Source organism: Carica papaya, chromosome 4 (assembly GCF_054855325.1).
Source record: "Carica papaya isolate Zhongbai chromosome 4, ASM5485532v1, whole genome shotgun sequence".
In the NCBI taxonomy this organism is placed as follows: Eukaryota; Viridiplantae; Streptophyta; class Magnoliopsida; order Brassicales; family Caricaceae; genus Carica; species Carica papaya.
Genome location: NC_142312.1, coordinates 25,647,748 through 25,790,477, shown reverse-complemented (window position 1 = coordinate 25,790,477; position 142,730 = coordinate 25,647,748). Strand labels below are relative to the sequence as shown.

At 35.5% G+C, this 142,730-nt stretch overlaps 12 protein-coding genes, 1 long non-coding RNA gene and 2 pseudogenes across 24 annotated transcripts; 11 read left to right on the top strand and 4 right to left on the bottom strand.

Annotated features, from left to right (window-relative positions):
* The first annotated feature begins 10,894 nt into the window (after positions 1-10,894).
* LOC110825371 (protein SRG1-like) lies at positions 10,895-13,259 on the top strand. Its single transcript, XM_022055818.2, has 4 exons — positions 10,895-11,181; positions 11,999-12,246; positions 12,516-12,840; positions 12,924-13,259. Exons 1-4 carry the CDS (start codon positions 10,933-10,935, stop codon positions 13,164-13,166), a joined length of 1,065 nt encoding a protein of 354 aa, XP_021911510.1. The 5' UTR covers positions 10,895-10,932; the 3' UTR covers positions 13,167-13,259.
* Positions 13,260-33,581: 20,322 nt separating this feature from the next.
* LOC148266489 (protein SRG1-like) lies at positions 33,582-40,469 on the top strand. The gene is made up of 2 exons (XM_088219138.1): positions 33,582-33,866; positions 40,288-40,469. Exons 1-2 carry the CDS (start codon positions 33,616-33,618, stop codon positions 40,307-40,309), a joined length of 273 nt encoding a protein of 90 aa, XP_088075264.1. The 5' UTR covers positions 33,582-33,615; the 3' UTR covers positions 40,310-40,469.
* Positions 40,470-51,362: 10,893 nt separating this feature from the next.
* On the bottom strand, positions 51,363-58,024 carry LOC110825614 (mitogen-activated protein kinase 19-like). The gene is made up of 10 exons (XM_022056082.2): positions 57,488-58,024; positions 55,928-56,336; positions 55,667-55,794; positions 55,473-55,532; positions 54,146-54,295; positions 53,883-54,038; positions 53,074-53,285; positions 52,831-52,932; positions 52,468-52,637; positions 51,363-52,266 (listed from the first exon to the last, which is right to left on the bottom strand). The coding sequence occupies exons 1-10, from the start codon at positions 57,509-57,511 to the stop codon at positions 51,848-51,850; spliced, it is 1,830 nt and encodes a 609-aa protein (XP_021911774.1). The 5' UTR covers positions 57,512-58,024; the 3' UTR covers positions 51,363-51,847.
* Positions 58,025-74,613: 16,589 nt separating this feature from the next.
* Positions 74,614-75,571, bottom strand: LOC110812579 (uncharacterized). Its single transcript, XR_002539314.2, has 3 exons — positions 75,323-75,571; positions 75,096-75,148; positions 74,614-74,959 (listed from the first exon to the last, which is right to left on the bottom strand). It is a non-coding gene; the product is annotated as an uncharacterized LOC110812579 (long non-coding RNA).
* A 1,004-nt stretch (positions 75,572-76,575) lies between these two features.
* On the top strand, positions 76,576-86,931 carry LOC110812561 (SH2 domain-containing protein B). 3 transcript variants are annotated; one of them, XM_022039369.2, is made up of 12 exons: positions 76,576-76,903; positions 78,563-78,754; positions 79,746-79,955; positions 80,049-80,138; positions 81,215-81,292; positions 82,703-82,867; positions 83,355-83,702; positions 84,793-85,076; positions 85,475-85,637; positions 85,810-86,159; positions 86,474-86,548; positions 86,660-86,931. In XM_022039369.2, exons 1-12 carry the CDS (start codon positions 76,757-76,759, stop codon positions 86,676-86,678), a joined length of 2,121 nt encoding a protein of 706 aa, XP_021895061.1. In that variant the 5' UTR covers positions 76,576-76,756; the 3' UTR covers positions 86,679-86,931. The 3 variants fall into 3 exon arrangements, with proteins under 3 accessions (XP_021895061.1, XP_021895063.1, XP_021895062.1); XM_022039371.2 differs by lacking the exon at positions 76,576-76,903 and having other exon boundaries at positions 78,593-78,754; positions 79,735-79,955; XM_022039370.2 differs by lacking the exon at positions 76,576-76,903 and having other exon boundaries at positions 78,613-78,754; positions 79,649-79,955.
* Positions 86,932-87,080: 149 nt separating this feature from the next.
* Positions 87,081-88,796, top strand: LOC110812564 (putative purine permease 11 pseudogene; annotated as a pseudogene). Its single transcript, XR_015818590.1, has 2 exons — positions 87,081-88,372; positions 88,656-88,796. The product of XR_015818590.1 is annotated as a putative purine permease 11 pseudogene (transcript).
* Positions 88,708-90,182, top strand: LOC110812563 (putative purine permease 11). Of its 2 annotated transcripts, none has more exons than XM_022039372.2 (2): positions 88,708-88,848; positions 88,950-90,182. In XM_022039372.2, the coding sequence occupies exons 1-2, from the start codon at positions 88,812-88,814 to the stop codon at positions 90,047-90,049; spliced, it is 1,137 nt and encodes a 378-aa protein (XP_021895064.1). In that variant the 5' UTR covers positions 88,708-88,811; the 3' UTR covers positions 90,050-90,182. The 2 variants fall into 2 exon arrangements, with proteins under 2 accessions (XP_021895064.1, XP_021895065.1); XM_022039373.2 differs by having other exon boundaries at positions 88,709-88,848; positions 88,953-90,182.
* A 1,360-nt stretch (positions 90,183-91,542) lies between these two features.
* On the top strand, positions 91,543-93,161 carry LOC110812504 (putative purine permease 11; annotated as a pseudogene). Its single transcript, XR_015818754.1, has 3 exons — positions 91,543-91,735; positions 91,833-92,082; positions 92,116-93,161. The product of XR_015818754.1 is annotated as a putative purine permease 11 (transcript).
* An 11,463-nt stretch (positions 93,162-104,624) lies between these two features.
* On the top strand, positions 104,625-106,256 carry LOC110812528 (putative purine permease 11). Its single transcript, XM_022039321.2, has 2 exons — positions 104,625-104,784; positions 104,899-106,256. Exons 1-2 carry the CDS (start codon positions 104,748-104,750, stop codon positions 106,020-106,022), a joined length of 1,161 nt encoding a protein of 386 aa, XP_021895013.1. The 5' UTR covers positions 104,625-104,747; the 3' UTR covers positions 106,023-106,256.
* A 1,455-nt stretch (positions 106,257-107,711) lies between these two features.
* Positions 107,712-113,571, top strand: LOC110812532 (Protein kinase superfamily protein). 6 transcript variants are annotated; one of them, XM_022039328.2, is made up of 6 exons: positions 107,712-107,814; positions 108,257-108,398; positions 108,475-108,816; positions 108,939-109,193; positions 109,284-109,417; positions 109,587-109,978. In XM_022039328.2, the coding sequence occupies exons 2-6, from the start codon at positions 108,263-108,265 to the stop codon at positions 109,788-109,790; spliced, it is 1,071 nt and encodes a 356-aa protein (XP_021895020.1). In that variant the 5' UTR covers positions 107,712-107,814; positions 108,257-108,262; the 3' UTR covers positions 109,791-109,978. The 6 variants fall into 6 exon arrangements, 5 of the variants coding, with proteins under 5 accessions (XP_021895020.1, XP_088074560.1, XP_021895021.1 ...); XR_015818589.1 differs by lacking the exon at positions 107,712-107,814 and adding an exon at positions 107,833-107,984 and having other exon boundaries at positions 109,284-109,496; positions 109,587-109,721; XM_088218434.1 differs by lacking the exons at positions 107,712-107,814; positions 109,587-109,978 and adding exons at positions 107,833-107,984; positions 113,019-113,571.
* FAP3 (Chalcone-flavanone isomerase family protein) lies at positions 109,903-115,568 on the bottom strand. 2 transcript variants are annotated; one of them, XM_088218435.1, is made up of 5 exons: positions 115,106-115,563; positions 113,735-113,836; positions 110,707-110,862; positions 110,373-110,587; positions 109,903-110,233 (listed from the first exon to the last, which is right to left on the bottom strand). In XM_088218435.1, the coding sequence occupies exons 1-5, from the start codon at positions 115,338-115,340 to the stop codon at positions 110,075-110,077; spliced, it is 867 nt and encodes a 288-aa protein (XP_088074561.1). In that variant the 5' UTR covers positions 115,341-115,563; the 3' UTR covers positions 109,903-110,074. The 2 variants fall into 2 exon arrangements, with proteins under 2 accessions (XP_088074561.1, XP_088074562.1); XM_088218436.1 differs by lacking the exon at positions 113,735-113,836 and having other exon boundaries at positions 115,106-115,568.
* Positions 115,569-116,698: 1,130 nt separating this feature from the next.
* On the top strand, positions 116,699-117,961 carry LOC110811659 (Carbohydrate-binding X8 domain superfamily protein). The gene is made up of 4 exons (XM_022038213.2): positions 116,699-116,858; positions 117,235-117,260; positions 117,376-117,610; positions 117,778-117,961. The coding sequence occupies exons 1-4, from the start codon at positions 116,786-116,788 to the stop codon at positions 117,801-117,803; spliced, it is 360 nt and encodes a 119-aa protein (XP_021893905.1). The 5' UTR covers positions 116,699-116,785; the 3' UTR covers positions 117,804-117,961.
* A 466-nt stretch (positions 117,962-118,427) lies between these two features.
* Positions 118,428-123,022, top strand: LOC110811666 (solanesyl diphosphate synthase 2, chloroplastic-like). The gene is made up of 6 exons (XM_022038226.2): positions 118,428-119,270; positions 119,386-119,510; positions 120,585-120,712; positions 120,789-120,892; positions 121,902-122,029; positions 122,193-123,022. The coding sequence occupies exons 1-6, from the start codon at positions 119,039-119,041 to the stop codon at positions 122,739-122,741; spliced, it is 1,266 nt and encodes a 421-aa protein (XP_021893918.1). The 5' UTR covers positions 118,428-119,038; the 3' UTR covers positions 122,742-123,022.
* Positions 123,023-123,715: 693 nt separating this feature from the next.
* Positions 123,716-127,329, top strand: LOC110811674 (Peptidase S24/S26A/S26B/S26C family protein). The gene is made up of 4 exons (XM_088218432.1): positions 123,716-123,902; positions 123,987-124,211; positions 126,191-126,301; positions 127,100-127,329. Exons 1-4 carry the CDS (start codon positions 123,792-123,794, stop codon positions 127,142-127,144), a joined length of 492 nt encoding a protein of 163 aa, XP_088074558.1. The 5' UTR covers positions 123,716-123,791; the 3' UTR covers positions 127,145-127,329.
* Positions 127,330-128,433: 1,104 nt separating this feature from the next.
* Positions 128,434-130,945, bottom strand: LOC110811648 (cytochrome P450 72C1-like). The gene is made up of 5 exons (XM_088218431.1): positions 130,556-130,945; positions 130,131-130,348; positions 129,782-130,026; positions 129,233-129,614; positions 128,434-129,050 (listed from the first exon to the last, which is right to left on the bottom strand). The coding sequence occupies exons 1-5, from the start codon at positions 130,842-130,844 to the stop codon at positions 128,622-128,624; spliced, it is 1,563 nt and encodes a 520-aa protein (XP_088074557.1). The 5' UTR covers positions 130,845-130,945; the 3' UTR covers positions 128,434-128,621.
* Positions 130,946-142,730: the final 11,785 nt, after the last annotated feature.

The following is a 142,730-nucleotide window of genomic DNA, read 5'->3' as shown; positions in this document are numbered from 1 at the left end:
ACCAAATTTAGCCAAATTTGTATCGGTTCCTGCGATAAACACACTTAGGGCCCTCGGTGGGCCAAAAAACGTAGAAAACCAAAACTCACCAGTGGTGGGGCTCTCTAGTGTTGCGGCTCCTTTGGCTCATGTTTCGGTTGTGTGTTTTACTTCGGTCAACCTGTAGAGAAGGAAATGGTGATCACAATGAGAGAAAAATCACATCGAACGGGAATCGGGAAGGGCCTTATCGAAGGCATTTGTTGAAATACCCCACAGCGGCGCCGCCGAGTTCGGTGGCAATTTTCAGCTAATTGGCTAGTTCTTTCACTCTGATTTGGCCATGAGAGGGTTTAAAATTGAATTTTGTGCAAGAGGAGAAATTTTTACCTCGTTTGGCAGTCGAAAATTGTTCCGGTGCGGCGACGGTTGGCTCCCCGGTGGCTGGGCTCTCTTCACCGGCGAGGGGCTTTGGCGGCTAAGGTTAGGGTTTGGGTGTGGATGGGGTTATTTATACTCATCCACTTTTGATTTGGGCGGTCAATCGCTTTTGATCTGGACCATCCGATCGCGATTAAAAAGGGAGTGAATCTGAACCGTTCAGTGTGATTCAATTTGGGTTGTTCGTGCATGCGGGAACGGATCTCATGTAATTCCCAACCTTTCCTTTTTTTTATTAATTATTATTGTTTGAATATAATTATTATTTATGTAATTTTAATTTGATTTATTTAATTTTAATTTAATTTAATGAAAATAATAATAATAAAAAGGGGTAAAAAATTTGATTAGGGATTTAATTGAAAACAATTTTGGGAAAAAAAAGTGAAAATTTAGGTTCTGGGGGTATTTTTGAAAGAAAAATTAGAAACCGAGCGTCAAAACGTAATTTAAAAAAGTTAAGCTGCGTTAGCTGCCCTAACCAACCAGGACGCGTCAGGTGGCATAGACGCTGATGCGGAAGGCCATGCGGGGGGAGCCACGTGAACGATCTGCGTGCGCGCGCGATCGAATGGCTGAGATCAGTTCCCGTGAGCACGGACGACCTAGATCAACACGCGCACGGACATCCCAGATTACATCGCGCACGGATAGCTTAGATTGAATTGCGCACGGACAGTCTAAATTGAATTGCGCACGGACGGTCCAGATTGAATCGTGATGAACAACCCAGATTCACTCCCTATTTAATCGCGATCGGACAGTCCAGATTAAAAGCGATGGACGGCCCAAATCAAAAGTGGTTTGGTATAAATAACCCCATCCGCACCCAAACCCTAACCTTAGCCGCAAGAGCCCCTCACCGGATAAGACAGCCCAGTCACCGGAGAGCCGACTGCCGCCACTCGCCGCTGCACCAGAGCAATTTTCAGTTGCCAAACGAGGTAAAAAATCTAACATTTGCTCATAATTTAATTTCAAACCCATCTATGGCCAAATCGGAGTGAAAGAGCCGACCAATTGGCTGAAAAACACCGCCGAAGGTCACCAGCCCATTTATTTTATTTTAAATAAATGCATTGCTTTAAAATTCGTACTCCATTAGTTGTTTTTGGTTTTCTACCAACCTTTACTTCTATGACGGTGATATAGTGTGATGTTCTTACTGGGTTGGTGTAGCTCATTCTTTATTTAACCATTTCAGATCAGGAGGACCTGGTTCCCGAGCCCGATCTACAAAAAGACGGCGAGTAGATACTAGATACTTTATAGTTTCATTTATTTTTCTCATTTCTCGTATTTCTATTAGAGAACTTATTCCGTGATATTGTTTAGTACTTTTAAGTTATTGTGTAAGGGATGTTAACCTTAATCTTTTATTTCGCTTCCGCGCTCAAATTATTATATGTATTTTTTTTTGAATTTCTAAGGCCGTTACAGTTGGTATCAGAGCCGTATTTCTCAGACCCGTCCCTTACACAATAATACTTAGAAAAACACCAAACAATGAATTATCACTCAACTCTTTCTTGTGAAATGCAGGTATAGAGAGATGAGAAGAGGAAGACCCCCACTAAACCGGGCAGCTTGGGAGGGTTCGCTCAGGGAGGACGTGGACAGGATATTTTAGATGTTAGAGAGACTCATTGCGGCCCAGCAGGGCCGAGAGGAGAGAAGGGAGCTACCTGACCCTCGCCTGCTACCACAGGTTGAGCCACCACTGCAGTGAGAGGATCCTGAGCCACCTCGGTACGACCCTGTTCATCCACAGTACCACCCGGTGCCACCGCCGCAGTATAATCCGGTGCCCCAGCCACAGCACTGTCCGATACCGCCACAGTATCATCCAGTGCTCCCACAGTATCAACAAGTACCACCACAAGGCCCCCCAGTCTATCCTCAGCCTGGCTCAGTCCCTCTTCCACGGGACCCAGTTCCTCCCACGATTGACACAGGCTACATAGAGGTACAGGAGGCTATACCCATATACTTTTGCAGGGCAATTATCTTTTGAAGATGCCCACTACTAGTTGGCAGAGACGGAGAAGGCTTTTAAGATCCTAGGGGTGACTCCCGAGCAGAGGGTAACCCTCGCTACCTACATGCTGGTGGGAGAAGCAGACCGCTGGTGGGAACTTAAGCAGACCACCCTACCTGTTCCAATTACTTGGGAACAGTTCCTAGGAGCCTTTCATGCAGAGTATCTCCTAGAGCATCTCCGACTTTTGAAGGAGATGGAGTTTGTCCATATGATCCAGGGGAACATGACTGTGTCAGAATATGCTCGTAAGTTCCTAGATTTGGGCCGATACTCCCCTGAGACGCTGTTGGATGAGGGCAGGAAGGCTAGGAGGTTCCAGTGGGGCCTTCGCCCAGAGATCAAGTAGCATTTGTTTGTACTAGAGCTCAGAACTTATTTGGCCGTTCTGGCCAATGCACATTTAGTGGAGAGGAGCCTCCACACCCTCCCTCACTCAGTAGGGAACCACAGACCCTCAGCTCCGCCCCGTAGGCCAATACCTACTGCACCTGTCCAACAGAACAAGAGGCCTAGACCGGTGATCCAGGCTCCAGTGGCAGGACGTGGTAAGATTTTTCAGCATTGCGACAAGGATCACGGGGACCGACCATGCTACCGCCTCAACAACACCTCTCGCATATGTGGGAGTGCCCAGCACTATGCGAGAGAGTGCCCAAGGAACCAGAATCATGGCAAACCTCCTATCCAGGGCAGGGCTTAAAACCTCACCCAGCAGGATGCTGAAGCCGACCCGAACGTAGTACATGGTATGTATACTATCTGTAACCATCTTGCTCATGTTTTGATTGACACTGTTGCATCGCATTCATTTGTTTCACTTATTTTTGCATCCAAATTTAGTGTATTACCTGATAAACTTGATTCAATGTTATTTGTGTCTACTGTTGGGAGTGTAATACTATTGGGAGAAGTTATCTACAGGGCTTGTGCCATGGAGATAGCAAATAAGAAACTGAGTGTAGACCTAATAGAATTAGACACGAGAGATTTTGATGTAATTTTAGGGATGAATTGGCTAGCGGCGTATTATGCCACCATAGATTGTTTTTGCAAGAAAGTTGTATTCAATCCTCATAATGAGGAGCCATTTACAAATTAATAAAATTATTTAGTACTTATTCCTTGATGGAACGTTTTCTTATTTGTCGAGTACCTTAACCTTGCTATTTTCTTTAACTAGGCAAACCCAAGAAATAGAATTGTATTCAAGAGATTCCGGTAGTTCGAGACTTTTCAGATGTATTTTCGGATGAACTATCCGGACTGCCAGTGGACAAGGAAGTTTAGTGCACTATAGATCTACAGCTAGGCACTCAGCCTATTTCGGTTGCTTCTTACCGCATGAGCCGCGTTGAGATAGAGGAGCTGAGGAAACAGATCACTGAATTCCAAGACAGTAGTTTTATCAGACATAGTGTGTCCCTTTGGGGTGCCAGAGTCATTTTTACCAGAATGCAAGATGAAACGTTGAGACTATGTATTGATTACAGAGGACTGAATAGGGTCACAATAAAAAACAAGTATCCCCTTCCCAGGATTAATGACCTATTCGATCAGTTGCAAGGTGCGCAGATCTTCTCCAAAATAGACCTGTGATTAGGTTTACCATCAGGTGAAAATAAGGACAGAAGACATCCCCAAGACGGCTTTTTGAACCAAGTACAGACACTATGAGTTCCTGGTCATGCCATTTGGGTTAAGCAACGCCCCAGCCATCTTCATGGATATGATGAACAGGGTCTTCAGACAATTCTTAGATCAATTTGTTATCGTGTTCATCGATGACATCTTGATCTACTCAAAAAGCAGAGAGGAACATGCTCACCATCTAACTCAGGTTTTGTAGGTTCTTAGAAGAAAGAAGCTGTATGCAAAGTTGAGTAAGTGTGGATTCTGACTTGAGCAGGACACCTTCCTAGGACACATCATATGAAAGAATGGAGTATCAGTGAATCCTGAAAAGGTTGAAGCGGTGCTCGGCTAGGAGAAATTGACATCAGTTAAAGAAAATCGTAACTTTCTAGGAATGACAGGCTATTACTGTAGGTTCGTTAAAGGATTTTCTAGTCTAGCTGCTCCCCTAATCCGACTCACAAAGAAAAATGCCAAGTTTGAGTGGAATGAGAACTGTGAAAGAAGTTTTTATGAACTAAAAAAGCGGCTGACTACTGCACCTGTGCTGGCCTTAGCGAGTGGATTAAGTGGATATATAGTTTACAGTGATGCTTCCTATCTAGGCTTGAGTTGTGTTCTAATGCAGCATGGGAAGGTCATAGCCTATGGATACAGACAGTTAAAGAGTCATGAGAAAAATTATCCTACCCATGACTTAAAGCTTGCCGCAATCATACACACCTTAAAGGCTTGATGGCATTATTTATATGGAGAGAACTTTCAGATCTATACTGATCACAAGAGTTTGAAACACATATTAACTCAAAAGGATATCAACATGCGTAAGAGAAGGTGGATATAACTTCTTAAGGACTATGATTGTGACATCTTGTACCATCTGGGTAAGGGCAATGTGGTAGGTGATGCACTCAGCAAAAAAAGTGCAGGTATCTTAGCCCATTTGATGGTTTCAGAATACAGAAAAATTGGGGCCACACAACAGGTTTGACTTTAGGACTTGAGGAGAGTCACATGTTTAGGCAATCTGACCATCCAGCCTGAGTTAATCCAGAGAAAAAGGGAAACTCAGTCAGCTAATCCCGCCTAGTAGCCCTCAAGAACGATGCAGAACAGGGAGTTAGCTCAGAATTCCGAATCTCCGCCGATGGTTACTCCGATTCCATGACAGGGTGTGTGTTCCAGGTGATAATGAGTTAAAGAGAGACATCATGACAGAGGCCCATAGCTCAAAGTTTGCCATGCATTCCGAAAGCACTAAAATGTACCGAAACATGCGACCCCGATTTTGGTGGAATGGGATGAAAAGAGACATAGCTGACTTTGTGTCTAAATGCTTGGTATGTTAGCAGGTCAAGGCAGAGCATCAGCGCCCAGGCGGGTTACTTCAGCCTTTACCAATCCTAGAGTGGAAGTGGGAACATATTACCATAGACTTCGTGACAGGGTTACCTAAGGCACGCTCAGGACATAATACCATCTGGGTAGTTATCGACCGGCTTACCAAATCTTCCCACTTCTTAGCCATCAGGACGACTGATCTCTTAAACAAATTGACAAGAATGTATATATGGGAAATAGTCAGATTGCATGGAGTCTCAGTGACAATGGTGTACGACAGGGACCCCAGATTTACTTCTCGGTTTTGGCGTAGCTTTCAGAAAGTCAGGGGAACGAAGCTGTCCCTCAGTACTGTCTTCCACTCTCAGACTGATGGACAGTCAAAAAGGACAATCCGTACACTTGAGGATATGCTCCGAGCTTATGTCCTTGACTCTGGTGGCCATTGGGATGACCATCTACCCCTGATAGAGTTCGCCTACAACAATAGCTACTAAGCAAGTATTGGCATAGCTCCGTATGAGGCGTCATATGGGTGCCCATGTAGATCGCCGATTTGTTGGGAAGAAGTGGGTGATAAAAAATTATTCGGCCCGGAGCTGGTAGAGAAAACTACATCTAAAATAGTTAAGATCAGGAAGAATATTCAGACGGCTCAGAGCAGGTAGAAGAGTTATGCGGACACCCGGAGGAGAGATTTAGCGTTTGAGAAAGGCGACCGGGTGCTCCTTAAGGTCACTCATTTCAAGAGAATTAGTAGATTCGGCAGGAGGAAAAAACTGAACCCTCGATTTATTGGACCATTCGAAGTATTAGACAGGATTGGTACCGCTACCTACAGACTAGCACTGCCTCCAGAACTTTCCAAAGTCCACAATGTGTTTCATATGTCCATGCTACGCAAGTACAACCCGGACCCCTCTCATGTCTTGGCCTATGAACCTCTCCCACTCCATGAGCACTTATCCTACGAGGAAGTACCAGTTGGTATTACGGATTGAAAGAGCATATTACTCCACAACCAGAAAATATCCTTTATAAAGGTCGTATGATAGAACCACACACCAAGGGAGGCCATATGGGAGCTAGAATCAGACTTTAGAGCCCAGTTTCCCCAGCTGTTCGATCAAGCGTAAGAGACAAATTTGAGGGATCAAATTTTTTTTAAGGGGGGGAGAGTTGTAACACCCAACCTTTCTCTTTTTCTTTTTTATTAATTATTATTGTATGAATATAATTATTATTTACGTAATTTTAATTTGATTTATTTAATATTAATTTAATTTAGTAAAAATAAAAAAAAATAATAATAATAAAGGGTAAAAAATTTGGTTAGGGATTTAATTGAAAATAATTTTGAGAAAAAGGGGTGAAAATTTGGGTTATGGGGGTATTTTTAAAAGAAAAGTCAGAAACCGTGCGTCAAAATGCAATTTTAAAAAGTTAAGCCGTGTCAGCTGCCCGGTCAGCAGTCCCAACCAACCTGGATGCGCCAGGTGGCACAGACCCTGACGCGGGAGGCCACGCGGGGGGAGCCACGTGAGCGATCTGCGTGCGCGGGATCGAACGGCTGAGATCCATTTTTGCACGCATGGACGGCCCAGATTGCATCACGCACGGACGACCCAGATTGAATTGCGCATGGACGGTCCAGATTGAATCACGCATGGACGGTCCAGATTGAATCGCGATGAACGGCCCAGATTTACTTCCTATTTAATCGCGATCAGACGGTCCAGATTAAAAGCGATTGACGGTCCAGATCAAAAGCAGATGGGTATAAATAACCCTATTCGCACCCAAACCCTAACCCTAGCCACCAGAGCCCATCGCCGGAGAAGACAGCCCAGCCGCCGAGGAGCCAACCACCACCACCCGCCGTCGCACTGGAGCAATTTTCGGCCACCAAACGAGGTAATAATTCTACCCTTTGCTAAGAATTTGATTCCAAACCTACCCATGGCCAAATTGGAGTGAAAGAGCTGGCCAATTGGCCGAAAAACGCCGCTGATGCGAGGTGTTTCGATTTTTACCTCCAATGAGGCCCTTCCCGATTCCCGTTCGATGTGATTTTTCTACCGTTGTGATCATCGTTTCCTACTCTACAGGTTGAGGAGAGCAAAACACCCAACTGCAACGTGAGCCGGAGAGCCCCACCGCCGGTGAGTTTTAGTTTTTTACGTTTTTTCGGTCCACCGAGGGCCCTAAGTGTGTTTTTCATAGGAATCGATGCAAGTTTGACTAAATTCGGCTGAAAACAGCCGAAAATAGCCAACCCGAGGCAGATCGCCACCGCAGGTAGCAGCGCCGTTGCCGGAGCACGGCGGAGCCACCGTGCTGGAATTCCAAAATTGGCCTAATAGGCTATGGGTTTGATTTTTGGGTTATTTGGGACATATGTAGGTACTGTAAACGCGTTTCAGTTCCCGAAGAAAAATTTAGGGAACCTAGGGACCGCCCGTAGGCGCAGTAACAATCTAGTTTTCGGTGTCGAATCAAGTAAGGACCCCTCACTCTATTTTCTATCATGAAATTGAAATTCAAATAAATGGTAATATTGTATTTTGTGCAAATTAATAGATATTCATAATTAATTAAGATTGTTAATGGAGCCAAAACCGGAAATTATTCTTTGTCGATTCCTGCTTGATTTATTTTACAGTTTAAATGCATTATGATATCTAGTCTATATATTCTATAGTTTTAAATGCATGTGTTACTATCTTACTTGACCATTGTGTGATTTTAGAATTTAAGATATGATTGTATTATCGGGTGTATGTTTATTGTTTATGTGATTATGTTCAACTTGTTAATGGAGACTAAGGGAAAACGGATAAGGTGACAGCCTCACTAGATATCCTGGGAGATAGTAGACGGACCAGTTTCATAGGGAACCCTACCATGAACGTCGTCTCATACTGGACAGGGTATGGAGACTTGGTCATTTGGCACTCATACCGGACGAGGTATGGAGACGACCCACTTCACCATCATACCGGACAAGGTATTGAGGTTTAATATCTTGGCACTCATACCGGACGGGGTATGGGGACGGTCTTGGAATTAAGACTGTTAAGATGAATTATTCACGTGTAGCGGGGACACCCCTATGGATCCCAATGGATATTAGTAGGCTGGTGAAAATGAGAAACGGTGATAATCAGTTATTGTTAATGAATACAGAATTATGATATGTTTTATGTTACTAATTATACATGAAATTGTGATCTGTATGATGTTATTGTCTTTATAAATTGTTTTCACAGGTTCTCCAAGGGTAAGAAAAAGGGTAAATGGTTTTATTTTAAATAAATGCATTGCTTTAAAATTCGTACTCCGTTGGTTATTTTTGGTTTTCTACCAACATTTACTTCTATGACAGTGATATAGTGTGATGTCCTTACTGGGCTGGTGTATCTCATTCCTTATTTAACCATTTCAGATTAGGAGAACCTGGTCCCCGAGCTCGATCCACAAGAAGACGGCGAGTAGATACTAGATACTTTATAGTTTCATTTATTTTTTTCATTTCTCGTATTTCTATTAGAGAACTTATTCCGTGATATTGTTTAGTACTTTTAAGTTATTGTGTAAGAGATATTAACCTTAATTTTTTATTCGTTTCCGCACTCAGATTATTATATGTATTTTTTTTGAATTTCTGGAACTATTACATCTCAGCCGTTCAATCGTGCGCACGCAGATCGCCCACATGGCTTCCCCTTGCGTGGCCTCCCACATTAGCGGCCCTGCCACCTGGCGTGTCCTGGTTGGTCGGGGCTACTGACCGGGCATCTGACGTGACGTAATTTTTTTAAATTGCATTTTGACCATCGATTTCTGATTTTTCTTTTAAAAATACATCCAGAACCCAAAATTTCATCCATTTTTTCTAAAATTATTTTCAATTAAATTCTCAACTAATTTTTACTCTTTATTATTATTATTATTTTTATTAAAATAAAATAAAATAAACCAAATTAAATTCAATTAACGAATAATTATATATATATAAATAAAAATAAATAAATGTTGGGTGTTTCATAGATACTTTTATAATCTTTTCAAATAGAGATTTTATGATTTTTTTTATAGATAAATTATAATATTAATATATTATTGGTAAGTAATAAACTTTTATATACCAAATGATTAAAATTTAGAAATTGATTAATTAGTAAAAAAACCTTAAAAAAGGACATGCAATCATAGCTCTCAATTGAGATTATTGATACTATATAATTTTGTCATCTTATCAATTGAAAAGGCGCTCATCATATTGTTAGTAAATAAATGTAAGCTTTTTTTTTATTTTATTTTTTAAAAGTAAGAAAAAGTTAAATTAAACTCGCTAAGAGAGTTTGATTATTATATAACGAGGATTTAATTGTTGTAAAATATTTTTTTTATTTAGAGTTTTTATTTTTTATTTTTACAAAAAGATATTAACTTAAATTTTTAATCAGTAATATCTATTTTAATTAAAAAAAATTAGTTATTATATAATATATTTCTTTTAGGGATTTACAATTTTATTAACATATTAATGAGTTAAAATTTTGATCTTATTAAATTAAATATTAAATTTATCACACAATCTATAATATATTAAAAAATTAACGAGTATTATGTTTTTACTATAATTTAAATTTATAATATTTAAATAAAATATAAAAATTTAACTATTAGACTACTGGGTATTAATAATATATAATTTTATTTTTTTGTCTATGTATAATACCTCTAACTTAACCCATTAAAAGTATTATAAGTAATAATTAATCTTTTGAATAATAAATTAGTATTTTTACTATTTAGATGCGATAATATAATTCATTATCTAGATATTGTTTACTATTTAATTCATACAATTTTATTTTGTATCACGTCTCCTTCAATTATTGCAATTTCCCCCCTTACAATTCTTTCCAAAAAAAGGGTAGGTAAACTTTATATTATTTAGACATTGAGGGGACTAAAAGAAAAAAAAAAGGGTAGGTATTGACAATACATACAAATTGCGTATAAATATTAATTTTAGTTTAAAGCGAACTATCATAGCAAGAGACGCGTGCATTAATTAAGTTGGCCCTAGCAATAACAATTATTTCGTGGGTGATTGATATTTTTTTTTTTTACTTTTTATAAAACCCAACTATAATTTTATATATTTTTTAATTATAAAACTTTATTATAATAAATGTATATATTTTATTTAATTAATAAAATATAATAATTTAAAAATTTAAAATAATAAAATAAAAAATTAAAAAATGGATTAGAGTTGTTTATCATTATTGTGGGTCTGTGAATTTATGCAGAAGATGTAATTGAACTAATTAGAATTAATTAACAGTTAATAATAATTAATTACACTAATGACTGCTGACTGGTACCCTCATTGGACTTTTCTGTTGAATCTGTTGAGTTTGTTTCTCCAATTATAAGTAGCGGCATAATGTTGGAGAGCTGCCAAAGAACGAAAAAGAACAGAAATGGAGAAGAAACAAGTGAGTTACAAGTCCATTCTGGTGCCGAGTGTTCAACAGCTGGCCTCCAGTGACTCCGTAACCACCGTCCCAACCAGATACCTACGCCCTGATCAACAAGCAGCCGCCGTCGCTGACGATCTCTCCGGTCTTCAGATCCCGGTCATCGATTTCCGCAGCTTGCTTTCTGCAGATTCCATGGAATTTGAGTCGTCAAAACTTCATCATGCTTGCAGAGACTGGGGTTTCTTCCAGGTACCTATCTACACTCACTCACACTACATACATGTATGTAGATTAACAGAATCATCATCGTCGATCAAATTGTTCTACAGTTCTCTGTAATTTCTTATATTGCCGTCAGAATTATACACAAAACTTGTTTGTATATCTTTTGGTGTTTCATCAATTCGTTATGTAGGTTTGTTTCAGAAATTTTTGAATGCCTTATAATTTTCCTTTTCCTTACTTTTATACTTTGGAAAACTATATATATGAAGTTAGTAGAATTAAGAATTTTAAGCTGAAAAATTGTCAAGATTTTTTTTTTTTTTAAAAAAGATAGTTAATAATATTTTAACGAGAATCCTAATTTTAATATTTAAGATATTTTATGCTTTATGAGCCTAAGTTTGTAAACATACTGTTTGATTTTTTGGTATGAACCAAAGTTTGTACACCTTTATAAGTATAGAATAAACCATTTAAATCTCTAGCTAGATAATTTGTAAAGATGCATACGTTTTAAAAATTATAATTTATTCAATCAGAAACAATTTAAATTTAAATTAAGAATGTATATTTTACCAAAAACCTTATTTCTAGTAGGATTAAAGTTAGAAATACTATCAAAATTACCAAACCTTCGACTTCTTATACATATTTTTATTAGTAAAACGTATTAATTTATATATATTTTTTAATAGAAATAATATAACGTGTATAATTCAATTTAAATCTATAATTTTTTATAAATATAGACGTAGCAACCATTCAACTAGAAATTTATTAATATTGTGTATATACGATACATAACTAATTCTTTTTTCTTAATTAAAAATTTGAAATGCAGTTAGTAAACCATGGAGTAAGCTCATCTTTTGTGGAAAAGGTAAAGAAAGAGATAAAAGAGTTTTTCAACATGCCAATGGATGAAAAGAAAAAGCTATGGCAAACTCCCAAAGAAATCGAAGGATTTGGACAAGCCTTTGTTGTCTCCGAAGAACAAAAACTTGATTGGGCTGACATGTTCTTCATCACTGTACGACCAATTGCTTCTCGAAAACCTTACTTGTTCCAAAATCTCCCACTCTTTTTTAGGTATTATGTTTAATTAACTTTTATATTTTTTAAAATAAAAATATATTTATTTTATTAATTAGATTATAGATATGTATATCTATTATTAATACAACTTCAACATTCTAATAAGAACATACAAAAAAACATGATTTAAATTCATAATTTTTTATAAAAAAAGGAAAATACTAAGTACTACTAGCTAATTACAAATTTCTTAATATTAACATTTGCACTTTAACTTTTGGTACATTATTACAAATCATATTTTTATCTTCTTATATATGCAGAGATACAATGGAGGAGTACTCATTACAACTACAAAATTTAGCTATGGTAATGTTAGAAAAGATAGGAAAAACACTTAATATAAAAAAAGAGGAAATAAAAGACATGTTTGAAGATGGAATTCAATCCTTCAGGATGAATTATTATCCTCCTTGTCCTCAACCAGAGAAAGTTATAGGCCTCTCTCCTCATTCTGATTCTGTAGCTCTTACCATCCTCCTCCAACTTAATGAAGTTGAAGGTTTGCAAATAAGGAAAGATGGTAAATGGATTCTTGTCGAGCCTCTCCCAGAAGCATTCATTGTCAACATTGGAGACATTTTAGAGGTAATCACGTGTGAGAATAAAGTATATTAGTTGATCTTTTTGTTGATGATATTTTTGACCTTGATAACATATTCACATGACAGATTGTGAGTAATGGTGTTTATCGTAGCATCGAGCATCGAGTAATAGTGAATGTAACGAAAGAGAGGTTGTCAATGGCCACATTTTATAGCACTAGACCTGGCGGAGCAATCGGGCCAGCACCTAGCTTGATCAATGAACAGAAACGAGCATTATTTAAGACAGTGACCCTTGAAGAATACTTTAAAAGATTATTTTCTCATGAGCTTAATGGAAAATATTTCCTTGATGAGATGAGAATTTGAAATAGTACTTGATCATAATAAAGGCTACAACAATTATACATGTTGTAGTTTCAATAGGCAATATATAATAATAATAGTTAATTCCAAGGACTATACTCATCGGCAATCACTATTCTTCTAATCAAGCGTTAAAAGGACACTTGATAAAATAAATCTAATTAGGAGTAAGTCCCGAAATTAATCAACTTTACCAAATTAGAGCTATCAAAGCACAATAGTCGGAGCTTAAAACTGAGTTCAACTGAAAAAAAGATTATTCTCCAAAAAATCCCAAAACTCGATATTTAAATTTTCATGGCTTCTTCTTTCACCCACACTTCCCCAGAAATTAATGGACAACAACTCGATACCAGATCGAACTCTCCCATATGCTTTCTTGGATCATTAAAAGAATGCCAGAATTTACCATCCCTTTCTTTCCAAAAACTTACTGAACAGCCACCAAGAAAATTCTTACGTGGTCCATCCAGAAAAGAACTCGTACCAGGAAAACTAAAGATTACCAAGAAAATCCTTATGTGATCCATCCAAAAAAGAACTCGTATTAGGAAAACTAAAGATTAAGGAGCAGCCACCAAGAAAATCCTTACATGATCCATCCAGAAAAGAACTCGTATCAGAAAAACTAAAGATTAAGGAGCAGCTACCAAGAAAATCCTTAAGTGATCCATCCAGAAAAGAACTCGTATCCGGAAAACTAAGGATTAAGGGACTCACTTTCCTGGTTTGATCTTGCTGCATCTTCCTCGCAAATTCCCATAAATCCTGCACCAAAGAAATCAGTTTATCTTATTTACCTCCCTCTCAAACAAAACGGAGTAAAAGAAAAGAAAATTCTAACGGAAGAATTTTGAATTTTCTCAGCAACCATGTAGTGAGAGAAAATCATCTGCATTTCCCCCACCTACTCACTACTTCTAATCATTAGACCACAGTGTCTCCTTATTATAAATAAGCATAGAGCTATCAAATCCAAAACCCCGTCATAAAAATTCTCTCCCCAAGAAGAAAGAGGTATATATAAGCATATACGAAAACAAATTTTTACGATTTTTTTGAAGTAGATAGTTTTGTGGTTTTTTCTTAGACAAATTATAATATGAATATATTATTGTGAAAATATGTAAGTAATAAACTTTTATATGCCAAATGATTAAAATTTAGAAATTGATTAGTTAGTAAGAGAAACGTAAAGGATATGCAATCATAGCACTTACTTTAGATTATCGATACTGTATAATTTTGTCATACTACCAATGGAAAAGCCACGAGTCACAATGTTAATAAATCAATAATAACATATATTTTTTCTTTTAAATGAAAAAAGTTATATTAAAATTTTAATTAGTTGTGCAATGAAAACTTAATCATTACGTAATATTTTTTTACTTAAAAATTGTTGTCTTCTTAACAAATTAGTGAATTTAAATTTTAAAATTTTATGAATTAAGTATTATAAATTGATTACTGTCAATTTATATTACATGTAAAAAAATTAGAATTCTATTATTTTTTTTTATGAAAAAAATGTTAGAATTAAATTTTTAACTAGTCATGACTATTTCAATTAAAAGAATTAACTATTACATATTTTTTTCGTCCAAAAATTACAGTTTCATCAATACATTAATTAGTTAAGTTTTCAATCTTATTGAATCAATAATTAGACTAACTGTAACGACCCCGAAAATTCAAAAGAAAATATATAATAATTTAAGTGCGGAAGCGAAATAAAAAGTTAAGTTTTACATCCCTTACACAATAATTTAAAAATACTAAACAAACATCACGAAATGAATTCTCTGAAAGAAACACGAGAAACGAGAAAAGTAAAAGAAAATATAAAGTTTCTAACATCTACTCGCAGTATTCTTGCGGATTGGGCTTAGGAACCAGGTTCTCTTGATATGAAATAGTTAAATAAGGGGTGATGTACACTAGTTCAGTAAGTACATCACATTATATCATCGACACAGAAACAAAGGTTGGTAGAAAATCAAAACAACCAATGGAGCATTAGATTTAAACCAATACATTTATTTAAAATAAAAGCATTTACTCTTTTACTTACAATTGAAAAATTTATGAAAATAAATTATATAAATAATAATATCATATAGATCATAACTTCATGCACGACCAACAACATAGAACATATCATAAATTCACATTTATTAACAATAAACGAAATCGTAACCGTTTTTCGTTTCACCAGTCTACTAGTATCCATGGTGATCCATAGAGGTGTCCCCGCTACACGTGAACTATTTTCCTTAACAGTCTTAATTACATAGCCGACCCCATACCCCATCCGGTATGAGCGCCAAGACATTAAACCCCAGTAGCTCGTCTGGTATGACGGTGAAGTGGGCCGTCCCTATACCCCGTCCGGTATGAGCGCTAAATTACCAAGTCTCTATACCCCGTCCGGTATGAGCGCTAAATTACCAAGTCTCTATACCCCGTCCGGTATGAGACAGCGTTCATGGTAGGGTTCTCTATGAACCCGGTCCATTCACCATATCCCAAGATATCTAGTGAGACTATCATCTTATCTGTTTATTAGATCACACTCATTTTGTAATGGCCCCGAAAATTTAGAATGAAAAATGTGTATTAAGAATGTCAAATACGGAAGCGTAATAAAAATTTTGATTAACATCCCTTACACAAAAACCAAAAACGTGCTCAAAATATAAAAGAACAAACTAATTAAAAGAGATATGCTCGAAAATAAGAACTATAAATATAACCACGGAATCTTCAGGCATCTCCTTCGCCGTCTTCCTGCGGAACGGGCTCGGGAACAATGTCTTCCTGATCTGAAATGGTTAAATAAAGAATGAGCTACACCAGCCCAGTAAAGACATCGCACTATCTCACCGCCACGGAGGTAAAGGTGGGTAGAAAACACAAAAAAGACCAATGAAGCATAATTTATAATAAACTCGTTTATTAACATAAAAACTTTTACTGTCCACTTATCTCGGTGAGATCCATAAAACAACATATGAAAGCAATAACATTATCATCATAATGAAATCATATGAACTGTATAACATAATATTTACCACGCCTTTGCGTTTCAATCATTAAACGACACATTTTTCTCATTTACCAGCCTATTAGTATCCATGGGGATCCATAGGGGTCCCGTTACCCGTGAACCCTTAACATTTATAACCTGATTCCAGAGCCATCCCCATACCCCGTCCGGTATGGGCGCCAAAACACATAAGGCCTCCATACCCCATCCGATATGAGAGGCCACGTTCCTGGTAGGGTTCCCTACGGACCCGGTCCATCCACCATCTCCCAAGATATCTAGTCAGGCTGTCCACATTATCCACTTATCAATTCACATAATCTTTTTGCCCTTTTTCTTAGTTTCAATCAACCAAACACACACAACATGTAAACCAGTAATGGACACCAAACAAAACAACACAGTATCGGATTCATCATAATACAAACCATAATAAAAGAAACTATGATTCATGCATACGAGACCATAATATAATTATATCAAACGTCATGCTGCATTTAATACTGAAAATTAAATCAAACGATAACCGACCCATATTGTATCAGACTCGGGCTCCATTGGCAACCTTAATCAATTATACATTTATAAAGTCACACAGTACAGTTTAATTATTTATTTAGCTTTAATACCGTGATAGGAAATAGGGTGAGGGGTCCTTACTTGTTTCGGGGTCTGAATACTGCTCTACAGTCGCCTACAGGCTGTCCCTAATTTTCCTTGAATTTTTCCCGGGGAACTGAAACGCACTACTGGTACTTGCACGTGTCCCAAAAAATCCCAAATTAGACCTAGGGCCCCCTTTCGGCCAATATCGCAATTCCAACACGGCGGCTCTGCCGTGCTCCGGCGACGGCGCCGCCGCTTACGGCGGCGATTCACCTCGGGTTGGCCATTTTCGGCCGAATTCAGCCACGCTTGCATCGGTCCCCGCGATAGAACAACCCTAGGGCCCTCGGTGGGCCGAAAAATCACGAAAAACTGAAACTTACCGGCGGCGGTGCTCTCGGGTGCAGCGGCTCCTCCGGCATGAGTCGCGTTTTGATGTTTAGCTCCGATCAACCTGTAGAGAAAAGAACGGTGATCACAGTGGTATAAAATTTGCATCAAACGGAGGCCGGGAAGGGCCTCATCGGAGACAAAAACTGAGAAGGGGCGCGGCGGCGCCGCTGGGTTTCAGCTGGATTTTCCGACTGTTTGGCCATAGGCGGACTCAGCGTCGAAAAACGAGCAAGGGGGAGAAAAATTACCTCGATCGGCGGTCGGAAACTTCCCCGGTGCGGCGGCGAGTGGCAGCGGCCGACTCCTCCGGCGTCTGGTTCTTCTTCTCCGGCGAGCACTGGCGGCTAGGGTTTCTTTGGTCAGGTGTGGGTGGGGGTATTTATACCCTTTGCCTTTTAATCTTGACCGTCCATCAAGATTGAATCTAGGTCGTCCGATCGCAATTTAATTGGGATTAAATCTGGGCCGTTCATCGCGATGCAATCTGAGCCGTCCGTGCCTGATTGAATCTAGGCCGTCCTTGCGCGTGGATCTGGGCTGTCCGTGAGCACATTCGATCTGGGCCGTCCGATCGCGCGCACGCGGATCGCCCACGTGGCCCGTTCCCTGGTCAGCGTTGCCTTGCCACGCGGCGCGTTTTGGTTGGCCGGGGCTGCTGATCGGGCCGCTAACGTGGCTGTTGACGTGGTGCTGACGTGGCACAACTTTTCTAAATTGCGTTTTGACATCCGGTTTCTGATTTTCTTTTCAAAAACACCTCCAGAATCCAAATTTTCACTCATTTTTTCCAAAATCATTTCAATTAAGTCCAAATAATATTTTTACCCAATTTTATCATTTTTATTATTTATATTTTCATTGAATTAAATTAAACTAAGTTAAATAAAAAAAATCAAAAAAATAAAAAAGAATAAAAATAAATAAATAAATTATTTATTTATTTATTTGGGTGTTACACCTTTCATGTTTTCCGTTAGTCTCCGTTACCAAATCAAATATTATCACATAAATAAATAAACATGTATCTGGCAACGCAATCATATCTTAGATCCCGAAATCAAACAGTGGTCAAGTAAGACAATAATACATGCATTTAAACCATAAAATAGATAAATCAGAAACCATTATGCTTTTAAAGTGCAAGATCAATCAACAAAAATCAATAGAGAATAATGTCTGGTTTGAACTCCATTAGCAATGCACAATTAATTATGCACATCTATTTAATTTGTACAAAATATAGGTATTATCATTTATTAAAACTTCAATTATTGCAAAATTTCACCTTCAATCATTGCCAAAAAGTAACGTGATAATTGCGAGAAAATCTTAAGTATATATGAACTTTATGTTATTTAGACATTGATGGCATTAAAAGGAAAAATGGTAGATATTAACAATACATACATATTATATCTATGTATTTATATTATATCAAATTTAGTTTATATCATAGAAAGAAACGTGCATCTTTAGTTAACCCTAGAAGTAACAATCATTTCCTGACATTTTTATTTTTAGACAAAAAATTAAAAATTTTAATTGAATGATATATTTTTATATATCTTTATTATAAAATTATATTATAATTAACGTATATATATTATTTAATTAATCAAATATATTGATTAAAAAAATTAAAGATAAAATTTGGCTATAAATAGCCGCATAATGTTGGAGAGCTGCCAAAGAACGAAAAAGAACAGAAATGGAGAAGAAACAAGTGAGTTACAAGTCCATTCTGGTGCCGAGTGTTCAACAGCTGGCCTCCAGTGACTCCGTAACCACCGTCCCAACCAGATACCTATGCCCTGATCAACAAGCAGCCGCTGTGATACTTAACCCTAATAGTACAAGTGACAAAATAAAAAATAGTACACTACTCTGTCACTGGTAGTACATTGTTAGAATTAATTCCTATTACATGAACATATTAACATGACTAAATATTTAACCTTGATTAGAAGATCACATTAGTCAACGTTTAACCCTTATTAGTGGATCACTAATTACCAATTAATGTTTAACTCCTATTAACAGGATCACGAATTTTGTATAGTAATATCGAGAGATTCAGCTTATAGGACATTTGATTTGCTCACCAGAGATTCTACTTCTTGAAATTTGGCTTTTTTATGTTGGAGGTAATGATTCCTGTCATTTCTTATTTGAGTACAAGAATATAAATCAATAAAATGTAGTTAGATAATTTTATGACATTTTTAAATAGATGTTTTTATGATTTTTTTCTTAGTAAATTATAATATTAATATATTATTACAGAAATAGGCAAGTAATGAACTATTATATTCCAAATTATTAAAATTTAAAAATTGATTAGTTAGTAAAATAAACCAAAAGGATATGCAATCATAGCTCTTAATTGAAATTATTGATACTACACAATTTGTCATGCAATACTTTTACTAACATAAAATTCACATATCATTGTTAGAAAATCAACGTAAGCATTTCTCTGAAGAAAGAAATGTGAGATCGAATTTTTTAATCCATTATGGCCGCTTAACAAAGAAAATTTAGTTACTATATAATGTTCATTATGCTTATAGATCATAGTTTTACTAATATTAGTGAGTTAAGTTTTCGGTTTCACTAAATTAAGTATTATCAATTGGCTATCTCTACTTTATAATATACTCAGAAAGTCATGATCTTTTTCTTTTTTTTAAAGAAAAATATTAGATCAAATTTTAACCTGTTATGATTTTATTCAAATTAAGAGAACCTAACTACTATATAATGTTCCTTTTGTCCATATATCACAATCGTAATACACTAGTGATATCTACTAGTGAATAAGACATTATAAACTAGTTAATTGTCAGTTTATAATACATCAAGAAAGTGATGAATTCTATATATTTAGTGAAATTCGAATTCGTGATTTTCAAGTAAAACACAACAATTTTAACTATTAAACCACCATGTTTTTTATATGTACGCATTTTTTTATGGATAAATAACATATCGCTTATCTTACTGAAGTGTTATGAGTAATAGTTAATACTTTGAACAATAAGTTAGTATTTTACAAATACTATCAAAATTATAATAGATTAATAGTGTAATGTCTTGGTCCTAAGAATTGTTAGTCCAACAATTTTAAAATCTAAATAAATTTTTATAAACTCAACTTATTAATAATGTATGGCTTTAATACTTATATGAAGATCAACAATTAGATATATTTTAACTGAGATATTGAGATTGCAGTACCACAAATAATACTATATTAGAAAGTGTAATTATATATTTGTGATATAAAAACCTTAACTAATACTTTTGAATGACGGAGCAAGAATGTAAAAGTAATACAAAGTATAGGAAAAGAATTTCAAATTCAATTCTTTTCATTTTGTTAAGATAAAATATACACAATAATTAATTGAGCACTATACAACTAGCTTAATTAATTTTTTTTCAAAAAACTATAAATTATTATTATTTTTGAGTAAATTAATACATTTATTAATTAAGTGATAAATATATATTAATAGTCATAATCGAATAGACATAACCTCCGAACCAAAATTGTAACACCTAACATTTATTTTTTTATTTTATTTTTTATAAATATAATTATTTATTAATTGAATTTAATTTAATTTATTTTATTTTAATTTGATTTAATGAAAATAATACTAATAATAATAATAATAAGGGTGAAAAATTAGTTAAGGATTTAATTGAAAATATTTTTGGGAAAAAGGGGTGAAAATTTGGGTTCTGAGGGTATTTTTGAAAGAAAAATCGAAAACTGGAGGTCAAAACGCAATTTAGAAAAATTGCACCACGTCAGATGCCCGGTCAACAGCTCCGACCAACCAGGATGTGCCAGGTTGCAGAGGCGCTGACGCAGGGGCAACTATGTGGGCGATCTGCGTGCGCGCAATTGAACGGCTGAGATCCATTCCTGCGCGCACGGACGGTCCAGATTGAATCGCGATGAACGACCTAGATTCACTCCCTATTTAATCGCGATCGGACGGTCCAGATTAAAAATAATAGACAACCCAGATTAAAAGCATATGGGTATAAATAACCCCATCTGCACCCAAACCCTAACCCTAGCCACCAGAGACCCTCGCCGGAGAAGACAACCCAGCCGCCACCACCCACCGCCGATCCGGAGTAATTTTCGATCGCCAAATGAGGTAAAAATTTCTCCTCTTGCACGAAATTCAATTTCAAACCCACCCATGACCAAATTGGAGTGAAAGAACCAGCCAATTGGTCAAAAAATACCGCCGAAGTTCAGCAATGTCGCCGCGGGGTGTTTTAGAAAATGCCTCCGACGAGGCCCTTTTCGATTTTCGTTCGATGTAATTTTTCCACCGTTGTGATCACCGTTTCCTTCTCTACAGGTTGACCGAAGCAAAACACCCAACTGCAACGTAAGCCGAAGGAGTCGCCGCACTGGAGATCCCTACCGCCAGTGAGTTTCGATTTTCTACGTTTTTTTGGCCCACCGAAGGCCCTAAGTGTGTTTTCTCAATGGAACCGATGCAAGTTTGGCTGAATTCAGCCGAAAATAGCCAACCCAAGGCACGGCGGAGCTGCCGTGTTGGATTTCTAAAATTGGCCGAATGGGCCATGGGACTGATTTTTAAGTTTATTTGGGATATTTGTAGGTACCATAAGCGTGTTCCAATTCCCAAAAAAAAATTCAAGAAATCCAGGGACCACCTGTAGGCGCAGTAACCATTTAGTTTTCGGCGTCAAATCAGGTAAGGACCCCTCACCCTATTTCCTATCATAGATGTGAAGTCTGAATCAATAATACTACGGTCTTTTGTACAAGTTAGATAAATATGTATAATTAATTACGGATTACTAATGAAGCCCGAAATTGGACACTGTTCTCTGTTGATTCCTGTTGACGTATTTTACAGTTTAAAGGCATGATGGTATCTGGTTTTAGAGTTTTAAATGCATGTATTACTGTATTACTTGACCATTGTGTGATTTTGAGATTTAAGATATGATTGTATTACTGGGTGCATGTTCATTGTTTATGTGATTGTGTTTTATTTGGTAACGGTGATTAATGATAAACAGGAAAGGGATGTGATCTAATAAACAGATAAGGTGACAGCCTCATTAGATATCTTGGAAGATGGTGGACAGACCAGATTCATAGGGAATCCTACCGTGAACGTTGTCTCATATCGGACGGGGTATGGAGACTTGGTCATTTGGCACTCATACCGTACGGGGTATGGGGACGACCCGCTTCACCTTCATACCAGACGGGGTATTGAGGTTTAATGTATTGGGGCTCATACCGGACGGGGTATAGGGACGGCCCTGGAATTAAGATTGTTAAGGGAAAGGGTTCACATGTAGCGGGGACACCCCTATAGATCTCCAAAGATACTAGTAGGCTGGTGAAACGAAAAATGGTGATGATTAGTTATTATCAATGAATATGAATTTATGATATGTTTTATGTTACTGATTGTGAATAAAGTTATGATCTGTATGGTGTTATTATCTTTATAGGTTGTTTTCACAGATTCCCCAATGGTAAAAAAAGGGTAAATGGTTTTACTTTCAATGAATGTATTGGTTTAAATTTAATACTCCATTGGTTGTTTTTGGTTTTCTATCAACCTTTACTTTTGTGCCGGCGATAATGTGATGTCCTTACTGGGCTAGTGTAGCTCACCCCTTATTTAACCATTTCAGATCAGGAGGACCTGGTTCTCGAGTCCGATTCACAAGAAGGCTGCGAGTAGAAGCTAGATATTTTATAGTTTCCTTTATCTTTTCCATTTCTCATATTTCTTTCAGAGAATTTATTCTGTGATGTTTGTTTAGTACTTTTAAGTTATCGTGTAAGGGATGTTAATCTTAACTTTTATTTCACTTCCGCACTCAAATTATTATATACATTTCTTTTTAAATTTTTGGAGCCGTTACAATTGATATCAGAGCCGTGTTCCCCGGACCCGTCCCTTACACAATAATACTTAGAGAAACACCAAACAATGAATTATCACTCAACTATTTCTTGTGAAATGCAGGTACAGAGAGATGAGAAGAGGAAGACCTCCACTAAACTGAGCAGCCCGGGATGGTTTGCTTAAGGAAGATGTGGACAGGATATTTGAGATGTTAGAAAGACTCATTGCTGCCTAACAGGGCCGAGAGGAGATAAGGGAGCTACCTGACCCTCCCTTGCTGCCACAAGTTGAGCCACCACTATAGCGAGATCCCGAGCCACCCCGGTACGACCCTGCTCCTCCACAATACCACCCGGCACCACTGTAGTATGATCCAGTGCCCCAGCCACAGTATTGCCCAGCATCGCCACAATACAATCCGGTGCCCCCACCGTATCAGTAAGTACTACCACAGGGCTCCCCAGTCTACCATCAGCCTGACCCAGTTCCTTCTCCACGGGACCCAGTTCTTTCCACGATTGACCTGGGCTACATAAAGAGGTACAAGAGACTAAACTCATCCATTTTATTAGGGAGATACTCTTTTAAAGATGCTGAGTACTGGTTGGCAGAGACAGAGAAGACCTTCAAGACCTTAGGGGTGACTTCTGAGCAGAAGGTCACCCTTGCTACCTACATGCTAGTGGGAGAAACAGATCGTTGGTGGGAGCTCAAACAGATCACCCTGATTGTTCCAGTTATCTAGGAATAGTTCCTAGTAGCCTTTCATGCAGAGTACCTCCCAGAGCATCTCCGACATCTAAAGGAGATGGAGTTCGTCCATCTGGTTCAGGGGAATATGACTGTGTCAGAATATGCTCGTAAATTCCTAGAGTTGGGCCGATACTCCCCTAAGACGCTGTTGGATGAGGGCAGGAAGGCTAGGAGATTCTAGTGGGGCCTCCGCCTAGAGATCAGGCAGCATTTGTTCGTGCTGGAGCTCAAGACCTATTCGGTCGTTCTGGCTAAGGCACAACTGGTGGAGAGGAGCTTCCACACCCTCCCTCAAGCAGCAGGGAACCTCATATCCTCAGCTCTATCCCGCAGACCAGCACCTACTGTGTTTGTCCAACAGAACAAGAGGCCTAGGCTGGTGATCCAGGCTCCCCCTCAGGCTATAGTGGTAGGACGTGGTAAGATCTGTCAGCATTACGGCAGGGATCACGGGGACCGACCCTACTACCGCCTTAACAACACCTGTCGCATATGTGGTAGTGTCCAACATTATGCGAGAGAGTGCCCAAGGAACCAGAATCAGGGCAGACCTCCTATCCAGGGTAGGGCTTACAACCTCACCCAGCAGGATATCGAAGCCGACCCGGACGTGGTCTAGGGTATGTACACTATCTGTAACTATTTTGCTCATGTTTTGATTGACACTAGTGCATTGCATTCATTTATTTCACCTGTTTTTGCATCAAAATTTAATGTATTTACCTGATAAACTTGATTATATGTTGTTTGTGTCTATTGCTGAGAGTATAACACTATTGGGAGAAGTTGTCTACAGGGCTTGTGTCGTAGAGATAAAAGATAGAAAATTGAGTGTAGACTTAAAAGAATTAGACACGAGGAATTTTGATGTAATTTTAGGGATGAATTGGCTAGCGGCGTATCACGCCACCGTAAATTATTTTAGTAAGAAGGTTGTATTCAATCATCCTAATGAGGAGTCATTTATAAATTAATAAAATCATTTAGTACTTATTCCTTGATGACAAGTTTTCTTATTCATCGAGTACCTTAACCTTGTTGTTTTCTCTAACTAGGCAAATCCAAGAAAGAGGGGTCCAGATAGTTAAAGAGTCATGAGAAAAATTATCTCACTCATGACTTAGAGCATGGCGCAATCATACATGCGTTGAAGACTTGGCGCCATTATTTATATGGAGAGACCTTTCAGATCTATACTGATCACAAGAGTTTGAAACACATATTCACTCAAAAGGATCTCAACATGCGTTAGAAAAGGTAGATAAAACTTCTTAAGGACTATGATTATGACATCTTGTACCATTCGGGTAATTGCAACGTGGTAACCGATGCACTCACCAGAAAAAGTGCAGGTATATTAGCCCATTTGATTGTTTCAGAATGCAGGCAAATGGGTGCAACACAACAGATTCGACTTCAGGACTTGAAGAGAGTCACATGTTTGGGTCATATGACCGTCCAGCCTGAGTTAATCAAGAGAATAAGGGAAACTTAGTCAGCTGATCCCGCCCTAGTAGCCCTCAAGAATGATGTAGAACAGGGAGTTAGCTCAAAATTCCGAGTCTCTGCCAATGGGTTACTCCGATTCCAGGACAGGGTGTATGTTTCAGGTGACAGTGAGTTAAAGAGAGATATCATGACAGAGGCCCATAGCTCAAAGTTTGTCATGCATCCCGAAAGCACTAAAATGTACCAAAGTATGCGACCCTGGTTTTGGTGGAACAGGATGAAAAGAGACATAGCTGACTTTGTGTCTAAGTGCTTGGTATGTCAGCAGGTCAAGGCAGAGCATCAGTGCCCAGGCGAGTTACTTCAGCCATTACCGATCCCAGAATGGAAGTGGGAACATATCACTATGGACTTCGTTACAGGGTTACCTAAGGCACGCTCAGGACATCATGCCATCTGGGTAATTGTTGACCGACTTACCAAGTCTTTCCACTTCTTGGCCATCATGATGACCGATCCCTTGGACAAGTTAGCAAAAATGTATATATGAAAAATAATCAGATTGCATGGAGTCCCAGTGACAGTAGTGTCCGACAGGGAACCCATGTTCACTTCTCAATTTTGGAGTAGCTTTCAGCAAGCCATGCGAATGAAGCTGTCCTTCAGTACTGCCTTTCACCCTCAGACTGATGGACAGTCAGAAAGGACAATTTGTACACTTGAGGACATGCTTTGAGCTTGTATCCTTGACTCCGGAGGCCATTGGGACGACCATCTACCCCTGATAGAGTTCGCTTACAACAACAGCTACCAAGCAAGTATTGGCATGGCTCCATATGAGACATTATATAGGCGCCCATGCAGATCGCCGATTTGTTGGGAAGAAGATGGCTGAAGAGTTGGTTAATCCAAATAGCATGACCAAGAACTTATAGTATCCATACCTTATTCGAAAGGTTGTTTTGTGAATGTCTTCTGCCCTGATTTTTACTTGATGGTAACCTGAATGCAGGTCTATATTGGAGAAGATCTGGGCACCCTGCAACTGATCAACGAGATCATCGATCCTGGGGAGGGGATATTTGTTCTTGATCGTGACCCTATTTAGACCTCTGTAATCAATACATAACCTCAATGTCCTATCTTCCTTTCTTATAAATGTGACTCCGTCATCCCAAGGGAACACACTATGTCGGATGAATCCACTATCCTGCAATTTCGTGATCTGTTTCTTCAGTTCCTCCATCTCAACGCGGCTCATGCGGTAAGGAGCAACCGAAATAGGCTGGGTGCTTAGTTGAAGGTCTATGGTGAAATCGACTTCTCTATCCATTGACAGTCCAGGTAGTTCATCCAGAAACACATATGAAAAGTCTCAGACTACTGGAATATCTTGAATACAAATTTCTTTCTTAGGTTTGCTTAATTGGAGAAAACAGCTGGGTTAAAGTACTTGATAATAAGAAAATTTTTCATGAGGGAACAAATGTTAAACGATTTTATTAATTTATGAATGACTCCTCATTAGGAGGGTTGAATACAACCTTCTTGCTAAAACAATCTACAATGGCATGATACGCTGCTAGCCAGTTCATTCCTAAAATTACATCAAAGTCTCCCGTGTCAATTTCTATTAGGTCCATACTCAATTTTTTATCTGCTATATCTATGATTCAAACCCTGTATACAACCTCCCTCAGTAGTTTCATACTCCCAAAAGTAGACACAAACAACACAAAATCAAGTTTTTCAGGTAATACATCTAATTTTGATGTAAAAATATGGGAAACAAATGAATGCGATGCACCAGTATCAATCAAGACATGAGAAAAATGGTTACATATACTGTATATACCCTGTACCACGTCAGAGTTGGCTTTTGTATCCTGTTGAGTGAAATTGTAAGCTCTGCCCTGGATAAGAGGTCTGACCTGGTTCTGGTTCCTCGGGCACTCCTTTGCATAATGTTGAGCACTACCATATATGCAACATATGTTGTTGAGACGATAGCAAGTTCGGTCCTCATGATCCTTACTATAATGCTGATAGATCTTGCCACGTCCTGCCGCTGGAACCTGAGGGGGAGCCTGAGTCATCAGTCTGAGTCTCATGTTTTATTGAACAGGTGCAGTAGGTACTGGTCTGCAGTGTGGGGCTGAGGACCTGAGATTCTCTGCTGCTTGAGGGAATGTGCAAAGGTTCCTCTCCACTAACTGTGCCTTGGCCAGAAAAGCCGAATAAGTACTGAACTCGAGCACAAACAGCTGTTGTCTGATCTCACAAGAGAGACCCCACTCAAACCTTATAGCCTTTCTGCCTTCGTCCATCATGCTATCAGGAGAATATCGACCCAACTCTAGGAACTTGCGAGCATATTCTAATACAGTCATATCCCCCTGGACCAAAAGTGCAAACTCCATCTTCTTAAGATGTCGGAGATGTTTTAGGAGGTACTCTGCATGAAAGGCCGTTAGGAACTATTCCAAAATGACTGAAAAAGACAAGGTGGTCTGCTTGAGTCGTCACTAGCGGTCTGCTTCTCCCACTAGCATGTAGGTAGTAAGGACGATCTTTTATTCGGGGATTACCCCAAAGGTCTTGAAGGCTTTCTCTATCTCAGATAACTAGAACTCGGTCTCTTCAAATGAGGATCCCCCTGCAAAAATAGAATGATTTAGTCTTTTATGCCTTTTAATGTAGCATGGGTCCACCATAAGAGGAGCTGGGTCTCGTGGATGAGGGACTGGGCTGGGCTGAGGATGGACTGGATGTCCTTACAGTGGTACTTGATGATACGGTGGAGGCATTGGATTGTACTGTGGTGGTGTCGGGTGATGCAGTGGCTGGGGATCATCCCGCTGCAGGGGTGGCTCAACCTGTGGCAGCAGGGAAGGGTCAGGTAGCTCCCTCATTTCCCCCCGGGCCTGTTGGATAACAATGAGTCTCTCCACCATCTCAAATAACTGGTCAACATCCTCTCTAAGCGAACCCTCCCAGGCTGCTCTATTTAGTGGGGGTCTTCCTCTCCTCATCTATCTATACCTGCATTTCGTAAGGAATAGTTGAGTGATAATTCATTGTTTTTAGTGTTTCTTAAGGATTTTGTGTAAGGAATTGGTCCGAGAAATGCGGCTCTTATACCAATTGTAACGATCCCGGAATGTCCAAAGAAATAAATAATAACTTAAGTGCGGAAGCGAAATAAATAGTTAAAATTTACATTCCTCACACATAAACTTAAAGTCCCAAATAGAGTTACGAAAATTAACATTTTGAAGGAAATACGAAAAAAATAAGAAAATAAACAGAAAATAAATAAAACTGGTATCCTATAACGGCCCCGGAAATTAAAAGGAAATGTATAAATTTATTCTAAGTACGGAAGCGAAATAAAATAAATTATGATTAACATCCCTTACACAATAACCAAAACGAATTAAACGTATGAAAGAATAAACTAACTAAAGGAAATACTATGAATGAATACTATAAGGGAAACTAATAAATTATTATGCTTCTACTCGCCGTCTTCCTGCAGAACGGGCTCGGGAACCAAGTCCTCCTGATCTGAAATGGTTAAGTAAGGAATGAGCTACACTAGCCCAGTAAAGACATCACACTATCTCACTATCACAGAAGTAAAGGTTGGTAGAAAACAAAAACGACCAATGGAGCATAATTTATAACAAACTCATTTATCAATAATAAAAGCTTTTACTGTCCACTTACCTCAGTGAGATTCATGAAAACGACCAATGGAAACAATAACATCATAAATATTATGAGATCATGCACACTCTGTAACATAACACATATCATACTTTCGTATTTGAATCATCAAGCAACAAATTTTCCTCTTTTATCAGCCTACTAGTATCCATGGGGATCCATAGGGGGTCCCCACTACACGTAAACCATTCACATTAATAACTTAATTCCAGGGCCGTCCCCATACCCCATCCGGTATGGGCGCCAAAACCATAAACCTAAATACCCCGTCCGGTATGAGGGCGAAATGGGCCGTCCTCATACCCCGTCCGGTATGGGCGTCAAAACACATTAAGTCTCCATACCCCGTTCGATATGAGAGACCACGTTCCCGGTAGGGTTCCCTACGGACCCGGTCCGTCCACCATCTCCCTCGATATCTAGTTAGGCTGTCGACATTATCCATTTATCAATTCACATACCTTTTTCTATTTTTCTTAATTTCAATTATCCAATCAAACACAAACACGTAAACCAGTAATAGACACCAAGTAAGACAACACAACATCAGGTTCATAATAATTCAAACCATAATAAATGAAATCGTTATTCATACATACGAAACCATAGAATAAACACATCAGGCACCATACTGCATTTAAAACTGTAAAATAAATAAAACAACACATGACTGAAAAATACATCAGATTCGGGCTCCATTAGCAACCTTAATTAATTATACATATCTATTAATTCATAAATATCGTTTTATCATTTATTAAGTTTTAATGCCGTAATAGGAAATAGGATGAGAGATCCTTACTTGTTTCGGAATCTGAAATCGGGCTCTCACTGCGTCTACGGGCAGTCCCTAGATTCCCTGAATTTTTTTTCTGGAAACTAAAACACACTTCCGGTACATGCACATGTCCCCAAAAAAATTCCAAATCAGACCCAATGCCTTTTCGGCCAATTTCAAAATTTCGACACGATGGCTCTGCCGTGCTCCGGTGACTGCGCCACCGCGGGCGACGGCGATCCACCTCAGGTTGGCCGTTTCCGGCTGAATTTGGCCAAACTTGCATTGGTTCCTGTGATAAAACACCCCTATGGCCCTCGGTGGACCAAAAAAGTACAGAAAACTGAGGCTTACCAGCGGCAGGGTTCTCGGGTGCCGCGGCTCCTCCGGTGCGAGTTGCGGTTTGGTGTTTTACTCTATATAACATGTAGAGAAAAGGATGGTGGTCACGGTGGTATAAAAATTACATCGAACGAGAACCGGAAAGGGCCTCATCGGAGGCAAAAACTGAGAAAACCCGCGGCGGCGCTGCTGGACTTCGGCGGTGTTTTTCGGCCAATTGGCTGGTGGTTTGGCTTCGATTTGGCCACAAGGAGGTTCAGCATCAAAAAACGAGCCAATGGGAGAAATTTTACCTCCTTTGGCGGCCGAAAAATCCTCCGGTGCGGCGGTGGGTGGCGGCAGCGGGTTCCTCCGGTGGCTGGGTCGTCTTCTCCGGCGAGGGTTCTGGCGGCTAGGGTTTGGGGTTGGGTGTGGATGCGATTATTTATAACCCTCCCCTTTTAATCTGAGCCGTCCATCATGATTTAATATGGGACGTCCGATCGTGATTAAATTAGAAATAAATCTGAGTCGTCCATGCACACGAGAATGGATCTGGGCCGTTCGATCATGCGCACGCGGATCGCCCACGTGTCTTCATCCCGTGTGACTTCCCACTTCAGCATCCCTGCCACGTGGCGTGTTTTGGTTGGCCAGGGCTGCTGACCGGGCTGTTGATGTGGTGCTATTTTTTTAAATTGTATTTTAACCCCCGATTTTCGATTTTCTTTTCAAAAACACCCTCAGAATCTAAATTTTCACCCATTTTTTCCAAATTCAATTTCAATTAAATCCCAAAAATAATTTTACCCCATTTATTATTATTATTATTATTATTTCTATTAAATTAAATTAAATTAAAACCTTATAAATTAATTATTAAAATAAAATAAAATTAACAAAATTCCAAATTAAATTAAAATAAAATAAAATAAAAATAAAAATAAAAGAAAAATCTTTTGGTGTTACATATCCTACTCGCAACTCTCTTATTGATCAGACTCTAGATCCTGATCTTCTTGATATCTATGGGGGTTCATAGGGATGTTCTCGCTACGCGTGAACTATTTCCTTCAACATTCTCAATTAAAGGGTTGTCCCCATACCCTGTCCGGTATGAGCGCTAAACCACTAAACCTCAATACTTCGTCTGGTATGAGGATGAAACAGGTCATCCCCATACCCTGTCTGGTATGAGCGCCAAATTACTAAGTCTCAATACCCCGTCCAGTATGAGACAACGCTCACGGTAGGGTTCCCTATTATACCCGGTCCGTCCACTATCTCCTAAGATATCTAGTAAGGCTACTGTTTCATCCATTCATTTAATCACACAATTTTTCTGTTTTCTTTTAGTCTCCATTTTCCAAATCAACTGTAATCACATAAATAAACAAACATTCATTAGGGAATGCAATCATTTCTTTGTTTTCCAATTTAACAGTAGTCACATAAGGCAGCAATACATGCATTCAAACCATAAAATCGATAAATCAGATATTATCATGCATTTAAACTGTAAAATAAATTAACAGAGAACAATTTCCTGTTCTGACTCCATTAGTAACTCGTAATTAATTAAAGATATTTTTTAAGTTTCACGAAATACCATATTATTTAAAATTAAACTTTAATTCCATAACAGATGATAGGGTGAGGGATTCTTACTCAATTTGATGTCCGAAAGACTAAACAATTGACTGCACCTACTGGCGGTCCCCGAGTTCCCTCAATTTTTCTTTGGAAATTAAAACACGTTATAAGTACCTACAAATGTCCCAAAAAATCCAAAATTAGCCTCAGGGTCCAATTTTGGCCAATTCTGAAATTCTGGCATGGCGGCTCCGCCATGCTCCAACGACAGTGCCGCCGTCCGCAACGGCAATTCGCCTCGGGTCAGCTAGTTTTGATTGATTTTGAATCGATCCCTACGAGAAAACACATTAAAGGGTCTTGATTGGCCAAAAAAACACAACAAATCGGAACTCATCAGCGGCGGGGCTCTCTGATGCAGCGGCTCCTCCGGCTCACGGTGCAGTTGGGTGTTTTGCTCCGGTCAACTTGTAAAGAAAGAAATGGTGATCACAATGGTGAAAAAATTATGCCGAACGGGAATCGGGAAGGGCCTCATCAGAGACGTTCAATCGCGAGCATGTGGATCGTCCGCGTGGCCTCCCGCGTGGCACCGTGTCAGCATCCGTTGCCACACGGCCCGTTCTGGTTTGTCGGGGCTGCTGACCCGGCATCCTACGAAACAAAATTTTTTTAAATTATATTTTGACTCCTGATTTCTGATTTTTTTTTCAAAAATATTCTCATAACCCAAATTTTCACCTAATTTTCTCAAAGTTATTTTTAATTTAATCCTTCATCACATTTTCTTCATTTTTACACTAAATTAAATTTAAAATATTAAAAAATTATATTTACAATTAAATTAATTTGGACATTACAAAATAAATTTTTATAAACTCAACTTTTGATAATTTATGACTTAATTATTTATATGAAAATTATTAATTAGATATATCTCAATTAGAATATTGAAATTGCAATACCATAAATAATACTGCATTAAAAAATGTAATTATATACTTGTGATGTAAAAACATTAAAAACATCAATAACTAGAACTTTTGAACAATGGAGCAAGAATGTAAAAGTTTAATACAAAACATATGAAAAGAACTTCAAATTTAATTCTTTTTAATTTTTTAAGATACAATATACATAATAGAGCACTTTGCAACTTGCTTAATTAATTTTTTTGGAAAAAATAGACTATAAATTATTATTTTGACTTTTGAAGTAAATTTGTTTATTTGTTAATTAGATAATATATATCTTTATATATAAAATCATCTTAACGTAATAGAAATAATTTTTAAAAAATACATACGATATTATAATCTGATAATCTACCATCTATTTAAAAAAAAAAAAAAATGTATCAACTATTCAACTAAGTTCCTATAATTTATTATTTAAATACTATTTACTTTATTTTTAATTAACTTATCTTTTTTTATTAAATCTGTCTAATTTTATTTCGGCAATTTAATTCCTATAATTTTATTTTGTATTCCCTCTCCTTCAATTAGAGCAATTCTTCTCCTACAATCTTTACAAAGAAGCAAGACGATAATTGTTAGAAAACCTTAAATTAAACTTTATATTATTTAGACATTGATGGGATTGAAAAATGAAATGATAGGTATTGACTATACGTACATATTATATATATATATATATCAAAAAAATGTTAATATAAAAAATTTTAAATTTAAATGAGATGATATTTTTTTTATATTTTCATTATAAAAATATATTGTAATTAATATGTATATTTTAATTAATAAAATATATTAATTAAAACATTAAAGATAAAAATCTGGCTATAGATAGCGGCATAATTTGGTGAGTTGCACAAGAAGAAAAAGAAAAGAAATGGAAAGAAAACAAGCGAGTTACAAGTCCGTTTTGGTGCCGAGTGTTCAACAGCTGGCTGCCAATGGCTCCATAACCGCCGTCCCAACCAGATATCTCCGCCATGATCAACAAGCAGCCGTCGTCTCTGACGATGTCTCCGATCTTCAGATCCTAGTCATCGATGTCCACAGCTTGCTTTCTGCAGATTCCATGGAATCCGAGTTGTCGAAACTTCATCATGCTTGCAGATATTTTGGGGTTTCTTTCAGGTACCTATTTACACTCACTCACACTACAGACGCACATACATATATACATGTATTACATAATCATCATCTTCCATCAAAGTGTTCTTCAGTTCTCCATAATCTTTTTGCTATTGGTCTAGTCAAGGACCGAAATGTTGGAAATGGGAGCAAAAGGCTAGAGAGACTAATATAGTTGTTGTAAAAAAGATTTTAATTACATGACTATTTATAAATATTATTATAACTATTAAATTTAATTCTAACAACTAATAAATATAATAAATCTAATTTATGACTCACAACTACTAATAAATCAAGGGATACATAGAAATTTTAATTTATAAAGTATAATTATTATCAAACTAATTAATTATATTCTTAATTTATAAATTAATTCTTAATGCTCTCCTTTAATTTGCAAATCTCATTTTGAATCCAAGATTAGCACATAACTTTTGAAAGACTTCAAACTTGAGCAGTTTGGTAAAAATATTCACCACTTGATCTTCAATCTTTACGTACTTGAGCTCTACTTCCTTTTTATGAATGCGATCTCAAATAAAATTATATTTTGTATTTATGTGTTTGCTTCGTTCATAAAATACTGGGTTCTTGACTAATGTTTGTGCGAACTTATTGTCAATAAAAGTTTCAGTAGCTTTGTCTTTTGTCAAATGAAATTCCTTCAACAATCATCTAAGTTATACGACATGACAAGCACAAGAGATTGTTATCATATATTCAGACATACAAGTTGATGGTGTAACAATAACTTACTTCTTAGGACTCCATGTAATTATACAATCACTCATAAAGAATACAAAATCAGTTGTACTTTTTCTATCATCAATATCTCCAACAACATCACTATCACAAAATTCCACAATCTTGAAATCATTGAAAAATGAATAAAATAACTCAAAATCAATAGTACCTTTAAGATAATGTAGAACTCTTTTAACAACATTCATGTGGGAGGTGGTAGGAGTTTTCATAAAATAACTTACTAGTCCAACTGCAAAAAAAAAAAATCGGGTCTTTTAAATGTCAAGTATCTCAAACTTCCTACAAGACTTTTAAAGAAAGTGGAATCGACTTTTTCTCCATTATCAAACTTTGATAACTTGACTCCACATTCCATAGGCATGTCATAGGATTGTAAATTAAGCATTTTGAATTTCTTTAAGACTTTTCTTGCATAACCTTCTTAAGGAATAAAAATACCATGTTCCTTTGCTTCATCTCAAGACCCAAATAGTAAGACATGAGTTTAGTATCAGTCATTTCAAATTTAAGTAACATACTTTTCTTGAATTTTTCAAAAAAATTTGGATTATTGCTCATAAAGATGAGATCTTCCACATATATACACACAAGTAGAATATCACCATTGGAATGATACTTCACATAAAAAGCATATTCATGAAGACAACAAACAAATCCGTTATCTTTAAAATACTTATTTATACGACTATTCCATGCTCTTTGCACTTGTTTTAGCCCATTCAAATCTTTTTTCAATTTCAACATTTTATCTTCATGCTCTTCAACCATGAAACTCAATTATTGTTCTACATAAACCTCTTAATTAAAATAATCATTGAGAAATGCCAATTTCACATAAGTTAAAAAATTTCTACTTCATTTGAGCTGAAATAGCTAAAAGCAAATGAATAGTCTCCATGCGAGGAACTAGTGGAAAAACCTCATCATAATCAACTTCATGCTTCTGCTTGTATCTTTAACGACAAGTCTTGCTTTGTACCTTTTCACATTTTCTTGAGAATCTTTTTTTACTTTATAGACCCATTTGACACCAATAACTTTATGTCATTTAGGTAGAGTGGATAGCTCTTATGTGTTGCTATTTTTTATATATTTAATCTATTCCTCCATGGCTTATCTCCATCTTGTATCTTCGACGGCTTCATAAAAATTCGTTGGTTTACAATAAAGAAAAAAGACAAAATAAATCATTCATATCAAAGTTAGTGATCTCCTCAGTTTCATCATAGAGATCTTGAATGCTCTTCATCTTTCGTGACCTTTCACTTGAACTTCCTTGAGAAGTGGGTGAGGCAACATGAGTTGGAGAATGAGGTGGAGTTGCATGTTGCAAAGTTACCATGGTCTCTTGGCATTCATCTTCAAAGTATGAAAAGAAATCATAAGCATTTTCTTCTTTTTTTCTCTCAATTCCAAGTTGTTTTTTTCATCAAATTCAACATCTCTATTTACCACGATCTTACCATTGCTTGGATTATACAATTTATAGTCTTTTGAGTTTACATCATACCCAATGAAAATATGTTTGATACTTCGATCATCAAGCTTGGATCTCTCTTGTTGTGGAACATGAGCATATGCAATACTTCCAAAAACTCGTAAATGGTTGACATTCGGTTCATTCCACTCCATGCTTCTTGGGGAGTCATGTCTTTCAAACTTGATGTTGGAGACCTATAAGATAAATATACTGCACAAGAAATTACTTTACCCCAAAATTCCTTGGGCATGTTTTTTGCTTTCAACATGCTTCTAGTCATATTAAGAATAGTTTTATTCTTTTTCCCGTAATTCCATTTTGTTGTTGTGATCTTGGAACCATTAAAGGGTGACAAATTCTATTAGATTCACAGAAATCATAGAATTATTTGGAAGTAAATTCACTTCCTCTATCTGTTCTCAAAGACTTTATTTCACAATTATTTTCTACAAGAGCTTTAAAATTTTTAAAAGTAGCAAAAACATACAATTTTTGCTTTGAAAAATATGTCCAAGTCTTCCGACTAAAATCATCAATAAATAGTAGAAAGTATTTTTTTTTACCAAATAAAAGTAGATTTATTGGTCCACTCACATCGGCATGTATAAGTTGAAGTAGCTTGGTTGCTCTTATAGTGGTTTTTTTTGGAAAACTCCTTTTTGAATGCTTTCCAAATAGACATGTTTCACATAATTGGTTAGAATGGTTGATCAATGGCATCCCTTTCACCAATTTTTCTTCTCCCATCGCCTTGAGTCCACTAAATTTCAAATGCCAGATCTCATATTTCAACACCATGCTTCATCTTCCATACTAGCCTTCAAGCATCATGTTTTAATAGTTTTGAGATTCAAGATAAATATCTTATTCTTTGACATATGCACCTTAGCAATTAAATTAACACTTGATATCCAAACCAAAGACAATAATATTTCATGTGAATTTCATAATTATTTTCAAAAAATTGAACCAAACTCAAAATATTACTTCTCAACTTTGGTACATAGTAAACATTAGTAATAAGTACATACCCACCATTTTTTGAAGAGATTAGAATTGTGCATTTTCCTTGAATTTAAATTTTTGAAGAGCCTCCAAAAGAAACATTGTTACTAATCTTCTCATGAAGCTCCACAAATATTTCTTTATTACAGCACATGTGATTGCTTGCTTCACTATCCAAGTATGATAAACTATGTGCATCACTATCTCCCCTTTTAAGTTGTTTCTTCCTCATCTTATTTATCATTGACAAAACTGGTTTGTTCCTCCTTCTCGTTTGAAGCATTACAACATTCCCAAGCATAATGTCCATATCTATGACAATTGTAACATTTAATATTTGATTTGTTAGAATTTCTATAGTTACATCTTCCTCTTCCTCTTCCACAACTTCTATTTGACGATTGACTTTTGTCTTCATTTTTGGCACCATCTTGAATGTCATTTCTTTTTTATGTTTGACAATGACCACGACCGTGTCCTCCATTTATTCATTGTCCTATTTGCTTTCCACAATCATTCAAAGAGACTTTTGATTTGAGAACTTATTCTAAAGGCTCTTCTTGTCTTCTCTTTATTTTTTTTCTTCATGACCTTCTAGACATCTCTTTAATTTATCAAAAGTTAAAGTGTCTAGATCATTTGATTCTTTAATGACACAAATCACATAGTTGAATTTTGGTCGCAAAGATCGAAGAATTTTCTGCACCATATGAACATTTTTTATCATCTCACCATATCTCCTCATTTGGTTTATTATATACTTTACCCTTAAGCAAAAATTTGAAATGGATTCAACATACTTCATTTGCAAAGCTTTAAATTCACCTCATAAAGTTTGGAGTCGCACCTTCTTTACCTTGTCAACTCCTTAGAGGGAATTTTTTAAATCTCCTAAGCTTCTTTTGCGTTGATAGCATCGCCCACTTTTAGAAACATAGATTCATCCAATTTAGAAATTGGGAGTCAAAATACAATTTTAAAAAATTATGCTCGTAGGACGCCCAGTTAGCAGCTCCTACTAATCGGAGCGCGTCGCGTGGCAAGATACTTTGATACAGTGCCACGCGGGAGACCACGCTGGTAATCTGTGTGCCCGCGATCGGACAGTCTAGATTTATTCCCGCGCTCATGGATGGTCCGGATCCGTTCCCTCCTCAGACGCGATCAGATGGTCACGATTAAACGTGATGGACGACCCAGATCTACTTCCTATTTAAACGCAATCGGACAGACCAGATCAAATTGTGATAGACGGTCTAGATTTACTTCCTATTTAAACGCGATCGGACGGTGCAGATCAAACGTGATAGATGGTCCAAATTAAAAGGGGACGGATATAAATACCCATCTTCACACCAAACCCTAACCCTAGCCGCCAGACCCCCTCGTCGGAGAAGAAGAGCCAATCACCAGGAAGGGAGTCGATCGCCGCCTGTCGCCGTGCTGGAGCCGTCTTCGATCGCCAAAAGAGGTAAAATTTTCTCCATTCGCTCGAAATTCAATTTTGAAAACCTCCACGGTCAAATCAGAGAAAAAAGATGGGGGATGAGCCGAAAACCACAGGTAAAGCCCACCGGCGCCGCCGCAGGAAAAAGCAAAAACCACCTCTTATGAGGCTCTTCCCGATTATCGTTTCGTGTAATTTTTCTACCATTATAATCAACATTTTTTTTTCTACAGGTTGACTGAAATAAAACACCCAACCGCAAAGGTGAGCCGACAGAGCCGCCGCACCTGAGAACCCGCCGCTGGTAAGCTTCGATTTTTTGACTTTTTTCGGTCAACTGAGTCCCCTTAGTGTGTTTTCTCGCAGGGATTGGTACAAAATTAGCTAAATCTGGCCGAAAACAACCAACCCAAAGTAAACTGCTGCCACAGGCCGCGGTGCCACTGGAACACGGCGAAGCCACTGTGTCAGAATTGTCCAAAAAGAGTTTCTGACACTAATTTTGGATTTTTTGGGGTATTTCTAGGTACATGAAGCGTGTTTTAATCACCACAGGAAAATTCATGGAACTTGGGGACCATTTGTAGGCGCAGTTAACTGTTAAGCATTTCGAACATCAATTTGAGTAAGAATCTCTCACCTTATTCTCTGTTATGGAATTGAAGTTTAATTTTAAATAATATGACGTTTTGTGAAACTTTGAAAATATTCCTAATTAAATACATGTTACAAATGGAGCTGGAATCGATTATTTATTACTGTTTGCTATCTTTAACTGATTGCCTAATTTTACAGTTTCGAATACATGATAATACACTGAAGTTGGTATAATGATGCGACTGTGTTTTCTTGATGCATATATTGCTTGTTTTATGTGATTACAGTTAAATTAAAAAACTAAAAATTATGGGTAAATGGGAAATTGTTTAATTAAGTGAAAGGATAAATGGTAGTCTTGTTGGATATCCTGAGAGATGGTGGACGAACCGGATACATAGAGAACCCTATCGTAAACGTTGCCTCATACCGGACGGGGTATCGAGAATTGGTAATTTGGCGCTCATACCGGACAGGGTATGGGGACGACCCATTTCACCCTCATACCGGATGAGGTATTGAGGGATGGTATCTTTTGGCACTCATACCGGACGAGGTATAGGGACGACCCGTTAATTAAAAATGTTGAATAAAGGTTCACACGTAGTGGGGACATCCCTATGGACCCCCATGGATACTAGTAGGCTGATAAAAGAGAAAGTTATTGTTCTGACTGATTGAATATAAGATTATGATATTGTTTATGTTATTGACTCTATAAGTCAATTTTTTAAAAATCTCGCTGTGGTAAGTATGCGGTAAATGATTTTATTTATGATAAACGAATTTACTTAAATTAAGAGCTTCATTAGTTATTTTTATGATTTTTACCAACCTTCATTTCTATGTCGGTGAGTAGTGTGATATTCTTATTGGGCTAGTGTACCTCACTCTTTCATTAACCATTTCAGATCAAGAGGACCAGGATCCAGATCTTGATCCACAAGAGGGTTGCGAGTAGGATGCCCAGTTGTTTATTTTTCATTTATTTCTTTGATTTTTTTATTTCTTTTAAAGGAGTCATTCCCGTAGCTCTATTGAGTAATCTGAATTATTGTGCAAGGAATATAAACCCTAACGTTATTATTTCTCTTCCATATTCAATTTATAATTTACTTCCTTTCTAGTTCACAGGCCATTACAGGATGAGTGCAAAGGCTCATTGATCCTTCTTCATTGTTTCTACAAAAGCATCATTCTCATTTTGAGTTAAGGATCCTTCATCATCGGGTGGAGTAAAGTCTATTTCTGTTAGTCAAGTATGTCTTTCATATAAAGAAACCAACTCTCGTAGTTTTCTTTTGTAAGATGAGAAAATTAAAAAAAAAATAGATTATTGTTAGCTATCTCTCTAGAATTTTAGAACAAGAAACCAGACTCTGATACCACTTTATTAGAAATGGAAGGAAGATGCTAGAGAGACTAATAAGAAGACTCGCGTTTTTCTATTGTGGTTGTTGCAAAAAGATTTCAAGTATATGGCTATTTATAGACACTATTACAATTACTAAATTTAATTCTAATCATAACAAACATAATAAATCTAATTTATGGCTCACAACTATTAATAAATCAAGTGATACATAGAAACTCTAATTTATGAAGTACAACTACTATCAAACTAATTAATCATATTTTTAATTCCAAATTAATTCTTAACACGGACAGGGATGAGACTTGTTTCAACTGAATTTTTCGGTCCACCATTTTAAGAAACGAAGACCTCTCCAGTATGATTTGATTTTTTAGTCTGAAAAGAAATTTACACACTATGGAACAAGCCATTTAATTTTTAGCTAGCTAGATTTGTAAAGATGTATATGTTTTAGAAATCATAATTTAAATAGTATATAATTTTTCTAATTAGAAACAATTTAAATTTAAATTAGTAATATATATTTTACCAAAACCTTAGGCATATTCTTTTGAATAAAAAAAACATAGCACGTAAAATCTAACTCAAACCTATAACATCTTATAAAAAGAGAAGTATTAACCATTCAGTCAAAAGATTGTTAATACCGATAATTTATATAAGATACATAACTGATGTTTTTTTTCTTAATTAAAAATTTAAAAATGCAGTTAGTAAACCATGGAGTAAGCTCACCTTTTATGGAAAAGGTAAAGAAAGAGGTGGAAGAGTTTTTCAACATGCCAATGGAAGAAAAGAAAAGGCTATGGCAGACTTCTAAAGAAGTCGAAGGATTCGAACAAACCTTTGTTGTCTTTGAAGAACAAAAATTTGATTGGGCTGACATGTTCTTCATTGCTACACAACCCCTTTTTTCTCGAAAACCTTATTTGTTTTAAAATCTCCCACTCCCTTTTAAGTACTATATATAATTAACTTTTGTACTTTTTTAAAGTAGAAACTCATATATTTTATGAATTATGATATAGATACATACTTATTATTAACACAACTTCAACCTCTTATAACAAGAACAACATGAAAAAGTATATTTCAGTTTGAACTGACAACTTCTCATAAAAGAAGGAAAATACCAACTATTCTACTAATTAAAGACTTATTGTATTAACTTTTACATTTTTACTTTTGGTACATTAATACAAATCAATATATATTACTGTGTCCTTATATGTACAGAGATATAATGAAATACTCATTACAATTACAAAATCTAGCTACGATAATATTGGAGAAGATAGATAAAACACTTAACATAAAAATAGAAGAAATAAAAGACACGTTTGAAGATGGAATGCAGCTTTTTAGGATGAACTATTACCCTCTTTGTCTTGAACCAGAGAAAGGTATAAGCATCTCTCCTCATTTTGATTCTACAGCTCTTACCATTCTCCTCCAACTCATTGAAGTTGAAGGTCTGCAAATAAAGAAAGATGGTAAATGGATTCCAGTCAAACCTCACCCAAAATCCTTTATTATCAACGTTGGAGACATTTTAGAGGTAAGAAAACAAATTGTATTAGCTGATATTTTTGTTGATGATATTTTTTTATCTTGATAATATATTTACATGACAGATTATGAATAATAGTGTTTATCATAGTATCAGGCAACGGGAAACAGTGAAGACAACAAAATAGAGGCTATCGATTGCCACATTCTACACCACAAGACTTGACAAAACAATCGGGTCATCACCTAACTTGATTACCAAACAGAGACTAATGTTGTTCAAGACAATGACTCTTGAATAATTCTTGAAAAGATTGTTTTCTCGTGAGCTTAATGGAAAATCTTTCCTTGATGAGATGAGATTAATCCTAATAAAGGCTATAATAATTATATTTGTTGTAGTTTCAATACATAATATATAATAATAATAGTAATAATAAGTGCTTATAACTGTATTATTCTAATTTTGTCCAATTATTTTCTAAAATTTTTTAAAATTATTATTATTTATTTTGTTACTTAACCCATCTCCATTTTGAAACCCAAAAGACCCAGACGCATCATCTGGTCCACCTTGTTTAAACCAAAACAAAATGGCTTGTAACTATTAATTATTTTGAAATGGAAATCGCGCGCACACACTTTGTACAATGGTGAGATTTCCAAAATTTGTACGTAAATTATAAATATAATATTAAGTCTACACCATAAAATAGTTATCTAACACATTCCTATTTTTTATTATTCCATCCTAAAAATTTTTATAAAAAATACCAATGTAAAAATTAGCATCTGATTTTATTTCTAATAGGATCAATTTTTTTATTAATTTTTTAAAAATAAGTTTAAAATAAAAAATTAAATTTTACAGAGTCATTTTACCATTTACGCCACCTCATTTGTGATAATAATATAAAAATATTCATTAATATATATATATATATATGTAACGCTCTATTTTTTTTTTCTTTTAACGGCATAAGATAAAACAATCCTATGACCCAACACACAAATCTCATGCCAATTGAATCATACATAAAGAAAACTTGTCCACAGTTCATTGTTCAAACCAAATGTAAACTTATAATTCTACATATACATCAAATGGCAACACCATATCATACATCTCCAGCAATCAGTATCCATACTAAGATAAACTTTTACAGACTACAACCCGCCACAAAGAAAACCCTTGTCTTATGGCGCTAAAGACTAGGCTCCATAACCAGCAACTCAGATCCCGACTTCATCCCTACTTCATCTGTTAATGACAAGAAGTGAGTTCACATAACTCAATACGATAAAAATCTAGTTGCAGGTATAATATGCAGTAATAAGAAATTTAGTATGTCTATATGTATTTCTCCTACACAACCCAAGTCATACCTTAGAACCACCCTACAACTAGCCGTCATTAACCTACCCTGAAAGACCAGTTATGGTTATCAATAACACATACAACAACAGCAAATCCAGTACCCCTATAGGTACCCTATCTATACCACCTACATCCTGCCTCAACACTACCCTAGTACAACACCAAGCCCACTTATCCCGGTAGACTATTCGTATTGCATGTCAAACGTGACTCCCGGGCCGAAGTCACACCCTGAGCACCCCTGTTCACATTCATCACCAATATCGACTACCCATACCCAATTTTCTACCCCTCAACCCTAATAGGCCACACACACACACACACTATTATCTCGTGTCACCAACATCGACGACTCATACTCACTCCTCCACACCTCGTCCCCAATAGGCCACACACGCACACAAATACCATTACCTCACGTCACCAATATCGGCGACTCATAACACTCCTCCACCTCTCGACCCCAATGGGCCACACACACACACAAATATCATTCTCTCACGTCACCAACATCGGCGACTCATACTCACTCCTCCACACCTCGACCCCAATAGGCCACACACGCACACAAATACCATTACCTCACGTCACCAACATCGGCAACTCATACTCACTCCTCCACCTCTCGACCCCAATGGGCCACACACACACACAAATATCATTCTCTCACGTCATCAACATCGGTGACCCATACTCACTCCTCTACCTCTCGACCCTATTAGGCCACACACACACACAAGTACCATTATCTTATGTCACCAACATCAGTGACCTATACTTACCCCTCTACCTCTCGACCTTATTAGGCCACACACACACACCAACATTTCACACATACGCCGGCGATGTTCCCTCGCCAACCTTTAAATTTACAGCAGCTATACCAACCTATATGCCCTCGCCACACTCCCACTACACAATTACCAACACGCCCCTACTCTCCCACCCTAAACCACACTTTACAATCCCCTCCTGTGTCATCCCAATCTCTAGCAACTACACTCTCCTCCCCCTCTAAATCTACCTCTCCCTACTGTTATAATACGCCTCTTCCCTCACCCGAATCTCTTCATACACACCGATTCTTATTTCATAGTCCCCTCCATCGCACAGTCCGGAACTCTCCTCTCCCTCACAGCCCTCACGCCCCGCTTCCCTTATTCTTCTGCCTCCCCAGGGGCTGTTCGAAGCATCCCGACTCACACCGTCACAATCACCACACTTATCTCTCTCACTGGACACTCACCGAAGACATTCTTCCTTCTCCTTCCGCTCGCGACTCCCTCCGCACCCCCGCTCGCGACTCCCTCCGCACCCCCGCTCACACACACAATTCTCTTTGTCATCTCAGATCCCCCACACATGCCAAATTCCTCACTCACTCTTCCTCTCAATGGCCTTCCCTCTGTGCTCACACTCTCCTCACACAACCTCTATTCTCTCCCACGGATCTCCCATACGCCCCAATGTCGCCATCCTCTCCCTTCCCACGACCTCCTCCGCGAACGTCTCTACCATTCAGTCATACACTCCACCACCTACCTCCACCTCTCAGCTCCGCCACGCTACATACGGACTACCTGGCCTCCGCAACCTGCAAACAATATTACAACTCACACAACACCTAAACAACTGAAATTTTTACCATACCTCCCATTTCCATCTTTCTTCCTCCTGTCGATCGCACCCTCACCGCCCGCGGCCTTCTTCTCTCTCCCTTCTCGCTCCTCTCCGCTCTGACTCCCCTCTCTCTCTTTCTAGAACCTTCTTTCCTCTCTTTTTTCCTCCTTGCTGCTCTTTTCCTTCTCTGTTTTCTCTTTTCTTTCTTTTTTTTTCTTCTCTTCCCCTTTTCTTTCCTTTCATGACCCCTATTTATATCCCACCAGCTTACTCAAAAAGACGTTGTTTTTCCCCTTCCAAAACGACGTCGTTTTTTCCTCTTCAAAATAGTGTCGTTTCCTCCTTTTTTTTTTCCATTTACTACAATATAGTACTTTAATTTGATAGAAAAAAATTTCCGTGAATGCTAAATAATGTTATAACTTTTGGTGAATGGTAAATGATATTATGACATTCCATATTCGAGATTTAGGCACGTTACAACACTATACATTTATGAGAGAATATCACAAATATGCTAGACTCACTAATTGGACAACTACAAAGTATCACAATGTAAAGTTTTTCTCTGCATGAGTATCGTATTCATAATATGAGAAAAATTATATTTTATGAGTTTGACAGCCTATAAGTAACTAATATTTCATAGTTAGTTGTTGTTATTTGAAATAAGATAATATATAATTAAAAATACTAATACAAAAAACATATTTTTTTTTCATCCCCAATTCACACTTTTCTTGTGTAATCTGTAATACTCGAAATTAATTTTTAAAAAAATTAAATTAATATATAGAAATATAAATTTTAATTTATAAAATTTTATTTAATGTAAAATTAGAAAAAATAGGTGGATGATGAAATTGAAAATAATTTTGAAAAAATGGGTAAAAATTTGGGTTCGGGAGGTATTTTTAAAAGAAAATTAAAAAACTGGGGGTCAAAATATAATTTAAAAAAAATATATACCACATAGGATCCCCCAGTCAGCAATCCTGACAAACCGGAGCACGCCGCATGGCAAGGCACACTGACTCGATGCCAGCGGGAGGCCACGTTGGCAATCCACCTGCCCACGATCGATAATCCAGATTTATTCTCGCACGCGTGAATGGCCAAGATTCGTTCCCTTTTTAAATACGATAGTACGGTACAGATCAAATTGCGATAAACGGTTCAGATTTATTTTCTCTTTAAACGCGATCGGACGGTCGAGATCAAACGCGATGAACGGTTCAGATTAAAGGGAGATGGATATAAATATCTCACTTCACACCAAACTCCAACCCTAGTCCAGCCCCCCCATCGGAGAAGAAGAACCAGTCATCGGAGAAGGGAGCCGATCGCCACCCGCCGTTGTTGCAGAGCCACCTCCGACTGCCAAAAAAGGTAAACAAGTTTCCATTTACTTGAAATTTGATTTTGAACACCCCCATGACCAAATTGGAGCAAAAGAACCGGCAAATAAACCGAAAACTACAAGTAAAGCCCAGCGGCGCTGCCACAGGAAAAACTAAAAACCACCTCCGATGAGGCCCTTCCCGATTCCCGTTTCATGTGATTTTTCTACCATTGTATTTACCACTCTATTTTCCACAAGTTGACCGAAAAAAAAGTTTAAACGCAAAGGTGAGACGGCAGAGCCGCCGCACCAGAAAACCTCACCGCTGGTAAGCTTCTGTTTTTTGAATTTTTCGGCCAACCGATGTCCTTTAACGTGTTTTCTCGCAGGGATGAGTATAAAATAGGCCGAAATCGGTCAAAACTGGCTGAAAACGGCCAATCCAAGGCAAACCGTTTTTGGAGCACGGCGGTGCCGCCGTGCTGAAATTCTGAAATTGGTCGGAAAAGGTTTTTAACACTGATTTTTGAATTTTTGGGGTATATTTAGGTACCTGAAGCGTGTTTCAATCTCCGCATGAAAATTTAGAAAACTCGGGGACCGCTAGTAGGCACAGCTGAAAGTTTAGTATTTTGAACATCGATTCAAGTAAGAATCCATCACCCATTCCTTGTTATGAAATTGAAGTTTAATTATAAATAATACGGCATTTTACGTAATTTAGAAAACCTCGATAATTAATTACATGTTACTAATGGGGGCGGAACCGGTTATTTATCACTATTTATCATATTTTAACTGATCGATTGATTTTACAGTTTTAAATAATGATAATACGCTGGAGTTGGTAAGATGATTTAGTTGTATTTTCTTAATGCATGTATTGCTCGTTTTGCGTGATTTACAGTTAATTGTGAAACTGAAAATTAAATATAAATGGAGAATTGCTTGATTAAGTGAATGAATGAATGATAGCATTACTGTATATCCTGAGAGATGGTGAACAGACCAGGTGCATAGGAAACTTTACCGTAAACGTTGCATCATACTGGACGGGGTATCGAAGATTGGTACTTTAGCGCTCATACCGAACGAAGTATGGGGATGGTCCGTTTTACCCTCATACCAGACGGGGTATTGAGAGATAGTATTTTTTACACTCATATCAGACAAGGTATGAGGACGGCCGGTTAGTTGACAACGTTAAATAAGGGTTCACCCGTAGTGGGAACATCCTTATGGACCCTCATGGATACCAGTAAGCAGATAAAAAGATAAAGTTATTGTCCTGGTTAATTGAATATGAGATTATGATATTGTTTGTATTATTGCCTCTATAGGTCAATTTTGAAAATCTCGTTATGGTAAGTATATAATAAATAATTTTATTTATAATAAATGAATTTACTTAAATTAAGAGTTCTATTAGTTATTTTCATGATTTTTACCAACTTTCATTTATGTATCGTTGAGTAATGTGACATTCTTATTGGGTTAGTGTAACTCACTCTTTCATTAACCATTTCAGATTAAGATGACCAAGATCCAGATCCCGATCCATAAGAGAATTGCGAATAAAATGTCCAGTTGTTTTGTAGCGCCCGAGAAATTGAAGAAGAAGAGAAAAAAAAAAAAAAAAAAAGGGGGGGCCACGTCAGCAGACCCAGTCAACAGTCCCGGCCAACCGGGACCTGCCACGTGGCAAGACCACGTCGATCCGGGACGGGCGATGTTGGCGATCAGCGTATGCGCGATCGGACGGCCCAGATTGAATCAAAATGGACGGCTGAGATCAAAAGGCAAAAAGGTATAAATAAGACCCCCACACTAGACCACAAAACCCTACCCGCCTGCCCTCGCCGGAGAAGACGAACCAGAAGCCGGCCGCCGCCACCTGCTGCCGCACCGGAGGGATTTCCGACCGCCGATCGAGGTAAATTTCATACCCCCGACTCGTTTTTCCACGCTGATTTCCCATGTGGCCAAATCGGAGCCAAAATCCCGGTCAAACGGTCGGAAAACACGGCCGAAGCCCAGCGGCGCCGCCGCGTCCCTCCTCGGTTTTTGCCTCCGATGAGGCCCTTCCCGGCCTCCGTTTAATGCAATTTTTATATCACCGTGATCACCATTCTTTTCTCTACAGGCTGATTGGAGTCGAATCACCAAAACACGAACTTCACCGGAGAGCCGCCACACCCGAGAGCACCGTCGCCGGTAAGCTTCGATTTTCCGTAATTTTTTGGCCCCCCGAGGGCCCTAGAGTTGTTTAATCGCAAGGATCGATGCAAGTGTGGCCGAATTCGGCCGAAAACGGCCAAACCGAGGCGAATCGCCGCCGCAAGCGGCGGCGCCGTCACCGGAGTACGGCGGAGCCGTCGTGCCGGAAATGCGATATTGGCCGAAAGGGGCCCTGGGCCTAATTTGGGATTTTTTGGAAAACGTGCAGGTACCAGTAGTGCGTTTCAGTTCCCCGGAAAAAATTCAGAAAAAATTTGGGACAGCCTGTAGGCGCACTGTGAAGCCGTGTTCGGACCCCGAAACGTGTAAGGACCCCTCACCCTATCTCCTATCACGGTATTAAAGTTCAATAAATGATAAAACGGTATTCCATGAATCAACGAATGTGTGAAATTGCTTAAGGTCGCTAATGGAGCCCGAGTCTAGTGTGTTTGTCGGTTAACTGTTATTTGGCCTGTTTTACAGTTTTAAATGCAGTATGAGGTTTGATGTTTTCATTTTATAGTTTCGTGTGCCTATTGTACTGTTTTATTGATTATGGATTGAATGACTGGGATATTGATGTTGTATGTTGTCTGTTCGGCATAAATTACTATTTTGTTTGTTTGTATGTAGATTGATGATGCTGACTGAGGGAAAAGAGAATGATAGATTATGTAAATGGGTAATTGTATAATGTGGTCAGCCTGACTAGATATCCTGGGAGATGGTGGACGGACCGGGTCAGTAGGGAACCCTACCGGGATTGTGGTCTCCCATACCGGACGGGGTATGGAGATCTTATGTGTTTTGGCGCCCATACTGGACGGGGTATGGGGACGGCCCGTTTCACCCTCATACCGGACGGGGTAATGAGGTTTATAGTTTTGGCGCCCATACCGGACAGGGTATGGGGACGGCCCTGGAATATGATTTCAAGTGTTAAGGGTTAACGGGTAGCGGGACCCCTATGGATCCCCATGGATACTAGTGGGCTGGTAAATGAGGAAAATATGTTGTGTAACGATTGAATTACGAAAGGCTTGGTAAGTATTATGTTATACAGTTTATATATGATTTCATGATGATGAAGATGTTATTGCTTTCGTATATTGTTTTTATGAATTTCACCGAGGTGAATGAATGGTAAAGGTTTTATTATTGATAAAATGATTTGTTGTAAATTATGCTCCATTGGTCTTTTTGTGTTTTCTACCCACCTTTACCTCCGTGACGGTGAGATATCGTGATGTCTTTACTGGGCTAGTGTAGCTCATTCTTTATTTAATCATTTCAGATCAGGAAGACATTGTTCTCGAGCCGGTTCCGCAGGAGGACGACGAAGGGGACGCCTAAAGACTCCATAGTCATATTCGTAGCTTTTACTTTCAAGTTTCTCCTTTAGGTAGTTTGATCTTTTATATTGTGAGCACGTTTTTGGTTTTAGTGTAAGGGATGTTAATCGAATTTTTGACTTCGCTTCCGCATTTGATATTTTTAATATACATTTCATTTTAATTTCCGGGGTCGTTACATGTTTACTTTCCATTTATTTCTTTGATTTTTTATTATTTTTTTAGAATGGTCATTCTCGTAACCTTATTGGGTATTCTAAATTATTATGTAAGGAATGAAAACCCCAACATTATTTTTTTGCTTCCGCATTCAATTTATAATTTATTTTTTTTAAGTTCGGAGCCGTTACATAATCTTTCTGAGAATTTGATTTGTATATTTAAAATTTAGCAAAACATATATCCTATATTTAAGAAATTGTTATCTTCGATATAAACTAAATTTACACTTAATTCTAATAGCATAGATCAAAAAAACACAAATAATACGTTACTTTGTCAGACATGGCACAGTGTTAAAACTAGTTTCTATTACACAAATATGTTAATACAATTAATGTTTAACCTTGATTAGAAGATCACAATATTCAATATTTAACTCTTATTAGCAAGATCATAAATTATCAACTAATGTTTAACTCACATTGGCAAGATTATAATGCATAATATTTAATCCTATTAATAGAATCACAAATTTCACATAATAATATCGAGATATTATTTGTTATTTTCAAAAATATAACGATTTGTAAATTAAGCATATTCTATACAATAATAAATTTATGCGATGCTTTTTTTTTTTTTAAATATATGTTATTTTGAGAAAATTATGTAAAATAGATAAAATAATACAATATAATTTTCTAAAAAATAAAAATTTTAGCTTTTAATTCATTTAAGAAGGTTGGAGAATAAATCACACTCTTCGTAATTTGAGTGTAGAATTTATTTTCAGATCTAAAATTTTTTTTCAGATTAAGATGATCGAATCATCAACTTCAAGTCATGATATCTCCATCCCAAATAGAAAACGCTTGTTTAAAAAACCATCATATTCTCACTGTAATTGCAATTAGGTACACACAACATTAATTCACATCTATGATTGCTTCCATTGAGCTGGCCTGAAGGCTAAATTTTTATATAAAATTTTTATTATATACAAAGCAAGATTTAGTTATAAAATTTTTATATATAATGTAAGTTACATTATATGTCATTAAATGTGTCACTTGACATGCCACCTAAATTTGTTTCACCGTGCAACACACCAGTCCCAGATAGTTTATTAATTGTCACACAATTGCACAAAATAATGTATCAGAACCTAATTTCCACTAAGCCAAATGTAAATATCACATCTTAAACCAAACAAGTCACAAAAGCTATACAAAGAGACTAAGACATCTAGAAATTTTGGTAGGATTACTTATTCATCCTGAAAGATATCAACATCCCAGTTTGTTCAGATTACAGAAGAATTTCTTATCCATTTGCCTGTGATCTTTGCTTTACAACAAGAAAATTTCTCCCGTTGTCAAAAGTACTTTCCTAAACACTTCTACCATTCAGCAATTGATTCAGATTCCAGATGAACTTAAGGCCGCCAACCACTCCGGCAAAGTACCTAAAATCATGATTTAAGAAAACGCCTTGCTATGCTAAAATCTCTGGAAAATTAGAAAGCCATTTATTCTGATTCATATTCAATGACCTAACATAATATAATTACAGAATGCTGCGTGGATTAGGGTGAGAAAGAGACCATCGAGTGAGAAAAGAGATCATCGTTCCAGGACTACCTCTCCTTTTCAGTAAGTCAAACACCCCAATCCTCAGAACAGCTGTTTTAACCATCCAACTCAAGGATGACTAGGCGCATGTACCCAAGTTAGGACACCCCATAGTGAACGGTTCCCACATTCCTGTGAACAGTTACAGCAACAGCTGCAGCACCTACAGCACTGAACTGAGATTGAGCCTGCAGCAGTTTCGCATCAATTGAAATTCGCTCATTTAATTGGTCAATCTTGCCTTGTGGTTGATAATATGGATTCGTATTTGTGTCAACGCCCATCCCAGGAGAAGCTGATTTTGCAGCCATATTGCACTGAGAAACTTGTGGTTTGACTTGTGAACAGTCTCTTTCAGACTTCTCCGGATTCATAGTGTTTGTCCTGAAGAAGCATCGCGGAGAAACTGTCTGAGGAAGTATTGCATTTCTATAAGAAGTCCTTGCATCATAGGCATCTTTGATGCTTCTTCCATTTTCATATGGTAGAACTGATCCCACAACTCTCCCTGGTTTGGCTGTAAAATTGAGAAAACATCTTAAATATATAAACATAACAAGAAACAAAATTTGGCATCGGAAGATTAAAGACCTCTAACCCTCCTAAACAGGAATCCTATTGGAAACCATCTGTACATCACACATTTCTATCAATTCTACATGAATATGTATTTCCAAAACAGATCCTGATGCATCTGACTATGGATTGGCACCCATACCTGATGGCACTCTTGGTGGAGGCCGTGAAACCCTTGATGAATGTGCCAAAGTTAATCCATTTCCAGAAGGTGCTCTATTTTTAGAAGCCTCTTCCATATTCTGTCGGCTATCATGTGAAGCCAAATTTGTTTGAGCATTAGGAGGGATGGTGCTAGAGTGAACTGTAGACCTGTAAACAAAAGACAAGTTGGGATACCCATTGGAAGAGCAGAAAGCAAATAGAACACCTTTTCAGCCTTCATAAACCAATTGGTAATAAGATAAATTTAAGATAACTACAAAATATAGATAATTTTCGTGTAACAAAAACATGTCAATCATATAGGTAACAGTTGTGTAACAAAAACATGCCAATCACATACCGCGGCAGAGAGAAGTGTTTCCTCTCCAAAGGTATAACTGGACCACTTCTACCACTGTTTTCCTCCAGGTATGCAAATTGCTTTCTGAAATGTCCTATGGCACTGCAATAACAGGATGAATTAAGACCAACACTTACTTAAGAACACAGGAAATGTGAGTTAACGACGTATTAACTCACATTAAAGAATCTTAATGCACCCAAAAAAATTAAAAGAAAAAAGGAGTGGACGACATATTATAACCTAGGATACAGAAAATTTGTGCCCTCTGATCCATTCATATAGTCTTTGAGCAGCTGAGGATGAAACTCTAGTATCTCCCTGTATATAAGCTCTCTGATGTCCTCCTTTGTCACCCTTCGTCTCTCAAATTCAAACTCCAACTTTGAGATTGGCTGACAAGAAGGTTCTCTCTCAATTTTTGCAAGGCCCTTAAAGTAGGGATCAGCCAGTGCCTATTAAAGACAATTAAAGATTCAATATAACCAAGCAGCAAAAGCCTTCAGATATAATACACAAGCTCAAGAAAAATAGCATCTTATGGTGGCAAAAAAGTTAGGGATCCTTCCAATTCTTCTAATTCAGAAGAACATATTAAAGTGTCAACTTTAACCAGTCAAGTATACAAAACATTCTCTCATGTGAAGTACACGAAAAAGCCAAGTTATTATGAATTTTGTTTCTTACACTTATGTGTTTTAATTTAATTGACTGTGTGTTAATAGTTGGGAATTTGAATCTCTCTGGTCAGAAGAGTCAGTTTGTATCAATTTATTTTTTGGTACTTCTTACACGTTATTTTTTCGGCTATCCTAGGGGAAAGCAGTTCCTAGGTTGCGATGTATAATTTGCAAGTCTTTATAAAGCTACTTTGATGGGAATAAAGTTACACAGTAGTTTTATTCTGTCAGTGCTTAAGTACTTGACTTAAGGAGATTATAGGATTCTCTTTTAGGAGCCCCAATCATTAATCATTATAGGTCATAAAGGCAGAAGAAGAAACCAAAAACATTATAGTCCGTTAGAGTCTGATTTTGTGTTAGAACACATACCTCCTCAGCAGTTGGCCGATCCTTCGGATCAAATGCTAAAAGCCTCTGTAGTAATCGAACTGCTAATGGATCTACATTGGGAAATTTTTGAGCAAAAGGAACAGGGGTTTTCCTCCGCATTTCTGTTAAGTATTTCCTCGCCTTCTCATTCCGGACCTATATTTGTTCAACAAATAGCCTAGTGGTTATCATCATGAATACAAATTTCACATTGCTAGATAACTTAGAATAGTGGGGATATGCATGAGATTGAGATGACATACTCCTGAAATGGTCTCTGGTGACGGTGTCCCAAGAAGATCAGTGATCAAATCTAACTGATGAACAACACTTTTACCAGGAAACAATGGCTTCCCTGTCAATATCTCAGCAAAGATGCAGCCGATACTCCAAATGTCAATGGCTGGCGTATACTGCAAAGGAAGTGTAGTTCACATCAGACTATTACAAAGACCTACAAATTTTGGAGTGCAAGTAAACCGCTCCGAAAAACTGGCATAACCTGACACCATTACCTGAGTCAAAGATATTTCAACTTCCAGGAGAGTTCAAAGTCCTCCCTGAACAAGAATTATTTTAATCTAGGCATTATTACTAGTTAATATTATAAAGCATTAAAGCATTCCACAGAGAGAAATAAATGTTGTTCCGTGTCATATTATAGACCATAAGAAGAAGAACCTGGTAAACCTTACACATATGCCCATCTTTATATTATATGTCCAATATGTCCTTCCTTTTGTGTTTTATCCCTAGAAAATTGACGGGACACAACCTGCAACCTCATTCTCCATAACATCCTTACAGCACAGATTACACTGATGAGAGACTTGACCCAGAACAAGCCTCCCACTCTAAACTATAAATATATACATAATAAAACATTGATAAAGTTTTTTTGGATAAATGATTTACAATACCATAATTTTTTTTACTTCTGAAATAACACTACTAAGAAGGAACTTAAAAGAGATGGACTTTTTCACTGAGTTTGGAGAAGCCAGCCGATACCAAATTCTGGAAGTTATGGGAAAGGGAAGTTGTGGACTTGTATGTTGCTCTTGATGCTCATACTGGGGAGAAAGTGGCAATTAAAAAGATACAGTACCATAATATTTTGCCAAATGTTAAGAGCAACCATGAATTTATATATCATAGAAATTCACAGTAGCCAATAACTTTATCCAGAAATAAAATAGTTCATACTAATTTTCCAACTAGAAGAAGATCAAGAAAAAGAAAGCAAGAACCGAGGCTTAAAAATGCCAATACATCCCATCATTCAGAAATAATTTTGTGGCAAATTTGGGAGAAAAAAACAGAGTCAGAAAACACCCAAACATAATCTAAATTTTATTGGGATGCAGGAGATGCTGCACTTATCCATCATCTTGGTTATGTAAATATAATTGAAAAATATGGAAACAGCAAGGAAATACCGGTAGCATACAAGCATTACAACCATGTAGGTACCATATAATAAGAACAATTATGCATTTTCGGACTACGCATGTAGAAGTAGGTAGATCGATAGATAGGTACACACTAGATAGAGAAAGCAAAAGGCCATACATGGCAACTATGTCATACCCTAGAAAAGAATGATCCACACAGCTCAGGTGCCCTATACCATCGTGTAGCAACATAGTCCTGCAGGGGAAATAATAAAAAATTTTCCTTTACTTTCCATAATGATGATGGAAGAAAAACATGTCAAATACACCATAGCACAACATTATGAAATTGCAATAAATCAAGTATAAAAGAACTACAGAGCTACAAACCGTCCAAAAAACTGTTGTTGGCGTATCACTAAATGCAACCCTTGCTAGTCCAAAGTCACAGATTTTCAATTTGCAATTTGCATTTGCCAAAATATTTTTTGGTTTAAGATCACGATGGTAGACACTAGCTGCAATGAAACCCATTGAAATCAGAACAGAGTCAGCAAACACTTCGAAAACCTATTACGATAGCTACATAAAATTAAAGACGAGTACGACTGAAAAAGAGGCAGTAACATTATCATAAAGAGAAGCAGTCACCTGTATGCATATATTTCAAAGCACGAAGCATTTGGTAAAGGAAAAATTGATGGTGTTCACGAGTCAAATCATCATTTGCTTTAATAACTTGGTGAAGGTCAGACTCCATAAGCTCAAAAACAACAAATATGTCTTTGAACTCCCTCTTTGAGGGTGGCAACATAATGCGCTTAATTTCAACAATATCAGGATGCCGCAGAAGTCTGAGCAGCTTCACTTCACGCAGGATTCGAATAGCATCAGAAATGTGTTCAAACACATCATGTATCTTCTTAATTGCAACCTTCTCACCAGTATGAGTGTCAAGTGCTGCACATACAAGTCCATAACTTCCCTTTCCTATAACTTCTAGAATCTTGTAACGATTGGCATCGCCGTACTCAGTGAAGAAGTCCATCTCTTTTACATCCTGAACCAAGAAAACTATCATAAATCTTCATATACATGCATATCAAGATATCATTACAGATGACCATAAAGATATATTCAAGAAAAAGAACATAAAACTTTAAAACCAACACCCTCAAAAATCAGATCAAAGAATATTTTAGCAGGAATCTACAACTGGAAGTTTTAGTTGAGAAACAAAGAAACACTTTGCAACCAGGGATCAAATTCACAGTACGGTTATTAGCCAGTGGTTTTCAAGCTTCTTATCAGTTCAGAAATGTCTAACATGAACAAGATCATTCAACCATCTGGACTAATACTAAAACGACCTCAGAACTGAGACCCATAAAAAGTATATGCCAGCTTTGGAGATACTAAAGATAATCTTAGTGAGATGACAAAATCACAAAATACATCCATAAAACTCTATATTACAAAAAAGAAAAAGGAAAGCACAGGCCACCAATTTGGGGAACAAGAATCAGGTTCCACTGGATAATATAGTTGAAAATCTTTCAATAAAAGAATAAAGTGACGAATTTAATAAAATAAATCCATTTCTTGAAATTACAGGCCTTAATAACAGGAAAAAAAAAAGGGATGGATGATACCCTTGGAGAAGAAATCGGACCACACAAAACCAAACTAACACAGGGTAGAAGCGAGTAATGAATATAAAGATGACAAGAAAGAAAACTATATTCACAAAAGAAATGATTAGGAGATGAAGTCTGCAAGAAATGGATAAATCCAAGGTCTACACACATCGGCAATCACTGTTCTTCCGGTCAAGCGCTAAAAGGATAAAATAAATCTGATTAGGACTAAGGCCCTAAATTGATCAACTTCACCAAATCAGAGCTATCAGAGCACAATAGTCGAAGCTTAAAACTGAATTCAACTGAAAAAAGATTCTTCTCCAAAAATCTCGAAACTCGATATTCAGATTTTCATGGCTTCTTCTCTCACCCACACTTCCCCAGAAATAAATGGACAGCAATCAGAAACTAGATCGGACACTCCCATGTGCTTTCTTGGATCATTAAAAAGAATGCCAGAAATTTACATCTCTTTCTCCAAAAACTTACTGTGCAGCCACCAAGAAAATTCTTGCGGGATACATCCAGAAAAAAAACTCTTATCAGGAAAATTAAAGATCAAGTAACTCACCTTCCTGGTTTGATCTTGCTGCATCTTCCTCGCAAATTCCCAGAAATGTTGCACCAAGGAAATCAGTTTGTCTTATTCACCTCCCTCTCAAGCAAAACGGAGTAAAAGAAAAGAAAATTCTAACGGAAGAATTTTGAATTATCTCAGCAACCAAGTAGTTGAGAGAAAATCATCCGCATTTCCCCACCTACTCCTGCTTCTAATCGCTAAACCGCAGTCTCTCCTTATTATCACTTTCTTTTGGCGGCACCGCACATGCACCAATCACCAACCCTCTCTCTCATTCAAATCCAAAACCCCGTCCGAAAAATTCTCTCCCCAAGAAGAGAGATATATATATATATATATAAGCATATATGAAAACGAATTTGAACTAAAAAAAGAAAGCGATCTACACAGAGATGTGTTGTTAGGTCAAATATGAGTCTTTCTTAATTCAAGATAAACCCTAGATTTTGGAAGATTTGAAGATCGCAGAGCAACGAGAGAGAGAGAGAGAGAGAGAGAGAGAGACGACGATCTCCGATATGTGGGGATAAAATATAAATACGAAAATATTGGGTTTTATTTGTTAATTTCTTATCCACTTATTATTATTTATTTATTTATTTTTTGCAATTTCTTTGGTACTTCGCGTACGGGGAAACATCCGACCGACAAACGGCAGTGGTTAATTTTGTAATTTCGGTAGAATGGGGCCCGGATGGGCCATAATTTACCGTTAGTTGGAAAATATAATAATTTTGAAAAATATTTTTATTTATTTATTAATAATTAGGAAAATAAATGAATAATTTATTTATGTAAGGAAGGTGACTGCAAATAATTAATCTCAAGAAGTTATTTAATCTTCAAGTAATTAATGTAATTGATTATTAAAAAGAAGTAATTGAAGAGTTAATTAACTCCTTAATATTTAATAATTAAGGATAAGAGGTGCTTTAGAATTGCCACAAAAGAAGAAGCATCAATTGAGTTTCCTAAATCATTCACATGTTATCTAAATGATTATTGTTTTAATATTAATATTTTCTATTCTTTATATTTAAAAATTTTTTTCAAATATTTAATTTCATTTTATTTTTAAACAATATTTTTTAAAATATTAATATATTATATGTTTAACTTTTCAAATCAAAAAATTAAAAGTTTAAAACAAATAGGAAAGTCAATAATCAAATTATAATAAAAAAATATTATGAATTAGCGTATAATAAATATAAAATTTTGAAAATTAATTTAATTACAACATAATATGTATATTTCAATTAATAAGTATTTCATATGTAAAACGAGTTAATTGGATGGTATGTCAAAATCCGTGACAGTAAAAATGTAATTTTCAAAATGGATTAATTGTCAAATGCTGCACCAAACAAAAAACAAAAAAGAATGTGAAGAATTAAATAAATACGATATTTATGGAAGGTTCATGACCGACCATCAATTGGTCATTTTTTTGTTTAATTTTAATTAATTAAATACTAAGTTGAGAACATTAGTAATGATCTTATAATAATAATAATATATTTATTATTATATATTTTTTGAAGGCAACAATAATTTAAATTAGTATATAGGAAACCCATTTGATATGTAGTGGGCAATGCTGCATCCAAGTGGTGTTTGACGCCTTCAACATAGAACACGTGTTTTTTCACATTTTAAAAAATATGTACACTAACCCGAATGTTGTTGACCAACAAACTCGATATGGCAGATACATTTTTTAGTCTTGTTATAGAAATCCAAATTACGAATTTTACTAATTTTATGAAATAAATAATATTTTAGAATATATATATACCAAAGCTTAAATTTTGTTACTAAAAACGTGGGCTATTTCAGTCATGTATAAATTATATGTAAATTATAATTTAATTTTTAATATTTTTTTGTTATAATTTGATATAATATTATTAGTATTATTAAGGATAAATGATAAAAAAAATTAATTTAATTTATTTAAAAGACAAAAATAATTAAATAAATATTTATATTTTCTTAGCCCCTCCTCGATTAAATGAAAATAAAAATTATTATTCTCCATATATTAAATTATTCCTATCATTTTGGTCATTATCAAATTTATTTTCTGCGCATGAGTTACTTTCAAAATTTATATTTCATACGGGTAGGAAAAATTAAATATCAATTATTTAAGAACCTTTTATTTATTTATTTATTTAGTTTTCATTGGCCAATAGTTGTTCTAAAAAATAATAAATATTTTTTCACCCACCAATAATAATAATAAATTATTTATAGGTGTATGGTTTGTGGCCTTGATAATTGATTCTTTGATCCATTATAAATTATGATTAAAATTTTCATAATTTTCAAAAATATTTAAATTTTTTAAAAAATAATAATTTTTACTTATTTAAATAGTAGATATGTATTTTTTTTTTTATATAAAAAATTGTAGTTTTAAGTTTAGATATAATTTATTTTTATTTCAAAATAAATAAATAAAAAGTGATTCAAGTATATTTAAAGTTATTTGTGTGAAAAAGACAAAACGTCGTAGTTTTGTGATAACTCTGCCCTGGTTGAAAGGGTGTATCTTTGACAACATCCCCACCTTTCCATTTTGGCCGCTAAACTAATAACGACCACAAAAAAAAAAGTATATAATTGTCCTCAATTATTTTGTCTTTTATTTTTAAATATTAAATAATTAATAAATATTTTTTTAATTTATAAAAAATATTATTCTTTTAAATATAAAATACCCAAATGTTGGACCCACAAGTTTTGTTGACATGTCTCCCCAATTACTATTACGCCCATTATGGAAACTAAACCCGATTTGGGCCTCTGTATTAGAGTCACCCAAAAAAAAGCCCATCTGTTAAAAGGCCCACAAATGTAGTCAATGAAATTTAACCAAAAAAAAAACTCTTACTTCAGAAAAAAAAAATTAAAATTATTTTATTTTAAAATTTCATATTTTTTATAGCACTTAATATTTATGCTTGTAACAAAATTGTGATATTTTAAAGTACTTAATATATTAAGTATAAATACCCAAAACTTAAAATGTAATAAAGTTATAAATTAAATGTAAAAGTAAAATAATAGAGTTTATGATTCACATTTCTTACAAAATAATTTAGAATGCACAATAAGATTACAGGAATGACTATTCTAAAAAAACAACCAAAAATCAAAGAAATAAACAAAAGGCAATATGATGAGCATTTTAGAACGACCTTCACTAACTTTTGAATGGAATCTGGGTGGTAAACTATTCACAACCCTTTTGTTGATCGAGATATGAGTCTTAATTCTCTTAATTTGAAATAGTTAATGAAAATGTAGACTACACTAGTACAGTAAAAATATCACACTATTCACTGATACAAAAACTAAAAGTTGGTAAAAATTATAAAAACAACCAATTGAGCTATTGATTTAAGTAAATTCATTTATCATAAAGAAAACCATTAATTGCATATATTTATCATTGCGAGATTTTCAAGATCGACGTATAGAAACAATAACATAAATAACATACCAATCTCATTTTTAAGTGAGCTATAACAATAATTTTTCTTTTTTATTTACCTACTGGTATCCCTAAGGACCCATAGGGATGTCCCATTACACGCGAACTAATATCCAACATTGTCAAGTAACTGACCGTCTCCATACTCCGTCTAGTATGAGCGCTAAAAATATCATCCCTAAATACTCCGTTCGGTATGAGGGTGAGTCGGGTCGTCTCTATATATTGTTCGGTATGAGCGCTAAAAGTACTATTCCTTGATACCCTGTCTGGTATGATACAACGTTCACGGTAGGGTTCCCTATATACTAATCCGTCTACCATCTCTCAGCATATCTAGTAAGGCTACCATTTATTAATTCACATGACCAAACAATTTTCTATTTGCATATTCATTATTAATTTCACAATTCAACTGTAAATCACACAAGACAAGCAATATATATATATATATATATATCAAGGAAGCACAATTGAATCATTTAACAATTCCAATATATCATCATGTATTTAAAACTATAAATTCAACAATCAGTTAAACAGGACAATAAATAAATGACTAACCAGTTTCCGGCTCCATTGGTAACCTATAGTTATTCTCAAAGTTTTTTAAATTTCACAAAGTATCATATTACCAATTATTAAACTTTAATTTTATAACAGAAAATAAAGTGAGAACTTCTTATCCGAATCGGTGTCCGATACACTGAATTTTCTACTGTGCCTACTGGCGATCCTTAAGTTTCCTAATTTTTTTTTGCGAAGATTAAAACACACTTCACATACCTAAAAATACTCCAAAAAATCCAAGATCGGTGTTAAAAACCTTTTCCGGCCAATTTCAGAATTCCAGCACGGCGGCACCGCCATGCTCTGGCGGCAACATCGTTGCCCGCAGTGGCAGTTTTCCTTGACCTAATCGTTTTTAGCCAGTTTTGGTTGGTTTTAGCCAGTTTTATACTCATCTTTGCGAGAAAATACGTTAGGGGGTCTCGGTTGACCAAAAAAAGCCAAAAAAATAGAAACCTACTGATGGTGAGATTTTCTGGTGCGGCGACTCCGCCGGCCTACCTTCGCAACTGGGCGTTTTTCTTCAACCAAGCTGTAGAAAATATAACAGTGAACATAATTGTGAAAAAATCGCACGAAGCGGAAAACAGAAAGGGGCTCATCGGAGGAGGTTTTGGATTTTGCCTACGGCAGTGCCGCATGGAGGCGGGCGGCAGTCGGCTCCCTTCTCCAACGATTACTTCTTATTCTTCGGCGGGAGGCTAGTGGATAAAGTTTGGGTTCGGTGTGATGCGAGATATTTATATCCGTCTTGCGTTAATCTATACCGTTTATTGCATTTGATCTCGACTGTCCGATCACATTTAAAGAGAAAATGAATCTAGATTGTTCATTGTGATTTGATCTCGACCGTACGATTGCGTTTAAAGAGCGAATGAATCTGGACTGTTCATTGTGTTTAATCATGACCGTCTGATCGTGCCTGAGAAGGGAACCAATCCAGACCATCCACGCGTGCAGGAATGCTTCCGAGTGGTCTGATAGCGGGGCAAGTGGATCGTTAATGTGGCCTCCTGCATGACACCAAGTTAGCGTGCCTTGTCACGCAATGTGCTTCGATTCGTCGGGATTGCTGACTGTAGTCTTATGTGGCATAATTTTTTTTAATTGTATTTTGACCATAATTTCTGATTTTTCTTTTAAAAACATCATCCGAACTAAAATTTCACCTATTTTTCTCAAAATTATTTTCAATTTCATTCTCAACCTATTTTTTCCTTAATTTTACATTAAATAAAATTTTATTAATTTAAAAATTAGATTTTTATACATTTTTTAAAATTTTAAAATTAATTCCAAGCTAAATTCCGGACCCAAGTATTACAACTCTCTCCCCTTAAAAGAAATTTGGTCCTTTAAATTTGTCTCCTTCTCGCTCAATCAAACAGTTGGGGATATTGGGCTCTAAAGTCTGATTCTAGCTCCCATGTGATCTCTTTCTGTGTGTGATTCTGCTATAGGACCTTAACGAAGAATTGCGGAGTACTCTGTTCTTTTGGTCCACAATGCCCACCAGTACCTCCTCATAGGACAGTTCCTCCTGGAGTGAAAGGGACTCGTAGGTCAAGATGTGAGAGGAGTTCGAGTTGTACTTGCGTAGCATGGACACATTGAACACATTATAGACTCCGGATAGTTCTGGAGGCAGTGTCAGTATGTAGGTAGCGGTACCAATTCTGTCTAAGATTTCAAATGGCCTAATAAACCAGGAACTTAGTTTTCCCATTTCGTCAAACCTACCGATTCTGTTGAAATGAGTGATTTTAAGAAACACTCGATCACCTTTCTCAAATCCTAAATTGCTCCTCTAGGTGTCCATATAACTCTTCTACCTGCTCTGAGTCGTTTGGATATTCTTCATGATCTTAACTATTTTGGCTGTAGTCTCTTCTACAAGATCTGGACCAAACAATTTTCTATCACCCACCTCTTTCTAACAGATTGTAATCTGCTTGGACGGTCATATAACGGCTCGTATGGAGTCATGCCGATACTTTCTTGGTAGTTGTTATTATAGGCGAACTCTATTAAGGGTAAATGATCATTCCAATGGCCCCCGAAGTCAAGAACACAAATTCGTAGCACATCCTCCAGTGTGCGAATCGTTCTTTCTAATTATCCATCGGTTTGATGGTGGAATGCGGTACTAAGAGACAATTTTATTCCCATAACTTGCTGAAAACTAGACCAGAACTTAGAAGTAAACTTGAAGTCCCTATCGAATATTACTGTCACTGGCACTCCATGTAACTTAACTATCTCCTAGATATACATTCTCACTAGTTTGTCCAATGGGTCAGTCATCTTGATGGCTGATAAGTGGAAAAACTTAGTGAGCTAGTCAACAATTACCCAAATGGCATCATGTCTCGAGCGTACCCTAGGCAATCCTATCACGAATCTATTGTGATATGTTCCTACTTTCACCCCAGAATCAGTAATGGCTGAAATAGCTCGCTTGGGTATTGATGTTTTGTCTTGACTTACGGACACACCAGACACTTGAAAAATAAGTCGGCCACCTCTCTTTTCATCCTGTTTCACCAAAATCAGAGTCGCATATTTTGATACATTTTAGTGCTTCCAGAATATATAGGAAACTTTGAGTTATTAGCCTCTGTCATGATGTGCTTTCTCAGCTCACTATCACATAGAACACATACCATGTCCTGAAACCTGAGCAACCCATCAGCAGAGACTCAAAATTCTGAATTTACTCCCTATTATGCATATTTCCTGAGGGCTATTAGAGTGGAATCGACGGATTAGGCTTCCTTTATTCTCCAGATCAACTCAGGTTGAATAGTCAGGTGGGCCAAACATTTAACTCTCTTTAAGTCCTGAAATCGTACCTGTTGTGCGGCACTTATTACCCTGCATTCTAAAATCATTATGTGAGCTAATATACTTGCACTTTTTCTACTGAGTGCGTCAACTACTACGTTTCACTTGCCTAGGTGATACAAGATGTTGCAATCGTAGTTTTTGAGGAGTTCTATCCATCGTATTTAATGCATGTTGAGGTCTTTTTGAGTGAATATGTGTTTCAAACTTTTATGGTCAATATAGATCTAAAAGTCTTCTCATATAAGTAATGACACTAAGTCTTCAAGGCGTGGATAATTGTGGCAAGTTCTAAGTCATGGGTGTGGTAGTTTTTCTCATGACTCTTCAACTGTCTAGACCCATAGGCTATGACTTTCTCATGTTGTATAAGAATACAACCCAACCCCAGGTATGAGACATCACTGTAAACTGTATATCCACTTGTCCCGTTCGGTAAGACCAACACAGGTACAGTAGTCAGCCACTTCTTTAGTTCAAAAAAGCTCATTTCAAAGTTTTTGTTTCACTCAAACTTGACGTTTTTATTTGTTAGCCGAGTCAAAGAAGCAGTTAGGCTAGAAATCCTTCCACAAACCTGCGTTAATAACCTATTATCCCTAGAAAGTTACGAATCTCCTTGATCGAGGTCAATTTCTTCCAACTGAGCACTGCCTCAACTTTTTTAGGGTTCACTAATACTCCGTCCATTGATATGATGTGCCATACGAAGGTAGTTTGCTCGAGACAGAACTCACACTTACTCAACTTTGCATACAACTTCTTCTCTCTGAAAATCTGCAAAATCTGAGTCAGATGGTAAGCGTGTTCCTCTCTGCTTTTTAAATAGATCAGGATATCATCGATAAATATAATGACGAATTGATCCAGGAATTGTCTGAAAATCATGTTCATCAAATCCATGAAGATGACTGGTACGTTGGTTAGTCCAAATGGTATGACCAAAAATTCATAGTGTCTGTACCTGGTTCGAAAAACTATTTTAGGAATGTCTTCTGCTTTGATCTTTACCTGATGGTAACTTAAACGTACGTCTATTTTGTAGAAGACTTGAGCACCTTGCAACTGATCAAAAATATCATCAATCTTGGGGAGATAGTACTTGTTCTTGATCGTGACCCTGTTCAGTCCCTTGTAGTCAATGCATAACCTTAACGTTCCATCCTTATTCCTTGCAAATGTGACTCTAGCACCCCAAGGAGACACACTATGTCAGATGAACCTACTATCCTGTAATTCATTGATTTATTTTTTCAGCTCTCCCATCTCAATACGACTCATACGGTAAGGGGCAACCGAGATAGGCTAAGTGTCTAGTTGAAGATCTATAGTGAATTCAACTTTTCTGTCCACTGGAAGTTTAGGTTATTAATCAGAAAACATATATGGGAAGTCTCAGACTACCGAAATCTCTCGAATGTAAATTTCTTTCTTAAGTTTACCTAGTTAAAAAAAACAGCCAAGTTAAAGCACTTGATAATAGGAAAATTGTCATGAGGGAATAATGTTTCAAAAAATTTATTAATTTGTAAATGACTCTTCATTAGGAGGGTTGAATACAAGTTTATTGTGAAAAATAATCTATAGTGGCGTGATATATTGCTAGTCAATTCATTCATAGGATTACATCAAAGTCTTCCGTGTTAATCTCTATTAGGTCCACACTCAATTTTCTATTTGTTATATCTATGATATAGGCTTTGTATGTAACCTCCCCTATTAGTGTCCTACTCCCAAGAATAGATACAAATAATACAGAAATCAAGTCTTTTAGGTAACACTTTTAAGTTTGGTGTAAAAACATGTGAGACAAATGAATGTGAGGCATTAGTATTAACCAAAACATGTGCAAGATGGTTACAGATAGTGTACGTACCCTGTATTACATATGGGTTAGCTTCTGCATCTTGCTGAGTGAGGTTGTAAACTCTGCCTTGGATAGGAGGTCTAGCCTGGTTATGATTCCTCGGGCACTCTCTCGCATAATGTTGAGCACTCCCACATATACAACAAGTATTATTAAGGCGATAGCAGGATTGGTCCCTATGATCCTTGCCATAGTGCTGACAAATGTTATCGTGTCCTATTGCCAGAATATGAGGAAGAACCTGAGTCACTGGCCTAGGTCTCTTGTTTTGCTGAACAGGTGCAGTGGGTGCTGGTCTGCATTGTGAAATCGGGGGTCTGAGGTTCCCTACTGCTAGAGAAAAGATGCGAAAGTTTCTCTCCACTAGTTGTGCCTTGGCCAGAACGATTGAGTAAGTACTGAGCTCGAACACATACAGCTGCTGTCTAATCTCAAGATGGAGGCCCCACTCGAACTTCCTTGTCTTTCTGCCATCGTCCATCATGCTCTTAGGGGAATATCGACCCAACTCTAGAAACTTTTAGGCATATTCTGACGCAATCATATCACATTGGACCAGGTGTGCAAACTCTATTTTCTTCATAAGTCGGAGATGCTCTAGGAAGTACTATGCATTAAAGGCCATCAGGAACTGTTCCCAAGTGACTGAAACTGGTAGGGTGGCCTATTTGAGTTGCCACCAGCAACCTGTCTCTCTTACTAGCATATAGGTGGCGAGTATAACTCTCTGTTTGGGAACCACTCCAAGAGTCGTGAAAGCCTTATCTGTTTCAGCTAACAAGTACTCGACCTCTTCAAAGGAGGATATCCTTGCAAAAGTAGATGAGTTTAGTCTTTTGTACCTCTCAATGTAGTCTGGGTTCATCGTGGGTGGAATTGGGCCATGTGGAAGAGGGATTGGATTGTATTGGGGAGGGATCAGATGGCCCAATAATGGTAATGAATGATATGGTGGAGGCACCAAATTGTATTGTGGTGGTGTCAGATGATGCAGTTGGGGCATTGTACTATACTGTGGTGGTGCCGGGTAATATTATGGAGGAGTAGAGTCGTACCGAGGTGGCTCAGAATTGTCCCACTACAGGGATGGCTCAAACTGTGATAGCAGGAGATGGTCAGGTAGCTCCCTCCTTTCCTTCCGGGCCTGCTGGGTAGCAATGAGTCTCTCCAATATTTCAAAGAGTCGATCAACATCCTCTCAAAGTGAACACCCCCAGGTTGTTTGGTTTAGTGGGAGTCTTCCTCTCCTCATCTATCTATACTTATAGTCCACAAGAAATGGTTGAGTGATAATTCATTTTTTGGCATTTCTTAAGATTTTTGTGTAAAGAATGGTTTCAAGGAACGTGACTCTGATACTAAGTGTAAAGACCCAAAACTTAAAAGGTAATAAAGTCATAAATTAAATGCGGAAGAGAAATAATAGAGTTTAGGGTTCACATTCCTTACACAATAATTTAGAATGTTCAATAGAGTTACGAGAATGACAATTCTAAAAGAACAAACAAAAATTAAAGAAATAAACAAAAGACAATATGCTGAGCATTCTAAGACGACCTTCACTGGCTTTTAAAGGGAGTCCGGTGGTGAACTATTCACCACCCTCCTGTTGATTGGGATATGGGTCTTAATCCTCTTGATCTGAAATAATTAATGAAATAGTAAACTACACTAACACAGTAAAAATATCACACTACTCACCGATACAGAAACTGAAGGTTGATAAAAATCATAAAAACAACAAATGAAGCTCTTAATTTAATTAAATTCATTTATCATAAGAAAAACTATTTATTATATATATTTACCGTTGCGAGATTTTCAAGATCGATCTATAGAGACAATAACGTAAATAACATACCAATATCTTTTTTAAGTGAGCTATAACAATAATTTTTTCTTTTTATTTGCTTACTGGTATATCTGGGGCCCATAGAGATGTCTCACTGTGCGTGAATAAATATTCAACATTGTTAACTAACCGGCCATCCCATACCACGTCCGGTATGAGCACTAAAAATATCATTCCTCAATACCCTGTCCGGTATGAGGGTGAATCAGGCCGTTCTCATACCTCGTCCGGTATGAGCGCCAAAAATACTATTCTTCGATGCCTCGTCCGGTATGAAGCAATGTTCACGGTAGGGTTCACTATATATCCGGTCCGTCTACCATCTCTCAAAATATCCAGTAAGGTTACCATTTATTAATTTACATGACCAAATAATTTTTTGTTTGCATATTCATTACCAATTTCACAAATCAACTGTAAATCACGTAAGACAACCAATATATATATATATATATATATATATATATCAAGGAAACAATTGAATCATTAAACCATTCCAATATATCATCATGTATTTAAAACTGTAAATTCAATAATTAGTTAAACATGACAACAAATAAATGACTAACCGATTTCCGACTCCATTGGTAATATGTAATTATTCTTAAAGTTTTCTAAATTTCACAAAATATCATAATACCGATTATTAAACTTCAATTGCATAACAAAGAATAAGGTGAGGAATTTTTACCTGAATCGGTGTCTGAAATACCGAACTTTTTACTGCGCTTACTGGCGGTCCCCGAGTTTCCTGAATTTTCTTACAGGGATTAAAACATGCTTTATGTACCTAAAAATATCATAAAAAATCCAAAATTGGTGTTAAAAACCTTTTTTTTTTGACCAATTTCAGAATTCTAACACGGTAGCACCGCCGTGCTCTGACGACGGCACCGCCACCCGCAGTGGTAATTTACCTTGACCTGGCCATTTTCGACCAGTTTTGGCCTGTTTCAGTCGATTTTATACCCATCCTTGTGAAAAAATACGGTAGGAGGCCTCAGTTGGCCAAAAAAAGTCAAAAAATAAAAACCTACCTGCGGTGGGATTTTTTGGTGCGGCAGTTCTGCCGGCCCACACTCGCAGTTTGGTGTTTTTTCTTCGGTCAACATGTAGAAAACATAACGGTGAACACAATGGTGAAAAAATCGCACGAAATAGGAAACGGGAGGGGGCTCATCGGAGGAGATTTCGGGTCTTACCTGGATGGCATTGCCAGGCTTTGCCCGCGGTTTCTAGCTCACCCGTCGTTCCTTTTGCTCCGATTTGACCATGGAGGTACTTGGAATCAAATTCAGAGCATATAGAAGAATTTTTACCTTTTTTTGGGGGTCGAATGTGGCTCCGACGTGACAACGGACAGCGGTTGGTTCCCTTCTCTAGCGACTGATTCTTCTTCTCCGGCAGGAGGCTGGCGGCTAGGTTTTGGGTTCGGTGTGATGCGAGATATTTATATGTCTCGCGTTAATTTGGGTCGTTCATCGCGTTTAAAGAGGAAATAAATCTCGACTGTTCATCGTGATTTGATCTCGTTCGTACGATCGCATTTAAAGAGAGAACGAATTTGAGTCGTTTATCGCATTTAATCGCGATCATTCGATCGCGCATGAGGAGGAAACAGATCCGTATCGTCCATGCACGCGAGAACGCTTCTGGGCCATCTGATCGTGGGGCACGCAGATTGCTAGCGTGGCTTCCCGCATGGCACCGAGTCAGCGTGCCTTACCATGCGACGTGCTCCGTTTCGTCGGGATTGCTGACTGGGCAATTCTATATAGCACAATTTTTTTTAATTACGTTTTGACTCCTAGTTTCTAATTTTTCCTTCAAAAATATTATCCGGACTCAAATTTTCACATTTTTTTTCCAACTTCCTTACGATTACACTTTATTATTACATAATTTATTTTAATATATATTTACTTCTAAGTAAATTACAGTAAAAATTTTAATTAATGTAACATTATTATGAAGTGTCAAATAATAGTATAACACAACATGCCTTAAACACTACTAATACGACAGCAGTTCAAATCCAAACTACTAACCACTAAAAATTCACAGTGACTTATTTTGTTTTTATGTGATATTAAAATATCACAATCTCTACAATTTAAAATCTTAATATATTTATCAAGATCAGACATTATACAATTACAATTCATACGTCATGCAAAGTTAAATATCTCATAAGGTTATAAATTACAAAACCACAAATTACAAAGTTTAAAATCATATAAACTTAATATTACAAACTTATTACACATTCTTATATCATTTTAAGTGTTGTAGACTAAAATATCACTGAAATCATTAATCATTACAAGTTTAAACTCAAACTGAAATTATTAATAAATATATGACTTTTTTTAACTTTTATATATAACTCAATCAATAATCATGTGTGTCTTCAATTGGGTAGTGAGGAATCATACACATATATATATATATATATACTTTTGAGATGAATTACAGCAGTAGTGTTTGGTTTGTTTTAATTATGTAAAGTGTGTGGAAGTACAAAATTGGCTCTTATTGGCCCACAAAAAATAAAGAAGAAACCCACTTTTATACAGAATTGTACAATTATGTTTATCATATAAATCTTTTAAAAACACATAAAAAATCAAGTCATCAGGCTCATTTTTCTAAATATGCTCTCCTTATACCTTTTTCTTTGAAACAAAACTTGACTAAACTCTAATAATTTGTATTCATCACAAAAAGAAAGAGAATCCTATTAATTTTCTTAGCAATCATTGGATGGGATGAGGTAGATATCAATCAACTTATTCTCTCTACATATATACATATATATATATATATATATATATTTAGAAAAGTGTTTATGATTCTTGCATTTTACTTCAATATCATAACTTTAAACTTACATAACTTGTACTAGTATCTATTATTTAGTTAGATATTTTACTAATTTATTATCGGTATTGTGTAACTAAATTATATTAAATATTAATAAATTTATTATATTTTTAAATAAAAAGAATTCAATAATTATTAGATTTTTTAGTTTTATTATATAACAGCGGATTAAAATTTTAAGACATTTTTTCTTAAAAAAAAAAATTTGAAAGAAAAAGCAGAAGTTTATTACCTGTTTTAATCCTTTTACAAAGTTTCGTAATTATTTAAAACAAATATAATTTCGTACCTTTAATTTCTTGACTTTAATTTACATTTTTTTTTGCCATTAGCCGCAATTGTAGACAAAATGCTCATATTTCATATACCATACTTTATTCATTAAAATTTGTTGTATCATTTAGAAATTTTTATTTTTATTTTTTAAAAAATAACTTATTAACAATATCATAATCCTTAACAAACTATATATACATTTCAATATATAATTAAATATTAAAATATCCCAATGATTGATAATCGTTTTTTTTTTTAAAAAAATCGTAGATATATATAATGTATCAAAATATATTGACTCATTGTCGGGTTATTTGTGAGATTAGAGAACTCAGCTAGCTGGACATGAGTATAACAGAGTGCAAAAATATGAAACAAAAAGAAAACCTCTATAATTTTGTTATTCTGTTCTATAAATAATTGATTTTTATTCTCCATGGGTAGTTGATTATAACAAGATGTAAATTTAATATATTTTGTGTTATACATTTCCAGAATATATAAGAAAATTAAGTTTTCTTCTCTCTAGAACTTGCAGTATTTCATCCATTTGATTTATCTTCACCAAATTCCGTTATGATATTTGAGCCATAATGGACAATGATAATTTTAATCAAATACCAACTTAAATCAAACGAGAATGTTCTTGATCCTTTTTCAGCCAAAAAGTTTTAAATTCAATACACTTTCTGTTGATATTAAATATAACATGTTTTATGTAGACTTAACTCATTAATTATGACGTGAAACTTGAGCAAACACATGTATAATATAATGCACTTAGAATTTACAAGATAAAATAAGGAATAGTAATAAGTTACTATAAGTGTTTACTTTTCTAGATTGAAAATATAATTTGATAAACTGTTAAATTATATATCAATTCAAAAGCTAAAATCTTAATGTAACTCACAAAACACTAAGATATATCAAGCATACACTTCGATATGGTTTATTTTACCTATCTACATCAGATTTGTAATTTAATACATGTGGCAATAATGATTGGTAAGCTGTTTAAATATACAAAAATTCGTTATAAGAGATTATTTTATACATAGATCATGTTTAGTTTATTGAAAGTCGAAAAAATAAGGTAATATCTCTCATTCCTTTGAAGTAGAGTATTAAACAATGACCACAATATGCTGTGAATTGACTTGGATAAGATAGGTGCTTTGCGATTTGCGAATTGAACATTCACATGCTTTTGTAATATATTATGATAACAAAACTACAATATACATTGCAACAAATTCAGAGTTTTTCATGAAATAACTAAATATATAAAACTGAACTGCAATTTTATTTATAAAAAAATTCAGAATATAAATATAATGATAGAACGTGTCAATACTATACTGTAAATAACATATATCTTCACAAAATTTTTATGTTACACACCTTTTTATTCATATATTATTAAAATAGAAGTTGAAAATTTATACTATCTATTTTAAGAGAGGATGTCAAAACATCTTAACTTACTATCAAATAATATATCATATCAAAGAGCTCAACGAGCTCCACAGGAGCCTAATAAAAAGTGAAATTGAGAGGGAAGAAAAAAATTTCCATAATTTTGTTAGTTTATTTTGTAATTTTTATTCTTTCTGCAAAGTTCATTATCGAAGGTTTATCCTCCATTTCCATAATATAAAACAAGTTCTCTCTCTCTCTCTCTCTCTCTCTCTCTCTTTATCCATTTTCCTTTGCTGCTTTGAATTATCCTTTGTCAAATTCTGCTTGAACCGGTTTTGAAGGAATCTAAACCAACCATTATACTAAAGAAACTACTCAGGGTTACATATGTTTGGAAGATTTTATTTATGTAGTCTACTTTAAGATCTATATTTAATTTGACTGACCATAAAAATAATATTAATAAAAATAGTAAAAAATTAATCTTTATAGAAATTTAAATAGAAGTAAAATAATATATTATTTTAAATCCTATTAAAATTAATATAACTGGAAGTATAATACGTTTTCATTATTTTATTGATAATATTTTTTATGCATGAGATTTGTATAATTTTAGTAAAAATAATATATGATACATTATTCATTCGTTCATAATTCATATTATAACTAGCTAACCTTGTTAAACTTATTTATTTAGTTTTGTATATGGCGTCCTACATGGTCTCAATAACCAGTAGTGTTATATGCATAGATACATACATATATATATATATATATATATATGCATTATGGCACGAAAACCATGCATCTGTCTGTCTTTTTTATGGCAAAAATTCGATTTGATATCCACAACAGCTTTAAGTGGGGAATGGGCTGATTTCAGATCTTGAGGACATTGACTTTTTAAAAACTAAGAGGATCTATTTTTTTTTTCTTTTGATAGAAATTAAAATGGTCTTATTTAATTGATGTATATAGATATATATATATATATATATATATGGTGTTCATCAATAGAAATGGCCATGATAATGATCGTGATTAGGAGCAAAATTAACATTGACTCATCGGTTACTTACACAAATAGGTTGGAGTTTAATCCCACCATGTGGAAGATATGATTTGTTTGTAAGCTTCAATTTCGCGTAATTTGTGTTAAAAGAGATTTTAAAAGTGTTATTAAAATAATATTTTTATTTAAAAATAATTTAATATTTAATAAAAATAATTATAAAAAATTATACTACTTTAGAAAAAAATAAAAATTTTGTGTTTAGTAAAATTGTATTTTAAAAATTTGAGTGTAAATTATTTAATAAAAACTCTAAAAATTACACATTAAGTTTTAACTTCAAACTTATCAAAAGAAAATTTTATCTTCACATGTTGTAAAAAAAAAGAAAAAAAAAACTTTATATTTTATTTATTTAATTATAAAAGCATTTTTCAAACACAAAAATTGTAACAAAAAAAAAAGATAATATGTTCAAAACTTAAATCAATAAGTAAAAGGACCACTTAAAATAAAGCAAGTTAAGAAAAAAAAAGAACTTGTTTAAAAGTTAAATTTAACATGTTTATATTATGTTTTTAGTCTCACACGCTTTGCTTTTGCAAAGTTTTTATTAAGAATTATCATAAAGAATATTATGTAATATAATATAATGTGATAATTCCTTTATGTACATTTGTATAATTAAAAAAATAAAAAAGGTGTTTTTTGATATTATTATATATAAAAATAATCTTTATATGTTCGATATTGCTGAAGATATATATATACATATATACACACACACAAACATCAGCCACTGTAGCTATCTCATCCCAAATTTGATATGACGCCTTCTTGTACGTTACGTATATGTGTGTGTAAAACAAAATTAGAGAGAATATAATGATGATCAGGATCTGAGCTAGTTATTATGAAAAGTAAGAGCAGTTAATGAAGACCAATTATTAATTCCCAGTTCTTTGTATGTCCAAGCTACCCATGTATATATAATATACGGAGATCATATATATATATATATTTATATCAAAATAGAAAGAAAAAGAAATATAATAATTAAGAGAGAGAGAGAGAGAGAGAGAGAGAGAGAGAGAGAGAGAGAGAGAGAGTTAAGGAGCTGTTCTTAACTTGTTCAAGTTTTCATTTTTATATTGAGGAATAGCATTGCTGATGGGATTTGGTCCTGAATGTACTTCATGCAACTCTTTCCTCTTACCTCCATGCCCAAATGACTGAAATCATGCAAATTAATTCAACACTAATTAAACCCAAGAACCCAGCAAGAACAACATATATGCGCGTGTCTGTATGTGTATATATACATATATATGTGTGTGTGTGTGTGAAATCTAAAACCACTGTGCTCACCTCGTGAAAATATTCCAGTATTGACGATTCTTTCTCTCTCTGCATCTTGACATCTGATCAGCAAGCAGGCCCACTTTTTATCAGTAAAGTGTATATGCGTACATATATGCATATACTCCATTCCAAATGTAATATGTGTGTGTGTGTGTGTGTATATATATATATATATATATATATAGAGAGAGAGAGAGAGAGAGAGAGAGAGGGAGAAGGAGAGATTATGATACCTTCAAGTTTGGCAGTGGAGAAAGTAGAATGGGAAAGAAGATGGGAGAGTAACAAGATGAAAAGAAAAGGTGATGAGAAATTCATGGCTGTTGATATTCATAAGCTGTGGTTCGTGAGGAAGAGAGAGAAGACGGAGATGGAGAAAATAGAAATTAAGGGGAAAAGAGAAAGACAAAAGTGTAAATGGAGGGAGGCTTTTTGGGGGAAAATTACAATGAAAAGCAGATTTTTTTTTTTTTTTTTTCTCTCTTTAATTGAGTCAGTACTAACCAGAGGCTCAAAAAGCTGAGGACACTTCTCCTTAACAATTAAGAATAGGAATCACCAAACTTAATAATTCAATTATCATAATTGACAAAGATCAAATTGGACAAAAATATTAAAAATTTAAGAATGATATTATAGAATGGGGATGTTCTACTTGATGACAATGTAAATGAGTTGAGACCAACTAAATTTAAACATGTATTTGAATTTGACCGGTGAGATTAATATAGAACAAACATTTTATCTAATGATTAAATAAAAGAAATCTCTTAATTAATATGTATTTTAATTATTCATAGAGAGTGGGATACTATACCCGATACTCAAAAGTAACTGAATTTATCCGAATTAATACGAGTTTTAGTTAAAAGGTAAGATCAGTATAGAATAAATATTTTACCCAACGACAAAGTAAAGGAACTCGGGCCAACTGAGTTTAGCTTAATTGATACATATTCTAATTAATGGAACATTCTACCTAATGATAAATTAAAGGAGTCTCGGATCAACTGGGTTTAATTCAATTGATTTGTATATCAAATACGAACTTTTAAGAACTAATTTAAAAAAAAAAGAAAAAAGAAAAGGGGGCTTGTAAAAGAGCTAGATGGGCTAACGTTATTTGTGGGGTGGACATCAATTGGGCCTATCCTTCCATGCATGTCCCTGGATTTGTTGCTCTTTCTAAGGGCCCATTTCCCCTTCTTCCCTCCAAGAAATAACCTTAAATTCAAGCCTGTACCCGCCTACATTAACAGTACTTACAACCCACCCAATGGAGATTTGTCACGTCATCCAAGGTTTAATTAACTCCTCAGAAATACACCTCAACGTAGCAGATTCTCTTCTCTTTGCCCTTTTTGTGTGTTTTTTTTTTTTTTGAAAAAAAAAAATAATAATTCAGCTGAAGAGCAGGAACAGGGTATCAACCGTTAATTAACAGCCGTCATCGAAGCAACTCTGTCTTGTCTTGCTTTTGGTTTCCGGAGGGAGGGGAGGGAGGGAGAGAGAGAGAGAGAGAGAGAGAGAGAGAGAGCGAGACTGCAAAAATTGGTCTTCTCTGTTTGGTTGTTGCTAGAGAAAGCAAGAGATAGAGAGTGTCGAAGAGTTGTTTCATGTGGATTTAAGGTTTCGAGGGGATTAAGATTGGAAGAAAGGCGAAGGGGATGGCGGGTGTTATAGAAAGTGAAAAGTATTGTTTGCTTAAGGATTTTAGCGTGGATGTTGAGGTTGAAGATGAAGGGAGTTTCTCACTTTGTTTCTGGGTTTACCTCTTGAATTCCACTACATTTCCAGCCACGATTATCAGACAGGTCCTAGAAAAAAAAAAACCCAACAATTTCCTTTGCACTTTCCTTGCATAATCTTGTTGTTTGTTTGTGTTTTTTTCCCCGAGTAGTTTTTGTTTCCGTGTTCTTGTTGTTTTCCCCTTCTTGGTTATGTCATAATCTGGGTATGCCAAAAAATGGAGATTTTATTGCAGTTCCGAACCTGAGATCAGTGCAAGGACTCGAATGTTATATTTTATTTTGCTGGTTTATTACTCTGTGTAAGTTAAACATGGTGCATAAAATGCTTGTCAATTGTCATTTATTCATGTTTGCTTGGGGCATTCTGTAGCCTTTCTTTTTGAGATGAACTTTCAATCTTCTGTTTCATTTATAGAGAAAGTAAAATGGTATTTCTTAGTTTTTATATTTTTGGTTGAGCACTTTTGTTAAGGGGATATGCCTATGTCTAAACAGGAGTTTTAACCCCACAACTGAACCTCAACCACCTGAAGTGGTTGTCAGGAATGAACATTGGGGCGAAGTCTCTTGTCTGTTTTTGGTATGTGTAATCGTTGATTTGTGAACCTCATATTCTGGGTGTTTATAGTTATATAAATAAATGATGGGAAGCTGCAACTTTCTGTTCATCATATTAAATGTGCTGCTTATATTGGTGTGATGGTTATCTAAGTTGTATTTTTCCGCAGTTTTGTTAGTGAAAAAAGTTCAAAAAAATGTTATGGTAGGTTGCTAAGTTCAATCACATATGAAAACTGAGTCATCTAATATTATATTGCGCGTTTCTGATTTATTTCGGGCGTGTAAATTTTCTATGAGTAAGGTATAGCTTTATTCAAATTTCAAAAAGTTTCTGCTTTTGAGAAAGATTTTCAAATATTTTGTAACATGGACCTCCAAATGTATGACTAACAACTGTATCACAACAAATTTGTCACTTTTATGAGTTTCACTTGTCAGTATGTAATTTTTCATAAATTTGTTGTCTTCTTCTTGTTCGTTTTTTTCCCATGTTTCTTGCTCAATATCTTAGTGAGTAACTTGATTTTATGGTTTTTTGGTCTTAGATTGCTGTAAAAATTCATTACATATAGAAGCTCCATGTTTCCATTAGCAAAAGCTTGATACTTTTTCTATTACGGTCCTCACTTTTGTTATGTAGTTTTTCTTTGTTACTTGTTCTTTTGTTTTCCTTTTTGTTTCTGTAGCACATCTTTTGTTGGCTTGCTTTTAGTCAAAGTGAGTGCCATGTTTGCTTGGTTAAATGATTTTTTTTTCCCTCCTGTTTAAGCAAGTTTTGGGTTTTCATCACAACTTACTTGTGGAGGCTTATGGAAACATGGTCATAAATTAGTCCCTGATGTGTGCTTGTAAATTCAACAGCCAGTCTGTTTTACATGGCTTTCTTTTCCTGTCATTTTTCCCCTTCTATTCTGTGGCTATTGTCTTGATATTCGCTCTAGACTCATACATATTTGTGTTTATTCATGCCGTAGTTTATTCCTGTTTTGCATGTTTTATAGTCCATTTAAGTGTAATGGATAATAGATGTTACATCTCATGATTCATATGTGAGATTTACTATCTTATAATGCTTCCTTGAATTTGTATTTTCTTATATCTTTGATAATTTGTTCTCTTATAGCTTCCATTGGTTGGTCAATAACTATGTCTTATTTGCAGGTGCACATGGATATGAGTGTCAGTGCTCCCTTCCTTGTTTTAAATGAAAACAAGATGATGATGCTTTTGCCATTGACTCTCTTACACAGGGAAGCTCCAGATCCTGGAAATACTGCCTCCTGGACAGAAGTTCCAAATGTACCCATGAAAATTGAGTTTCCTTTAGAAAAATGGATTCATGTTGGATGCGAGGTAATATTTTTACCTTGAAGCTGCCATGAGAACTGATCTATAGACTACAAGTTTGCAATTTACTTGACAACTTTTACTTTGTTCTGTTCTAATACTTTTTTTCCTGCACATTTTTTCTTTCCTTAACATTATGAGAATAAAAAGATTCATGAATGGAACGGGATTCTATGGGTGTTCTTGATAGTTATATTATTTGAAGTTTGGAGAGGTTTAAGTATATTTTCAGCATTCTAAGCTTTTTATTCACTTTATGGCACCTGAAGGCACACTGTTTCTTCGGATTTCTATGTGGATCTATGTTACAAACTGTGCTGCTCATGTCATTTAAAAATAACACGTCTAATTTCTTAGAGTAAGTTCTAAATAAAAAAATTGACTTTAATGTGATAGTGTCTTCCTTTCCCTAGAAATTAATTGCATCTCTGACATACCTTGAAACATGTACGTAAGAGGGCTAGTGTTTTCTGCTCACATCCTGGAATAAATGTTGCAAAGAGAAAAGATTATCAGATGTCTGCTAAAAAACTGAACTTCATTAAAAGGGGAAGTACCATCTCATAGACTTCCATTAAGTGCCGAAGTAAGCACAGGAATCAATAACCTCAATCATCATAAAGATGATTATTACTTACAATTTCCACAGGTGATGGAAACAAATGAATAGTGTATGGTTTTAAATTTTCAGTTGCTTTAAACTGGGATATTCTTGTTCTGCATTATAATGCCTAACACTGCATCTGTTTGATCATGATGGTTCTGTGCCACTCTTTAGCTTCTTGAATGTTTCTTTTAAGACCTTGAACTAATGGAGGTATTTATTAAAATACTTCATTCATTTCGTGCTTAGACACCATATATCTTTCCGGAGTCATTTTACTCTGTTTTCAACTGCAGTCTTACACAGCATGCATGTGTTTTCACCCAGTGGTCTGCATAAGTGAAGATGTCCTTTACAGAGAATTTGAGATGCTTGTTCTTAGTGTCATGTCAGGTTTCTAGAAATTTTGTGCGTCTTCACATTGATGGTGATATTGTGGGGGAGCAATTTCTATCGTCCTTGCTGAACAAAGACTCCAACCCAGATTTTCCGAGGAAGATGACATTGTTTAGTGTTGGTGGCGATGGTTATAGTGTACAAGGTTATATCTACAATGCAAAAGTTGTGCGTTCAAGAATTTATCTCAAGGAACACTATGTGGAGGTTTGTAATTGCATTTAGTTTCTGCTGTTCTTTGCTGCCTTTTGATATGCATGTCTATTTTCTTTATTTCTTATGATGCCTATCTGATGCCAGGACCCACCATTACATTTATCTATTGATAATTCATCTACCTCTGAAATTGAAGTAGACAGTGATGGTGTTTGGAGTATTGTTGGCGGCAAGGTTAGAGTTTCTAAATTAACACAATCTTTTCTCTGTTTATATGGGTTTAGATGAAAGTTTAAATTTGCTACTCTTTTAACAGTATAATCTCTGGAACGTGATATCAGTGTTCATCCATAGAGTCATCAAGCAGAACCCTAATTTTATTTTTAAGTCAACCTTTTCTATATTTTTCCAGAATTATATTGTAACAGAACAATTTAATTATTTGAATCAATTCCGTTTGGTGTTATATCTCCTCCTTCTATTGTGTCTGTTTTAATTTTAGAATTCAAACCCTTCAAATTGGCAAGAAATTTATTTCATGGTGCATTTACGGTGTTAACAATTGAAGGTAGATTTCTTCCGTATGTTACTTATCTTGTCAATTTAACATTGTGAAGAAAATTATCTTGTTAGTTTAAACTGCCAAAATAAACAATAAAATATCATCCAGATGTTGTTAATTTCTTCACAAGGTTTAAAAGTTTAACCGGATGGGTCTTGCAATCTTTTGGATATAATTAAGAAAAAGGGAGTTGGAAATCATAAATCTTGCATTTGTATTTGAATGCTGTATTGTTCGTTAAAAGCATTGGTGTCTCTTGTTCTGTGTTAACTAATTATCAGTGATTGTAAAGCTCAGATTTGTTTGATCATTTTCATTGGAGCATTCTATTCTCTTATTTGAAGCATTTTCAATAAAACGTTTCTAAGTAACAACTAGCTACTAATATTCTAATTCTTCATTCTACATGATAATGGTAGAGCCTAAAGGAACACTTAGTGTGTTACCAGAGAGCTTAAGATTTTGTTGCCATGGACATGGATTTCTGAATTTAGTTTCTTCAAGGTTTAGCTTCGAATTAGAAATATATAATAGAAAAAAGAAAGTAGAGAAAAGTAAAACTTGGTATTGGTTTTTAATTTGTTTAATTTTCATCCTGTTGATTCTTAAGTATAATATCGTGAATTGGTATCTATCTCTCTGCCTGAAGATTATATACTTTAGAATTCATCAACTTTCAAGCTGTGAGCTAAAAAGCAATTTTTATGGTGAAAGCTTTGAGACTTGTCCTTACTTTTGCCATTTAAAGGCATCTTGTCGCAGGATTTTCTCCTTGGACCTTATTCTATCAAATGCCATTGGCCAGACAGTGACCAAGGAAATGGAGGTGAATATCTTCAGACGTTAGCCATCATATACCCAATGACATAATGTTTATTCTTTGTTAGTATTGTGCCTCTGCTAATGCATAATTAGGGTGTTACTTGTACTTTGTGCATTAAAAACATTATTAGATATATGATTATCATATTTGAAAAATTTAAATATATTCCATTATAAGTTGATTTTTAACCTCAAGCAATCAATACTGAAGAAGGAAAAATAAAACTAAATATTATGGAGTGGATATATGAACACCATGTTAATTACTTCTCTCAAAAAAATATGATAAGATTTTTTTCTGTTTCCAATCTATTGCATTAAAAGAAATAGTCAGTAGTGATGATTTCTCTTATATGCTGCCTAAGTGATCCGTTTTATTTCACTCATTACATTACAGCTAAATTTTCTATTTCAAAATTTTGTCTGGATGTGGTTCTAAGTTATGCAATCCTATTTATTTCGTTTTCTCTCTCAAAAGAAAAGATAATAGAGGTAAAGTAAGATTGTTTTCTAACCAACATTCCATGGGTTCTTGTCTTTTGCTAGGCATATGAAAATTGGTCATTACTCATTCTTATAGATCAATTTACGTCTACTTCTCAAGGGTACTCAAGATTTATGTATCAAGTTTCTTGAATAATGGATAATTCATGATATATTTAAAATATAACATTATGAAGATATTGTTTTTATTGAATTCATATAGAATTATATCTTAATAATTATCACACACTTGTAATTTATTCTTTCCTCTATTTATTAAGAATAAATAATGTTTATATGCTTTTTAGAATTCGAAATCTCATAACTTATTTATTAGTCTAAATAACTTGTTTTAAATAGAAGTTGAAATTTAAGATAAACTTAGGAAAAATGATCTTTTTTCAGTAAATATTAACATATTCACATACCTCATGCTTCTTAAAGTTCCTGAACAATTTTTTTAGAGATTTCATTAGTATATACTTTATTTTTAGATAATTATAGTTAATTGATGAGAAAAAAATAAAATGGACAAGATAAAAAATAGGAAAGAAATCTGCAAAGAGAAAATAAAAATAAAAAGAACATAACAATAGTGAAAAGAATATAAAATGGGTACGAAAGAGTATTAGAATAAATAAAAAAAAAGACTAAAGATGAACATAAAAAGAAATAAAAGATTGATCATATAAAAAAAGAATGAGAAAAAATGGAAGGACTAAAAGTTAAGAAGAGAGAAGAGACATCTAGAAATTGAAAAGATCAAAAGGAATGAGATTTATTAGAAACCATAAGGAATGAGAGTAAGCAAAACTAGTAATGGAAATAAGAGGAAGGAACTAACTGCTGTAAGTACAGAATTTATTCTGGACATGAGGTTATATCCTTGAATATTATATAGTATGATTCGGCTCATTGTTTTCTGTAATAGGTTGTTGCTTCACTTTTATACGCTGATAGTGGGACCCCTGTGGAGAAGACAGGTGATGCAGAGCCACCCCTTTTGGCAAGCTATGATGGGATAGAATTTGCTTCAGGTGATAGACCAAGCAAACTATTGCGAGGGCGTGCATCTTTTAAGCTTAAGATATCTCAGGTGTTGATATTAAATAAAATACATATTATCTTTTATATGATTGCCAGCAATGATCTTATTATCTAATCACCTGTTTACTACCAAGCTACTTGTCTCTTCAGTTGATACCATGATGGTCCGATCAAAGAAGTTTAGCTTGGGCTTTGAATGCAGGAGATGGAAATGTTGTCCATCAAATGCATTTTATTTATGAGCTGTAAATACTTGTTTATTTCTTCTTATAATCGCGTATACAGATGGACCCTAGAAATGCTTGTGATAATATGACAGAGAGTCCAGTTATCAGCTATTTTGTAGAACTGCACTGCAAAATCTTTTCATAATGATAAATAAAGACAAATTTTTATTCAACATTGATTCCCAACATATTGATGAAATTTTTTCAACTTGGTGCTTGAATTGTAATTTAGTTAAGTTTAGCTGTGGATGTACATAAATTTCTGGAATCCACTGAAGATTATTTGTTTTAATTTTGCTTCTGTTTCAGCTTTCATCCAAATGTGATAACAGGCTGTTCTGCATTAAGTTTCAAATTCTGAAACTTAAGGGATATCCTTTCTTTGAGGTACTTTCCAATCCAATTCGTTGTATTTCCCGGAGTCGTAATACACGGACAGCCACTGTTATTTGGAAAAGAACAACCTCTGCTAGCCATCTGCTAAATGAAACTCAGTCAAGTGGGTTAGACGACAACTCGTCAGAACTTCGGCATCATACCATAGGTGAAGCAACACCTACTCCTTCGTTGAAACGGTGCAGACTGGGAGAAGAAAGGATATCCATAGTGGAGCGACCTGAAGAAGAATGCAATTCTTATGGCTGCACTGCTAAACAGGTGCCAATAATTCCATTTTTTATTTGGCACAGCATTATCCACATATTAATGCTAGGATGGTAATAAAAATTGGTTCTGATTGATCCATGAAAATATTTTCTAGTTTTTTTTTTCTTACCTTTTATGTTTTGTTTTTAGAAAACATGTACAAATTAGTTAAAAATGAAGCAAAATGATAGTGAAAATGATGATGAAATTAAAATTTTTTTAAATATTATTTTTAGTATTTTCTAAAAAACTAATTTATTTTGCTTTAATTATTTTCTAAATATGCAACTTTTTCTTACTTTCATGAATTAAATTAGAAACGAAAATTAAAAGTGTTTTCGTGTTTTTTTTATTATGTTTTATGTTTCTTGTATTCCCATGAAAGCAATTTAATATTTTATATCTTACCGTAGTTTATTGGTAAGTTCGGAATAAATAAGTTATTTTTCTGGAGATCATATTGAAATATATATTCTGTTCAACTAAGAATACAAAATTTCAGCTCATAATGACTCCGTGTGGAATATTCAAACTGATGATCGTTTAAATTCCGCTTGAATCCATTTGGAGTTGGATTTTAATTCTTTGAAGTTTGATTTTAATCCTCTCATGGTTGAACAAAGTATACATTCCAAATAAATTCTAAATTGTTAAGTTTCTTCTAAACATAACCTACAAGTGAGTCTTAGGCTCAGATACCTATATTTGGCAATCTTACATTGAAACACTTGACTGTAATTTCCTGGTCCGTTTTAGTTATTTTCGTTTTATATCATCAAAATGTTCTTGCTTTTTCTTTACAAACTTGGACAAAAAAAATGTAGAAGATTTAAGGATTTTATACTAGAAAGAACCTGACATATAATTCAGTTTTCAGATTTAATAGAACTTTGTACAGAGAACTTCTCTTTATTATCCCAGTTGCTATACCAGAAAAGTCAAGCCATCAATTAATATATCTTGAGTTATGCATCCTTACCCAAGATTTGATATTTCTTTTTAGAATACCTGGATGACTTGAAAAGATTTTCTTAATCTTGGAGCTTTTTGCCTCTGGTACTTACTGCTTATTCTATTCCTCTAAATTACAATTTCCATTTAGAATGGGAATGCATATGATTCAAGATTGGAGGAGAGACCTAATAACCTTGAAGAAGCAGAGAACTCTTCATCTGATTCGGAGAGTACTGAAGTTAGAGATCCAGCATTCAGGAGCATGTCAAGTTCTAGAAATCCGATTTCAGATTTGGCCATTTTTAAATACTGTCTTGGACGCTTGACTGACAGGTCCCTTCTGCTGAAGGAAATTGTGACAAATGCATCTGATACAGAACTTTTCGACTTTGCAGATCAGGTTTCCCTTTTTTCAGGATGCTCTCATCACAGGTATGTTGTTTCTGAACACCATTATCATTGATTATTGTATTCTTGTAGGATGCTCCTCCAAAACCCATCAAAATATGTGTGCATCATTTCTGTTCTGATCTGCGAAGTCAATTTCTTTAGTTCAATATTTTGGAGTTTTGGTACTCGTTAGCCCTCCAAGGAGAGACAACTATGGTGCACACGATGCACATTCAGATGGGCCTCAAGTGTTCTTCTAAGTTGAAGCTTCTTTATCAGTATGCCAATGCCGTCATTTATGGTTTTTACGTTTTAACCTACTAGGGTATTGGAACATTCAACTGATTGCTGCCATTTCTGTGGGGGGATCTTGCATCAAATACATGGAAACCACAATAAATTCAGTTTATTTGATAATTAAAAGTTCTTTTCTGCTTCAGTTACCAAATACATATGGCTAAACGATTGATAGCAGAAGGAGAAAAAGCTTGGAATTCAATCTCAGAGAACAACCACCAAGTTCATTGGGAAAATGTGGTTTTTGAGATTGAAGAGCAATTCATGAAGATTTCTTGTTGCAATACTAGATCTCTTACTCAACAGGTTTCTTCTCTCTGTCTTACTGGCCTCAGTTGTTATCATTCTCAATTTATAAGCATTGGAAATAGCTTCGAGTTGCTGAGCACGCTAATACGAGTTTATTGATTATGAACTGGTGTGGAAACTATAGCATTATGGCAATCCGTTTAATGTGTTAATTTAATAATTTCTCAAGGACCTTGAGCTTCTCAGAAGAATTGCTGGATGCCATGATTATGTGGTGCAAGAAAACTTTGAGAGAATGTGGTGTTGGTTATATCCTGTTGCCTATACACTCTCAAGAGACTGGATAAATGCAATGTGGAATTCTGCATCACCTAAATGGATAGAAGGGTTTGTTACAAAGGAAGAAGCAGAAAATTCACTCCAAGGTCCACGGGGCCTTCAAGAGCCTGGCACATTCATACTTCGGTTTCCCACTTCCAGAAGCTGGCCGCATCCAGATGCAGGTAGCTTGGTCGTCACTTATGTTGGTCGTGATTTTGCACTCCATCACAGGCTGCTCTCCCTTGATTGTCTTTTCAGGTAGACTTCATTCTTTTCTTCCGCAATTCTTCTGCTCTTTGAATGGTTTGGTTACATTATAAATATGTATTTGTTTTGTATATCTCCAATGTATGTGAGGTTAGCGGTCATCTTGTTTTGATGATCAATATAATTCTTCCTTAGAAAAAGAAATCATTGCATCTGATTATGACCATTCCCCATGCATCCATTACACTGACGCACTCATATTTTAAAAAATTATGATTTTTTTTTTCACATTTTCCTCGATATTTAGGAACTGCTTTTGCCCTAGGAAATTAACATAGAGGTTTCTTTTTCTTTTCATCTTGCAGCTCTGATAGAGAAATGTATGGTAAACAACTACAAGATATGCTATTGGCAGAACCTGAGCTCTCTCAGTTGGGAAGGTCAGAATCATCCTGACACGAATTCGGTTCTGGAACCTCGTCATTCTATAAAAGCATTGTTTTACATTAATCCGTACTGACGCCCTATTTTTTTCATTACCTGACATACAGGGTGCTAAGAAGCTATTAAGCTCGCCTGGAATCCAGCATTTTACCATTTTGCTTTCTGGGTCTCCTCCTGGTCCATCTTCTACCAGTTTTGTCAAGAGAAGAGGAGTTTTTCTTCTTTAGTCTGTTGTAAATATATTCACTTTCAAATTGTGTCAAAATCCTGATTACGAATTGTGGCTAATGGGCTCTGAGGTTTTACAGATCACTTGCAATTTAAGGTTGCAGATTATGCTAGGATAACTCATTCAGAAATTCATTATTTGATAATTTAATCATTTTGTTTAGACACAAATCCTCTTTCACCGGGGAAAAAATCCATGGAGAATCCAAGTTTATCATACTCTTGATCTTAGCCGTTTAAAAGGAACATCTGCCTCAAAGAAAAGAGCCAAAACAGAAAGGTCAATACTTGGTCCCATGGCAATAAATATTCTGCAATTATTGTAAAAAAGACAAGACAGGTACAAAGGACATAAAAATTATCTTCGATATTAATCATTAAACAATTAGCAACAAGGCCTTGGAGGATTGTTTTTCAACGTTGGTGACATATGAAAGCAAAGTCCGCACAAGATGACTGATCATCAACAAATGGTACCAGAGAATGATATGTCTAATCATCGGCAACAAATCATCAAACTAAAGCGATGGCAATGGTGGGTTTTGGTGGTAGCAAATATAGCCTTCCTCTTAATCGGACAATCTGGGGCCGTTATTCTCGGGAAACTCTATTATGATGAAGGTGGTAAGAGTTTATGGATGGGAGCTCTTGTGCAAACTGCTGCATTTCCAGTTCTCTACCTTCCCTTCTTCTTCTTCCCTAATTCTCCTGATCATAACACTCCTCCCAATAACCCACCAAACCAACCTTCTTTAACTACCAAATCATCAATCTACTTCTCTCTTGGTCTTCTTCTTGGTATAGACAATATTTTGTACACACTAGGTCTTATCTTTCTCCCTCTGTCAACTTACTCCATCCTCTGTGCAACCCAGTTGATTTTCAACTCAATTTTCTCCTTCTTCATCAACAAAGAAAAACTAACTCCTTTGATATTCACCTCTGTATTCCTCCTCACTTTGTCAGCCATGCTAGTAGCCATTCATGGCGATTACAGCACGAAATACAAAGATGCAGAAACTGATCATCAAAAGAGCCTTTACATAATCGGATTCTTTTGCACCATAGCTGCCTCAGCGGCCTATGCTTTATTGCTCTCTCTGATGCAGTTTTCATTCGACAAAGTCCTGAAGAAGGAGAGCTTAGGCGTCGTTTTGGAGATGCAGATCTACACATCTCTTGTTGCTACAATTGTCTGCATGGTGGGATTGTTTGCCAGTGGAGATTTCTTGGGATTGAAGAAAGAGATGGAGGGATTCAATAAGAAGTCAACGGGTTATGTGTTGACTTTGGTTGGAACTGCTTTGGCTTGGCAAATTTGTTCAGTGGGAATTCTGGGGCTTATCTTCTTGGTTTCTTCTCTGTTTTCTAACTTCATTAGCATGTTGTGTTTGCCATTTGTGCCTCTGTTTGCTCTAATAGCTTATGGGGAGGAGATGAATGCCATTAAAATTGTGGCTATGGTGTTGGGTATTCTGGGTTTTGCCTCTTATCTTTACCAGAACCATCTTGATGATCGCAGAGAACAAAAGATCGGCCATAGATGATTTTCTTCTTCGAATCTTGGTTCTCTGTTTGTTTCACTAAATCAAGTATTAATCTTTATACGTGCATTTTGGTCGTATATTCTTATTTTTATTGGATAAGCTTGAAATAACTCATATATTATGATTTAACAGCTTTGATGAGAAATTAAGAGTTAAATTTTTTAATAATATCTTAATTAATTAATCATTAATCCTTATCCTACAAAAGAGTCTCTGGTACTCCACCCAGTTGGATGGTGATGGTGGAACCAGAAATCACGCTTTGAAACAATATTAAGACCCTTTGAACCATTTACTCATCTTCTTCTTTATTATTTTCGCAAACCAGGCAACAGCTTTCTTTTAACTTTGAATCGCCGCCGAAATGGAACGGATTTACAAAATCTTGATTCATATTTTATTTAAACAACACTCCATGATTTCTCAAGAACAAGAAGCTCGAAAACCAGTTCATATTTTCTTTTCTCTCTTCATTTAGAGAATTATGGAGGCGAGTAAATCTCCACAGCACCGCCATCAAGGTACAGATATATACATATTCGTTTCAATTATATATATATATATATATATATATATCTTTTATGTTAATTGATAAATATTTAATGTGTATTTTTTGTTGCAGAAGTTCAAGTAGAAATTCCGGTTCATAAGTCAACACAGCAGGAACAGGATGAGGATGAGGATAAAATCAGACGGAGATGGTGGTTATCTGTGTTTATGTGCATTGGATTAGTGATAATCGGCCAATTCTGCGGTAAAATTCTACAGAAAACTTTCGTCGACGAAAGAGGAAGAGGGACATGGATGTATGCACTTGTTCAAACGGCAGGATTTCCTCTCTTAATCCTGCCACTTCTCTTCTTCTCTTTCTCTAAAAATCCCAGACCTAATAATCCCCCCATCACCCCCATCACCCCCACCACCACCACCACTGGCCAATCTCTCTTCATCCTCTGTATAATTTACTTGTTGCTCGGTGTTCTCTTAGCTGCTTCAACTCTGTTCTACTCAATTGCGATTCTCTACCTTTCTCTCCCTAACTTGACTCTAATGACAGCAGTCCAGTTAGGTTATACCCTAATATTTACTTTCATAATCAATCGCCAAAAATTGACTATCTGGATTTTAATCTCAGTCGTTATCGTGACTGGATCTGCCGTCCTAGCTATTCCCGATTTCTCCTTTCCGACTAGGCCTGTTGAAGGACTCCACGCGGGAAACGCCATCGGTCATTCGTTCATGGTGGGTTCGTCGGCTGCTTTCTCTCTCCTCCTCTGTCTAATAAAACTCAGCTTCGACAAAGTGATACTGAAGAGGAACACGAAGAGAAGTGTTGAGATTATACTAGAGATGCAGATTTTTACAGCGTTAATTGGTTCGTTGATTCTGGTAATTGGGTTATTGGCAACATCGGAGAGGACGACGACGGCCAGTTTTGTCAGAAATTTCAACAAGGGGACGGCGAGTTATGTGGTGTTACTGGTTGGAGCTGGAGTAGGTTGGCAGGTGTTCTGGGTTGGGGCGGTGGGTCTGGTGCTGTTGGTTTCTCCATTGTTTTCGAATTTGGTGAATGTGTTAGTGCTGCCATATTTGACCGTTGCTGGAGCTCTGTTTTTTGAAGAACCGATGTATTGGATTAAGATTTTGGCCATGGGTTTAGCTGTTTTGGGCTTGGCTTCTTATCTCCATGAGCTTCGTCGTTTTAAAAGGGCTCATGTTTAATTTTCTGTTTGTGAAGTTTGAATTTTGTTCTGTAAATTTATTTGTTCTTCCTTTCTTTTTAATCAATTCCATTTGTGTATTGTAAAGAAAAAATTCATTTGTGAACGAATGTAGATTATAATTTTGTATTAAACCCTTTGTTCATTGGTTTTTCCTCACATGATTTTTCTCAGAAAGATTTTGATTTTGATTTGAGCTCAAATTTTTTTTGGGCGATCCAACTTCTTTACATTTTTGGATAAGACTTTGATTATGATTATGATTATGTGTTTAAATTTCTAACATTTTACTTTAAGATTTCAAGTTGTATATGTATTATATATTAGTCATGATCGTTTTATAATTTTTGATTCAATTGATTTATATTTTAATTTATTTAGTGTTTTGGTAGAAATAGAATAATTGGGTTGTACTTTAGTAGGAATACAATAATGGAATTAGATTTTGTATTTACAGTGACTTTAAAGTTTCTTATTAGTGTTTTGGTGTGGGATTATAATAATTAAGTTGCACTTTTTTATATTGTGTTATTATGATCAGAACTAGAAAAACATTTGGGCTGGCTAAAATTTCTTAATTGACAGAAGCTCACAATGGATTTAGGAATTAACTCATTAATGATTTGGTAGTATTGCAATAATCATATTTAAATTTGTCACAATAGACTATTATAATTTTGAACAAAAAAATAATATCACGACTGAATCATAAATTACAATTTGTAATTTATCTCGTTAATATTTTAATACAATTATAATAATCAAGTTAGGTTTTATCACAGTAAATTATTATAATTATAATGAGAAGAATATTATGGTGGCTAAAGTTTCTTAATTGATGACAATTACAATGAATTAGTATTGTCTATTTATTTGTTTATTTTTAAATAAATATTTTAATTTTTGTTCATTCCAATTAAAAAAATACTGTTCAAGTTAATATTAAAATTTAATTGAATTATTAAAAATTTATATTTTAAATTATTTTCAGTAATTTATATGTAAGATAAATTTAATTCTTATTTATAATTTATTCAAATTAAGAATGTGATTATGGGAAAATAATAACACTAAGTAGCCAAAAAATTATATTTGTTTTCTAAATTAAACTTATGTTAAAATTAAAACATTTATCAATTAGTTATATTAAAAAAATTATACTAATACTAAAATTATTAAAATTTTATTAACCGTCTAACAAAAAATTAAACATATAGAATTAGCTGAAACTAAAACTACACAATAAATAAAGAAATTATTAAAATTATAATATAACCTATCAAGTAGTTTTTTTTTTTCGCGCATTACATATTTTTTTTGTTCATTATTATTATATTTTTTCGGTCAAACGGTTCTTGATTTTTTCTGAATTTAGTAAAAAGTAAGTGAAAATTAAAAATTCAGTCAATAATTCTGAGTTCCTCATGTGCGACCAAGTTGACGGCTGGATAAGTCAAAAACCTGGTTTTTTGAATATCATCTGCTTTAATGCAACTTCCCAGATCCAGTGGATTTAATTTAGCCACCATGGATGAACGCTTGTCCGCGTAATACAAATCTTTAAATACCTCACCACTCAATCCAATTCCACAAAACAAAAGCAAACCAAAGACGCAGCATTTTAGCTCCATTAACAGACCTTCCTCAACCATCCCAGACATGGCTGAAACCACACCTCACAAACAAGGTAAATACACACACGCACTTGTATGATATCTGCTTACCCTTTAAAAATTGGTTGTAATTCTATACAAGTTACTCACTTTTTTACTCCATTTTTCCAGAAGTTCAAGTAGTACAAATCCCAGTTCATCACTCAACGGAGCAGTTCCAAGTTCTCCCACCACCAACTCATAAAGAACGAAAATGGTGGGTTTTGGTTGTTTTCTGCGTAGCTTTGCTCATAGTAGGCCAATTCTGCGGCAGAATCCTTCAAAATATTTTCATCAATGAAGGAGGAAGAGGAACATGGATGATTGCTCTCATTCAAACCGCTGGATTTCCCATCTTAATCCTCCCACTTATCTTCTCCTCTTTCTCCAAAACCCCTCCCACTAATCCCCCCATCATTTCCACAGAAAAACATCTCTCTTCAAGCTCTGTTTAATTTACCTCTTCCTCGGAACCCTCTTAGCTGCTTCAACCATGTTATACTCAGTCGGAATCTTGTACATTTCTGTCAGTAGATTCGCTGGAATTAGCGCAACGCAGTTATTTTACACCCTTACATTTTCCTACCTCATCAATCACCATAAAGTCTCCAACTTTATAAGTCTCTCTGCAGTTCTGATCACTCTATCAGCCGTCTTTTCAACAATCAACGGCTATTCCTTTCCGGGTAAGCCAAGCACGGGTTCACCCATTCCCGCCATCGGTCACCCGCTCACTCAAATTGCATCAATTGCTTTCTGTTTGATGCTTTCCCTAATGCGATTAAGCTTCGACAAAGTGATATTAAAAAGGACGAACAAGACGAGGGTTAGAGCTGTGTTGGAAATGCAGATTTTCACAGCAATGGTGGCTTCGATCATTCTGGTTATAGGGTTATTGGCAACATCTGAAAGGACGAGTACTCTAAGCTTCGTTTCAGGGTTCAACAAAGGGACGAAAGGTTACGTGTTGATTTTGGTAGGGGCTGGTTTGGGTTGGCAAGCTTTCTCTGTTGGAGCTGTGGGTTTGGTTCTGTTGGTTTCGCCATTTTTCTCGAATGTGGTTAATGTGTTTGTGATGCCATTTTTACCAGTAGTTGCAGCTCTGTTCTTTGATGGGTCAATGTCGGTGTGGAAGATAATCGCCATGCCTTTGGCTCTGGTGGGTTTTGGGTTTTACCTTTATCAGCTTTATAGGTTTGAAGATGGAGAGACTGGAGAAGAAGGTTCGGAACAGAACGAGGGTGAAGCCTAAGATTAACATTTATTAATTTTTTCTGTTAATTGTGTAGTGTAATTTGAAATATTCGTCTTTTATGATGCTGTGATTTTTTTTTTATATTTATTTTGTAGTGGAAAATTAGTTGTAATATTTATGTTTGGTTATTAAGAGATTATATTACATTAATTGTAATTAAATTATACTTTTTAATTTTAATAAAATTTATAATACAAGTTATATAATTATTCCAAATGTTCGCACAAAATAAACCTTCAATACTACCAATTGAAATGGAATTGACCCATATAAATTTTAATTAAGATTAGTTTATACTGATGTGTCTTGAATTTTGACGATATTTATCTATATTTTTGGAATAGTTTATTTAGATTTTTTTTTTTATATTTATTTTAAGAAATATTTGATGTATATCCTATAGAGTTTTTATTTGTTAAAAACTCTGCTATTCTCTTTATAAATAAGTTTGTTAACCTATTAATGATGTACTCTATAAATAGTAAAATACTTGTGTTCTTTTCTTTCTGTTTTTACTTTGGTATGATTGTGCATGATTTAGGGATTAATTTTTTCCAACAAGTGGTATCAGAGTTCGAGTTTTAGCTTGATTAGAGAGAGAAAGCAGATCAGTCAGTGAGGAAAAAAATTAAATTAAATCTAGTTTTTTTCTAGTTACCTGAAGAAGCTAAACCGTGCAAAGAGGCCAAAATGGTGAACACCGCGGCTTGAACGGACGAAATGGTCCGTGCTCAGATCTGTTCGACCAGATTGACGAGGGAGAAAGCCGGGTTGTGCGAGTGGCGACTGTTGAAATCAGACCTAAAATGGAGAAGCTCGGATGAGCAACGACTCACACGAAGAAAACCGACTTGCTCGAAGAGGAGGGTTAGAGAAGAGAAAAAGAAGGCTGATTCGCGACGTTTGGCCCCATCTGTGTGTGAAACTAGAGCCGGAGAAGGAGAATGCATGCGAGAGAAGATGAACCAACATGACGACACCCAGTTCACTCGAGGCCCGTTTTACGGCGTTCCTAGCGGTGTTTCAACTCGTTTTTACTAAATCTTTGTCAAATTCGTCGAGCCGCATGCTTCTGTGCTTTTTTTGGTGTTTTCTGTCAACGGCAAGAGGCAACCAGTGGCTGCGTGTGTAACAGCACGTGGAGGACCACATAGCAGCGCGTACAGGCGCGTGCTGGGTTCTGGTGATTGCGTTTAATGGTTTTTTGTCCAGTGGTGACTCCCTGTGAGTATTTTTTTCTTTCTGATAGTGTTTTTTTTTTCTCTATTTGGTTTTTTGGTGCACAATTTAAGGATTTGAGATGATATTCACAAAGTATAAGATAGAGAAGTTTGATGGTGGTACGAATTTCAATCTATAAAAGATTAGAATGAGATCATTCATAGTACTACAAGGTTTATGGGAGGCAAATGAAGAAAGATATCTCGAGGGTATGAGAGAGTCAGAAAAGGCAAGTATGCAGGATAGAGCCTTATGTGTGATTTTTATGAATATCAATGACAATGTTCTGCGAGAGATTGCTGAAGAAATTTCAACTTCAGCTGCGTGAAAGAAACTAGAAGATTTGTACTCCGTAAAATTGCTGATGAACCGCCTTTATCTGAAGAAGAAGTTATAAAATTTTAGAATAAGGGAAGGTACACCCATTAAACAACACCTTGATAAGTTTAATTCTTTAATTATAGACCTGAATAATATAGATTTTAAGATTGAAAATGAAGATCAGACATTGATTGTTCTATATTTATTACCATCTTCTTATGAGACTTTTGTTAATACTATATTGTATGGAAAAACTAGTATTTCACTAGATGTTAGCAACACACTAAAATCAAAAGAGTTACAAAAAAACTTTACTGAGTATAAAATAGAAGGGAAAGGTTTGGTAAGTAGGGGAAGGATACAGAGAATAGGCAAATTAAAATCTAGAGGTAAAAAGGAAAACTATTTTGAGTGTTGAAGAATGGTCACTTTAGAAAAAATTGTCTCATGCTGAAGAGAGAAAAAGAGCAAGAGAGTTTTACTAATATAGTCAACAGAGATAATTCTAATGATAGTGATAGCAGCAGTGTTAGGGTAGTTTTATATGTGAATTTAAATAATAAAAAAACTCATGAATTCTTGATTTTAGTGCTACATTCAACATGTGTCCACATAGGCATTAGTTTACTACTTACAAGCAGACGAGTGGTACCGTGTATATGGGAGATGACAGTTCGTTATCTGTAGCTAAGGTTAGTAATATCATATTAAAAATGTTTGATGGTATCATCAAGACCATTGAGTGTTGACATGTTCCTTAAATGAAGAGAAATTTGATTTCTCTTTATATATTGGCGACTCAGGTTTACAAATATCATGCAGAGAATGGTACTCTTAAAGTGTGTAAAGGCTTCGAGGTACTCCTAAAAAATAATTTAAAATCTAGATTGTATGTTCTTAAGAGAAATGTAGTTTTAGGGGAAGCTATTGTAGTATCAAAGAGCAGTAATCAGAATCAATTATGGCATTTGGGTCATATAAGTGACAATGAGTTATTTGTTTTGAGCAGACAAAATTTGTTGAATGGATATAAAGAAGAAGTTTTGGGTTTCTGTGAACACTGTGCGTTTGTAAGCAAACTAGAGTGAAGTTCAACAAAAATGCAGTGCACAATACCAGAGGTAAGTTGGATTATGTTCATTCTGACTTATGAAGTCCATACAGAGTTTTCTCCAAGAGTGGTGTAAGGTACTTTATGACATTGATTGATGATTACTTTATGAATGTATGAGTATATTTTCTAAAATCCAAGGAAGATGCATTTTTAACATTTGTCAGATAGAAGACCATGATTGAGAAGACGATAGAGAGGAAGATCAAGTGTCATAGAACTGATAATGGGTTAGAATTTTACAATCATGAGTTTGATGATTTCTATAATAAGGAAGACATAGTAAGACATCACACTTATGTTGGGACACCACAATAAAATGTTATTGCAGAATGCATGAATAAAATGCTTTATGTTAGGGCATGAAATATGTTGTCTCATTTAGGCGTGAGACAGGAATTTTGGGCTGAAGCTGTGAATACTGCTAGTTTCTTAGTTAATAAATCTTCATCCACAGCTATTGAGAGTAAGACTCCTTTTGAGATATAGTATGAGTCACATGCTGATTACTCTCAGTTGAGAGTATTTGATTGTCCTGCTTATACTCATGTTAGGGATGGTAAGCTTGAGCCGATGGCAAAAAAATGCATATTTATAGGGTATGCATCTGGAGTGAAAGGCCACAGGTTGTGGTGTAGTGATTCCAAGTCTCCAAGGTTGATTATTAGTAAAGATGCAACATTTAATGAGTCTGCTTCATTAGATAGTTAGAAAAAGAAGACAATAGTAGAATCAGATCACGGTGTCAGAGAACAAACAAAGTTAGAAGTTCAGTCAAATGGTCTAGAGAATGAAGTGCATGATCTTTATCAAGAAGGTGATAGTGCACCTGATTAACAATAACCATATAGTATTGCAACAAGCAGGGAGATAAGACAAATTAGACGACCACAGAAATATAAGAATCTGTTTGCATATAATTTGTCAATTGTAGAACCAGTTGATTTGTAGGAACTAGGAAGTTCGGATGTTGATAAGATGATTGGTGTTGTGTGAAGAACTTGATGTTAGATGTCACTTTGTTCAGGGATCAGATAGCAAGTTTAGGTGCGGCTTAAACTTGGTTGGAGTATGCTCAATAGTGCCCCAATGGGGGCATGTTGGCTAAACGATGCGATAAAATGTTAGCTATTTTGATGATAGAGGAAATTCAAGCCAAAAGGAAGATTTGTTGATGTGTCTTGAATTTTGACGATATTTATCTATATTTTGGGGATAATTAATTTGATTTTTTTTTTATTTATCGTGAGAAATATTTGATGTATATACTATAGAATTTTTATTTGTCAAGAATCCTGCTAGTCTTTGTATAAATAAATTTACTAATTTATTGGTGATATACTTTCAGATTATATTGTAACGGCCCCGGAAATTTAAATGAAGATGTATGTATTAAAAATTCTTAGTGGGGAAGCGAAATAAAAATTCTGATTTACATTCCTTACATAATAACCATAAACATATTCAGCGTGCGAAAGAATAAGCTAATTAAAAAAAATACTCGAAATAAAAACTATAAATAGAACTATAAAATTTTTAGGCGTTTAACTCGCCGTCTTCCTGCGGAACGGGCTCGGGAACTACGTCTTCCTAATCTGAAATGGTTAAGGAATGAGCTATACTAGCCCAGTAAAGACATCACACTATCTCACTGTCACAGAAGTAAAAGTTGGTAGAAAACAAAAACGACCAATGGAGCATAATTTATAACAAACTTATTTATTAATAATAAAAACCTTTACTGTCTACTTATCTCGGTGAGATTCATGAAAATAACATATGAGAACAATAACATTATAACCATCATAAAATTATATACACTTTGTAATGTAACACATGTTATACTTTTGCACCTCAATAATCAGACAACAACTAGTATCCATGGGGATCCATAGGGGGTCCCCGCTATACGTGAACTATTAACATTAAGAACTTAATTCCAGGGCCGTCCCCATACCCCGTCCGGTATGGGCGCCTAAAAACCATGAACCTCAATACCCCGTCCAGTATGAGGGTGAAACGGGCCGTCCCCAATACCCCGTTCGGTATGGGCGCCAAAACCATAAACCTCAATACTCCGTCCGGTATGAGAATGAAACGGGTCGTTCCCATACCCCGTCCGGTATGGGCGCTAAAATACATAAGGTCTCCATACCCCGTCCGACATGAGAGACCACATTCCCGGTAGGGTTCCCTATGGACTCAGTCCGTCCACCATCTCCCAGGATATCTTGTCAGGCTGTCCACATTATCCATTTATCAATTCACATAACCATTTTCCATTTTCCTTGGTCTCAATTATCAAATCAAACATAAACACGTAAACCAGTAATGAACACCAAACAAACAACACAACATCGGGTTCACCATAATTCAAACCATAATAAAAGAAGCCATGATTCATGCATACGAAATCATAAAATAAATACATCAAATACCATACTACATTTAAAGCTGAAAAATAGATCAAACAACAACTGACCGAAAAAATACATCAGATTCAGGCTCCATTAGTAACCTTAATTAATTATACACATGTATTAATTCATGAAATATCGTTTTATTATTTATTGAGCTTTAATACCGTGATAGGAAATATGGTGAGAAATTCTTACTTATTTCGGGGTCTGAAATCAGCTCTAAAATGCACTTACGGGCTGTCCCTAAATTTTCTGAATTTTTTTCGAGAAATTGAAACGCACTACCGGTACCTGCACGTGTCCCAAATCAGACCCAAGACCCCTTTTCGACCAATATCAGAATTCCAACACAGCGGCTCCGCCGTGCTCCGACGACGGCACCGCCGCCCGCGACAGCGATCCGCCTCGGATTGGACGTTTTTGGTCATTTTTGGCCGAATTCGGCCAAACTTACATTGGTTCCTGCGATAAAACAACCATAGGGCCCTCGGTGGGCCAAAAAATAACGAAAAACTGAGACTTACTGGTGGTGGAGCTCTCGGGTGCGGCGGCTTCTCCGGCGCGAGTCGCGATTTGATGTTTTGCTCCAGTCAACCTGTAGAGAAAAGGACGGTGATCACATTAGTATAAAAATTGCATCGAACGGGAACGGAAAAGGGCCTCATCGGAGGCAAAAATCGAGGGAAGCCGCGGCGGCGCTGCTGGACTTCGGCGGTGTTTTCCGGCCGATTAGCCAGTGGTTTGGCGTCGATTTAGCCATAGACGGATTCAGCATCGAAAAACGAGCCAAAGGGAGAAAATTTACATTGTTTGGCAGTCGAAAAACCCTCCAGTGGCGGCAGCGGGTGGCGGTGGCCGGCTCCTCCGGCGACTGGTTCTTCTTCTCCGGCGAGGGTACTGGCAGCTAGGGTTTGGGGTCGTGTGTGGGTGAGGTTATTTAAAACCTTCTATTTTTAATCTCAGTCGTCCATCACGATTTAATATGGGCTGTCCGATCGCAATTAAAATGGAAATAAGTCTGGGTCGTCCATTGCGATGTAATCTGGGCCATCTGTGCGCGTGAGATCTGGGCCGTCCGCACGCGTGAGATCTGGACCATTTGTTCGCGTGCACGCGGATCGCTTACGTGGCTCCGTCCCGCGTGGTCTCCCGCGTCAGCTTCATTGCCACGCTGCGTGTTCTGGTTGGCCGGGGCTGCTGACTAGGCTGCTGACTGGGCTGCTGACGTGTCATAATTTTTCTAAATTGCGTTTTGACCATCGGTTTCTGATTTTCTTTTCAAAAACACCATTAGAATTCAAACTAAAATTTTAATATAAATTAAATTAAATTAAAAAATAAAAATGATAAAATTTGGGTGTTACATATATGGTAGAATTCTTTCTTACCGATTTTATCCATGGATGTACCTATATTGCGGAATTTGTTATTTTAAATTTAATTACCTTAAATATATAAACAATTTATTTATTAAAAAACTCTACATAATTATCTTTATCTCAAATTTTAATTCAGCCCAACCTATTTTTACTAATTTTGAATTCATTGTGATTGGAAATAATATTAGCTATATATACAACATAGTTATAGTTGTTTATTGATGATTTCTTGAATTCATAGTGATCATATTGGATAACATATGTATTGTTAGGTTTTAATCTTTTAAAATAAAATGGATCTTTTTGACCCGATTTGACCCAAATTTCTGAAATTGCTATGATATTTGAGCCATCTTCATCTATATAAACTTTCATAAGGTTCAATTAACTTTGAATTTAATATATCTCTAATCAATTAATATTTTATATTGACAAAAAAAAAACATGCTATATTGACGTGATAAGAAAATACCTATTAATCAAGTCATTAAATCTTTTGCCATCATAATAAATATTAGTGCTCTCTTAAAAAAAAAAAAAATTAAAGTTTGAAAATAAAAAGCTATTGAATTTTATAATATAGTCTTTATAAGTGGGGATTTAGGATAGTTATAATTTCAGTATATAATCGCATAGTTAAGCTTTTCCTCCACTAGATTTAACTTTAATCTTTTTATTTGACTCAATTTTTTTTTTGGGTTCTCATATTAATCTTCATATGAATAATTAAAATTTAATTTAGTATATATAAGGTAATAGCACCTTATTATAAAATTCTTTAATGACGGCAAATTAGTTTTTTTTTTCTATTATTGATTATTTTTTTATATAATAATAATAACATAATTTTTTAATGAAAACATATGTAAAAATAAATGTAATTTATTAATTATGATATGTAAAATACATTATTCTAGTGATTCAAAACCATATAAAAGGGTTTTAATTATGAGTTGAATATTACATAATTAATGGTAGAATGAAAATTAAAATTCAGACAAAATAAGTACTTCAAAAAAAAAAAAATCATATGAATCACATGATATGTTCTTTGTTTTATTCACTTTTTTGCGGCTTAGTTGATAATTACACTATTTATTGTGAATTTATCGTATAATCTATCATTTTATTTTTCTCTTTTTATTTTATATAAATTAATAATATATATTTATTAAATTTATATATTTAATAATTAAGTAGTATATATAAACTAATATAATACAATAAAAATAATATTTAAATAAAAATACATGTGAGAATAACACTTGACTTAAATACACAATCTCTTTCAAAAGAAAGAACACACTACCTATTGTGAATTTATTGTATTTTTAAGTGAACCTACCATTTTATTTCTCTCTTTTTTAATTTTTTATTTTACATAAATTAGTAACATATTTTGTTTTATTAAATTCGTACATTCAGTTAAGCATTAATTAGTAATTAATAAGAGATTTAATAAAGTATTTTCTACACATTGATATTGAGTTTAAGATCAGACCCTCACTAATTCTTACTAGAGAAGAAGTAACCAATGAATTAAGGCTGAACATTTTTTATTTTATTTTATTTTATTATTAATTTAGTTCTTATTAAAGTTACCGTGAAATTAATATTAAATACTTGACTGAAAATTTGAGCTCAAATTTTTAAATAAGATTTTTGTAACGGCTCCAGAATTTTAAAATTAAATATGTGTATCAAAAATGTCAAATGCGGAAGCGTAATAAAAACTTTGATTAACATCCCTTACATCAAAACAAAAAACGTGCTCAAAGTATAAAAGAACAAACTAACTAAAAGAGAAACTCGAAAATGAAATCTATAAATATAACTACGGAGTCTTCAGGCGTCCCCTTCGCCATCTTTCTGCGGAACGGGCTCGGGAACAATGTCTTCCTAATCTGAAATGATTAAATAAGGAATGAGCTACACCAGCCCAGTAAAGACATCACACTATCTCACCGTCCCGGAGGTAAAGGTGGATATAAAATACAAAAAGACCAATGGAGCATAATTTACAACAAATTCTTTTATCAATAATAAAATCCTTTACTATCCACTTACCTCGGTGAAGTTCATAAAATAACATACGAAAGCAATAACATTATCATCATCATGAAATCATATGAACTGTATAACATAATACTTATCACGCCTTTTGTATTTCAATCGTTACACAACATATTTTTCCTCATTTACCAGCCTACTAGTATCCATGGGGATCCATAGGGGTCCCGTTACCCGTGAACCCTTAACACTTGTAATCAGATTCCAGGGCCATTCCCATACCTCGTCCGGTATGGGTGCCAAAACTATAAACCTCAATACCCCGTCCGGTATGAGGGTGAAACGGGCCGTCCCCACACCCCGTCCGGTATGGGCGCCAAAACACATAATGTCTCCATATCTTGTCCAGTATGAGAGACCACAATTCCAATAGGGTTCCCTACGGACCTGGTCCGTCCACCATCTCCCAGGATATCTAGTCAGGCTGACCACATTATACAATTATCAATTTACTTAACCTTTCATTCCCCTTTTTCCTCAGTCAGCATCATCAAATCATACACAAACAAGCAAACCAGTAATTTATGCCAAACAAGACAACATACAACATCGGGTTCTCAGTCATTTAACCCATAATCAATAAAACAGTGATATATGTACACGAAACTATGAAATGAAAACATCAGACCTCATACTGCATTTAAAAACTGTAAAATAGGCCAAACAATAGCTGATCGACAAACACATCAGACTCGGGCTCCATTAGCGACCTTAAACAATTTCACACATCTATTGATTCATGAAATACCGTTTTATCATTTATTAAACTTTAATACCGTGATAGGAAATAGGGTGAGGGGTCCTTACTTATTTTCGGGGTCTGAATACGGCTCTACAGTGCGCCTACAGGCTGTCCCTAATTTTTCCGGGGAACTGAAACGCACTACAGGTACCTGCACGTGTCCCAAAAAATCCCAAATTAGACCCGGGACCCCTTTCGACCAATATCGCAATTCTGGCACGGCGGCTCTGCCGTGCTCTGGCGACGGTGCCGCCGCTTGCGGCGGCGATTCGCCTCGGGTTGGCCGTTTTCGGCCGAATTCGGTCACACTTACATCGGTCCCTGCGATAAAACAACCCTAGGGCTCTCGGGGGGCCAAAAAATTACGAAAAACTAAAGCTTACCGGCGGCGGTGCTCTCGGGTGCGGCGGCTCTCCGGCGAGGTTCGTGTTTTGGTGATTTGGCTCCGATCAACCTGTAGAGAAAAGAATAGTGATCATGGTGATATAAAAATTGTATCAAAATAGAGGCCGGGAAGGACCTCATCGGAGGCAAAAACCGAGGAGGGGCGTGGTGGCGCTGCTGAGTTTCGGCCGTGTTTTTCAGCCGCTTGGCCGGGAGTTTGGCTCCGATTTGGGCACAGGGAAACTCAGCATTGAAAAACGAGCCGGGGGTATGAAATTTACCTCGATCGGCGGTTGGAAAACTCCCCGGTACGGCGGCGGGTGGCGGCGGCCGGCTCCTCCGGCGTCTGATTTGTCTTCTCCGACGAAGGCATGCGGCTAGGGTTTTTGTGGTCAGGTGTGGGGGTTTTATTTATACCATTTTGCCTTTTAATCACAGCCGTCCATCTTGATTAAATCTGTACCGTTCGTACTTGATTGAATCTGGGCCATCCGTGCGCGTGCATCTGGGCCGTCCGTGCGCGTGCATATGGGCCGTCCGTGCGCACGCTTGATCTGGGTCGTCCGTGCGCGCGGGGACGCATCTGGGCCGTCCGATCGCGCGCATGCGGATCACCCACGTGGCCCGTTCCCGGGTCGACGTGGTCTTGCCACGCGGCAGGTCCTGGTTGGCCAGGGCTACTGACTGGGCTGCTGACGTGGCGCTGACGTGGCACAATTTTTCTAAATTACGTTTTGACCCCCAGTTTCCGATTTTCTTTTCAAAAATACCCCCAGAATCTTAATTTTCACCCCTTTTTCCCAAAATCAATTTCAATTAAATCCAAATAATATTTTTACCCAATTTTATCATTATTATTATTTTATTTTTATTTAATTAAATTAAATTAAATTAAATAAATCAATTAAAATTCAAAAATTATAAACTAAACTAAATAAAATAAATTAAAAAAAATTAAAATAATAATAATAAAAATTATAAAATTAGTGGGTGTTACAATTTTATTATTTGCATAAATTAAATCTAGTAATTAACTTTCTAGTACTTTTACTTCATGATTTCGGATACAAACTTCACTAAGATGTATAGTATAAATTATAACTGGTTGATTTAAATTATTTAATTCAGTAGATTTGGGATTTAACTCACAAATATATTTATGTGATTGTATTAATTGAATTTTATCACGGTAGAATATTATGTTTCCGATTAAAAAAAAAAATATGACGGCTAAAATTTCTTAATTGAAGATAATTATAATGTATTAATATTGTATTTAATATTCTATTTCATTAGAGAAAAAAGATTATGAAAAAAAGACTCTTAAATTTATAAAGAACAAAAAAGCTTCAAATAATACTGAAAAAATATATAAATACAAAGGAACGAAGCATTCTCACACTAACATATTTAAGGATCAAGTATGAAAAATGTTCTGTCTTTTGTTTAATTTTTTTTTATATATAACAAAATGAATTTAATTATTCAAGTCAATATTATAATTTAACTGAATTATTGAAAACTTATATTTTAAATTATTTCTCTTAATTTATATGTTAGTTAAATTCAATTCTTATTTATAATTTATTCAAAATCGAGATTGTGATATGTGAAAATAATAACATTAAGTAATTAAAAAATTATATTTATTTTCTAAATTAAACTTATGTTAAAATTAAAATATTTATAGATTAATTATATTAAAAATTATACTAATACTAAAATTAATTAAAATTTTATCGTCTGTCTAATAAAAAAATATATTAAAATTAAACATTTAGAATTAAAACTTACCCTGAAACTAAAACTACATAATAAATAAAACATTATTAAAATTATAATAAATTGGAGTCTGTAGGTATCAGCCGTAGAGATTTTCCACTCTCTTTTCCTCAAAGTGCGACCAAGTTGATGGCTGGATAAGTCAAAAACATGGTCTTTGAATATCATCTGCACTGCAACTTTCCACATTTAGCGGATTTAATTTAGCCGCCATGGATGAACGCTTGTCCGCGTAATACAAATCTTTAAATACCTCACCACTCAGTCCACCATTTCACAAAATAAAAGCAAACCAACTAGACCCAGCATTTCAACTCCATTAACAGACGTTCCCCAGCCAGACAAGACCTCCCTTCGCAGACATGGCTGAAACCACACCTCCACACCACCACAAACAAGGTACACACACACACACACATATATATACACACTTTTATATGATATCTGATTACCCTTTAAAAATTTGGTTTTAATACTATACAAGTTACTAACTTTCTTATTCCATTTTTGCAGAAGTTCAAGTAGTACAAATCCCAGTTCATCACTCAACAGAACAGTCCCAATTTCTCCCACCACCACCTCATAAACAAAAGAAATGGTGGTTCTGGGTCGTCTTCTGCATAACCTTGCTCATAATAGGCCAATTCTGCGGCAGAATTCTTCAAAAGATTTTCATCAATGAAGGAGGAAGAGGCACATGGATGATTGCTCTTATTCAAACCGCTGGATTTCCCATCTTAATCCTCCCACTTATCTTCTCTTCTTTCTCCAAAACCCCTCCCCCCAATCCCCCCATCATTTCCACAGAAAACCCATCTCTCTTCAAGCTCTGTTTAATCTACTTCTTCCTCGGAATCCTCTTAGCTGCTTCAACCATGTTATACTCAGTCGGGATCTTGTACATTTCTGTCAGTAGATTCGCTCGAATTTGCGCAACCCAGTTAATTTACACCCTTATATTTTCCAACTTCATCAATCACCATAAAGTCTCCAACTTCGTAAGTATCTCTGCAATTCTCATCACTCTATCAGCCGTCTTTTCAACAATTAATGGCTATTCCTTTCCGGGTAAGCCAAGCACGGGTTCACCCATTCCCGCCATCGGTCACCCGCTCACTCAAATTGCATCAATTGCTTACTGTTTGATGCTTTCCCTAATGCGATTAAGCTTCGACAAAGTGATACTAAAAAGGACGAACAAGACGAGGGTTAGAGCTGTGTTGGAAATGCAGATTTTCACAGCAATGGTGGCTTCGATCATTCTGGTTATAGGGTTATTGGCGACGTCCGAAAGGACGAGTACTGTGAGCTTTGTTTCAGGGTTTAACAAAGGGACGAAAGGGTATGTGTTGATCTTGGTCGGAGCTGGTTTGGGTTGGCAAGCTTTCTCTGTTGGGGCTCTGGGTCTGGTTCTGTTGGTTTCGCCATTTTTCTCAAATGTGGTTAATGTGTTTGTGATGCCATTTTTACCAGTAGTTGCAGCTCTGTTCTTTGATGGGTCAATGTCGGTGTGGAAGATAATCGCCGTGCCCTTGGCCCTGGTGGGTTTTGGGTTTTACCTTCATCAGCTTTATGGGTTTGGAGATGGAGAAACTCGAGAAGGAGGCTCCGGACAGAACAACGAGGGCGAAGCGTAGGATTAACATATATCATAGAAATTGTTTCTGTTAATTGTATAATGTTATTTGAAATGTTGTGATTCTTTTTATTCTTTGATTTACTTTTGTAGTGGGAATTTGGTTGTAATATTTGTATTTGGTTATTAAGAAATTGTATTGTGTTGATTAATTGTAATTAAATTATATTTTCCAATTTTAATAAAATTTATAATACAAAGTTATATAGTTGTTCTAAATATTCAAATAAAATAAGCTCCTCTTTTTTTTATTGTACCATATCTTATTTTGGACCGTATTGATTTAAATTAAGGTTAGATTGATCCGAATGGAATTGTATTGAATTTATTGTTTTAAGTTTTAATTAATTCAAATAAATAAATAAATTATTTATTAATAAAATTTAACAATGAAATTATACATAATTATCTTTATATCGCATTTGAAATTAAATTTATCTCAAATTTTAATTCAACACAACCTATTTTTAGTAAATTTTAATTCATTGTAATCGGAAAATAAATCAACTTTATATACAACATAATCATAGTTGTTTGATGATGATTTCTTGAATTCAACCCAATCTATTTTTAGTAAATTTTAATTCATTGTAATTGAAAATAAAAATCAACTATATATATATATATATAACATAATTATAGTTTTTTAATGATGATTTCTTAAATTCATAACATCATATTTCATAACATATATATTTTTAGTTTTTAATCTTTTAAAATCAAATGGACCTTTTTTTTTTTTAATCCGATTTGAGCTTTTCCTCCACTAGAATTAACTTTAATTTTTATTTTCATTTGTCTCAATTCTTTTTTAGTTCTCAAATTTTTTTTTTTTAATAACGACAAAATTTAGATTTTGAAATAAAGATCAAAATTCCGACATTAATTATTTCTATTTACATAATAATAATGTTATAATTTTTTTTAATAAGAACACATGTGATAATAAATACAATCTATTAATTAAAACATATAAAATACACAACTAACGATTTAAAACCACATTTTTTATATAAAAAGACAGACGTGTTCATTTATCCACCATTTATTAATTCTCCGTGAGATATAATAATGAGTTAAACATAACATATTATGTTTTTAATTATATAAATTTATATTTGTTTTTATTTAAAGGTTACTTTTATTATATTATAATTAATATAATACAATTATAGAAATAGTGGCGTAATTATCAACCAACCCCCCTAAAAGTGAATAAAACAACGAAGACATCACGTGATTCATATGAATTTTAGCAATAGGTAGAACTTTTAAATTTATGATTCCAACCGTACATGGGGATGTTCTCTTGATCTTTTTTTTTTCTTGTATGTATTTTAATATAAATCTTACCCGATTCAAATCCACAATAACTTTTACAAAATTTAATTAAGTATTAATAACCTAATTTAACTAAGCCTGATATTGAATTCAAGATGAAGCGCTCACTAATTCTTAATGAAAAAAAGAAATAACTAGCTGAATGGAGGCCCAGAACTTTCAGTTTTATTTTAATTATTAATTCGGGTCTCGTTAAAGTTACTAATGAAACTGTAAAAAACTTGTTTGAAATTTATTAAAAACATTGATTTTACCCAAGAAAAAGAAGTTGATTATTGAATAATTTGATTGATTTTTAAATGAACCAGTTCACCCAATCTTCCATGTGAACTAAATGATTGTTAACCATTAGTGGGTGGGTCGACAGACAGCTTACTGTGCTCACGAGCTACACAGCCCGCAACCAACCCACCAGCAAATGTCAACAAACAACAGAAATCAAACTTGTTCACGTAAATTCAATTTTCTTCTTCATCTTCTAGATTTCTCTCTTTCAATCCCCTAGAAAATAAAGAAAGCTAGATACTTTTTCTATTTCTGCTTTTCCCCCTTGATCCTACATTTATATATATTATGACATTTTGGCTCATCAATATGATTCGGATGTTATCGTGTATGTACTGTAAGTTCGAACTCTTGTCTTCTATTTTTGATCTGGGTCTTACTCCATTGCTCGGATATGCCATGTGTCTCTGTTCTTCGATTCTGACTTCACTATTCGTACATTATTTATATGTATTTCATGTTCGGTGTGCATTTCAAATGCTTGTAAAAGAACTATACTTGAAAAATACTAGTCCTACAGAGCATTACTACTTACCATGATACTCTCGATCTACTTCTCGTATTGCTAAATCCCAGCTGATTTCCAACCTTACCATGTCAAATTTGCAGAAATAAATGGCTGATGCTCCTACTTTAGCATTCTATATCACGATATGTTGCATTGCTTTCGTTATATCAAAGATCATCATTTCAGTTCTCCTTTATAAACAATGGAAAAGAAAACGAATGGTCTATGAAGATGGATTTTCAGGTAGATCAATGAGTAAGCTACTTTCTGAACTGGGATGAGAGGAAAATATAGATGCTAATTTTACCAGAAAATGCAGGGGGGAAGATGGTTATGTTCAGGTCTCCATTGCTGCTGCAATCTCTTACATCTGATATGTTATTAAAGAAGGTGCTGAAATTAAGCAATAAGGATATCATTGGTTCTGGAGGATATGGAACAGTTTATAAGTTGGCTATAAATGAATCTGCAGCCTTTGCTGTGAAGAGACTGAACAGAGGAACTGCAGAAAGAGATCGGGGATTTGAGAGGGAATTGGAGGCAATGGTCGACATCAAACACCGGAATATAGTCACTCTCCATGGATATTACACTGCTCCTCACTACAATCTTCTCATATATGAATTGATGCCTAATGGAAGCTTGGATTCATTCTTGCACGGTATGCATATATTGCACCAATCTAGATGCTGTATCTTTACAACTCATTCTTATGTATTTTCATGAATATTAAGTCTAAATTTCAAAAATTATCTTTAAATGCTAAGAGGGCTGCTGATGCAGGAAGATCAACAGATAAGAAGGAGTTGGATTGGCCAGCGAGATATAAGATAGCACTAGGTGCTGCAAGAGGAATATCATACCTTCATCATGATTGCATCCCTCACATTATTCACAGAGACATAAAGTCGAGCAATATATTGCTGGATCAGGGCATGGAAGCTCGAGTTTCTGATTTTGGACTTGCCACATTGATGGAGCCTGATAAGACTCATGTATCAACATTCATAGCCGGAACTTTTGGATATTTGGCTCCGGGTACAAGAAAATGAATCCTTATCACATCAGTCCCTGCCATTCTCTGAGTTTTTCTAATTTAATCACCAGCTAAACTAAGTTCTTCCACAGAATATTTTGACACGGGGAAAGCAACTGCAAAAGGCGATGTGTACAGCTATGGGGTTGTTTTACTAGAGCTTTTAACAAAGAAAAAGCCAACAGATGAAGCATTTTTTGAAGAGGGAACCAAGCTGGTTACATGGGTAAGTTGTTGATCTAGAATATACTTCATCCTTCCGCGGACTCCTCACTATTCACTTGTCATGAAAACTATTAACACGGGTATATCTGAAAGCACTTAATCTTTTATCCTATTTGAAATACTTATCGAATACATACGTTTCTGGGTTGTTTTATTATATGTTGGAACAGGTAAAAGGAGTTATCCAAGACAAGAGGGAAGAGAATGTCATCGATAGTAGCTTACAGAGTTACCCAATTGATGAGATCAACCATGTTTTTAACATCGCATTGATGTGTCTAGAGCCAGAGCCGGCCATTAGACCAACAATGGCTGAGGTTGTCAAGATGCTAGAGAAAATTAAACCAGCTGAGAAGCTTGTAAAAGATCACTAACATCTCTTTTACAGCTCCCTACACCCCTTTTCTTTCGGATGTTCATGACTCATTTTGTGCGTAACTAATATTCCGTATATCACAGTCACAGGCATGTGTTACTCAGAGACAGTAAAAAATTCATGCCTGTTGATGTATTTTCTTTTCGAGTTTATAGTGACAGTTGTCTATATAGACCTCCAAGAAAATGCAATACCAGGTTTTATAGCAGCTAACATCAATATGCTTTAAAGAAAAAAGGAATCAAAGTAATGACAAGTGGAGAAAATAACATGTGGAATCGTTTACTGGAGAATTTTTGCTAGCTGATCAGCAACCGAGGATTTCAAGGAAGGAGAAACAGGAGCATCTCCGAAAAATACATCAAAGAGAGCAGAAGTGACATTTGCTGACTCAATTGTAGCATCTGCCTCAGAAGGAAACCCTCCAGATGAGACACAAACCTGAAAATAATAGGGTAGACTTCTGGGTCAGTACACCCTGGATATTTAACGTAAAAATGGAGGATGGTGAAGTTCTTGTTAGTTCGTGCAATGGCAAAGTACTCTAATTTTGCATGTTGAGAAAGTTCTTGAGACTCACAAGCATTTTAGATGCATCCAGCCAAGTCAAAAATATTAAAGTTCCTTTCTTGAGAGGTCTCCCTTGGAAGATGCCACGGACTTTGGATAAAGCAGATTCATCGATGGGTGTAGAGGATTTGATTCTTGGGGAGATGGCTCCATCTAAAGCATCCCAAAAAGTTTTACCATCAACGTCTCGTACCAGGGTGATCTGCAATGATTTCTCAAGAGGAACTGCATGCATAGAAGTTAAATTGCTGATACAGAGTACAATATGAGATTCGTTAGAGAACTTTATTACTTCCCTCTTTCTTCAGAGAGTAAGAAAGCATCTAAATCAGTAGCATCATTACCCTGAAAAATAGACTTGAAAAGGGATGAATCCTTCTGAATCTCAGATGCTGAGAGGCCCTTCCAAGAATTCAACCCACATAAGATGGATTCATTAATATATAGTCCCGCAGCATAGACCTTAACACCTATAATAGCAAAAACCTTCTCCCTGTAGCCTGAAATTAGTTCAAAGCAGAATAGAACACTATAATACAGTCAAAAAGACCAATGATAGTAGCAGAACCACAATCAACAGCAGAACCAAAACGCACAATCCAGTAGGATGACTAAGAGAGATGGATGTTTGCAGTGACAGAATAGAAGAAAGAAAAGGTGTAGCACCCGGAAAGGAGGAGGAGAAAAAAAAAAAAAAAAAAAAAAAAAAAAAAAAAAGGGGGCCACGTCAGCAGGCCCGGTCAGCAGTCCCGGCCAACCGGGGCCTGCCACGTGGCAAGACCGTGTCACTCCGAAAGGAGCCACGTTGGCGATCCGCGTGGGTGCGATCCGACGGCCCAGATCAATCGCGCGATCGGACGGCCCAGATTCAATCGCACGGACGGCCCAGATTCAATCAAAAACGAACGGCCCAGATTAAAACGAAATGAACGGCTGAGATCAAAAGGTAAGGGGTTATAAATAGAACCCCCACACCAGACCACAAACCCTAGCCGCCCGCCGCTCGCCGGAGAAGACGAACCAGAGGCCGACCGCCGCCACCCGCCGCCGCACCGGGGAAATTTCCGACCGCCGATCGAGGTAAATTTCATACCCCCGACTCGTTTTTCCCCGCTGATTCCTCCTATGGTCAAATCGAGGCCGAAATCCCGGCCAAACGGCCGGAATACGCGGCCGAAGCCCAGCGGCGCCGCCGCGCCCCCTCTCGGTTTTTGCCTCCGACGAGGCCCTTCCCGGCCTCCGTTCGATGCAATTTTTATATCACCGTGATCACCATTCTTTTCTCTACAGGTTGACCGAAGCCGAATCACCAAAACACGAACCTCGCCGGAGAGCCGCCGTACCCGAGAGCGCCGCCGCCGGTAAGCTCCGTTTTTCCGTGAATTTTTTGGCCCCCCGAGGGCCCTAGGGTTGTTTTCTGACAAGGACCAATGCGAGTGTGGCCGTTTTCGGCCGTTTACCCGAGGCGACTCGCCGCCGCCAGCGGTGGCGCCGTCGCCGGAGCACGGCGGAGCCGCCGTGCTGGAGTTGCGATTTGGGCCGAAAGAGGCCCTGGGCCTAATTTGAGTTTTTTTTGGAACACGTGCAGGTACTGTTAGTATGTTTCAGTTCCCCGGGAAAAATTCAGGGAAAATTAGGGACGGCCTGCAGGCGCACTGTGAATCGTATTCGGATCCCGAAAACAAGTAAGGACCCCTCACCCTATTTCCTATCACGGTATTAAAGTTCAAAATGATAAAACGGTATTTCTTGAATTAACGAATGTGTGAAATTGCTTAAGGTGGCTAATGGAGCCCGAGTCTAGTGTGATTGGTGATTTATTGTTATTTGGCCTGTTTACAGCTTTAAATGCAAAATGAGGTTTGATGTGTTCATTTTACAGATTTGTGTGCATATACTACGTTTTTATTAATCATGGGTTGAATGACTGAAAAAACTGATACTGTATGTTGTCTGTTTGGCATGAATTACTGTTTGCTTGTTTGTATGTGAATTGATGATGCTGACCGAGGAAAAGGAAAATGAAAGATTATGTAAATGGGTAATTGTATTATGGGGGTCAGCCTGACTAGATATCCTGGGAGATGGTGGACGGACCGGGTCCGTAGGGAACCCTACCGGGATTGTGGTCTCACATGCCGGACGGGGTATGGAGATCTTATGGTTTTGGCGCCCATACCGGACGGGGTATGGGGACGGCCCGTTTCACCCTCATACCGGACGGGGTATTGAGGTTCATGGTTTTGGCGCCCATACCGGACGGGGTATGGGGGACGGCCCTGGAAACTGATTATGAATGTTAAAGGTTAACGGGTAGCGGAACCCCTTGGACCCCCACGGATACTAGTAGGCTGGTAAATAAGAAAAAGATATGTTGTACAATGATTGAAATTTCCAGGGGCGTGATAAGTGTTATGTTTTACAGCTCATATTATTCAATGATTATGATAATGTTATTGTTTTTCTTATATTGTTTTCATAAATTCCACCGAGGTAAGTGGATGGTAAAAGTTTTCATGTTAATAAACGAGTTTGTTGTAAATTATGCTCCATTGGTCTTTTTGTGTTTTTCTACCCACCTTTACCTCCGTGACGGTGAGATATCGTGATGTTCTTACTGGGCTAGTGTAGCTCACTCCTTATTTAACCATTTCAGATCAGGAAGACATGGTTCCCGAGCCCGTTCCGCAGGAGGACGACGAAGGGGATGCCTAGAGACTCTGTAGTCATACTCATAGTTTTATTTTCGAGTTTCTTTCTTAGTTAGTTTAATCTTTTATATTTTAAGTACGTTTTTGGTTTTTCGTGTAAGGGATGTTAACTGAAATTTTGATCTCGCTTCCGCATTTGATATATTTAAATACCCATTTCATTTTGATATTTCCGGGGCCGTTACAAAAGGAGAGAACAGAAAGACCGGATGACAGATAGATAGAGAAGAAAAGACTAGGGTTAAAGCAAGAGAAAAGAGTACTAAAGGGGAGAATATGAAAAAGAGGTTCTACCGGATGACAGATAGATAGAGAAGAAAAGACTAGGGTTAAAGCAAGAGAAAAGAGTACTAAAGGGGAGAATATGAAAAAGAAGGTTCAGATGAGAGAGGGGAAACAAGCAATTACGAGCATTCTCAAGTTCTAAGCCTAATGAAAGATCGACACTTCCCTACCAAGTAAAAGTTTCTAATAACACAAAAAAAAAAAAGAGAATCATGCAACAATCCCTTTATACTTTTCATGCATTTCATAAATGATTTCCAAGTATGCATAAAAGTTACTCATAAGCTGATATCTACGCCTACATGCAAGTCTCAACTAACAGTTGAAAAATTTATTTTTCTTCAATTAAATGCTCAATGATACTGAAGAAGCTGACCAGTTCCAAGCAAAGGCAGTGAACTTGAACAGCCTGGCAAATTCAAAGACGTCTGAAATCTGACATTGGTTGCAGGTTCCTCAACGTATTCTGCACTTCCAACTGCATGTGTTGAGAAGGCAAATGATGTCAGAAGCTTCTCATCGGCACAAGATTGAGGAGAAAGAGAATGGTAAAAGGATTAGATTTCAAAACGTCTTCTCTGAATCCTATCTTTTACTTTCTGAAATTATGGAAGGTAGTAAAAAATCCAAACGGCGAAGATCCCAAAACCAATCCCGACCTCTTGTGCTGCTTTTAAATTTCTAAGAATTTCTTAGGCAATATATATTCAGCAATGGCATAGAGAATTGGAGATTACTAATTAAAAGTCACTGATATGTGGCATATATCCACATGGAGCCCATTGGATCATGATTTGCTCCCTTTAGCCCTCCTCGCTATAAGTAGTATCCTGATCCAATTTCTTGTGCATCATAAGTGAAAAACACATGTAGTTTTTGGAGGAAGCTAAGCCACCTTTGTCTTACCGGCTATAATTGCTAATTTATTAAACTTCATGGTTGCAAGATATGAGGGGCCTTTTCACCGTGAAGGCATCACTATAAACACTCAAACAAATACAACTCCAGCACACAAAACAGCTCGAGCTAGTTTCATTCTGCAACCAAATAGACTGTTCAAAAACAAGATGGCATTCATCTTTTGATATTCTGTCAGTAGCCATATCAGATCATTTACCACCTAGATAACAAGTAAGGTTTTCTTTCCTATTTTAACTTTCAGAAAAAAGCTTCTCTATATTTTACTACCAAACAAACAGATCTTCTAAATTTTAGAAGTAAAAGATGGAAACGGTTTCCATTTCCAAATTTGAAATTATAAGAAAACAAGAACATTTATGTAAAAAATGCAGCCTTCAATAATTTTATGACCTTTGTCAAGACTCTTCCCATTTTCAGAGATGACTCTCTGAGATCATGGCTTAGGATTTGCAATACATGCTATTTCTTTTCAGTCCGTAGAAAACTCCAATCTCTCCTGATTGTCCCATTTATCATAAAATTCTAACAGCCCTAATACACAGAATGTACTACCATTTTTTGTTTTAGTTTCTTCAAATTTCCCGACTTTTCCAAACCCTTTGGCCTAAATCCCCATACCAGGTTATATCAATACCCAAAAAGCAAACAAATTTTCTGAATAGTATCTAACTATGGCAGCAAAAAACTTTTGTGATTGTTATCCAATTTTGAGTTCTATCTGCACCCAATCCAAAACTTCTCCTAATAAATTTCTAGTGTACATTTCCAATCCTCACTAGACGAACTAAACACAGGCAATAAAGAAGAATCTTATTGAAAAAATTACCTGAAGATGACGCTTTTAAGGAGAAGCTTTTCTGGGTTCTGTTGCATTTGTGGTGGGACAAGTGTTTGCTAGGAGAAAAAATGGATAAGGGAGAAAAGGAATGATTTTTTTGAAGTATTCTAAGTGGGTTTTCACAATTTCTCGGAAAATAGTTTCTGGGATCTGAATTGCAGTTGTGGGATGGAATGTGTGAAGGAACAAATATTGAAGAGGGAATTACTGAAAGTCCCTGCATATTGAGATTACACTTGTGTGCTTCCAGTTTCAAATCAAGAAGAGCTGTTATGCGAAGTATGATTATAGCATTAGTTGTCAGTTCAATCTTTTAATTCACGAACCAAATTGGTAGTTGAGGTGGAGCCAAGATTCGCCACTGTAAAGAACAGAACAAATGGGCAATAGCTATAAGTAATTACCGCAGCACTCATACACTATTCTTTTGTTCAAATGACGTGCTTTTGAGATATTGTTGTAATGATTCTGACTTGTATTTTTCATACGGAGGACAAATGATTAAAAAAAAACTATACAACCCTTTTTAATCTTTTTAACTCATTTTGAGAAATATCATAAGAATTTAGTAAATCCTAAATATTCTAAAAAAATTTAATAATTATCCTCGTAATTTTATTTAAAATAATAATCTAATTTATAATTCATCTTTTTATAAATAATATTAAACAAATTCTTCACCAACGTGAGCTTGGTTACCATTATGGTAATTACAATTTTTGCTCGTAAAAAGAAATTTGGATGGCTCTTGTGCACAAAGACTACACAACGAGTTTATTAAACTAATATTGCAGATTTTATAAACATTTAAATTTTAATTAACTTTGATTGAAGTGTTAAATATTTGAATGATAAATACGATAACATAATAATTATAGATTTAAAAAGATGTATGACAATTAATAATTTAATTTTGAAAATTATTTGATAAGTGATTATTGAATTCAAATATTATACTTTTTTTTTTTTTTTCGATCTAACAATCCCTCAATATGTTTATATACGAAACTTATATAACATTATTATTAATGTGTAATATGTAATTTAATGATTAAAATATATAATTTTTAATAAAAAGTAGAAAAATAGAGAAATATTATATTGTGGAAGACTAACAAAAACAGAAGATTAATTGGACTTGTAGCTTAAGTAAATTTCAATAGAGGGATACAAAGCCGTTGGCAACAAAAAAAAAAAAAAAAAGGAAAAATTTCAAGAGGATAGTTTGACAATTACATTAAAACTCTTTTGAAAAATGGAAAATTTTGGGATTTCTGTTCTTCTTTTTTTCAAGCTTTCATGGACAACTTTGACAAAGACAGAGACTCAAATTGAGTCATTCCGCGTATGATTTTTCAGTTTCATTGTTTTTTAATTAAAAAAAAAAAAAAATTATTGAAATCTTATTTTATTTTATTTTCTAAAATGTTTCAGACATTATTAAACAAATGAAAAAGAAAAAGATAGAAAGCTTTTGAAACCTTAATTTTTGTCGTATCATCAACCTTTTCTTTTGCCTCTTTTTCCCATAAAGATTCCTCCTTTCAACAACTCTCTACCCAAAAATAGCCGTTGCATTTCTTCCTCTCCCTTTTCATTTTCTACCTACAGACCCTCTCTTTAAAACCCATTCTTCACCACTCCACACCACCATTTCAAACCAAGCTCATGGCTAAACCAGCTTTCTTCTCCTCCTCTTCCTCCTCTCTCCTGCTCTTCCTCATCTTCTACTTCATTTCAGGTTAATTTCCTTTCTTTTTTATGAATATTCTTGTTAAATCTCACATGGGTTCTTTTTGTTTTTGTAGCTGGAAATCACTTTTTTTGGCGATGGGTAATTAGTTTGATTGCATTCTGATGAGTTTGGATAGACAATTTATTGATTTCAGTAGCATTCTGATGGTATATCCCCATGTTGTTCGTAATAAGAATTACCCACTATCAATTGGGAGCAGCAATTTGAAAAACTCTCACTTTTTCTTTTAACGCTAGATTAATTTCCCAGATTTGCATGTGGGTTTCATGCATCAGAGAAGAAGAAAGAGTTTATTTGCATGAGTTTGAGTTTAAATAAATGAAAATGAATGATTTTCATAATCATTTTTCACTTTTTGCAGGGCTAAACTTCACCATGGCTACACAGGTAACACAAAATTATTTCTTTATTTAACTCACACACCAGAAACTAACTAGTAAATGATTATATATGATTTGGTTGATCATTATAATGATATATATATATGATTTGGTGAATGCAGAAAACATGGTGTGTGGCTAAACCATCATCACAAGATAAACCTCTTTTAGACAATATAGCCTACGTGTGCGATCAGGTTGATTGCGGGATTCTGAACAAGGGTGGTCCTTGCTACTTACCTAATAATTACATCAACCATGCCTCAGTTGCCATGAACCTCTACTATCAAGCAAAAGGAAGGAACCCTTGGAATTGTGATTTCACGAAGTCTGGTCTCATAACAATTACTGATCCAAGTAATTGTTCTTTGTTAATTCCCTCCATTATAATTAATGTTTATGATCATATATGATATAACACATATATATATATATATATCATCATGGTCTGTGTTCATTTGAAAGATTTCTCGTGTGATCTGTGCTGTAACATATCAGTAATGTTTGTTTGTATGATGTTGCAGGTTATGGTAACTGTATATATGAGTGATGACTTTTGTTGAAGAATCAAGCTGCAATAATTGCCTATCAGGGAGGGATATATATATATATATATATGTATATGTACAAATAATATGATTCTGCCATGAATTTAGATTGTAATTAATTAATTAAATTCCCCAAAATAATGCAAATTCTGAAGAAGAAGTGTGTTTGTGTAGGAGCTTATTAAAATAATTGAATAATTAAACATATTTCAAAAATATTTTAAAAAGTCAGAAAAATCCCGCCAACAAGTCAATACTGAAATTAGAATTTTTATGTACTTGTTTGACTCAATTTATATTATTTTTGGTGAAAATTTGTAAAAATATTTACATTTATCATCATTTCTCTCTATCATATCATTAGATTAAATGTTACTTCATAATTAGTAAATTTATAATTTTAATTTTTAAATATTATTAATAAGAATCAAATATTGGTAATCAAATCAATATTGTTATTGTATATAATAAATTTATTAATAAAAATATCTAAATATGAGAGAATTTATTTCGTATTTAAAATCAAATTTTGTTTTTTGTTTTTTAATTCTTTATATTATTAATATAAACTTTCCGATCATATTTTATTGAAGAAGAAATTTTTTCAAAAAAAAAAAAAAGTTAAAAAACACCATTTTTGTTTCTTCCTTTTACTTTTTATTAAAACTGCTTTAATAGTATCTAAAGGATCATCATCTATAGGGATCACACAAACTTGGCACGATGAATATTCAGAAATCCGTATATGCTTTAAACCCACAATTAGTCACTTGGAAGAGAAAAGAAAAGAAGATTACTTGGCTTCAATTTAAACCACCAGCTGATTCTGAACCACATCTAATCTAAGGCTCTCTTCATTTCTAATTCCCACTCTCTTCTTCCTTCTTTTATTTTTTCTCTCCTTGTCTCAATTAGCACTGATATATACGCGACAAACACACACTCCTATGTGGTTTTATTGGATCCACTCAATCCAACTCTCACACCTGTTGGTTCCCCATAGATAAATAAAACTTTTCTCCAAATCTTTTTCCTTCTTCCAACTTGTCCTCCACACCCATCTAACCATTCTCTCTCTTCTGCTCCCTTCACCGATTCTTCGTGTTCCTCTGATGGCAAATTGACTAAATTTTTATCTGGGTATATTTTTTTGAGTGAGAGACTGGTGGGTTTTTATTTTTATTTTTATTTTTATTTTTATTTTTATTTTTTTTATCTAATCTTTCTGGGTTTGAGGATGATGTCAATGACATGCCGCAATCTTGATTCTGGGACTAGTGTTCTTGATTCGGTGGGTTGTGGGTGTTCCTACAATGCTTTAGCTGATAGGTATTGTTTGAGAACTTGGGGGAGAGCGGTTTCAAGAGGTGGCAGCAGAAGCTATGGAGTTAGAAAATTGGTTTGCTTTCGCCGAGACGTTAGTCGTTGTAGAGTGTTTTCAACGAAGACTCCTGAAACTATGCTCTCCGGTAAGTTACTTAAGAACTAGTAGCGGTTTGTTTTTTACTAATGGATCTGTAATTTGTTATTGGCATCATTTGAAATTCAAATATTGATAATTTCTGTTTTGTGGGATAAGTACAGGAGTTGGTCAGGGTCCTCCATCAGTGTTGGATTTGAAGAAAGAGGCAAGAAGGCCAATATCTTTGGCAAATTTATTTGAAGTTGTTGCAGATGACCTCCGGACATTGAATCAAAATCTCCAATCTGTGAGTACTTCATTGAGTTCACTACTCTGCTGGTTGCAAAGTTCATATATTTATAACTGTACTAGCTGGCTGTCTTCTATACTATGTTATTTTTTATAAGCTGAATTTATATGGAAGGGACTGTATTTTTCTAATGAATTTCTGGAGGAAGGAGACTTTACTGGTATCTTTATATTCTGCTGGGAAGCAAAAGGTTGTCTATGCTTCCATGAGAAATAATGTTCTGTTAACAACAAGAGCATTCTAAAATCTCTTGGCCTTTTAAAATTTGGAAGTCTGGGTGATCTGCAGTAGTACTTCAAGTGGAAGCAAGGAGGATAGTGCCTGTAAAGCATCTCTGCCACCTCATGATCTGATTCTTTTAATTAAAATCTGTTTTGTCCCAACATGAGGTGGATTTGGGGACCTTATTTTGTGAAGCTAAAAACTTCTGCTAATCCGAGGAGGTTGATGCTCTTGGTAAATGTTTTATTAGTTTTCCACAAAAGAAGTGCGTGGCCTCAATTTTTCAGATGCCCATTTAGGATTATATGGATCTCGTTCTGTTAGACAAAAAGATAGTTCAATGATACCACATGACTACTGGTTAAACTGTTGTCTCTTGATGTGAGCATGACTACGGGTCTGGTGCCACTATTAAACAAATTCCATATTCATATTTTCTTCTATTTATTTCTGGGTGTCTTTGCATAGTGTTGAGAAGTTGCATATTTGATTTGTCCCACATAAGAGACAAGATCAGCTCAAGGTGATTCACTGTCTCATGTTTATCAAGGTCGTCTCTGAAACCATTATGTGGGGTGGCTGTTTTGCAAAATAAAGCAAATAGACATTTTAGTTCGATCAGATTCAGGTTTTATGTTCTGGTTCAATTTATGGACAGCAGGTCTATGGTGTGGTGCTTTTTCATTAAAACATTATTTGGATTTATCTTGCTCAAATTGGACTTTTTTGTATAGTTTGTGGTCTTTATGATGTACGATTGCAGAAGGTTCTGCTATTATGCTTGAATCTAAAATGTTCTGATCTTTTTATAACTAAGATATAGTCATCTAATGGATAATGCTTTTGTAGATTGTTGGTGCAGAAAATCCAGTATTAATGTCTGCGGCTGAGCAGATCTTTGGTGCTGGTGGCAAGCGGATGAGACCAGCCTTGGTATTTCTTGTATCAAGAGCCACAGCTGAACTAGTTGGGTTGAAGTAATGCCCTGAACTCTTTCTACAAGATACCTAGTAATTTTCAGCACAATATTCATTTCATATTGCTTTATTGCAGGGACCTTACAAGGGAGCATCGTCGTTTGGCTGAGATCATTGAGATGATCCATACTGCAAGTTTGATACATGATGATGTACTGGATGAAAGTGACATGAGAAGAGGTTAGCTACTGTAAACTCAGTGAAACTCATTTATATGCGATATTTTGTTGATATCACTTAGTGGTTGGTGCAAAGAAAGTAAATTATCTGTGTACCTTTTGGAAGTTCCTGCAACTAAGTGTATTTGAGTGCTGTTTGAATCACCGAATTGCTATTGAAATTCCAAAAGGCAAATGTATCTAGTGTCTTACTTAGGTGAGGGGGATGTGCATTTTGGTCTCCATCAAACAAAATCATATTCGTATTTTTATCAAGCACTAGCACCAAACTTGTGATTTTCTTGATTGTCATTTTTTCTAGATGCTGATGAAGTGGTTAAGGAATTCTCCAAATCAAACACACCTTGTAGAATCTTTCACAATCAACAGCTGAACAAAATATTTATTCCTGCATATGTTAGTTAAGTTCAGTTTATTACTAACTTGGGTTTTCTTCACTTTTTTGGGAATGTGGAGAAAAAGAAGTTCAAAAATGACATTCTGGACGCAAGAACCACTGATTCAAAAACTTTTGGACCCAAATTACTGATCTTCAAATACTTTTCGATGTGAGGTTAAAGCATTATAACATCCACCTCTAAAATTTTTGATGTCTTTATCAAGATCACATCTAAAAATTATAAATTGTAATTCAAATGACCGCATGGTTTAAAATCGCTGAGTTAGAATGGCTTGTATTAACATCCATTCGCTCAATGACTTTTGGACTAAATTATTGACACTTAAAAACTCAAGCCCAAGTTATTGCTGTTGTGTAATTTGAGACTTTATATAAACTCAACAGTCACATTTTTTCAGATGTGATATTTAGGATATCACCTGAAATGTTACTTTTTGATCATTATGTTAAAGATCTCAAGAATTTGCTATAAGTGTAATGATTGAGAAACAAATATGGTCAAATTACATCATGCTTAGCATGTTTTCCCTTCCCCCAATTCATTTCCTTTTGTACATTTTACCTCCTTTTGTTGTTTATCGTTGTGGTGATAGTTACTGCTTGTCTCCAGGGAAGGAAACTGTACACCAGATTTTTGGCACAAGAGTAGCCGTCCTGGCAGGGGATTTTATGTTCGCTCAATCCTCATGGTACCTTGCAAATCTTGAGAATCTTGAAGTCATTAAACTCATCAGCCAGGTATATCTTTAGCTTTGCCAGTTCAGAAATTCAAACTATTCGACTCTAGTTTTATTGACAGTTACCATATATGATGAAAAGGGTTAAAAGAAATTCTGGGCACCAGGAAGTATTTCTAGCATCTGAAGTTACTGAATTTTATGATTGACTAACAATATGGCAGGTCATTAAAGATTTTGCAAGTGGTGAGATAAAGCAGGCATCCAGTTTGTTTGATTGTGACATTGAACTTGAGGAATATTTACTCAAGAGTTACTATAAGACAGCTTCTTTAATCGCTGCTAGCACAAAAGGTGCTGCAGTTTTTAGCAAGGTTGACAAGAATGTCACAGACCAGATGTATGAATTTGGTAAGAATCTTGGTCTATCCTTCCAAGTAGTTGATGATATATTGGATTTTACTCAATCTGCGGAGCAACTAGGGAAGCCTGCTGGCAGTGATCTAGCAAAAGGGAATCTCACTGCACCGGTGATTTTTGCTCTAGAGAAAGAGCCAAAATTAAGAGAGATTATTGAATCTGAATTCTGTGAGACGGGTTCCCTCGACGAAGCTATTGAATTGATTAAAAGATGTGGTGGTATCGAGCTAGCACAAGAGCTGGCTAAAGGGAAAGCTCTTCTTGCTATTCAGAATCTCCATTGTCTTCCTCGCAGTGCCTACCGGTTGGCTCTGGAGGAAATGGTTATGTATAATCTTGAAAGGATTGATTAGTTTTGATATACTTGTTGGATCTTACCACAAATAATTATTTACAAGGAAGAAGATGGCTTGAAGCAGAAGCCTTTACCGGTTGCACAGGCATTTTCTGCATACCAGTCAGGACCTCATGACGATAAGCTTGCTTGTGTCTCCTTGTATATTCATTAAAGATATCACTCGGTGAATTCAGCTCTTAGTGTCATTTATCCTACAAGGTTCTCACATTGATGTGAAGAAAAATTACTCACTTATTTTTATATAAGTAATATATTTTACGGGTTTATAATTTTTTATTTAGTATTTAAGTGATTTTTTTTATCTTCTTGAATATTCTAATTTATTTTTTTTTTAATATTTTAATTTATTTTCTTTTTTTATCTCTCATAAGAGAGAAAAAGTGAGGGTTAAAGAAGGGAGAGAAATTTATCTCCCGAATAAGAGAAAAAGTGAAAGAGTTAAAGAAAGAGAAAATTTATCGCCCGAATAAAGAAAAAAACAAAAACATTAAAAGAAAGAACAAATTTAATCATCGATTCTTTCTTTTTTAACAGATTAGATTATTTCCCACCATTAGTTTGGTCTCAACTTCTCTTCTTAGTTCCCCTCATGTTTATAAAGGATTATATCTGCACCTTGATTCGCCAATGGACATTTTATGACATAACAATTAACAATTTTTAATATATCAAAGTAAAATACTCATACTCTTTTGAACTAAATAAGTTTTAATTGATTAGTTGCTTCATTATTAATTTCAATAACAATAATAATAATAATTTAAATAAATAAATTCACTACTGTTGATTAAACACCAGAGTTGCTGGACATTTAAGAGAAAATCAAAGTTGGGTTATTATTCTATGGACTTAGTTTACTGAGTCAAGGGCCCATAACTCGATGTACTCGGGGCCTCGGGCGACGTTGATCACTGAGTTTGAAGGATGGCCCATTGTAAGTCCACCGCTGTCAGTCCGTTTCTTCCTCAAAACGTCAAGATAGCATTCGAAACGAAACGGGGGAATTCTCTCTAGTTTCTTCAGCAGTTGACAGTAGCAGAGAGAGATGAGAAGATGGAGAGAGATAGTGAAGGGAGCAGTTGATGCAACCTCACTGGTCGCCAGGTTCTTCTGCTTGCTCCACGTCACCAACACCTATCTCTGTTCAACCTCCAATGTCTGAAACCATAGGTTCTTCTTCTTCTTCTTCTTCGATGCGAAAAGAGAAATCAGATTATGATTTTTAATCTGTTGAGTGCAGGTGTACGGTCCTAGCATGTTCCCGACCTTGAATTTCCACGGTGATGTGATCCTCGCAGAACACGTGTCTCATCGGTTGGGAAAGTTGGGCCTTGGCGACGTCGTATTGGTTCAGTCTCCTGTCGACCCTAAGAAGATTGTGACTAAGCGCATTGTGGCCATGGAGGGCGATAGAGTCACTTTCTCATTGGACCCTATAACCACTGATAGCTATCAAACTCTGGTGGTATGTGCAGTTTCTTCTTCCCTTTCTATGCCGTTTCTAGGAGAATTGGATTTGCACTGATTTTTCATGAACTAAATGCAGTCTTATATTGCTGGAACTAGGATAACATTCTTGGAGAAATTAAGTTAAACTGATGTAGAGAAAGTAAGTGTTGTGATTGTGTCTGTTCGATTTCTAGAAGTGTGGAATGTATTGTAGCTTATAGTTTTATGGGAATTTCTGCGTTACAAACATATTTGGGGGAGTTTGAGGAAGTAGAAAACAGGGGTACGGGGGGAGGGAGAAGAAGACAAGAAGAATTTCACACAATCGTAGACAACTTACCTGCGGAGAAAATTCTTTAAGTATAGCTCAATACATTATGAAAGAAATTATAAATAATTTCTTGGTTCTAATGGAATAGGAATCTATTTGGAGTTAGAAATTCTTATAAATAACATAAACAGTAAATGAAATGCTCATTCTACTAAAATCTGAATGAGATACAATATCTACTCTATTTAGAAACTCTAAATAACTAAAACTTTTTTTTTCATCGTACTCCCCTAGTTGGAAAGAACTCGGCCTTGAGTTTTGAAGTGTTGAAGGATAAGAAAAACATCCAAGAAGAATTTCACAACTTCATGATTTGCCATCCACATAAAAACGAAAACAAGAACGTATTATATTTAAAAAATAAAAATGTAAACAAGAGAGACACACAACTGGAAGAGCGTGCCCTGTAGACAAGACAAAATCAACAATTGAAAAGTTTGTTTCATATGTTCATCCATGCATTGAATATCTATAGGCTAATCTTTGGGTGAAATATCTTTAGCAATCTCAGAGATTTTTTGCCATCAGCTTCTTTTGGTAGTTTCCCCTTTTTTTTTGCAGCTGTTCTTCAATCTGGAGCTTCTACCTTTGTGCTAATATCTTGCAAGTTATCACGGGGTTTAAGTACTGTTGCTTGTGCAATTGAAAGGTTTTCGGCAAACCTTAGCTGTGTTCCTAGCACCTTGAAACTTATCCCTCAGTCTTTGGGAACATCAATATCCCTCACTTAACCTTTAGAAAGCACTTAAAAACTTATCCCCTAATATAGCATCTTCATGGCTACTGCCTTAGTAGTAAAAGAATGTTGACTTTTCAGAAGAGTATCAAATTTTGCTTTGGGTTCAACTTTAGTTATCATTTTTGAATGACTAGCATGTGTACCTGCACAAGGATGACATGCAAAATTCAAGAAATGGTGGCAGTAGATTGGTGATTGGTGATTGATGTTTTTTGTTGTGGCCGATACGGCACAAGCTCGATAAGACCACACCATTGCTGGAATTTCACAATTATTGGTTATTTCTAGCACTGATTACTGTTGGAGGTTTGGGTACGAGAAATTGGATAAGTTAGGAACTTCAGTAGACAGAGAGGAATAATATGCCTATTTGGAATATACGTAAATTGAGTGACTAGGCCATCATACGTACTGCTGCTTAGCGTTAAGTTTGATTGCACCACACAATCATACAGAACAAGTCTGAATATAGCTTTATTCATCGTGAAAGAAATTCTAAAATATTTATTGGTCTGATATTATCCCAATATAATTAGAATTAGGAAATCTAATAGGAACTTGCACATAAAATAAATCCTAATGCTACTAAATTGCTAATCATCATCTCATCAATACCCTTACTCTCTAGTACCTCTGATTTCTTTAAACTCAGTAAAAGAGGCATCACCAACAAATCAGCTTAAAGTTAGGTTGGTTGTTGCTTGCTGTTAGTAATTGAGTAAGGAGTTCTCTTGGAACTTGGCATTTATTGCATTACTCCTTTGTATTCTCTTCTGATTAAGTATTTTTTAGCCTCAATTTCCTTTGCCAGCTTTGTGTTATTGATGTTGTATTTCTGCCCTTGTATCATTTTTCTTATCTGTTATATCTTCACGATTCAAACTGAATAATTATTTGGTTTTCATTTGTTACGATGAATGGATAGGTTCCAAAAGGGCATGTTTGGATCCAGGGTGATAACATGTACGCTTCCACCGATTCACGATATTTTGGCCCTGTTCCTTATGGTCTTATTCAAGGAAGAGCATTTCTAAGGGTAACAGTTTTTAGTTTTGCTTCTCTTTTGTTGGTTTCTTTGAGTTGTTATTCTCTTCCACAATTAGTCAGATCAGTATTTCTGGTTTCCACTGTCCTATTAGCAGTTATGAACTTCCCTTGCCATAATTGATCATTATGGAAATATTTAAAATTTGGCAGCATCCCTTGTTATGACTTATTCTGAAAAAAACTTCCAAGTTTTTCAACAACCAAGAAAGCCTTAAAATTCATTTACATAGCTAGTATGTAAGAAAAACTATCATATGTAAGCACTTGTCTTTTGACTCTCACGCTTGTCTTTATCTTCTCATACTGCCTATTTCGCAATTTTTCCATTTTTCATCCTAATGGATTTCAAATTCATTCAGCGAATTCATACACTTCTTGAAGAATTATTAAGAATGTTTTTCGGCTCCTTGTGTGTGGGTATTTTCTTCTCCTACATGTCCCAACCTTTTTTTCCCCCTTTTATGGGTATGCATACCATTGAAATCCTGATGGTTCTATAAGGACACTTGTCATTATTCACATAACAATTGATCGTTAACATTAATATAACGTAACAACATATCATAAAAGCTTAATTCTACATCAATCTATCATTTGCTCTCATTGTGTGTTATGCATGCAATGGTTTTACTTAAAATTGAGATTCTAATAATAGATTCATGATTTAAAAAAGAAAGTATTAGTGATTGTTCCTGAAAAAATGAAACAAAAGAAACATTACTGCTTATTTATTTTAGTTGTTTTGAAAAAAAAAAAAGGGTCTTATGTTCCTTGTGTTATCTTTTAGGTTTGGCCACCTCACGGCTTTGGATCCTTGGCACACTGGGTATAATATGAATCATAGTTGGAGGAACATTGGTGTTCAAAACTTCTTTTGACAGTTTTGATATTATCTAAGATTGTAATTATGTTTAATCGAGTGATTTTGTAGCCTCCTTTTGAAGCTGATACTGAATTATTTGAGTGTCAATTGGCAAAAAGAAACAAATGAAGATGGTCACTGTAGATTACTTTGTTGCTGATACTCTCTCAGTTCTTTTTGGTTTGAATTTGAGAAAAGCTAATAAGGAAATCAAAACAATAAAAATGCATAATTGAAGGAAATTAGAAAACAATTAAAATGCAGAAATTGTGCCATGAGAGAAGTTGAATCTTTCCCAAGTACCTTCCTCTAGTCTCAAGTTTGACCATGGAACTTTCATTTTCAGCTGACCCAGTTGTTCGTTGTTGGGAGTTGAGGATTGAATGTTGGGAGTTGACGGTTGGTACTTTTAATGCTCTCTAGCTATTTTCAAAAATAGATAATAGTAGGTTATGGATAATATGAAAGTTTTTTTTTTTTTTTTTTTTTTTTTTTATAAATAAAATAAAAAGATTATATATTTTATTAACTAAATAATATATAACATTAACAATAACATATTTCTAAATATACTATAGACAATTTAATTATTAGTATATATAAAATGCACAACTTATAACACAGAAAAATGGATAAAAGTATAAATTATGAATCTAATGAATAATTGGTCTAAACCTTTAATACAACTAAAGTTTCAATTCAAAAAAAAGTTTCAATTATACATTTTCCACAACTTAAGTTTTAATCTTACCATTTATAAGGTTAAAGTTTCACTAATACCAACTTAAAGTTTATATTGTTGGTAATGATTCTTGAGCAATTTTCTTGCTGCATTTTGCCTTTCTTCCATGAAAACCTCCAAGTTGGGCAATATGTCCAGTTGGTGTGGTTGAGAAAGTTCTTTCATTCTTAGATTAAGAAGATGGTGTGGGTCATCTTCGTCTTAAGAGCAGTGCCAAACAACTTGTGAAGTTCCCTTACAAAATAAGTTAGTAAAATTTGTTTTAATAAGAGACAAAGCCTTATGTATGTCTGTGTGATTAAACCCGAAATCATATTCAGTCTAAATAATTTTGTAATTATAGTTCTGGTTTCTACCATCGATGACTCAATAATTTTTCGAGTTTAAACTATTAATTTTTAAATGTTCAAGTCTAAATTATTAGTAATATGCGATTTGAAACTTTTTATATAAATTAACAATCATATTTTTTATGATAAAAAATAATTATGTTGATCGACAATTGATACTAACCTAATTTTTTAGCGGGAGAGATTCTAATATATTTATTTCGTAATATATCACATACAAACATGTAAGATTTTCACTCCTTACATATAATAGCATAGATGTAAATTAAAAATGAAAAGTTTAAATATTAATCTCATAATTATATCTTTAAACTTTAAGGTCGCAATCAAGAAAGCTACATGAACTTGGACTACCCTACACTATCTTATGCAGAAGTACATGAGCACCATGCTGAGGTTGAAGAGTGAGAGAAGGGTAAGGAGCATGAGAATATGATGGCGAAAGCTCACACCAGAAACGTTGTAAAATCATCGATACTGTCAATTTAGCCTGCAACATTGCAAAATTCTGTCCGATGCAAGTTCTTGGACCCCAACTAAAGGGAAAATGAGAAACTTGACCCTTCATTGCCTTTGCAACTCCTTCACCAAATCTTTCTGGCTTGAACTCGTTTACATCGTCTCCCCAAAGATCACGATCATGTTGAACCAACATTATTGGTAACATGATAATCAATCCTGGAGGTAGAGTCAATTTTCCTAGTTTCGTCTTTTCATAAATCATTCGATAAATCAGGAAAGCCGGAGGATATAGTCTAGATGTCTCGTGAAAAATCATTGTTATCTACATGAAAAAAAAAAAATTATTATAATTGAGATTATTAACTTAGTTTTTATGTAATTAAAGTCATAATCTAAATAATTTATTAAACTTATTTTCTTATATGTTTAAATTGATAGAAAATACAAAAATAAATTATTTAAATTATAATAATTAAATTTTAGAGGATAAAATTAAATACTAACAATTTTCAAGCGGTTTAAGCCTTCAAAGTCTGGTTTTTCGTTGCCAAAAATTTGCAAAACCTCTTCTCTTGCTTTGGTTTGCCAATCTTGGTGCATGCTCAATAGAACCATTGTCCATGTTAGCAAGACCGAGGTTGCATTCTCCCCAGCCAAGTAGAAAGCCTTACATTCATCAATAAGTTCAGCTAGTGTCATTCCAGCTTCCTTTCCATTTTCTTTAATTTGTTTGGAATTCAATTCCATATAAAAACCCAGTAAATCATTGTTAAAAGTTTCTCCTCTCTCCATTGCTTTCTCTCTTTTGTCAATAATGGCTTTAAACGAAGCTATCATTTCCTTCTCGGTTTCGTTCGTTCTCCTATTAGCTTTTGTGGGAAGATACCTGAAAATGAATCATATATCTACTTTTATATACTATCTTAAGCTATATATATATGCTTTACCCTATATATATATATGGACCCAGAAGTTATTTAAAAAATATACATGTACCCAGATGAAAATTAAGAATGAAATATGAAAGATTTAGGGAAAGTGAATCTAGTGTACCTGGATCCAGGGATTAAAAGAGATTTGAGGGCTTGGAGTCCAAGATCAACTTGTTCTTTTTGGAGAAGGAAAATCTTTCTACCTTCTTCATGGTAGCTTCCAAAAGCTGCTCGAGCAAGCATTTTGCAAGATAAATCATGAAAACAAGCCCACGTATCCACCTCCAGTGACTCTTCTGCTGAGGCCATAGCTTCCCATTCTTTAAACATTTCCTCACAACTCGCTTCAAAAGCTGGTAGCATGAGCTATAATATATACATATATACACACACACGCCAAGAAAGAAAAGAAAGACAAAGGTTACTTGTACATATACACATTTTTGAAAAATAATGAACTATCTAGGTACCTTCAACTTGTCAATACGATAGGCTGGGTTGAGAAGACTTCTGTGTTTTGCCCACTTGTCACCTTCGTGTTTAACAAGCCCGCTCAGCAGAGTTCGAGGCACGGATGTCAGTCGTGGCTTCTGAAATTCATTAAACCTGTTCAAAACTTCCTTAATCATTTCTGGGTCCATGAGGATTAGAGCCGGCCATGGTCCTTTCCACATAAATGAATTCTTTCCTGCATGCATGCACACACACACACATATAAATATAAATATATTGGAACTAATGAATAGCTTCTATTGATTTTAGTGAAGAAAATTGAAAAATGAATGAGAAAAATACTTTTAAAAGATAAGACGTAATATTATATTTTTTATTTATTTTTATTATGTTATGATTGATATATATATATATATCACTTAATTAATAAATACTAATTTACCATATTTGGTAATAACGTCAAGTTCAAAAGGTATAACACGGGAGACAATGTCATGAGAGAGGGAATCCATGGGTTTGCTTTGTGCTTTTGTATTCATCATGTTGTTTTCTCTGATATCTCCGATAAGCAGCTTATAGGGAGTTCCGTTTAGTCCTTGTTGTCTTAAGCACTCTTCCAGCTTCTTCGGCTTCAACCAAACCCAGTTTATAACTTTCCATATCATCCAAATCCATGCCACCGTACCTGCAATCCAACCCATTCTCCAAACTTCTATTTCTATCTCGATCATCTTCACTTTTTTTAAAAAAGATATTTCTGGTTATTGATGAAAGAAGAAAGGAGTGAGTTAATGAAACTCAAATGTAAGTTGGAGTAGGTTTATAAGGAGGGTGTAATTATAGAAGAGAAGATGTAAGTGCTTACATATATATATATATATATATATAATTATGAGGCGACATATCATCACTGTACTTCAATTAATGGTTTGCTCATTAGCTTTCTAAATCAAATTTATAAAATTTATATATTCAATTCAAAACTTGGAAGAATCCACTACCCTGACATTATATATTATACCTGTATATATATATATATATATATATATTTATTCTGCCCTTTTATTATAATTTTGGTTTTTGAGTCAAGAACATTTGTGACTATGTCTTTTAATGGAGTTAAAAATTCACAGTTTGTATAATATTTAATTCCTCCTTTTAAAAATTAACAATTTAAATTTAGGTTCTCTTTGACTTCAAACTCTCTCCAATTATTTAAAGAGAAATTTAGGTTACGACTATGCACTCTCATTAATTATCGAGAGGATGTAAACTAATATAGATATATATATATATATATATATATGAAGAGAGAGAGTAAATTGTATGATCAAAATCAAGGGTGGGTGTATAATTATAAATAAATATATAGTAATATTGTGATAATAACTAGAAGCATACATAATAATGAGAATTCCAAAAAACCACATGTATTTTTTCCAAAAAAAATTCTTCTTGACCCTTGAGGTAATTTTTAATTCAATTATAAATAGATTTCCTATTTTCTTGAGAAGATAATAATTTAACTATTTTATTAATTAGCTATTCAATTTTTTTTTTTTAAAAAAACAAAATAAGTTTTCGCATGCACAATATTTTTTGTTAATAAGTTTATATATTTATTAACTAATAAGTTTTAAAAGATATCAACTTTTCTTAAACTTTTATTACTCTTTCTTTGAACCTTTATAATATATTAGTTAATAGTCTAACTATTTTTTTTTTTTTTAGTATTATCTCAAGTAAAATTAATATTAACATTATTTATTAATTATTTAGTTGTTATACTTTACTATGATTTGGAAAAAAAAAAGATCCTACCAGATATTTAAAATAGTCATTCTTGAATTTTACAATGTTTTTAACATAAAAAATTTAATTAACTAAATTATTAAATATTTTTTGAAAAATAATAAACTAATGTTATTATATTAAATAGTGTAATTTATTCTAATAAAATATAAATATTTTAATAATTTGTTATTAATTATATGTTAGTAACAAAATTAAATATAATTAAATGCGTTTGACTTTAGGTCCAACAACCCCACGTTTCATAATTATGACGAGATATTAATTAATTATTTACTTATTTATTTTTAGAATTTTATGAAAATAACCCATTTTTAATTCAATTAATAAAAATAACATTAATTAGATACGAAACTACCTGTTCACATATTAGTTTTAAATGTGTGTGTGTGCGTGTGTGTTTGTGTATATATATATATATATATGACATTGATATTCTGCATCAAGCAAATGTCATTGATATCACTACTATGACCTTGAAGTTACTTATATTAATAATATTTGTATATATCTATATATATATATATATATGCATTGACACTAAAATAATTATTAATATCACATTTTATTTATTTAGTAAACTTTTTTTCATAAGTTAAGATATGATAATTTTTTAAATATTTTTATTAAAAATTTATTTACTTATGTATAATTTTATATTACATTGTATATAATTATATTCTATTTATAATTTCTGTTTACTTTCTTCAAATTTAAAGAAGTAAAAAGCTAATTTAAACAATTATAAACATATGTATTGACGCTTGACTGAGGCTTTGTTTATATCGTGCAGAATTATATGGGAATATATATATTTTCAATTCTAAAAATCCAATCAGTTATATTTTTTATTTAAATAACAAAATATATAATATGTATTATTTAATTTGATATATATAATATATTTATACGCAGTAATCCATTTCTGATCGAGTTTAATTATAAAACTCGTCTTAAGTCGAAAGAAATTCAAAGTATAAGAATTAAAATCCACTGTCTTCTCCAAAACTTACATGGTATCATTACCTACTCAACCTCCGTCACAGCCTCTCATCACCAAGTAATTTTTAAAACATATGTGTTAAGAAACTGTTAGTTTAGGACAAATAGAAAAAAAGAAAACCTTAAAAAAGTTTTAGATACGTATAATAGGGTTTACATTGAATCTTGAACGTAAAGTGAGTTGAAAGATCAACTTGTTCTTGTTGGAGAATGAATATCTTTCTATCTTTTGATACCCATTACCAAATGCTGCTCGAGCAAGCATGTCACTGGATAAGTCATGACAATAAGCTCATATATCAACTTTCATTAATCCTTTTTTTGATATCAAAACCTCCCATTCTCTAACCATCTCATCACAATTTTCTTCCAAAGAAATAACACAAAAATAGTATTATATATATATATATATACACACACACACGCACACACACATGTAAAACAAAGTATATCTTGCTTTTAATTTATCAAAATCATAAGTTGGGTCCAAAAGACTTCTATCTTTAGTTTATTTTTGAACATCGTGTCGAACAAGTTTACTCACTAGCGTTTCAGTTTGGGATAGATCATATTTTATTGGTACTAAAATAAATATGAAGGGACGATTCAATTTTAATAAATTAACTGATATTTTAATTAAAAAAATTAACTTAATTTACTATATTTTAATAGCAAATTCTTAAGTCAAGACGACTAAGTAACCAATCTCACTCTAAATATTTCTTCAAATATAATTCAGAACATATCCTTTTAATACTTAAAAAAAAGTTCTCATCTTAGAAAACATTTCATTTTAAGCATACCATATAATAAAAAGACTTTACTTCTTCTAAAGGTGATACACTTCTTTTATCTTTTTGAATTTTAATCAAACTCATATCATATCTTATTGTAAATTTTGAAGTTCATCCTATCGTTTTTTTAGTATAGTACAATATCTCTCGCCTCATTTAATAAATTTTCTCGATGTGTACTACTTATTTTACTGAAATCTTAAATTATATAAGTAATATTGTTATAAGACGAAATAGTTTAACAAACTGTCTTAATCAATATCTCTTTATGATTATTTAAAAATATATAAAGCTTGTGAACCAGATAACCTTTTACTAATTCTATCACCAAAAGCATTAAAAACTTGTTTTTGATTTCTGTATCTATTTTTATTGTTAGAATCACATCAAATATCATAATGCAGAAAAGACATATATACTCAATTTTTAAAAATTCACGTGGAATTGCTGATAATTTGATTATATTAAATAGAGTAATTAATTAAAATAAATAATTTAAAATACTAAATTAAATTTTTTTAAAATATTTAATTGAAGTAATTTCTATCATTTTTTTTTTCTTATTATATACTTTTTTACTATTTTAATATTTCTTACTGATGTTATACTATAATTAATTAAAAATAATACTATATCTTATTTTAAAATTATTTTCTTAATTTGTTTTCTATAAATATTCACTTCAACTATTTTGGTTTTAAATTAGCCTTTGAAAGAGCAGAGCGGCAACACGATGTGTTTCTTGTTCTGTTACAGGCGTGCAGAGAAAATCTAAAATCCTTCCTCTTCAATCTCTACAACCATATAACTTTTCTTCTCTTGCAATTGAAAGACAAGTCACATACGCACTTATATCCATATCTTCCTTTTTTGATTCTGTAACACTCAAAATAATTTAATTTATTTTATTTTATTTTATTTTTTTTAATGTAATTTAATTTAAATTAATTTTTATGAATATAAAAATATTAATAATAATAAAATTGGGTAAAAATATTATTTGGATTTAATTGAAATTGATTTTGGAAAAAAGGGGTGAAAATTTAGATTCTGGGAGTATTTTTGAAAAGAAATTCGAAAACCGAGGATCAAAACGCAATTTAAAAAAATTGTGCCCCGTCAGCAGCCACGTCAGCAGCCACGTCAGCGGCCCAGTCAGCAGCCCTGGCCAACCAGGACCTGCCGCGTGGCAAGGCCACGCCGACCCGGGAACGGGCCAAGTGGGCGATCCGCGTGCGCGCGTTCGGACGGCCCAGATACGTCCCCGCGCGCACGGACGACCCAGATTCAATCAAGTACGGATGGCTCAGATTTAATCGCGATGGATGGCCCAGATTTAATCCAAATTAAATCGCGATCGAACGACCCAGATTAAATCAAGATGGACGGCTGTGATTAAAAGACAAAGGGTATAAATAAACCCCCCACACCTGACCACAAAAACCCTAGCCGCCAGCCCTCGCCGGAGAAGACGAATCAGACGCCGGAGGAGCCGGCCTCCGCCACCCGCCACCGCACCGGGGAGTTTTCCGACCGCCGATCGAGGTAAATTTCATACCCCCGGCTCATTTTTCAATGCTGAGTTCCCTTGTGGCCAAATCGGAGCCAAACTCCCGGACCGTCCGATCGGGTGGCCCAGAAGTGCTCCTGCGCGCGTGGACGGTCCGGATCCGTCCCCCCCTCAGGCACGATCGGACGGTCGCGATCAAATGCGATGAATGATTCAGATTCATTTTCTCTTTAAACGGGATCAGACGGTCGAGATTAAACGCAATGAACGGTCCAGATTAATGCGAGACGGGTATAAACATTTCGCACACTGAACCCAAACCCTACCTGTAACGCCCCAGAATTTTTTAATTATTATTATTATTATCAATTTTAATTAATTTATTTTATTTTATTTTTATTTAATTAAATTAAAATAAACCTAATAAAATAAAATAAATATAAAATTGGGTAAAAATATTATTTGGATTTAATTGAAATTGATTTTGGAAAAAAAGGGGTGAAAATTAAGATTCTGGGGTTATTTTTGAAAAGAAAATCAGAAACTGGGGGTCAAAACGTAATTTAGAAAAATTGTGCCCCGTCAGCGCTACGTCAGCAGTCACGTCAGCGACCCAGTCAGCAGCCCTGGCCAACCAGGACCTGCCGCGTGGCAAGACCACGTCGACCCAGGAACGGGCTACGTGGGCGATCCGTGTGCGCGCGATCGGACGGCTCAGATGCGTCCCCGCGCGCACGGACGGCCCAGATTAAGCGTGCGCACGGATGGCCCAGATGCAAGCGCACGGACGGCCCAGATGCACGCACACGGACGGCCCAGATTCAATCGCCCACGGATGGCCCAGATTTAATCAAAATGGACGGCTGTGATCAAAAGGCAAAATGGTATAAATAGAACCCCCACATCTGACCACAAAAACCGTAGCCGCCTGCCCTCGCCGGAGAAGACGAACCAGACGTTGGAGGAGCCGGCCGCCGCCACCCGCCGCCGCACCAGGGAGTTTTCCGACTGCCGATCGAGGTAACTTTCATACCCCTGGCTCATTTTTCCACGCTGAGTTCCGCTATGGCCAAATCGGAGCCAAAATCCCGGCCAAACGGCCGGAAAACACGGTCGAAACCCAGCGGCGCCGCCGCGCCCCTCCTCGGTTTTTGCCTCCGATGAGGCCCTTCCCGGCCTCCGTTTGATAAATTTTTATATCACCGTGATCATCATTCTTTTCTCTACAGGTTGATCGGAGCCGAATCACCAAAACACGAACCTCGCCGGAGAGCCGCCGCACCCGAGAGCACCGCTGCCGGTAAGCTTCGGTTTTTCGTAACCCCCGAGGGCCCTAGGGTTGTTTTATCGTAGGGACCGATGCAAGTGTGGCCGAATTCGGCCGGAAACGGCCGAATTCGGCCGAAAACGGCCAACCCGAGGCGAATCGCTGCCGCAAGTGGCGGCGCCGTCGCCGGAGCACGGCGGAGCCGCTGTGCCGGAATTGCAATATTGGCCAAAAGGGGCCCTGGGTCTAATTTGGGATTTTTTGAGACATGTGCAGGTACCAGTAGTGCGTTTCAGTTCCCCGGAAAAAAAATTCAGGGAAATTAGGGACAGCCTGCAAGCGCACTGTAGAGCCGTATTCGGACTCCGAAACAAGTAAGGACCCCTCACCCTATTTCCTATCACGATATTAAAGTTCAAAAATGATAAAACGGTATTTCTTGAATCAACGAATGTGTGAAATTGCTTAAGGTCGCTAATGGAGCCCGAGTCTAGTGTGTTTGTCGGTTAACTGTTATTTGGCCTATTTTACAGTTTTAAATGTAGTATGAGGTCTGATGTTTTCATTTCATAGTTTCGTGTGCATATTTTACTGTTTTATTGATTATGGGTTGAATGACTGAGAAACCGATGTTGTATGTTGTCTTGTTTGGCATAAATTACTGTTTTGCTTGTTTGTGTGTGAATTAATGATGCTAACTGAGGAAAAGGGGAATGAAAGGTTATGTAAATTGATAATTGTATAATGTGATCAGTCTGACTAGTTATCCTGGGAGATGGTGGACGGACCGGGTCCGTAGGGAACCCTACCGGGATTGTGGTCTCTCATACCGGACGGGGTATTGAGGTTTATAGTTTTGGCGCCCATACCGGACGGGGTATGGGGACGGCCCTGGAATCTGATTACAAGTGTTAAGGGTTCACGGGTAGCGGGACCCCTTTGAATCCCCATGGATACTAGTAGGCTGGTAAAAGAGGAAAAATATGTTGTGTAATGATTGAATTACAAAAGGCGTGATAAGTATTATGTCATACAGTTTATATGATTTCATGATGATGATAATGTTATTGCTTTCGTATATTATTTTTATGAATTTCACCAAGGTAAGATTATTTAAAGGTTTTATTATTGATAAAAGGATTTATTGTAAATTATGCTCCATTGGTCTTTTTTTGTTTTCTACGCACCTTTACCTCCGTGACGGTGAGATATCGTGATGTCTTTACTGGGCTAGTGTAGCTCATTTCTTATTTAATCATTTCAGATCAGGAAGATATTGTTCCCGAGCCCGTTCCGCAGGAAGACGACGAAGGGGACGCCTAAAGACTCTATAGTCATATTCATAGCTTTTACTTTCGAGTTTCTCTTTTAGTTAGTTTGATCTTTTATATTTTGAGCACGTTTTTGGTTTTAGTGTAAGGGATGTTAATCGAAATTTTGACTTCGCTTCCGCATTTAACATTTTTTAATACACATATTTCATTTTAAATTTCTGGGGCCGTTACACTAGCTGTCAGCCTCCCACCGGAGAAGAAGAACCAGTCGCTGGAGAAGGGAGCCGGCTGCCGCCCACCGACCGTCGCCGCGTCAGAGGCACCTCTGACTGCCAAAAAAGGTAAAAATTCTCATATCTGCTTGGAATTTTATTTCAAGCACCCCCATGGCCAAATTAGAGTAAAAGGAAAGATAGGTGAGCCGGAAACCGTGGGCAAAGCCCGGCGGCGTTACTGCAGGCAAACCTTGCTACCGCCTTCGATGAGCCGCTTCTCGTTTTCTGTTTCGTGTAATTTTTTCACAATTGTGTTCACCGTTATGTTTTCTACAGGTTAACCGAAGAAAAACACCAAGTTATGAAGGTGAGCAAGCGAAGCCGCCACACTGGAAAATCCCGTCACCAGTAGGTTTCCATTTTTTTTGGTCAACCAAGTCCCCCTAACATGTTTTTTTCTTGTAGGGATATGTATAAAACCGGCCAAAAATGGTAAGGTTGAGGCAAAATGCCACTGCGGACGGCAGTGCCGTCACTAGAGCACGGCGGTTCCACTGCGCCAGAATCCTAAAATTGGCCGATTTTTTTTTATCGCTTTTTGATTTTTGAGGTATTTTTAGGTACGTGAAGTATGTTTTAATCTCTACAGAAAAATTTAGGAAACCCTGGGATCGCTGGTATTTTAGACACCGATTCGGGTAAGAATCCCTCACCTTATTCTCTGTTATGGAATTGAAGCTTAATAATTGATAATGTGGTATTTTATGTAATTTAAAAAACTTTGAGAATAATTACAAGTTACTAATGGAGCTGAAACTGGTTAGTCATTTATTTGTTGTCATGTGTAACTAATTGTTTATTTTTACAGCTTTAAATAATGAGAAAACACTGAAATAATTAAATGATTCAATTGTGCTTTCTTGATGTATATCTATTGATTGTACTACGTGATTTACGGTTAATTTATGGAATTGAAAATTAAGATGCAAACAGAAAATTACTTGGTTATGTGAATAAATAAATAGTTGTCTTACTGGATATCCTGGGAGATGGTGGACGAACTAGATACATAAGGAACCCTACCATGAACGCTGCCTCATATCAGACGGGGTATCGAAGAATGGTATTTTTGGCTCTCATTCCGGACGGGGTATAAGGATGATCCGATTCACCCTCATACCTGACGAGGTATTGAGAAATGATATTTTCGGCGCTCATAACGGACGAGGTATGAGGACGACTCGATTCACTCTCATACCGAACGAAGTATTGAGGGATAATATTTTTGGTGCTCATACTAGATGGGGTATGGGGACAGCTGGTTAGTTGACAATGTTGGATATTAGTTCACATATAGTGGGACATCCCTGTAGACCTCCAGGGATACTAATCGGCAAATAAAAAAAGAAAAATTATTGTCTTTACTCACTTGAATATGAGATTAGAATGTTATTTGAGTTATTATCTCTATAAGTCAATTTTGAAAATCTCGCAACGGTGAATATATGCAATAAATGATTTTCCTTATGATAAATAAATTTACTTCAATCAAGAGCTCCATTGATTGTTTTTATTATTTTTACCAACCTTCAGTTTTTGTATCGGTGAATAGTGTGATATTCTTACTGGAATAGTGTAACTCACCATTTCATTAACTATTTCAAATCAAGAGGATCAAGATCAAGATCCCGATCAACAAGAGGGTTATGAATAAGTTCACCACCCCGGACTCTCTTCAAAAGCTAGTGAAGGTCGTTCTAGAATACTCAGTTATTTGCCTTTTGTTTATTTCTTTAATTTTCGTTTGTTCTTTTAGAAGGAACATTCTCGTAGTCCTATTGCGCATTCTAAATTATTGTGTAAGGAATATAAATCCTAAACTCTATTATTTCGCTTCCGCATTTAATTTATGACTTTATTAACTTTTAAGTTTCGGGCCTTTATAGTTGGAATCAGAGCCGTATTCTTTGGAACCATTCATTACACAAAAACTTAAAAACACCAAATATGAATTATCGCCCAACCATTCCTTGTGAAAAATAAGTACAAAAACACGAGGAGATGAGGTCCCTTACTGAAAAGGGCAACCCGAGATGGGTCTTTTCGAGATGATGTCAATTGACTCTTCTAGATTTTAGAGAGACTCATCTCTGCCCATTAGTCTATGGTAGAAAGGAGGAACTATCTAACCCTCTACCACTTCTATAATATGAGTCACCTATACAACGAGAGGATCTAACATCACCTCAATGCAATCCTACTCTTCCGTCATATCATCCGACATAGTTCCAATACAATTCAGAGCCCCCGCCATATCATCTTGCATCGTTACAGGGCCACTCGGTCCCTCCCTAACAACATCTGGCCTCCCTTCCACGGGACTCGGTTTCACCCATAATGGATCTGATAGAGATTAACATAGGGGACCTTGAGGTATTTCCAAGGATGAACTAGTTAGCGGCGTATCATACCACCGTGGATTGTTTCTACGAAAAAAATTGTATTTAAGCCTCCTAACGAATAATCATTTACAAACTAATAAAAGTTTTGAATATTATTATCTCATAGCAATTTTCTTATTATATAGCACTTTAACTCGGTTGTTTTCTCTAACTAGACAAATCTAAGAAAGAAATTTGCATTCAAGAGACTCCAGTAGTTCGAGACTTTTCGAATGTGTTTTCTGGTGAACTTTCCAGACTACTAGTAGACAGAAAAGTTGAGTTCGCCATAGACCTTCAGCCTGACACGTAGCCTATCTTAGTTTTTCCTTACTGCATGAGTCATGTTGAGATGATAAAGTTGAGGAAATAGACCAAGAAATTACAAAACAGTAGGTTCATCTGACACAGTGTTTCTCCTTGGGGTGTTGGAGTCACATGTACAAGAAAAAGGAATGAGATGTTAAGATTATGTATTGACTACAGAGGACTGAACATGGTCACGATCAAGAACAATTATTTTGGGAATGTCTTCTGCCTTGATCTTTACTTGATAATAACCTAAACGTAGGTCTATTTTGGAGAAGATCTGGACACCCTGCAACTGATCAAAAAGGTCATCGATCAAGAACAAATACTCCATTCCCAAGATCGATGACCTTTTTGATCAGTTGCAGGGTGTCCAGATCTTCTCCAAAATAGACCTACGTTTAGGTTATTATCAAGTAAAGATCAAGGCAGAAGACATTCCCAAAATAACTTTCTGAACTAGGTATGGACACTAAGAGTTCTTGAGCCATCTTTATAGATTTGATGAACAAGATTTTCAAACAATTCTTAGATTAGTTTGTCATTGTATTTATCAATAATATCTTGGTCTATTCAAAAAGAAGAGAGAAATATGCTCACCATCTGACTTAGGTTTTACAGGTCCTCAGAGAAAAAAAGTTGCATGTAAAGTTGAGTAAGTGTGGGTTCTGCTTCGAGCAGACTACTTTCCTATGGCACATCATATTAAGAGATGAAGTGTCAGTGAACCTCGAAAAAATTGAGGCAATGCTTGGTTAGGAAAAATTGACATTGGTCAAGGAGATTCGTAACTTTCTAGGAATGACAGGTTATTACTGCGGGTTTGTAGAAAATTTTTTTAGCCTAGCTGCTCATTTGATCCGGCTCACAAAGAAGAACGTCAAGTTTAAGTGGAACGAGTATTGTGAAATGAGTTTTTCAAAACTAAAGATGTTGTTGACTACTGCACCTGTGTTGGCCTTGTCGAGTGGGACAAGTGGATACACAGTTTCTAGTGATACCTCCTACCTGGGGTTGGGTTGTGTTCTGATGCTTCATGGAAAGGTCATAGCATATGGGTCTAGGTAGTTGAAGAGTCATGAGAAAAACTACCACACCCACAACTTAAAACTTAGAAGTTACCACGATTATCCACATCTTGAAGATTTGATACCATTACTTGTATGGGGAGACTTTTCATATCTATACCCACCATAAGAGCTTGAAACACATATTCCCTCAAAAAAATGTCAACATACGTCAGAGACGATGGATAGAATCCCTCAAGGACTACAATCGCAATATTTTGTATTACCCAAGTAAGGGCAACGTGGTAGCTAATGCACTAAGTAGAAAAAGAGCAGGTATGTTAGCTCACCTAATGATTTCAGAATATAGGGTAATAGGGACCAGACAATAGGAACAACTTCAGGAATTTAAGAGAGTTACATGCTTGACCCACATGACTGTTTAACTTGAGTTGATCCAGAGAATAAAAAAAGCCTGATTCGCCGATCCCACCCTAGCAGCTCTCAGAAAAGATGCAAAACATGGAGTGAATTTAGAATTTCAAGTATCTGCCGATGGGTTGCTCATATTTTAGGACATAGTGTGTGTTCCATGTGACAGTGAGCTAAAAATTGATATCATGATAGAGGTTCATAACTCAAAGTTTGTCATGCATCCCGGAAGTACTAAGATGTATCAAAACATGTTACCTCGATTTTGGTAGAGCGGGATGAAAAGAGAGGTGGCCAACTTTATTTCCAAGTATCTAGTGTGTCAGCAGGTCAAGACAGAGCATCAAGGCCCAAACGGGCTACTTTAGTCATTACCGATTCTAGAGTGGAAGTGAGAACACATCATAATAGATTTCATGACATGATTGCCTAGAGCACGCTCGGGACATGATGTCATTTAGGTAATTGTTGATCGGCTCACTAAGTATTCTCATTTCTTGGCCATCAAGATGATCGACCCCATAAACAAACTAGTAAGAACGTATATCCGGGAG

What these genes read in the sequence shown, in the direction of transcription:
- LOC110825371 (XM_022055818.2), top strand. Translation starts at nt 10,933, where the DNA reads ATGGAGAAGAAACAAGTGAGTTACAAGTCCATTCTGGTGCCGAGTGTT. An exon ending in AATCTCCCACTCTTTTTTAG is followed by an intron (nt 12,247 to 12,515) that starts GTATTATGTTTA and finishes TTATATATGCAG; the next exon opens with AGATACAATGGAGGAGTACT. An exon ending in ACATTGGAGACATTTTAGAG is followed by an intron (nt 12,841 to 12,923) that starts GTAATCACGTGT and finishes TTCACATGACAG; the next exon opens with ATTGTGAGTAATGGTGTTTA.
- LOC110812561 (XM_022039369.2), top strand. Translation starts at nt 76,757, where the DNA reads ATGGCGGGTGTTATAGAAAGTGAAAAGTATTGTTTGCTTAAGGATTTT. An exon ending in CAGTGACCAAGGAAATGGAG is followed by an intron (nt 81,293 to 82,702) that starts GTGAATATCTTC and finishes TTTCTGTAATAG; the next exon opens with GTTGTTGCTTCACTTTTATA. An exon ending in ATGGCTGCACTGCTAAACAG is followed by an intron (nt 83,703 to 84,792) that starts GTGCCAATAATT and finishes ATTTCCATTTAG; the next exon opens with AATGGGAATGCATATGATTC.
- LOC110812528 (XM_022039321.2), top strand. Translation starts at nt 104,748, where the DNA reads ATGGCTGAAACCACACCTCCACACCACCACAAACAAG. An exon ending in TCCACACCACCACAAACAAG is followed by an intron (nt 104,785 to 104,898) that starts GTACACACACAC and finishes CCATTTTTGCAG; the next exon opens with AAGTTCAAGTAGTACAAATC.
- LOC110811666 (XM_022038226.2), top strand. Translation starts at nt 119,039, where the DNA reads ATGATGTCAATGACATGCCGCAATCTTGATTCTGGGACTAGTGTTCTT. An exon ending in TCCTGAAACTATGCTCTCCG is followed by an intron (nt 119,271 to 119,385) that starts GTAAGTTACTTA and finishes GGATAAGTACAG; the next exon opens with GAGTTGGTCAGGGTCCTCCA. An exon ending in TGAAAGTGACATGAGAAGAG is followed by an intron (nt 120,893 to 121,901) that starts GTTAGCTACTGT and finishes GCTTGTCTCCAG; the next exon opens with GGAAGGAAACTGTACACCAG.
- LOC110812532 (XM_022039328.2), top strand. Translation starts at nt 108,263, where the DNA reads ATGGCTGATGCTCCTACTTTAGCATTCTATATCACGATATGTTGCATT. An exon ending in CTATGAAGATGGATTTTCAG is followed by an intron (nt 108,399 to 108,474) that starts GTAGATCAATGA and finishes CAGAAAATGCAG; the next exon opens with GGGGGAAGATGGTTATGTTC. An exon ending in TTTTGGATATTTGGCTCCGG is followed by an intron (nt 109,194 to 109,283) that starts GTACAAGAAAAT and finishes GTTCTTCCACAG; the next exon opens with AATATTTTGACACGGGGAAA.
- LOC110811674 (XM_088218432.1), top strand. Translation starts at nt 123,792, where the DNA reads ATGAGAAGATGGAGAGAGATAGTGAAGGGAGCAGTTGATGCAACCTCA. An exon ending in ATCTCTGTTCAACCTCCAAT is followed by an intron (nt 123,903 to 123,986) that starts GTCTGAAACCAT and finishes TGTTGAGTGCAG; the next exon opens with GTGTACGGTCCTAGCATGTT. An exon ending in AAGGAAGAGCATTTCTAAGG is followed by an intron (nt 126,302 to 127,099) that starts GTAACAGTTTTT and finishes GTTATCTTTTAG; the next exon opens with GTTTGGCCACCTCACGGCTT.
- LOC148266489 (XM_088219138.1), top strand. Translation starts at nt 33,616, where the DNA reads ATGGAAAGAAAACAAGCGAGTTACAAGTCCGTTTTGGTGCCGAGTGTT. An exon ending in TATTTTGGGGTTTCTTTCAG is followed by an intron (nt 33,867 to 40,287) that starts GTACCTATTTAC and finishes CTTCCTTTCTAG; the next exon opens with TTCACAGGCCATTACAGGAT.
- LOC110811648 (XM_088218431.1), bottom strand. Translation starts at nt 130,844, where the DNA reads ATGATCGAGATAGAAATAGAAGTTTGGAGAATGGGTTGGATTGCAGGT. An exon ending in ATCGTATTGACAAGTTGAAG is followed by an intron (nt 130,027 to 130,130) that starts GTACCTAGATAG and finishes TATATATTATAG; the next exon opens with CTCATGCTACCAGCTTTTGA. An exon ending in CTTTTAATCCCTGGATCCAG is followed by an intron (nt 129,615 to 129,781) that starts GTACACTAGATT and finishes ATTCATTTTCAG; the next exon opens with GTATCTTCCCACAAAAGCTA.
- FAP3 (XM_088218435.1), bottom strand. Translation starts at nt 115,340, where the DNA reads ATGCAGGGACTTTCAGTAATTCCCTCTTCAATATTTGTTCCTTCACAC. An exon ending in ACTGCCTTTGCTTGGAACTG is followed by an intron (nt 110,863 to 113,734) that starts GTCAGCTTCTTC and finishes AACTAATTTCAG; the next exon opens with GCTACAGGGAGAAGGTTTTT. An exon ending in TTTCAAGTCTATTTTTCAGG is followed by an intron (nt 110,588 to 110,706) that starts GTAATGATGCTA and finishes CTATGCATGCAG; the next exon opens with TTCCTCTTGAGAAATCATTG.
- LOC110811659 (XM_022038213.2), top strand. Translation starts at nt 116,786, where the DNA reads ATGGCTAAACCAGCTTTCTTCTCCTCCTCTTCCTCCTCTCTCCTGCTC. An exon ending in CATCTTCTACTTCATTTCAG is followed by an intron (nt 116,859 to 117,234) that starts GTTAATTTCCTT and finishes CACTTTTTGCAG; the next exon opens with GGCTAAACTTCACCATGGCT. An exon ending in ACTTCACCATGGCTACACAG is followed by an intron (nt 117,261 to 117,375) that starts GTAACACAAAAT and finishes TGGTGAATGCAG; the next exon opens with AAAACATGGTGTGTGGCTAA.
- LOC110812563 (XM_022039372.2), top strand. Translation starts at nt 88,812, where the DNA reads ATGGAGGCGAGTAAATCTCCACAGCACCGCCATCAAG. An exon ending in TCCACAGCACCGCCATCAAG is followed by an intron (nt 88,849 to 88,949) that starts GTACAGATATAT and finishes TTTTTGTTGCAG; the next exon opens with AAGTTCAAGTAGAAATTCCG.
- LOC110825614 (XM_022056082.2), bottom strand. Translation starts at nt 57,511, where the DNA reads ATGCAGCAAGATCAAACCAGGAAG. An exon ending in GTGGATCATTCTTTTCTAGG is followed by an intron (nt 54,296 to 55,472) that starts GTATGACATAGT and finishes CTTCCTTTGCAG; the next exon opens with TATACGCCAGCCATTGACAT. An exon ending in AAACACTTCTCTCTGCCGCG is followed by an intron (nt 52,638 to 52,830) that starts GTATGTGATTGG and finishes TTTTGTTTACAG; the next exon opens with GTCTACAGTTCACTCTAGCA.